The sequence below is a fragment of the Cyrtonyx montezumae genome, unplaced genomic scaffold (assembly GCF_038088225.1).
Source record: "Cyrtonyx montezumae isolate F1298 unplaced genomic scaffold, pur_monq_1.0 scaffold_8, whole genome shotgun sequence".
NCBI lineage: Eukaryota > Metazoa > Chordata > Aves > Galliformes > Odontophoridae > Cyrtonyx > Cyrtonyx montezumae.
This window is the reverse complement of record NW_027072089.1, coordinates 112,412,759-112,519,615: the sequence shown is the minus strand read 5'-3', so window position 1 is coordinate 112,519,615 and position 106,857 is coordinate 112,412,759. Positions and strand designations below refer to the sequence as shown.

The 106,857-nt window shown below is 38.5% G+C and overlaps 1 protein-coding gene across 2 annotated transcripts; it reads right to left on the bottom strand.

Moving 5' to 3' along the window:
• Positions 1 to 11,849: 11,849 nt before the first annotated feature.
• OSBPL3 (oxysterol binding protein like 3) lies at positions 11,850 to 79,973 on the bottom strand. 2 transcript variants are annotated; one of them, XM_065752906.1, is made up of 24 exons: positions 79,857 to 79,973; positions 58,211 to 58,415; positions 56,879 to 57,121; positions 46,928 to 47,047; positions 46,677 to 46,730; positions 46,362 to 46,475; positions 45,632 to 45,802; positions 41,323 to 41,449; positions 40,496 to 40,599; positions 40,282 to 40,374; positions 39,512 to 39,668; positions 37,233 to 37,363; positions 32,226 to 32,333; positions 29,416 to 29,550; positions 28,687 to 28,780; positions 25,989 to 26,239; positions 23,737 to 23,874; positions 21,023 to 21,086; positions 18,609 to 18,687; positions 17,699 to 17,843; positions 16,338 to 16,482; positions 15,625 to 15,751; positions 14,939 to 15,061; positions 11,850 to 13,382 (listed from the first exon to the last, which is right to left on the bottom strand). In XM_065752906.1, exons 3-24 carry the CDS (start codon positions 56,969 to 56,971, stop codon positions 13,286 to 13,288), a joined length of 2,670 nt encoding a protein of 889 aa, XP_065608978.1. In that variant the 5' UTR covers positions 56,972 to 57,121; positions 58,211 to 58,415; positions 79,857 to 79,973; the 3' UTR covers positions 11,850 to 13,285. The 2 variants fall into 2 exon arrangements, with proteins under 2 accessions (XP_065608978.1, XP_065608979.1); XM_065752907.1 differs by lacking the exon at positions 58,211 to 58,415.
• Positions 79,974 to 106,857: the final 26,884 nt, after the last annotated feature.

The window sequence follows — 106,857 nt, the reverse complement described above, 5'->3', positions numbered from 1 at the left end:
AAATGCTCCTTTATTTCCCAGAGAAGGGCAATGAAGCTGTGAAGGGTGTGGAGCACATGTCTTATGATTGAGCAGCTGAGAGAGCTGAGATGGTTGATTGTAGGGATGATGATGCTCAGAGGAGTCCTTATGACTCTCTAAAACTGCCTGCAAGGAGGTTGTAATGAGGTAAGGATCGGCCTCTACTCCCAGGTAACAGTTACAGGACGAGAGGTAATGGTTTAAATTGTGCCAGGGGAGGTTCAGGTTGGATATGAGGAAGAAGAGGTTATCTTTCAAGAAAAGGGTAGGTGTCACACTGAGTGATGTGGCCTGGAGTGGTCACAGGCATAGGTTGATGGCTGGACTAGATGATCTTAGTGGTCTTTCCAGCCTTAACGATTCTACGATTCTGTGATCCTCAGTGAATTGATGATAGATCTCTTACCCTGTACCTGCTTTCAGAACTTCTAACAAATAGCCCAGATGTAACTCAGTATCTGCATATGTGAGTTTCCTTTCTATAAAAAGGAAAGCTCTGCTTCTTGAGCCTCATCCTGAGAAAAAACACCCACAAGTCCTCAGGAGATCTCTTTTTAGGATGAGCACTGAACTGCAGAATTACTAGCTCCAGGCATAATCTGCAGTGGCCAGTAACAGCAGGTTTCATTAGCAGTCATGTGCTTTTCCAAGGAGTGGTAGTGTGTGATTCATTTTCAATGCAAGCGTCTGCTCAAGCAAATTTTGAGAAATCAGGGCAGGAAGTGACACTGAACCACATTACCATGGAAATGTTTGCTAGGGAGGGAGGAGGCAGAAACACTGAAACTCGCCAGTCAGCTTAAGGACTTTAGACAGTCAAAAAATAACCATTGAGAAATTCCCCTCTACAGACAGTTTTGGTCTGTGTGGTTAAGTGTGCACCAAGTAAGGGGCATCTGCACCAAGGATGTTTCCATATTTTCCAGAAAAAACATCAAACAGACATCATTTAACCACTTAACAGACACAAGCCAGCACAAGATAGTTGACATTAGTTAGACAGAAACAGATCTCAACACTAACAGTTTTGGGGCCCTGGGGCAATTAACTTAAAGGCTTCAAACACTGGTGTTGAAAGTGGCTCCAAGTGGGAGACACTGTGGATAGAATACCTACCCACCTTTATCCTTTGGTGTTCATGGAAATGCTCTTCAGATGTGTAGCACAGAGCTCACAACACATAGCTCTGTCCTGGCTGACTGGGGAGCCAGCAGTGAGAATACAGTATGGGAAATGCACGTGGTGAGTGTGTTGTGTGTTCAGATCTGTTGTCATGTGCTGAATCTCGGGAGCAGAAACACGACCTGCATCAGTTACGTGTTGGAAGATTAATCTGCATTGGCACCCACTAGATCAGGCTGGGAAGTTATGAATGGTTTATTTTCTACCAGCCTAGAATAACTGATAACTAATTGGGCCAAGATAAAAGGGGATTCTCTCCCTGAAATGCCATTTAGTCTGTAAGGAAAAAACAAGCAAGCAAACAGCAGTTGTGCGCTCTTAATACTCTTCTGTGAAATTCCTCAGACATTCCATTAAAAATAGAAATCATTGAGCGCCACCAGATGTCAGCATTGGAGAATGGTTATTCCTACCCAGTACAGAAGAGGTCTGCATCCTGTGAATATTATGTATTAATTTTTTTTTCTTTTCTTTTTTTTTCTCTGTGATAGCACAGTCTGTCTTATATTTTTAAGTCATTGACATTAGGGTAGAGTGTAAGACCAAAATTGTCTGCAGAGGGGAATTTCTTAATTTATTTACTTATTTTTTTGTCTTCAGAACTGTCCAAAATGCTTTCATGAGGTCAGCATTGACAGCTGTACTAATGGTATATAGTGCCTCATAGCAGTCATGGTATTGTTTCAGGCTGCAGCCAGCCTGGCTAGAGAGTGCTCACTTAAATCCAGCATCTACACTGGAATGTCAGGGGTTGTTCAGAGCTTTCTTTTGCTGTATGCTAGGCTTTATTTAAACCCTCTTGCTGGCTGCAAAAAGGTCTGCTGGCTTCAGTTCTGTGGAGGAAACACAGAGAAGAAAGCGTGAAACTATTTTGGGCTTCCATTTAGGAAAAAAAGGACAGTTGGTGAAGCAAATCTTTTTAAAGGTGTCCAGCAACACAAGCCAAATCACCACTGAAAGGCTGAAATTCTTCCCACCATTTCCTGTCACAAGAATAAAAGATCTGAACAGATTTTTTGTTTCTTTCAAATCAACCAAGCAGCCTCATTTATATTGTACATTAGGACCCATCTCATGTTTTGTTGGGATGTTACACAGTTTTCACTGGTGCCAGTCAGTCCCGAGAAACGTTTCCTGCTCCAAACAACAGCTGTCTCACTGTCTTGCTGGCACAGCTGTCACCAGCAGCCAGGGACAGGCTTAACAAACCGCAGGTTAGCCTATCCTGCGTAGTGGAGAGCAGTCAGTTCACACAGTCAGCCGGAAGGGGCTGTGTCAATCTGGAGTAGCCACAGAGCCATACTGCTGCGTTTCTCCACCTGTTCCTATCAGCTGCTGCCCATGAAGCTTTTGAAGAAGGCAACGGGAAGACACCAACTTGAAATGATGGAGATTTTGCCTGTGAGATGAGTTTGGCAACTGTTCAGAGGTCAGATTCATCTCTACTGCTTTTATGGACCAGAATGAAGAAAAGAAGTGTTCAGTAGGGGATCTTTCAGTAACTTTCTAAACATCTTCCTATGAAAACTTTGTGATTATTGGATGATTTTCCCATGATTTTAAGAAAAATGGTAGAAGAGGTAGGCTAGGATCTTTGTGGTTACCTGAAGAATCATCTCATAATGTGTCTAACAATAACATGGAAGGCAGTTTGCATGAAGCTGCACAATCGAAGTGCTTCTAACTTTAAAATGTAAATCAGGTGATGGCCACAGATTTTTGCTTCTTTTACAGTAATGGTAAATGAAGACATGGGGATAGATGATGTTTCTTGAGTGCCTCAAAATTCTTTTTCCATTACAGTTTATTATGAACCATCTGGCCTCATTAAGGTTTTATCAAAGACCATCTGGCTGTTGTATTGTTCAAGCTATTCAGCAGCAGAACTTCATCATAAACTACCCAAATGGAATGGCTATCAAATATTGTGCAAGAGCCCCAAATATTTATGCAGATCCTACATATGCACAGTACTTTTAAAAGCATATTATTCTACATTAATCCTAAGGAAGACATGAAAAATTGAATCTGAAATGTTTTTGTTGTTAATTAATTTTATTAATCTTAAAATTATTTTTAAGTTTCTTTTTTTCCCCCATTTTTTTTTAATCTGGTTTTGAGCAGCTGGAACAGGAGCTATGCTGTTAAATGACTGTATTAAAGTAAGAAATACTAGGATTTGTTCTAAAAACGTTGCAAATGAAGGATAGATTTCATTGAGCTTAAAAAAAACCTAAGCTTTTTTTATCTTAGCACGTAGAGTTTTCAGAGTATTAGCACTTTGGCAGGGTCCTTTAAAATATAACTGTGCAGCACGTAGCACTATTTAAAGGACAGTGGTACAGTACCTAGTACTGATGGCAGCGAAGTAGAACTGCTTCTAAATGATTACGTGACATGTATTAATTTAATAAATTATGCTCCTATAGTTATTTCTGTGTTACAATTTCAAATCAATGAAAACATGATCTTAACAGTGTCGTTCATGTTGTTATTTATAGACAGCCATAAGGTTACAGGGGTGGAAGAATCATCAGTCATCACTGAATCATTAAGGCTGGAAAAGACCTGTAAGATCATTAAGACAGTCCATCACCACCATGCCCACTGAGCTGTGTCCCTGAGGGCCACGTACACAGAAAGTGCATGACAGATCTGGGAAACCAAGAGGAGCAAAAGGCTGTCCAGGAAAGAGCCTCTGATGAGGTTGCCTGTAGAGAGCAAAGCTGACTGTAAGGAAGACATTTCTTTATCAACTCCTAATTTTTCTCCTGGCTCACATAATTGACCTTACATCCTCTGAAAGGATGTATGCCCAAGTACTCTCATATCCAATTGTGAGAGCAAATTATTTGGGTGGACTTTTCCAAAGAACCTGCAGAAGCTGGCAGTTCCTGAGGCAGCAGGCCAGGTGGTGTTTGTATTACAGTGCAACACAACCAGAGCACAGCCGTAGTCAAACCCTGCAAAATGTTCAGAAGTAACGTTAATATTTCATTGAGTAACACCAGATGGATGTTTTCATCTATTGCAACATTTGTAGCTATAGCTTTATTATGAATTAAGACAAATTTTGTGTCACTCTTTTGGTTTTTGTGGCTCCTTTGTTGTATTTCCCAATTATTTTGCAAGTCTTGAACCTTCATTCTCATTATGTGCTAACTGTCAGCTCAGTCTCTTTCAGAACTGAATTATGACTAGCATTCCTGTTCCAGGGTGAATTGAAAAGAGTGTCTTCAGAAGAACAAAGCGAATGCATTTTTTAGTACCTACAGAGCTGGAAATGGAGGAATTGGTTTTGGGAGCTTTGAGGCAAACTGTGGCTCATGTAAGAAGTGGATCCACTGAGGAGACGACTGCAAATGGCAAAAAAAACAACAAAGTTGTGAGGAGCTGTGAGTCTGTGATGCTACAGTTGGGTGAGATGGGGCTCCTGGGGCTTCTCAGTCTCTGCAGCAGGAGCTGCTAGGGGCCATCTTCATGGGAACACGACATGTGGTAAGGGGGGATTTGAGGTAAAAACGGACCCCACTTTGCACAGGGCTCCCTCACAAATAAAAACACATTTTTATGTTTTACTCTGTCACAGGAAAAACTGGTGTCCTTGCTCCTTGTACTGCCCTTATTTGTCTGAATGACATGCTGATTTGGGTGAGCAGCTTCTGAGAGGCATGATGCAAGTGACCTTGGGTGGATGACTTTCTTATTCCCAGATCCACCTTCTTGGCAACTGGTAGACAAGGGTGTGCTTCCTTTCTACAGAATTGGTCATAAGCATCTTGAGCTAGGTTTTACTTGGTTTATATGTGGCTGCTGTGCAGCCTCCCCCAGTACAAATATATCACAGTGTGAGCAGTGCAACTTGAAAGAGAGAAGGAAGACCATCTGTGTCCTGAGAGGAAGTGGTAGTGCAAAGGGAAACAATGAGCAACCAGTGCTGTGAACACATGAACTGCAGTCATTCGTCCAGCTAGAACCTCACAGCTGCACACTTCAATACTGAAAATCTTTTTTCATCAATATATACTCTTCCCTCTCATTCCTTCCCCCATTGTTTCAAACAGAGTCATTCCTGTTGGTGTCCATATTGGAGCCAGTGTCAGAGAACAAAGCATTCATTTCACTACCAGTTTTCTGAAGCTTTGTGACTAGATAAAATACAATGGAGCTCCTACCATGGCCTTTCTTACAATGTGGCACATCATTTCCAGTTTCTGATATCCACAGAAGGTAAGAATATAATATCCACAAGTTAAGAATGAGCTAGGCTTACAATCTCTCTGTACCTACAGAACTCAGACAGGAAAAGTCACGTTCTCCCACTTGCAGTGCTCTTTTTCAGGCAAACTTCTCAACAGAAGTTTTTCCCACAGAATTCAAAACTTTTTGAACTTGATAAGAAAACTGATATTTCTCATCCCAAACACCTGTTCAGCTATTATGTAGCTCTAGTCATTTTCACAAGACTGGATTCAGTAACCAAAGTGCAAGTAGCAAACAACTGATACAAGTAGGACGGTCTCTTGACTTCACTCCATCTTAGTTTGACAGTGGCTATGATAAAAAACAGTAAACAAAGCAGTAAATCTTTTTCTCAGCTATTGGGCAGGTTCTTATCCATTGATAAATCTGCATAATCTTCCTTGCCCTAGGCAGCAATCAGTGCATTTCAGACATACCCTCATAAAATCTCAGAAGGAAGAGATTTGTCAAGGCTTGTACTGCAATAATTCAAAGTAGTTTTGCTGCAGCCTTTGTCATGGTGCTTGATTTTTTTTTTTTTTTTTTTTTTTTGCATTGCAAAAAAAGAAGTTTGTAATTTAGGAATTACAGTTTATTGAAGAAATTCTTTATAAAGAAGAGCAATGTTAACTATGCAAAAAAGAAAAAAGAAAAACCACAAAAAAAAGCTCAACCACAAAACCACGTTTTCCAGTTCTGACAGCTGGTCTTTTTAAAACAGAAATAGAGGTATCAGCTCAAACAAAATCCTTAAATCCTTAAAGAGAGTTAGTACCCTAACAGAGAAAGCCAAGTAACCCCCTAAGCCCATGAAATTACAAGCAGGAACTGCAGCTGATACCTTTGTATGCGACATCTTGTCTTCTAAGAATTTATTATTGTTCCAAGAGCCTACAAAACCTTACATCAATGGATCCAACGACTCAAGTTCTCACTTAACTTAAGACTCCACTATACCCCACTCGGTTGAGCAACTTTGATTTACCTCAAATGAAGGTTTACACACAGCAGTTTCAATTATTTCACTTGGTGCAGAGTAAGGAAAGATAGGAATTCCTAACTACACAGCAGAAGTTGGTATCTGGCTAGCTTTTAACATCCTGGACTGACCCTACGAGTATCTATGGGGGGCAAAGGTCTAAGTTAAAAATCAACAAATTGAGCAATGTACACAAGAAATGTAAAGGAGGCATTAAAAAAAAAGAAAGAAAGAAGCAGCCAATATGTGACAGTTACTGTGCAGAGCAAACTTTGCCCAGCTGTCATTGTTTTTCCTCACGTTCTGGTGGTTTGAGTCATTTTGCAGTAAGCACTGACTTTGAAGTACTGTAAATGAACAGACAGCTGTGGTGAAATACCAATTGGATGCAGGGTCTATATAAGCCACATTCACCTTACACTTCTGTGGGGTGGAACAGTGTGCTCTGTGTGGGAAGCACTGACTGCAAAGTGGGAACGTGGCAACCACGAGGAATTCACCTCATATCCATTTCTCTGAGAGAAGTTTCTTATTACCTGAGGTGTTCATGATCAAGAACATTAGTAATAAGGATCCCTTGCCATCTTCCTCTCCCTTTTATAATTATGGGAAAAAAATCACTAATTCTGTAAACTGTTTTTTTTTTCCCATTGACTTGTTCTAAATGTCAGCTGTTTCAGGTACAATTAAAGCAGATTAGATCTCTCTGAAATTTTATCAGTAATGAAGTGATTCTACTGACATCACGAGTAAGTTCTAAATTAAAAACTCAATACACAATCAAAATGGATGGATTTCACAAAACAGGAGGTGATCCTTGCCCTCTATAAAAGCTGTGTTTCCTGTGGCTTCTCTCCTTTTTCTACCTCACAACACAGCTGATGATGTTTTGCGAGGTAACACATTCATTAATCCAATTTTCCCAACTCCTGGAAAATCCATGCTTCCTCCTATAAACCTTTTTTACACGTTGAGTCTGGGAAGCTCAGAACTGCTGTCTGGAATTAGAGGTTTGGTCAGGGACCACACTCACTGTATTTCCACCTTCAAGAGCCTAATCCCTGTATTGTATCTTATACACACATGGTGGGACTGTCAGACATAGCTGACTAACAAGAGTTGTACTAAGCCACCATTCTCCAAGGGACAAAACATCACATTGGTAGTTTCTTTCCAGCTATTTATTTTATCCAGTAAACACTATGTTTCCTTGTTTTAGAAGTTGTTTTCTGGAGAACATGCAGTTTGTGGTCTGTACTTTCATGCTAACACACAACATTTGTGTCACACATCTGTCAACTAAAACCTGCTTACAACTTAACTCTGTAATGCAATTTTTCCTGCTCCACTGTCTGCCATAATAGCAACAGTACTGTGCATGCAGGTAACTGACAAACAACTGGAAAACTGCTGAAGTTAACTACTAGACAGATTGTGAGAGCAGTAAATAAGACTTCCAGCAGACAGAATCTCTTTCCTACTTGCCTTTTTAGAAGGTGTAAAAGCCACAGCTAAAGAACAGTAAAAAACCACAGCAGCTCCCCTGGTTTCAGCTGTCACTAACAACCTTTGATGAAGGATGCTTACAGCTCCTGGGAAGAAGTGAGGGTGCACTGTGGCCTTTTGCAAGTATGATTTATTAACATCCAACTAAATTGGTTACAGAGACAAAAATGTAAATGAAACTGCGCATCAAGGTGCTCCAACGGCATCACAAATTTTTGCATTAAGTGAAGCAGAAATCAGGAACGATGCTGAATACAGAAAATTTTCTCAAAAATCTGAAAGCTGGTGGTCATTCTAACATAGAAGATACCTTTCTTCGTCCCCAAATCACTCACTCCCTATCAAAACATACAACAAAGTCAGTATTTAGCAGCATTGCATATGTAATACCTCATACATGTGGCATGCTTTTCCAGTACTGGAACAAGTAAAACACTCAACTTAAATACAGTTCTTAGGAATACCAAATGTTCTCACCACCACCCCAAAGATGCAGAGGTGAAAGAGCTCAACATTTCTAGTGGATAGAGATCTCCAAAACTTCCCCCTAAGTTTTAATACAGTTTAGTTTTATACAGCAGTAATACCAAATTGACAAGTTGTATATATATATATATCTATATATATAAAATCACTTAAAATATTTTTGAACATACAGCAGCTATTTACGTGAGAAATTTCTCTTATTGCTTTCAGAAACTACAGCAAGGACAGCATCTAAGAACAGAGCAGCACAATACTGTGTTTGGTGATAAGTTACAGCACTTTCTAAGTTTCGATAGATAAGCCAGATAAGATTTGCAAGTCCTTAACAACTCCAGCTGCTGGACTAAGTTGCACTCACCAGTAGCTAGAAAATAGAAAGGATGAGTCTATTTATAGTAAGCAAAATCCATGAATGAAAACATACCTAATCTAAAGAGCCTTCCATTTTAGCATCACTCCTTTGAATAGCACCATCTGGCTCCAGCTCGTGCAAGGTGTACTCAGTTATGTGGAGAAGCTGGATTTCACCCTTCACTGTTTCACAGGCATGGTAGTCCAGGTTTTGTATTCCTCTTCAGCATGTCCTCACTTCCTATGAGTTACGTTCAAAATCTGAACAAAATAAGATATGCTGAAAATTTTCAGCTCTGCAAAGCTGATCATCCAGAGATAATAGAACAATTTACTCAAAAGCAGGTGCAAGAACATTAACTAGGAGTACGCTGAGCAGATGTAGCTGCACCCTTACCAGGCTGCGGTCTGACTCCAGAGTGCCAGCGTGAAGAAAATCCTGTTCACAGTCAAGGAAAAAGTACAGAAATAGGCCACAGCATTTATGGAAAGAAAAAAAAAGTATGTTTTGTCATTTAAAAGCTCATCAGAATGGAACATTCTACTACTTTTCAGGATTTTCTTTTTAATAAAGAGAAAATGGGACACTGAATAAGGACTTTTAGATGTGAGGGGGCCTAAAAGCAGTGTAAACAGCTGAGGGAAATAGAAGGCAGAGAGTTTATTTCTTTTATTGAAGAACAGCACTGAACCTTTCCCCAGCCCCAAAGCTGACCATGGTTGTATGTTCCTTTGTGTTCCTTTCTGTCCAGTGACCTCATCTCAACAGCCTGAAACTCTTGCAGGGACACTTAAAACAGTAAACTGCCAAATAATAAAGTGATCCTGTTTGCAACCACCACCTCCTCCAGGGGCCACGAAACCTGCTTCAGATCTTTCAAAGAAGCAGCAATAAGTTACACATAAATGTTGATTTTCCAAGCTCTGCATGAAGAACTTAAGTGCTTGACTAGATCTGTCTTTCAAAAGCAACCCCAAAATAGATCAGTGTTGGCAAATTAACAGAGATTAAAGATTAGGAAAGGAATGCAGTGATGAATGGCACACTCTACTTCCATTCAGTTTGTGTAGCACTTTGTACTACCATGAGTAATGTGCTAAACAAGGTACACTGTTGTTTTGTAACACCCAACTTTGCACCAAAATCTAAGTGTCAAGCTTGTAAATCTGGAAGTACAGCTGTGGGTTTACGTCTCTGTGAACACTATTTCCCTGGAATCGTTTCTTTCTCTGCTGTGCAATTTGAACCTTGATGTAAATTTGTACTAAGCTTTTTGCTCTGTGAAGGGGTGCACAGAGCTACATGAGGTGTGCTCAAACAGTCCCCCAAAGTTATCTGAAGCAATGCTTACGAAGTCATCAAATAAGAGTGCTAAAAGAGGAGGCAATGGTCATCAGGAAATTTTAAGATTGATGCATTGAGTGAAACAGTTTAGGAATCACTGCTGTGCATGAAAGAAAACAGTCAGTCACTTAATACTTTATTTCTACCACTCAGGGTAGAAATGTGGGGATGAAGTCCCTAAATGTCAGTTACTAAAAACAACAGATCTTCTAGTGCACTGCAGAAAGAGAATGGAAGTAATGCACTCTAAAACATCTGAAGATTTTCTTTTTTGTGAGGATAAAAAAAATAAAATCATATTTCACCAAGAATAACTATGGAGTATATTAAATTTTGTGAATGATTAATATATTTTTATACAGAAATACACAGAAATAACATCAAGACAATTTCTTTCCATTTCTTAATATACAATTGACAGAAGCTTAGCAATTAAACCCAACTCTTTCATACAAACACAGCAGGGACAACTGTACTGCAGTTGAAAACATGGGTCAGAGGATCATTCAACACTGGTTACACCAGATTGCCAGATGTGTACCACAGATTTACAGAAGGAGCTCCTAATGGTGCAAAAATTTTGCATTATAGAGAAAAAAAAAATCCTAACATAAACTTGGGCATTATTTTACTGAAGAAAATAGTGAAATTGTGATGTCTGTCTTCTTTCTATGGGCATTTTGCTAAAGGAAACAATTTTCTGTAAGGCACTTCCCAGCTCACTGCTCCTTGTCTTTAACTAAGTGACTTTTAGACATTTCAGACTGTATGATACAGGAAAACAATGCCACTTGGATTTCTCAAAAATCATGACTCCAACACTCAAAATGAGATTGGTTTGGTTTAACACCCACAGACTTTAATGCATTACAGTTCTTCAAATTTGCCTTTTTGCCCCTAATCCCTTCATTTTGACCACTGTTAACTATGAACTTGTATGACAAAGTATGGGGAAATCCACTCCGTACATAGAAAATGTAAAACCTGCAATCAGATCAGGCTGTAATCACAACAGCTGCCAAATGCAACGAGTGAGTTCAATGCATCTGCCACAAATGTCACTCCTTTCCTTAAAAGCGTTTCTCCCCTCCTTTCTCCTACCCTCCTTTGTTGTTAAATGTGTGTAATTATTAGTTATAGATGGTAATTGCCAACAACAAGGATAATTACAAATATCCACTCATTTCTGCGTCAAGTTTTGATAATACAAGAACAAAACAGGAAGGATTTGAGTCATGAAAAGATCTTCATTTTCCTTGAAAAGCCAAACAGTGCCCAAAGGTTAAGATCTCCTTATGACTGAAAGCCTGGATTTTGTTTTCATGCTGACTTGAACCATGCCTTGTTGCAAACTGCTAGAGTGCTAGCTGAGTCTTTAAAGACACATTAAGAAATTATACTAACACTTTTGGTAATAAATTACAGAAATGACAGTGAGCCCAGAGTTCCTGGGCAAAGTGAGTAATAGTGAAAAAACATTCATCTGCCTGTGACACAGTGACACCTCAAGGTAACAGAAAAGAACATTTAAATATACATCTAAACTGATATCACACATTTGGTTTAAAATGGAAGTTTTCATAGTATTTCATTCATGTGACATGTCTTATATGGATCAATTTTAATGGCTTTTCTTTAGAACAAAGCAGCACGCAGTAAACTGTAAGCTTCTCTAAGCTGCTCGTCCTTCTAACATGCATCATCCAGGTGTTCCAGTCATAAGTCACATAAACAATGTTTATCATAGACAGGGTTTATTTTTTTGAAGTGGTAAGTAGGAAGAGAGAGTGGTGGTGGACATAGATCTAAACCTGAAATCCGTGTTGATGCCAGAGAGTCACAGACACACAGAACAGACGTGACGAATCACGAGTCAGGCTTGAACTGCAGACAGGTAGGAATGCAAATGATTCTGTCAACAAACATAGCATTGTGATTTCATGGAAGAGAAGATACTGCCCATCACTATAATTTTCATTCAGAGAGACTTCTGCTACATTTGTTTCCTGCTATATTTTGATCAACGATTTAGTGCTTTCGCAAACCTATCCAAATGTATAAAATTACAGGAAAGAGATGCAACTCTCTTGATCTCAATGATTTAGTGCAAGACACTTGAATGTTTATCTGAATATAACAAACAAACAGAGGAAGATCAAAGATTCCATACATTTCCCCATAAGGCAGATGGTCATTTTTTAAATATAAGATCTTAAATATGTCGTTTATTTCTTAAGAGGTAGAAAATATCAAAATACTAAGAAAAAATTTCTAGCTTAAAACAATCAGTTTGCTTACTTTGTAAAAAGTCTTACTGTTGCAGTTCTTAGGTTAATAAAAACAAATGAAGCTATGGAAGCACAGGATTTCGTGCTCTGTATACATATTACTTCCTGCAAAAAGAGAGAGCTGCTTCATCTAGACAGTGCTCAATCATTATTTACAAAAGATCTCCTCGTGCCCTGTTGGCAGCTAGAAATCTGAAGATTCTCAGTGGAAGATTTTGGCGATTCCTGAATTTCTAGCACTACTTTTAGCCAGGTACAGCTTACGTTTCTGACTTGATCCACTGATGTAACTGCAGAACTCCCCCTTCCAATACCGCTAGTAAGAAAGCTAATAGAAAGAAAAGCTTATTTAAATCTTTTTCCACAAGCAGCAAAAGATTGCACTCAGATTTCAGCATCGACTGAAAACCTGTTTTAGCAATTTAGACCGGTCCTTAGACAGCTGAATTACTCACTGAACTGTGGAAGCCTACTTACAGTTTGAGTCACTAAGGCTTAACACTCATTGCTCAGCACAGCTAGGAGATGCTGATGCTACTGTCTTCAATGCAACTCAATAAGGCATAAGTTAACTCTTAGCTGATATTATCACACATTGGAAAAGTAGTGTAAAAGCTCCTCTTTTCCCTCTACTTGTTAACATTCAGTGCTATTTATTAAATATTTTATAAAAAGAACTGTGGTATTTGTACATTCAAACAATCATTGAAACAGAGTAGAGAAAACAAATTATCAGATTCTAAATTAAGCACAATTCTGGAAATATGCACACTTGCACACATACACACTCCCCACACATATATTATATGTGTGTATAAATATTTGTATACACTTTTCAGTCAGATCCAGGAATACAGCATGGAATATCTTCACTTGGCTCCTCTTTCACCAGAGGACAGGATTGTCCAGTTTGGAAAAACCTGGTTCTTTTCTAAGGTCCATGTAGGTTCCATTGCTCACCCAGGAGTCATCTTTGGATTTCCTATCAAAGATTAAACAGTTCTTTTTTAAATGTAAAGCTTATCTTTTCTACGTATTTGCTGTGCGATGTAATGTAGCATTCACATTGTACAGATACCTAATCCAGCCCATAAACCAGGTGAAATGAAGCTCAGTACAGCATTCAAACGAGGCAGTACAGCTTGATGAACTAAATTGGTATGTTTTGGTCTTGGGGAAATACAAAACACTCTTGTTTCACTGTCCCATGTCAGTGCTTAGCACTAAAAGTACACTCCAGGTTTACTTCATGGTCTCAAATGCCATCAGGCAGCTTTGCATAAGCTTCTAGAAGAATGTATGTGCCTTTTTAAAACCTGAACAGTCATTGTCTCTGTCCAGACTGAGATGGAATCTGGAAGTTTCCTTTTTCCTCTCCAAAGATGGCTCACCGCAGTTATTGCATAAGGAGAGAGAGACACAGCTCTCAGCCAAGAAGCAAGGCTCACTGTTCTATGTACTGTAACCCTGAAGGTACTTGTCTCTTTAACACAGTGTGCAACATTTTTGACAAAACAACTATCTTTTAATTAAATCTGAATTTGTGATTTACTGAACGGAAAAATCAATACTGAGAAGCAAAATGCATAATTCATATCTACTCTAATATTTGCTCACATTTTTGCTACATAGTAGTAATATATATATATATTATTCTGTTATTTAAACATATAGCACAAATCTCAGCTTTCAGATCCTCATTATAAGGATTCAAATCCTCACCCTCATTTACAATCCTCACTGTGAATATACAATAACATAGTAATAGACCTTACTTCTCTTCTGTCTGTTTAACCTTCTGGAAGGAAAGTGTACTTCCTTTTCATTAGCTCACCAGCTCTTCTGACAGGCAGAGGTCTAAGCCATTTTACTTTTGCATCTATTTTAAATATTTCTGCGTTTCTCCAAGTCTTACTCCTTATAAGTACTGTCTATCTAGAAAAATAATTAGTATCCCAGATCTGTTAATTATGATACATTTGCCCATACAGCATTCACCTTGGGTCTAACTCTTTCTTTGCACCCTGAACAGAGAAGCTGGAGGGCATAAGGTCATGTTGTCACTAGCATTCATTCTAGTCTTTCAACAGCTGAAATCCTGTGTTATTTAATTTACAACAGGAAGAAACAAAATGACTTCTAAGTCACAATTCTCTAGCTCCAAACACTGCTGCACAAAGAATTCAGACCCACTGAATTCAGCAGAAGTTCAGCACAGCTAATTAAGCTATAACCACCTACACTTTGCCTTGCTTGAAAGAATCAAATGTGCTACATTCACTCCTCAGGCAAAGCCAGACTGAGACCAAATACCATTTATCTTTGTGGCAAAAAAATAAAAAATCAGGGATGTGGTAATAAAGAAGTGTATCATGTATTACTTAACTATGTCTGGAGTGCTCTACATTGTTTAAGCATAAAAATCAAGAACAGAGGAGAAACCTGGAAAAAACAGGAGCCTTCCTTATGGTAGATTAGCCCCATATCTATAGTAAACATTTCAGTAAATGACTGTATATACTAATTACTATATAATACCTGAAAAACCTAGGCTGATGCTCTAGGTTGTTTTCTTCCAGCACCTTCCGTCGCTCTCTCTGTAGCTGCTCAATTCTCTGTTTTTGCATTTCAGCTGCTTCAATATTCCCTTCTTCGAGAAACCTGTAGTCCCAGCAGTGTTAAAAGACACAATTGGTGCTTCAGTCCATTATTTTTGCTTGGTCCTCTACAACTCCAGAAAACTGTTTTTCTCTAGAAAACTCTGTCTTTACAGAAGAGTTTGGTGTTTGAAAGATTACAGTCAATAACTGCATTACCAAACAGCACTTACAGAAAGGTAACTCACAACAAGCTCAAAGTAATCTTTGTATTAGATTCTTTTCCCTGAAAATTAGCAATGGTAGAGATTTCACCACAGAAAGAAGTTTCAAGGGTCTCAGTTTTCAACTCTTCAAACACAGTATGCTCAACAAAGAGTCCTGGAAAAGTTTTAACATCTTTGTAAAGACAGTTATCTAGAAACCAGAGCATCCAAAACCAGTTCCAGAAAACAGTGGCCAATAAAGACCATCTCTTGATAGGTGATTCTGTTTCAGATGCAGAATTAATGTAGAAATGGGAACATTTTGCAGGTACCCAAACAAAGTAGCCTGAGCTTAGGGCTAAAGTGAATGAACAAATTAAAAACTATTTGAGGAAGATACTTAAGAAGGAAAACTTCTTACCTCTGGTCTGGTCTAAAGCGTGTGTCAGTGGATGGGAGTAATGACCTAGTCTGCAAGTCCAGTTCATTTAATTCCAATGCAAACTGAGTAAATCCATACCACTGCTCATAATCTTTAGGCATTGGATCTACAGGAGAAAAGAGAACATTAAGAATTCCAATTAAGTGTTACTATCCTTAGAAGGACAGCACCAAACTCCCCTCAGTCTGAATCATGGCCTCAGTTTAGGGGGAATAAGTTGAATCAAGGCCTAACAGTGATGAAACACATTCTACAATCATAGTGGTTTTTCAAACTTCAGTAGACAAAAACATATAAGGTTTGGAAGAACTTCAGATATGGTTCTCATTACAGAACTGAGCTATGTGTTCTATCCTCCAATTTTGACTATACATGAAAACCACCACAGTTCTCATCACACACAGGGATTTTTGTTTGTTGTGTTGTTTCTTTATTTGCTTTTAGAGTCCTCAATACTTTTTTTGTAGGCAAATATGAAAAGGAGGGAGAATGAGGAAAATAGGGGAAGCCATGCAATTAAGTTCCCAATATAATTTTAATGATTTAATTTTTTCTGGTCTAAATTTTAAATGCTTGAAAAAATTCTAGTATTCTTTGCAGGAATAACAAGAAGTTGAGGTAGATTAAAACAGACCAATAGATATTCTCAAGCAGATTCTAAGTTCTGTGCATTAGCCATTCTGGTCACTAACTTGCTCTCCATATGCAATTTGAAGATGAAGTTGTCCCACAGTATAAACTCTCATGCCATTTCCCAAACAGTCGATGCACAACATTGCCAGTTTTATCCATGACACTGCCTTCAATCTCATGTGCATTTGGATTCCAATACTTTGCCTAGAATCAAAAGAGACAGTGGGAAAAAGGTGCATAAGTGATCGAGTAATACTGCCATGCCGTAGGGTATTTTTTCTGAATTGAAAACTGTGCATTTAGGTGTGCATTACATTATCATACAGAAGGAACTGCTGCTGGTACTATTAATCAGCCTACTAAAATGGGCTGCTGAGAATTCTATCTGTTCTGCCTTTGTTGGGGCAGCACTAGGTGAAGCACAGCTGACATAAAACTTATAGTCTCTCCATCTCCAAACATCTACTACAACTCTGCAAGTACATTACAGTACTCTGAATAAAATGCCTAAAAAGATTGCTCTAATGCTTCTTAGAAAGCATAAAGTATTAAAAAAAAAAAGAAAACAACAAGCAAGGAAAGGAAAATGATAACACTCACTTTCCTTCTGCTGTTGAGTGCACCATGGTGCACAAGTATGCAGAAGTACTTACAGGCAGACCATGCAGCCATGCAGATATAACCTATGAAAAGCAGAGCCTTGCTCCAGCAATTGGATACAGAAAACTCAGGTTAAGGTAAGTTTATTACAATGCTGAGTATTTCTCAGGTTAGAAATGTTGGCATTATTTTGGGCTTTCAATTAATTTTTCTTTTCCAGAAGAAGTCATCTACTGCCAAAAGTTTATTTTAATTTCAGTTAGGAGGGCATTTCTTAGGTAGTTATGTATCAATACTAAAGCAAAAGCTTTGAACAGCACAATCCCTCAGGCTCCTCCAAGCACATGCCCAGGGCCAGAAAAGTGCACTGTTTGAAACACCCCATGTAAGCACTGTTTCCACAGCTGCTGGATGAATGCAGCCATAACACATATCAGTGAGTTAGTAGGAGGTGTGGTAAAGCTCTGTCAGTAGACACCTTGTATCTACCTCTCTTGTCAAACACAGACTAGGTTTATGATGATATTTCTTCCTTCTCCTCCCTCTTATTCTTTTATTTATTTATTTTTCTGCATTACAACTAGAATCACCTGAGAAGGCTGCTGCTTTTCTTTCTTGCCTGGCTCTACCTAGTGAGCTGCACTTCATTTATAGTTCACGTTTCTCCAAGAATCACGGGTAATTACAGAACTATATGAAAACACAGCATGTAAACAGTTCTACACAGCTTGTAAACAGTTCTTTCAGCAGACAGCATCCATCCCCTGCTGCATCTGCTGGACAGTACACTGCCAAAACTGCTGCTGTTACTGAAAGTCACCTTTATGAAAGTCAATTTGCAGTAACAAGTGTCGTCATTAAGATTTTTGATGATGATCTCTCCATAGTGTTCAATCCATCTTTGTCCACTTAAGATGTTATGGATGCAAGATGTCACCTTGTTCCATGCGAAATGGTCTCTAAAACTGTAACAAAATACATATAGAAGAAGTTTTTTGCCATATTTAAGCTAGATTATAAACTTGTGGAAAAAATATAAGGAGAACTCAGAAGAAAAAAAAAGATCAAAAAACAACTCTCAATTTTAAAATAAAGCCTTAATACTCTCGAACACCTTCTTATTATTAACAAAGCCTATGACAACAATTCAGATATTTTTTTTCCATAGGGATACCAACAGACACATGGAAACTACACATGAATCAGAAGTTTTTCCAGTTCACCAGCCCACCGTGGGCACTAATCCGTGGGCTACTCTACCTCTGAACTTTCACTCACGTTCTAAAGACCTCAGACTGCACAGCTTAGTCTAATTACTATGAACAAAATAACACAGTATTTTTTCTACACACTGGCTTTTGGATACTTCATTGAGTTGTTTTTTCTTCTGTATTAAATATGGTAGAACAATTAAATTTGTAGACTCTCTTTGGAAAACAAATTTAATTAGAACACTACTTAACTTTTAGATCTGTGTTTCTGTTACCGTGCTGGATATAGGGCAGTTTTGAGGTGATTCTATTTGTTGATCTATAGTGGACTCTTCAACAAGCCAGTGAGGGCAGACTGCAGATTTTTTACTTTTAAAAATCAAACTAAACTGTAGTAGTTGTGAATGTTTACTTCCTTGGATAACAAACACCAGATATGCTACTGGCTCTTTTTGGAGAATATACAGTATTCTCCAAAATGTAAATGGTTGAATAGCAACGTGTGATTGCAGCACTTACGCTGGAAGAGTTACATGTGTTGTACCAACTGGAACTATTTCCATGGACTTTCCCCAGAATTTGTTTTTCCATCTTACATCTGAAAAAGAATGAGGGACAAAAAGTAAAAACTAAAAGGCAGGTTTAGTCATCGGCATGGGTGAATCAGTCTACATCTAGATTCTGCTTTAAGAAACACAAAATAATGAAGTGCAACATAATAAGGAGTGTTCAAAATAATGCTAACCTTCAAACAGTTACGTATTTATTCACAATATCACTGGCTATTTAAATAGAAAAGCACCAGAGTTTAAAGAGTCATCTCTTAAAAACTTTTTCAAAAGAAGGGAATTTAAATAAGCTATAGGCAGTGTACATTTATCTGTAATTCAGTTGCTAGTGAATGAATGCAGACATTTCAAAAACCAGACAGAAAATTCCAAATACAAAAATATAACAACTAACAACATCCACAGGGCAGAAAATCGGGTAGAGATTTAGTCTGACTTCCCTTGGGAGTTTAATTGGCCTTTAAAGATCTGGTCTGAATCAGAAGAACTGTCCAAGTCTCATGTCATTTCCTCCAAAAAAAGAAGATGATGATATATCTCAATGAAAGTTTATAAAAATATCTTGAGGAGGCTGTTAAATTTCAAAGTGAAATAAACATGGACAGAGAAGCATAGTGTAGGGGTATGGAGTTAAAGTAGGCTAGAAAATCAGACTAACTTTCACAGTGACTTCAGAGCTTGGAAGATAGTATCCTTGCAGTAGTAGACATTAGGATCTCCAATTCCATTCACTGATTCATTTTCAAATGAAGGAAATCATCATCTCTACTCTTGAAAAGATGCTAAGATAAAAGGAAAACCAAACTAATACTTCCTATGCAATTCTCCTTTGCAAACAGGTCCTACAAAAGCAGTGTTGGTTTCTGAAGAAATGGAAAACAGTTTCTGAAATAACTGTCCCTCTAAGAATCCAGTCTTCTGGCTTCCTGTAAGTGATCCAGAGATCTCCTGATGCAACTAAGGTCATTCAGTACCTGGTGGGATGACAGCGCTGTTCTAGCAGTGTGGCTGAGAGCTGTCTCCTTTCAGCAGATGAGACAACATGGTAAGTGGACAGATGTTTGCACAGAAGGAACTTACCTTGTTGACAAGCTACCTCTATGATTAACTAAATGTTAATCTTTCAACATAAGCTAATATAGCCCTGTAACAAGAAGCTACAGCATTTACAGACTACATTTACTTTAGAAAAAATCATTGTCTAGATCTCCTACAAGCTCAGCTAGACACATTTAAAAACAAATCAAAAACCAAACCAAAACAAGCACTGCTGCACCCTGAGTGAGTCTTCTGGGATTACATGGACCTGATCTCAGACTCTCCCTGAGATTCTCAGTTGTCTTCACAGAACAACTTCGTTTGCTAAGCTCATGATACAATAGTTAAGTGACATTAACTTCCCAAGATCTGTGAAAGAAATATATCTTCAATTTTTAAGATGGGTTGCTATCTAGTCTTGTATACGAAGTACTCAGCACATGGATACATTTTTGGTCACCTTTTTGGCTAAGAGCAGAAGCATTCTTGCCCTGTATGTGTTTACAAAGCACAGAGTTACATTGAATAATCAGACTTATGACAAAGTTGCAATTTCTGTTCAATACAATTCCACCCGTAATAGCTCTAATCAAGTCAGCAGAGTCGATCATAACAGAATTAAAGGCTATAATATGCTACATAGTGAATTGACAAAAGTCTGGGCAAAGGATTTTAACTGAGTTAAAAAGCACAGTTATGTTCTGTGTCTACTCCAAAAATACTGGATCGTTCAGGTACTGCAACTGGCTGATATCTTCACCAGACTTGTGCAGCAAACAAAGCTCCAACACACCATTTTTTTGAAAGACAACATTAATAGTCAAATAGCATGAAATCTTATGCACTGTAGTAACACTAAAACAGACAGACATTGGTGAATGTGCTGTCCCTGCTGTTATGCATATTTCTGGAAATTATTTTCAGAACAGAACTGCAAGATCTGTCATGGCTCAGGACCCAACACATAGTTTTCAAGTTCTGTTCTAAGTAGTCTTTATTAATATACTGTACAACTCTTCTCTAGTAAACAAACCTCTCACCCAATCAACCAACCAACCCAAGAAAATTATTTAACAGATTTTGAATAAACGCAGATAATTGTACAAGCAAAGAATCATCATCAGTATTATAAAACACTTGTACATTTTTGTAATGGCAGAAGATACAATTAAAAAACGTACCAGTAACCCTAGGATTTGTTAAAGCCATTCTATTATGATTTAAGCAGAGAAATTCACCTTTTCCCTATTTTTGGATATTTCATGTCAAACATACAGTGAATTTATTCCAAAGGCTGTGAAAATAAATGATAGGCGGAATATTTACCTTGCCAGAAAGCAAAATTCACAGATTCAGCATGGCATGCAGAAATAGGTGGATGGTGACTGACCTAAAGCAAGACATGAAAGAAGGGGAAAAAAAAACAAACATAAAAATGATAACACTTGAAGAGTCATTTTGTTTTGTTCTCCCCCTTTTTTCCTCTTTATTTTTCGATCACATATTCGTATATTTCATTCAGTTACAATTTGAACATTTAATTTCCTTTCGCAGTAGTTTCCATAAGGGGGAGCCAGTGAGATTTGTAACGCACTGAGACCTAAGGCTTGAAAGAAAAGGTAAGCACTATTTAAATGCCTGTAAGTTCGTTTGTTGAAAAAAACAAAAAACTAACTATAGATTTTGTACACTGTCTCTAACGTAATAATTACACTTCATCTGAAGGCCTCATTCATATATTAACAGAAGATGCACTTTAAGCAGACAGCAAAAAGGTAAAATTACCAATCAAACAAAAACCAAAAGGCCAAATACTTCTGTACAGTAGATCCTTACTAAACCCTGACTGTGGGGAGGGGCCAACAATCAACATCACAGAAGGGGACCAATAGTGAAGAAATAAAACCATGAAATTCCATCTGGTAACTTCTAAGACTGCACTAGTGACACATCCAATTTTTCTTGTGTGAAGCTCTAACCACACATACTGCATTTTATCAGCTTTGGGTAATAAAAGAACACATGACAAGGCAAGGACTGAAACAACAAAGCAAGCATTTTAAGTAAATAAATAAACATGCTATGCATACTGTTCAAAGAGAATAGTAAATCATAAAGTGACTGCACAAAGCAAAAGCTCTCTACATTCACCCTTCTGGGTGAACAAGATGAAAACCTGACTAGGACCAACACCTTGATGCGTAATGCCTACTGTTCTTTTGACAAAGACACCTTTATTTTCAAGTCAAGTTGCTAATTCCAACTATGAAATTCATTCTTTAATCACCCCCGTGACTCAAATGCAGTTTCACTTTCTTCTTTGTTTCTAATTTTGTGAATTTGTTATTTTGTGCAGTTCTCCCTGAGCAACCTCTACATGGTTAAAAAGAAATTAAGTAGTACTAATTACTCTCAGCTATGTCCTAAGCCACTGAGAGCAACACTCTCTCTCACATACTGTGCCCAGATTATCCCCAGATGTCACTATAATTCCTAGGTTAAACTTGGCTCTCACTTAAACTGTGATAATTCCAGAGTAAGGTCATAGAGCTAAGTAGAGTTATTCTGAACACATCCTAATAATAGAACAGATCTCTATAATTTCACACATTCTGCTTATCTACTCCACAGGTTACATGGTACCTGCATTAACAAGTTACCTAGAGTAAGCATCAAAATGCTTGCACAAACAAACAATATATAAGAGCTCCTGATGCAAAACATTTAATGCTTGCAAGTTGCATGAAATTTCTTGCTTGCTATACCACCCTCCCTTCCTAATATTCCACAACTTCATAGTATAGTAAAACTTTACCACTTATGTCCTTTACTGCACATATTAGAACAATAGTTATTAACAACACTCATTTTTAGAATCTCCTTTACAAAAAGTAGCCTCTGTACTGATTTTTCTAAGATTAAGGAGAAAATCTTCTCTTTTAATTCAAACTTATGTTAAACAAAGTACCAAACTTCATAATCTGCTTTGCTACTGTGATTTTATGTTCACTGCTCTGAAAACTAACTCTTACAAATAAACACAGTAAAGATTCAGACACAGTGCTTGCTTTGACTGTTATGCTTTTTTCTCTTGCTTTTACTAGTGTTCGTGATACTTCCTAAACTAAAGAAAGATCACGTAGCACTACCTTTTGTCCTTTGTAGAACATAACGTACAAAGTGCATCAAAAACACTTTTCATTTACTAATGGAAGTCTCCTACAAGGCTTTTACTGATCGTATTTCTAGGTTGTGCAGCCTTGCCTGCTACACTTCTGTAATTTTTGTTGTTGTAATGTCTAGACAGAATAAGACAGCTTTCAATCCTTCTTACATTCTGATAGGAACCAGATTCCTTAAATTTTACCTCATTTTGACTTTTGTCTCAAGATCAGCAATTTCACTAACTGGACTGGTTCAAATATCATATTTTTTTTACCCACACTTAATAATCATACTACAGGGAGATTATTTTCAGCAACACTCAGACCTTGATGTGTTGTATACGCCCTTCAGCTACTAAGCCGTGGTACCAGATTTGACAGGCTTAGCCCACAAAGTATTTGGACCAGGAGGATACTCATGGTGCCATAGAAAATACTGATGGTCGATCAATTCACGTGAATGAAATCTTTGCTATAAAAAAGATGATTTGTTATGAAAATTTTAAATAATTGCACACAACAGAACATGACAAGTACATAAAGCCTGTTGCAGTAGCGATCAGATTTCAGCATGAGGAAATGTACTCTACTTAAACAAGTTACCTAGTTACTGGAGAAACAGCCTGCCAGCCTTTGTTTCTAACTGTCTGCATTTGGTTGTCGTGCTCCATCCCAGTGTTGGCTGCCTTTCCTCAAAAAACAAAGCAATTTCCTTCATTTATAATTCTGTAAATTATCAAATCCCTTGAGTTTTGCTGGGCTAGGGTTACCCAAAGTAATTTTGTGTTTTGCATTCGCTCCGGGGGGATACCAGCCATGCATTCAGAATTAAGTAGTCTACCAAACAGCAAACATTAGTGTTGCAGCATACAGTACCTGTTCTGCAAAGAACTGGAAACCCTTATCTTCACGAATACATTCATAGGTTTCTCCAAGAACAGGATTAAATGGCTTACTTCCAGCTCGGTAATAACTGGATGCATATGCAGATACTGCAAATGCAGCTATATATACCTGGGAATAACACAGAGAATTCTGATTACCACAATCACGCACAATTTTTTGCTAGAGATTCTGATTTAACAGATGATTAAAAAATAAAATAAAGAAGGCCTCATATGGACATCAGATATTTATTTTTTCCATTATTTGCAGTCCGTCAATGTGTGTGTCTCCTCCTCAGAGTTAAACATTAGCTCGCACGTTATAGAACTTTTCAGTTTTCAATGAATCATCCAAGAGTCCAGTGATGGCATTTATAGGATCAAACATTGCAAATTGATTCAACTGAAAAAAGTGTCTCTGAAAACAGCTTGAAACAACTCAGCATTTTGGAACACACACAGTTGAAAGCAGTGAACTTAAAAAACACTGATAAAGTTTGTATTATAATTGGCTTTTATAATTATGGTTCGTTATTCTATGGATCAACTCCCTGCCCTTTTTTTAAACATGGGACATGAAATACTGTAAGAGCTTTCACAAAACAGTCTATGTTCAACACAATTTGTACCATTTTTCTTTCTTTTCATTTCCTTTTCCCCATCTTGTGACAGAGTAGATGCTTTCCTTTCACAAATTCAGAAACTGAGTTAAAGAACTATTCTGAAGTGAAATGCTACAATTACTATGCAAAAGCTAATGATAATTTCACCTCAAGAGTTTTTCAGAGGCAAAGAATACTTCATTCTGACTCAATTTCCAGATGCTTAGGTGCAGGATGGAGTGAAAAGACTTATTTTCATTCCCATGCAAAAAAACTACTGTTCATTTTCTTTTAACACACATTCTTAACAAAAACAAGAAAGTGTTCTGCACCTAAGAATAAATTAATGACCACACCCTCTGTAGCAGAAATGTTAAGTCAAAGCTCAAACCAGTGACTGAGCACCTGATGGGAAGACAGGGCCAACTGAGGGAAGCTCAGGTGCAAGCAATGCACCTGAGTGACCAGAAGGGCTGGAGCCAGGATCCACCCCTTCCCAGATCTCATTTAAGGGCTGGCAGTGGAAGCAAGTGTATCTTTTTGGAGGTCCCTGTGTACCTGAGGCATTCTGAAGGTAAGCAATTTCTTTCCTTTATTTCTGTGATCATGATTATTGTATGTGAGCAAACCCTCACTGCATCCTAGGACTTTGCTTTTCTACTATTGTTGTTGTGCTTTCTATTGCATTTTATATTCTATCCTGAGAGCAGGTGTTAAATTATGATCCTTGTAGAGTGTGTCAAGAGGGAGCAAGTGTCTTTTCAGGCAGTATTTATAACATAGTTATTTACCTTCATTAATAGCCTCATTTTAAAGTAAGAAATATTGATCAGAAGACTTAACTTAGTGTAAGGTACAATCCATAAATCCTATTTAAGAGAACATCGGGAGCTTTACAATCCTTTATTTATAGGCATATGCATTAAGTAGTTCCAGTGAAACTGGAAGGGAACAACTGAAATACTTTTTTTCTTCTGCTTCTTGTTATTTGTCAAATTTTGAAATCAGGACTCCACGTTAGTGGAAGATGACATCAATACAGTAACCAACATATATTATAAATATTGTTTAGTATTGAGTTCCTGACTATTTTGGAGCATCCTTGAAACTGAAAAAAAAAAATCAGCTGATGAAACAAATGGAGCTGACTTAGTTTTGTGTTAACTATCACAGTGGTGTACAGCTAGAAGACCCACTGTCTTCTATGAAAAACTGTTTCCAGGTTAGGCTACTTTACATTATGAGGACACATTGCACTGTAATTTTCACCTTCATGAGAGAAGCAAAGTAGCTCAATCCTCTTTGCCCCAAGTTTTTAATTAAAAAAAAAAAATAAAGAGTGGAAGGAAGGAGGGGAAAGTGCAAACCAGACTTCAACTAGTTCAGCTAGTACTTGTTCAATCTTGTGTAGGACAAGGTGCTTTAGAAGATACACTTCCTGACAAGGTGAAAGAAATTAGGCAGAGGAATAAAAATTAGTGGGTATAGAAACAAACAGATATGTTAGAAGAGTCTGCCTCTCCTAGCTGGAAAGAAAGAAAAATAAAAGAGAACACCTTCATTTATCTGACAGACTGATCTCACATTGTATACTCTTCTGGTTATACTGAATGTTATTAAGTACTTGAAATAAAGTGTTTACCATCCGTTCAAATGGGTTAGGTGTATGAGCTGCTTTATCTAGTAGTTCACTGTATTCCAGCTCCTCACAGAGACGCTGAAGGGTGTTAAGTGGCTCATTTAATTCCACAGGCATGGCCACTTTAGAGAGATCTTTTCCTATGTTATTTCTCAGGATATTCCATAGGCTGATGTTACTAGTATTAGGACAAGGAGCTGGTAAACAAGTTCTCCGTTTAGATTGGCATCCAATTCTACTTTCAGAAATACAATCTGAAAAGGAATTTGAGAACAAGTTAATACATTGCCTACTTACTGTTGAATACCCTTTACAAATATACACTAAATATAGCCTTTTTTTTCTGTCAAAACTGTCTTTCTCTGTCACATTTCATTCAAATATTTCACTTGTGGCTTGAAGATTACCCCCTACAAAGGGGTGAAGAATAAACATGATTTTAATATCTAAGTTAACTGAAGCAAAATGCAGATCAGAAAGCAGCACGAAAAATTACCTCTTTTCCTTAAAAAGGTTAAAAGAGAGACTCAGGCTTTCCACTGCATTTGAAAGAGTAAATATTATTGCTATCTTATTTGTAGCAGAGATAGATTCCTATCTGTTTAAGTGACATAAAACCTCCCTCCCTGACAGAGCTTCAATTAAGCTGCCACTTCTCAGAAGACAAGGAATAAATTACAGATCCATGCACCAAAAGAGTGCATATCTATCTTTTTCTACTTTTTTTTTGAATACTGCTTCCAAGGATCTTTAGTGTAGCACAGATTTACATGAAGGCTTTTCTACAGTGCTTGTTATAGCACTGAGCATTTAAAAAATTTTAAACCATGTTGGTTTTTAGATGCACCCGTATATTGGTGGAGAAATGAACTGCTTAACAGATAGGAAAAATTGAAGCAATTGTGGAGCTCTGGGTTTGCTAAAGATCCAAAAAACTGATTCAAATAACCAGAAGAACACTGAGGTGATGAGTGTTATGTTGCCAAGGCAATCAGAACAGGATAAATAGTATGAAGTGTGCAATGAAATTATTTGAATCAGAATCAAAATAGAGCTATGAGTTTTTACAACAGGTTTGTTACTTAGTTATACATCCACTCAATTCAGAGAGGAATACAGTTACTGCTATGTGAACATATTCTACATGTCCTTAGCAGCACCTAGGAAGCTCCTGCCCTACAGTCAATTGTAATTCGTAGATCTTTGGGTATACCCCCCAGACCACAAACCCCCGCCCTCATCAGGCTTTTCTCAGGCAGCTTTGTCTTAGAAGGGCAGCATACCTTTCTAGTAGTGTACATACCAAAAGCATTACTGCCCTTACATACATATTTGAAAGTGTCACAGAATTGCTCAGGTTGGAAAAGACCTTCAAGATCATAAAATCCAACCACAACCTAATATACTACCCTAACAACCCACTGCTAAATTGTGTCCCTGTGTGCTGCATCCATCATTTCCTCTCTTGTTCCATTAATATAAACATGAAACCATCAGTGCTTCTAACAGTGATAAAACACAGATGACCACAAAATCAACTTCTCTATAACTGCTGTGTCAGAGGGATTAGATTTCTCTTTACTACACTGTAGTTTGCCCACTTATCATGAGAAGAAAATGTCCCTGGTTTGTAAGAGCTGTGATAAACAGCCACAATACTGAGGGAGACTAAGAAACCTGACCTTCTCCTAGAATCAGTGACTTTTCAAGTCAGAGTGGACTATTGCCATCATCTGATTTTCTACATTCAGAAGACTTCATTAAATTACACAATTTGTATAATTCAGGAGAAGCTCATGTGGAGCATGGTGGACTGACCAAATCACAGAAATAGCAGGTGTCAGCAGCACCTCTGTGTTCTTCTGATACAGCAGTTTCAGTGGTCATCTTAGCTACAAGATGAACACAGCCACATTGATACAGTTTTATAGCCTCCAGATTATGAGGCAAAAACAACAATCACATATTTCAAAAAGATCTTAATTTTTAAACAGTTACAGACTACATCTCCAAATATTTTGAACTACCCAAATTTTAAAGGGATCCATTGGTCCTTGGAGATTATCAGGAAATGCTTGCAAGTAAGAAACCACTGGTCTTCATTACTGAAGGCAAAACAGAGTGAGAAGAACATTGTGATTAGCTGAAGTGCTTGGAAAGCACAAAGCCAATTAGTTTATGACCAATTCTCCTCCCTCACTTTTTATTCTCTCTAATTAGCAAGACTGTTAAATAAGTGTATGCAGTAACAAGCAACATAATTAAAACAGGCAGAGAAGAAATGTGTACGGTCATGCATGAGGTCTGATAGCAAATAATAACTCTCATGTTCTTTTAAACAACAAAATCTGCTAAAAATCACAAAACTTCGGATGTGGTTGTTACATTGAAATTACTTTCTGGAGAAAAACAAAACAAAAAAGCAACCAAAAGCAGCAAGCCTTGTTAGTTTGAAAAATTTCGTGGCTAAGAAAGGATCTGAAAAGGAGCTGAAGTTGAGAGGCCCTGGCCCTTTTAACCAGATTAACTAGAACGTGCTGCTCAAAAGCAATCTAAGGTGATGGGGGGGGGGGGGGGGGTGAACAACAAGCTGTATGCATCAGAAAATCTGTAATATAAAATGTTTTCTATTGAAACAAGAAAGAATACCCTAAACAAGAAACACTTCCCAAAATGTGATACCATAAAACACTGAACTTACCTAAAGTTTGTCTTTCATTCTCTATGTCATTGCTTAGGTTATCTTCTGAGACATTATCACTGATATCACTTACGTAGGAGTCATCATCTGACACCTATGTGCAGTATGGGGAAATAGAACATTTCACTCACTAACACATACATTAAAATAACTTCATGTGCACATAAATTGTTATTTTCTGTTGCAATTAATAGTTTTGTACATCTGAACTTTTAAAGCTGTGTTTCAGTATTGGAGAAAAGTATTAAATGGGCCTAAGAACTAAAAATTACTTTTATCACTGATGGTAATCATTCCCATTCAATTTTTATTTTAGTGAAAATGTGCTTATTATCTTGGCCTCAGAGCTTCACCACATCAAACATCAAGAATTTAATAGCTCACATCTCTGAGAACCCATAAGTTTTGGTAAGCATAGTCTCAGCCCCTAGGTACTGACAGGGCAGATAGACTTTTCTACAATACAATTTCCTTAGCTCCTGTATGATGACCCAAGGCAGATGATATATGCAGTGTCTGCATATTAGCTACCTGTTTGCCATTCTCCTCAATGTTCATGACATCTCCTTAATAGTTTCTACATTCAACTGTGAAGAGATAATACAAGCATAGTATTCATTTGTTTTTTTTTGTCAAATAATCTGATGTGTAATTAGCACACTGAAAGACCGCATATTGACTAGCAGATAATGAACTAGATGAGAATAGAGTCAACCTTAATGTTCAGACCTCATTTTCTGAAGAGCTAGCAGACAGTAGGAATTCCTGTGCATCGAAAAATTCTGTAAGGGAGTCAGCAATAGACAGTCTGCTTTCATTGGAGATCTGGTGAACCAGACCTCTGTTTTCTTCTCTTGAATTTTCCTGTTTAAAAGAAATACAAAATTTTGAGGGGAAAAGTACTACAAATATCTTTAATGCATGCAAATCAAGCCCTATAAGTTAAAGGGTTGTAAAACTTGGGAGAAGATTGCACATGCTTCTTTTCCAGTTCAGTGAAAGGTAGCATGTTCTGGGGAGGGTATTAAAACCAAAGGAAAACAGACTAAAAAGAAAAAATTATGATTCAGTAGATCAGTTTATACTGTTCCATGTAACATTTCGGCCCCCCTCCCACCCCAGGAAAAAAAAGTAAAAATGCATTGATACTTGAGTGGTTCAGCCAGATATATGCAAGCATATTGCTAAAAAAAGCCCTATGAAAATGGAAATTTGAACTTTTCTTTCCTGCTACGTACTGGATCCTTGTTCTTTCCTGATCATAATGAGTGCATCAGTCTTTTCCTTTCCCAGGAAGACCTGGTCAAGCAGTAGCACAGAAAATTCAGAGGGGTGAAGATGTTTGCTACACAATAGCAATGCTCTCCTAGATCTCTGTCCACTAGGCTGTCTTCCATGCTCTGTTCTAGAAGGCTTCATATTCACACCCAAGAACTGTGATAACCAAAATCGGCATGTTATCAAAGCCACATCAGTGACATTGCTTTTGCTGCTGCATTCCTGTTTGAGTGTTGTACACATCTCATTATCCCCACCTGTGGAAACCAAAGGTTTTCTCTATAAGTTGCTGGCATAAGCAGAGTTACCAAATGTAGTCTAGCAAAGGTGAGACTACCAGTGAGTACTGGTAGTTCCCCCGTAACTCCATCACTACTAAGGAATGGGGCTGACTGGTCCAGATTAGCATGTCAGCTGCTCTAAAGCTTCTTTCCACATGTTCTTAACTTGATAATCAGGAATGCCCTTGCTATCATAATTTTGCAGGAATTGCAAAATGAAAAGAATTTTACAAGTTTTACTTTCAGAACTCAGTGAATAATCTGGTAAGTCTGTAATCAAACTGACAAATCTGAGACTTCTCTGCTGGTTGGTACAGCATAGACTTATTCATTGTGTGCTGATAATGGTGACAGTAAAAAACTGAACTGTTGTCATACAAAAGATGTTTTAATTTTTTTAAAATTCTATAATCTAAATGAAGCTGCAAGAAGTAATCTCAAAATTGACTCTTCTGTGGGAAGGCAGCTACATTGGCCTGCAAAAAAAGCTTCCTATGTGCATGAGCAGTGCTACTGGGATTGTTTCCAACTCTATTTTGAATCTCAGAAGCAAAATAAGCAGAAGAGGGATCATAAAAGAACAGTTGGTTTTTTAAATATAATCACATGAGTGATTCACTTTGGAACATGAAGACAATTGCAGCATGATAAACTGCTCCATAAACTGCTCAAAATATAAACTAAACCTTTAGTTTTTCAAGCCTTTGCATAAAATAGTTAATGCTGCTTCAATTTCCAGAGGTCTATCATAGCACCTGGTACATCAGCGAGAGCCAAGCCTTGTGCAGTGACCTCACAGCAATGCTACTGTATTGCAGTCCTCAGACAAATCTAAGATGAAAATTTTCCATTGTAGTATTTGCATCCATAAGTTCCATTCCAAACCATGCCAGAGGGGATTCAACAAAATCCCTAAAGGACGTTTTGAAAGTTAATATTTTCATGTGTACATGCAGTGCATACAGCGTGTTTGAGAAATAACTTAGTGTCTTTATGAAGTCTTCCACTAAACAGGAAAATTACTCTTGAAATTAAAAATGAAATGTACTCATTCATTAATGCCTCTCTATAGCAGTGCTATTCAAAAATCTTATGGGATTAAGAGTGAAAGGCACTGGAATAATTTCCCTTAAAAAAGTTGATTATTACTAAAATCAGTTCTGCTAAAGCAGAACTTAAATAGAAAATGAACAGACTGAATGACTAAACTGCTTTTAAAAATGAAAGGAAATAGTGTTGGGGGTTTTATATAACATACTACATCCATTCAAGTTCTAATGAAGGATTTATTATACAAGCACAGAAGTTTTCAAATCAGTTAGTACTTAGGAAAATCCATCAGAAATAACTTAGTTCTTGCTTCACTTACTAGAGTCTTAAGCATCTAGGTCCTATGATCTATAAATACACCACATTCATGTGCATTTTGAAGTGAGCCAAAAAACTGTCAGTACCTTAGTGGATCTCAAAGTGGCTAACTGGATGTACAGAAAACTCCCTGGCTTCAAACACACAAAACTAAATGGCTGAACATCCCATATCTCATTTCTTTCATTGAGAGTTTAATAATGGCTCTAAACCTTAAATCAGCTACGCTGGTAATCAGTGTTTTGGGCTAACAGTATTTAGACAGGCGTGAAAGTTAACAGGGGAATGCAAGGGGGGAGAAATGTTGGCAGCAAGGTGACAAGACAGCTTTGTTCATGCTGAATGGGAAGGGGGCAGGAGGTGAGGGAGAATACCAGGAGCCAATGGCAAAAGCAATGGTGGTGTGCTCAGGAAAACTGCTCACAAGGAATATCTTTGAAATGAAATATAACACAATGCATCACCAGAAATGATTCATAATCACAAAAGCAGACTCATTTTGCTAACACAATACGCTGTAGGGAAGACATGAAGAACAGGACAAGATGTAACACCATCTAGATGTAGGAGCTGGAGGAAAAGATATTGCTGAAAGAGGAAATCCATACCCACCTTCACCAAATCTGGACTTGATTTTGCATTAGATGCTGAATCAAGGATCATAGATTCGGCATGTATTCTGCGTAACCGGTCTTTTAGATCTGTGTTTTGTGCTATTGCCTGGAATATTTAACAAAAATATTGGGGATATAAAGTTCTCTCAACTAATTTGAACAGTGGTTTCATTGTGTAAAAAGAGAGGGAAGGAATATTTAAAATGCAGTATTAAACACATAATTGGTTACTGGTTCAACAAATTATTTGTGGTTCAAATAATGGTTCAAATCTTGTATCCTGTCTCTAAAGGTAAAATTCTTTTACCTTTTCCCTCACACTAAAAAAAAGTGGACAACAAAAGCTAGGGATGTCAGTTTCAAGTTGCTAGGTTGTGCAAGGTGATACAATATTTTATGCATAAATTTCATTCTTTGTCTTTTTTTTCAGCCCCTTTCTCTCACCTCTACTTCATGTCTCTAAATGTTTTCACTCTTGCCACAGCTGAAAATGACTTTTTTTCATAAAACTGATATACTATTCCCTTAGCCTTCCACTAACAGAAATAAGATTTTATTCCAGACTGATTAGTAAGACAAAGCTATCTTCTGTTTTTGTTGCTGTACCCCAACTGAAGTGGTGCTGCTGAATAAGGCAAGAACAGAAAATACAGTATGAACAAATATGAGACACCCCTTTACATGACATTGTTTTCCCAGAGACAATTCCAGAAATGGCAGAGGGCAAGTTTCACTGGATATAATGAGGCCCTAGGGGAGAAAGACATCTCCAAGCCATACAGAAAAGCTATGAACAAATAACATAATTAAAAACAGAACGAGCAACAACAACAAAAAACCCTTAGCTCTGTTTTTTGCTAGGAAAAAAATGCTATTTGTGTTTCCTACAGTTGTACTATATTTATAATATTGCACTGAAATACTATTTTATATTCTATTGCATATAATCATGCATAGCATAATAAGCATTGTTTTAAATTCTGTTTAAAAAAAAGCCTAAAAATAAGCCTCTACAGATATTGATAGTGATACAGCTATTTCTTTGTTCCACTTCAAATTCCAAATTGGGATGCTCTTGTGAACAAAAAGGAACCCAATTCTCCACAGTGTTACAAGTACACATAGCATTGTAAGACCAACTTCACTTATGGTAAGACACTTTTTTTTTACAACATGCTCTATAAAGACTGCTAGCACGCTTCCAGCCACAGCTGTCAGCTAGTCACACTGCAATACCTCTTCTGAGATGAGGTGGGTTTCCCTTCCAACTCTTGTTGGAACCACTGAAGGTGTAGAAGTTTTAGGAGCAAGTTCATTTCTTGAGGATTAGCCCGAGCCAGGAGTTTGACTAGACTTCAATTTGCTGGTGTGTTTAGATGCCCCTGTATATGAGCTTGCTTATTGCCTGAAACTAGGGATTTTTTTGTTACAGTGTATTTTTTCAGATGTTTCCCTGCTTCTTTGATTGCCTATAATTCCTGGATGTCCACTTAACCTGTGAAAGGCATGCTTGGGGGGACAGCTCCTGTCAACCATGAAATCACAGAATGGTTTGGGTTGGGAGTGATCTTGAAGACTATATGGTTTCAACTGCTTTGTCATGGGAACCTTTCATTAGATCAGGCTGCCCAACCTTCCCACCTCCAGTGATGAGGGCACCCACAGCCTTCCCAGGCAACCTGTTCCAGAGCCACACCATCCTCATAGTAGATTTCTCCTACATATCTGACCTAAAATCTACCTTTTTTTCCTTTTAAAACCATTATTCTTTTTATAGTACCACACACCCTGGTAAAGAGTCTCTCATCCTTCTTGTGGTCCCCTCCTAAGTAGCAGAAAGCTGCAATAAGGTCTCCCCATAGACATAACCCCAGCTCTATCAGCCTCTCTTCATAGTAGAGATGTTCTAGCCCCAGCCCTCTGATCATTGGTAAGGATTTAATATCTGAAGATTGATCTAACCACATGGGTAATCAGATATGGTTTTATGCTTATTTATGGGAGTAATTTTTTTGTCTTGTCTTCTTTGAGAGAACCAAGAAAGCACAGTTAAGTTTCTACTGCACCAATTGGAGCTATGAAGGCTACTCTGTTTATATCAACACCTTCTGCTTTAAAAACTGATAAAGGGGTCTCTTCTACCTAACCATATTTCTCCTTTCAGTACAGAAAGACAGCAGTGTGAAGAAGAATCTTCTTGCAAGATACATCTAAAACATTCCACCACAGAATATGGATGGTTTGATGTAGAGCTGAAGGAAAGAGATAACTTTGGTTAGGAATCTGAGAAATAATTCCAGTGCTTGTTCATCCTGCAAAGTCTCAGAAATCTGTGTGAATCCTTAGGTTGTTAGACATGTTCAGGAACATGAGATGTGTTCTTAACTGTCTGGTCTCAGCTGTCTATTGAGGTAAAAATGGGAATGAGGAAAAGATTTTTCCTGCAATATTCTAGTCACAGGATTTGTTCCACATGTGCCAATATCTTCTATAGTAGGCTGCTTTAAGCTGTATTCTAAATAAAGTATATTTTAGAATATTTCCTCTGGCCAAAGTAGACAAGGGTAATCCACACATTTCAAGTCATTCACTATAGCCTACAGAATTGCACAACTTAAACTCTGAATCAAACAACAGATACAGTGTGTGTCCTGACAGCATTTTAGTGGAAATAAGAAAAAAACCTCTGCAGCAAACTCTGGTGATTACTTATTCATGTTGAATGCATTTGATGGTCACATGTCACTTGGAGTAGGAAGAGAATATAGCCCTGCTGCAATGAAAATAACCTGTGTTACTAACTTTAACCATAAAAGGAGAAAGAAAAAAAGCCTCTGAGTCATAGTTCCTGTACTGCAAGTCTAGCAAAGCTCATAATTTTAAATAATTACAGGACAGAAGTGAGGACAGTCCCACAGCCCTTATGAAACATGCTTTCCTCTTTGTTTGCATCTGGTGGATTGGGTAGAAAATAAAAGAAACAATATATCCTGATGGCTAGAATGAAACTAAAGAGTTACTGCCCACTTCTGCACATCTGAATCAATACTAGACTGAATCAATACTAGAATGTGGAAAATGCTGCAGTTCATGCATTTGCTTTGTCCAGTTCTGATTTTGATGGTATTCTCTTTAGTTGGAAGTGCCTTGGTAGCAGGAAAGATAGTCAAAGATAGACCAAAAGTGATGGTGAATGGGAGAATATTCTCTGGCTTTATGTTTGTGTGGTCTGGATTTGACATACTGGCATTTATTGCACCTGTGCTCAAGTGGACAGTCTTAAGTATTACACAAACATCAAATTAATAAAGAATTCACATAGCTACAACAGAAGGGAGAAAGTAATTCTAGCATGATATGCAGGAAGGCTGTCTTCTATTCTGCCTCCTTCCCCGTATACTTTTTCCATTCACTATGTGTAGGTCAAGGATAGCATGTTAATGAAGGAGAAGCAAAGGCAGAGATGCTTCTCTTGTAAAATGTGTTTTATATTCTTTAAATCTGTTCCCATCTTTTCCCCTGCCAGGCCAAGAAGAGCACAACAGCCTAATAGTTGATAGCTTTCAACGTGTATGATTTTTGCTCCTTGTGAATGGAATATGAATTGAAATAAAAAACATGAAGTTAAAGATGCCAGTACAAGACTCTCTTGGAAGAAACAGACCTATGTCAAGTTTATCATATCTGCACTTCCAGAACTCTTCAAAAGAAGCACAATCTTTTCTTCTACAGGATTCTCTGCAGAGCATGGTGAGAAAATTTCTGTTGGCATCACAGCTTTACAGATCTAAAGACTAAGAATAGCTTTCACACGTTAACTTCTGCTGAAACTACCAGAGTTCAGAAACAACATCTGGATGGGCTAAGCAAGGGTTAGAAAGTAAGAGTAAAGAGCATAATTTCTAGAAGACATCTAGAGGATGAACAGAATTTCATTGCTTGAAAAAAGAATCCAGGTTTAGCTGAGCATTCATTCAGTTTACAAACCTTAACTGATTTTTAAATGTAAAATATTAGGCAAATAGCATTGCAAAACATGGAAATCACCTATTTAGATGTCTCAAGTGAAACATCTGAAAGCTAAAAACAAATAAGTGAATATAGTTTCATGCAACAAGCTTCAGTTTTCTCCACATTCTATGAAGACATCACAGCATTTACAGGACTAGGGAAAGAAACATGTTTCAAACTAAAAAACTACAACCATACACAGCTTTTGTAAAACAAACCAAGTTCTTATACTGAACTAATTCTAAGATGAGCTGTACCACATTTATCTAGAGTCACTCCTGACTCTGATTAGCAATTTGAAATATAGATTGAAATTGAAAAAGCACAGTAATGATGGCACTTATTGTTCTGAAATTGGGTCACTATTTAGTTGACGCATTTCAACATAAGCTGGTCTTAAACAGTTACAGAAAGTATACCAACCAAATTTAACAACTGTTTAAAGAGCAGCATCTTTTATCATTTACAATTTTGTTCTAACTGCTCCACTGCTGCTTTCTGATGACTAACAGATGAAGTTGGAAGGCAGTATAAACAGGCTGTATTTCAGTTTGTTTTTGTGTTCTGGTGCGCAGCAGCAAAACGCTGGTGCAATAGAAAGGACAGCAGAGTGCCTTCAGATGCTCCTTCTTAATTTTGTGCCAAGTTATAGTGAATATTTGGTGTTGTTTAGGAAGAGGAAATCCACAGCCTACCAGAATGAAATGACTGATCCAGACAAAGTAGACTCAGTCACAGAGCAACTCTTATACTTGCATTGAATAATACAGATTTATTTAGGTGCACGGTATATCTATCAAGTCTTCATGTATTTGCAGTATCTTTACCATCTAGGAAAGTCTTTGTAAAGTACCACATATAATCATGACTCATTATGCTTCAATGCTGCAAAGTTTAGCACAGAGTAGACACTAACAAAACAGAAATTAACTACTATAAAATTTAGAAATAACTGATGACAATGAAACTCGCTGAAATTCAGCAAGTCACTTACAGACGTTAAGGCATTCTTCAAGCCAACTATTTGTGCAGATGGAGATGATGATGCCTCATGTTCCAGCATCTGCTTCAGCTTTTCTCTCTCCGTAGATATGCTGCTGAAAGCTGACTTCAAGGTGAAGTAAACTAGAACCATTTTGTAAAAAACAAGGTTAAAAACAGCTACCGGTTGTGCACACACCAGTTATGTTAAACTTGAATAAAATGTCATTTATGGTGATAGAAATAAGAATTTAGCTTGAAAGACCCAGGAAAGTATATTAATCAAGGTTATCAGATATATTTTTTTCAAGAAGGAGAAATGTTTATGGTAAATGCTAACATGATGACTATATTAGCCACAGTCAAAACTGCTTTGATTAATTTGTGACAGATGGCAACAAAGCTAACTAACCACATCTGCTCTTTACTTGCTTTTGTTTCCCAATTAGCTTGAATCTTCAGATGGCCATGATTCTACTCCACATTCCTTTATGAATTCCAGTGGGGGAGGAGAAAGGAGAAGGAAAAAAAAAATCAAGAAGGCAGCTATAACACATACAGTGTCACAGCTATACGTTTAGAAGTTTCACCATGAGTTAGCAGTGGTGATTCATTTTGGGTATAATGACAGTTCAGCTTGCTAGATGATTTACTGACTCAAAGGCTCAGTTCCTGAATGTGATGGTGCTCCCACTTCTTTCTGAGCCCATTTCACTAGCCTAAAACTGTCAAATCACAAAAACATCTTGCATGGATCTATTGTCTGACATTTGATCTTTCATATACCTATGAGGAATAAAAATTTACTCAGGTAACATTTGCTTATGTAGCATTTCAACATTCACCATTCTGCAGAACTAGCAGGTTTCTGAGGGACTACTCAAGTCTTATATAAAAAAAAAGTCATAGGAATAAGCAATGCAAAAATTTATTAGGAAAATTTAGCAGTGAAATGAAGATAAAATCTGAATGTGGATCCACAGGAAGAGTAAAAAACATGACATCTTTTATATCTCTCAGTTTTAGCCTGAATAATTATTACTTAAATGAGTATCTCAGGTAACAATCTTAAGGATTATTTGCTTTTTAAGTGTACTTCATCACCAGAAACCACAGTTTTGCTAATTAAATCTATGTGAAGAAAACATCTGGGGGTAAAAAGAAGATGTGTCCATTACAATCTATTTTATGTTAGTCTTTCACATGTAGGATGCATGACGAGAACCCTCAGTAAACTTCCATTTCATTTAGTGTACCAGCTATTAATTTGAATTTTCAAGATTTTTTTACAGAATAAAGTACTAATTATACATTTCAGCTGTGTCAAATGTTATAGCATAAGTTGTATTTTTTAAGAAGGGTGGTGGTATAAAAGTAGCTTTTGCAAAGAATTAGATCTTTCTATTCTTAGTACAGTATGATTTTACTAAATTTTATGCGGTCCTTTGTCCTCCTTAGTGCATAGTTCAGTCCAATCAAAATTTGTGACAGACATTTTAGTTAATATTATCTTGAGCAGGAGAATTCTAAGGCTCCCACAGATAGCAACTTTTCTAACTCTATAAAGCTTACTGCTAAGAGAGATCTATTCCTTCCGTAATGGAATAAAGATACATCAGCACCAGAGGACAACAAAAAAAATGCATTCTGATAACATCAGCTCATTATCTTGTGCAAAAAGGAGCAACACCTATACTTCTAAAAGTCTTTCAGACATAAAAAGTTCAAGTCCTTCCCTCACTAAGATTACTTAAACCATAAAAATGATTCTGGTGTGAGGGTGACAGGGCAAAGTATTGCTAATGAAGAACGATTTCAAGAGACAAAACATTTACAGTCAAGCTGCCCTTCTGGCTGCTTTACATGACTTTACTCTTATGTATTCACTAAAAATAGGTTACTACCATAGCAACCTTTGCATCACCAGCAAATGGTGAACTCTGAAATACAGTGAACCAACTTTAATATATAATCATATGTGTGTTCACATACATATGTATACAGGCAAACAGAAGAGTATAATCTGCTGTTATATTTACAGCAGTGGAGATTTTCACCCTTTGGCAACAAGCAGAATTTAGGTTTTTAAACACATTAAAAAAAGGAGGTCCTTCATTAAAAATAAAAATAGGATGATTAAGTCTTTTTTTAATTGACTCCAAACATCAACATTTGCAATCCCACAAAGGAATTAAAGGGAGGGTTTTTCATGCTTTTTTTAAGACCTGTTCTCAGAAATCACATTAAATTGTGATGATGTATAATTAAATATGAAAGACAGACTTTATTTACCTTTATGTGCAATATGAAATAAGTCCTCCTGCATTTTAGTAAATTCTGATGATGTTTCAGAGCCATCAGAGTAGTTCTTCTCTTCTACAAAATCTATTGTAGACAAGTTAGGATTGGAAGCATGTAGTCTCATAGGGGCAGAAAACACTGAAGGCACCTGTAAGGATGACAGCAATTTGTGACTGTATCTGTCTTGATATTTAAAAAAAACTGTAAAGAATTTTAATTGTCCCAATCTGCAATATCAAAACCAACAGAACTACTGTCAGTTACCAATAGTCTTGGAATGGATGAAACCACTGATAAAATTTTGCCTAAGATGTTTATAGTTGGAAGATTTGGCAAAACTCCCAAGAAACAAGCCCATTGAGAGCTGTAACATACACAGTAGTATTTTTTCCCCTCTGCTTGTAAGCATCCAACAACAAGCACGCTAGATGCAAATATGAGCAAAACTACCTGGAGAATTTGCAAAAATATCTGCTGCTAAAAAAAGAAAAAAACTACCAGATACCCCCCCCCCCCATGCCCCTCATTGGAGGTGAACTGGAATAACAGGTGAAAGACAAGTTTATCTCCTGAGCAAATTAGTACAGATCCTATTGCAGATTTCAATAAGGGCATTTGTGTGTTTTGCTTATGATATTACTTCTTAAAATGAGTCAGCATAGGACAGTACTTCAAAAGGAAACATTTCCTAAACTGGTTATGCCAAGAAATTATCAGTAAGAACTACAGAAAAGATAGGCTACTGAAAAGACTGAAGGCACCTGTAATGTTCCTTTAGCCTCTTTCCCAACAACTCTAGATCGCCACCTCCTATGTGTTCTCTTTTCCTTCTTTGGGCTTTCGAAAGGTCCAACCTTTTAAGAACAAGCAAGACAAAGAATGGATTGTCATAAAAGTTAAGAACAAAAACCTTGATGTTTTAGAATTTGGGGTTGGTTTTTGGAATAGCAAGGATTTTTTGTTTTTTAAACAAACCTGCATAGCATTTATAGCAGGTGCTGAATAGGTCCTGTGAAGGACATCCATGCTCTGTAACAGCTGGTTCATTTCCAGTAAATACGCATGACAAGCAGAGAGATCTGTTTTGAACAAGAGAATATTTTCAGTTGCTCTGAAGTAACAAATAAAATGAAAGTTTTTTGTTTACAGGCTAGTTTTACTTTGAGTGTAGCTGTCTTCAGTTATTAATTGTCTAATAATCTGTTTTCTGTTGACCAGCTAAAATAGCTTGTATCCTTCTGTCTTCTAAATATTGAAGTGCCTCTATATAGCCTGTTCAGTGATACATGGTGCTTTGTCATAGTCGCTTGCAAAAATACAAGATAACATATAAGTTACTGCAGTTTGGGATTAGTTACCCAAACTACTCATGGAGAGTGCTTTGGGACTGAACAGTTAATGCAGAGCTAGAGATGAGGCACCTCTTGGTAGGTAGAAAACATGTTTAAAACAGACACTTTCACCAACATGAAGAAGATCTTCATTGTTTCAGGAATACCTGAAAGCAGAAGGTGATTTGGAACCCAGCTTAAGACAGTTCAAGTTTTACTAACAAGTGCAATGTTCATAAAAGAAATGATATTGGAATATATAGGATCCTTTAAGAGAGCCTCAAAACTGATACCCTCTTCATTCACTAGCTCTTTTAAAAATGAGTAGGTAAGAAATCAACAACTACCCCTTTCCTCTCTCTTGTTTCAGAAAACAACAAAAAAATATACTGACTACTTATGATTGTAGTGTTGTTATCAAGACAAAGTAGGAGAACTATCAGTTTACTTCCATCTTCCTTCAAATATTACCTCTTGAGCATTTTTCCATGTCTTCAGAAGACTGTAGCCAAGATGGAATCCTGGACTCATTACTCGAAAAGGAAAATGACAAGTTACCACCAGCTGACAGCGAGTTTTGTTTGGTCAAACTTCCTCCCTGTTCCAGAGAAAAACAAGCAAATTTTTAATAAATAATATTATAAAGTTGTAAGGACACATTTTGACAAGCAACAGTTGAGGTCCACAATCAGTGACAAGGACTGAAAGCATTAAGAGCATGGTGGTGAAAATAAATAAATAAAGTGTCTGAACTAAATTAGGCATTATATTCATCAAGCATACTGCTAGGACATATGACATACAAAAGCAGATATTAAAGGAACAATAAAATTTTGTTGAAAAGTGAACTTTGAAAAAAAGACAAAGCTCTGCATCAATTAAATCAATCTAACACATTTAAAGCACCATATGTGGCACAGTACCAAAACAGCATATGCCTCCTGAAGAAGCCCAAAGTTAACTAAAATGTAACATGCATACATTTGTTTAGAGCCATTTTTCAATGAAGAAAGCCTGATCTTAGACGTTTTGTGAAAATTTTACTCTAGGTCATGTGTCTTCAGTGTGGATTTAGCTTGATAGACCTTAATACACGTGTGATATCTTACTTTGGTAAAGACTATCATTTTGCAGTGTCTCAATTATTTTTAACTCTCAGGAGTGCTCACTATCAGATGCTATGACAAACACTGGAAGCTATCAGCAAACTAATTGAGCAGTACAATTAAGTAGTTTCCAATGGAAAGAAATTTCCACCCAATACTATAACCAGTGCACAGCAGCTTAAAAAGCTGTTTTCTTCTCTAACAAAACAAGTAGTAGCCATATAAATGAGTAATTGCTTTTTAAACTTTATTAAACCTTTTGCCTTTTACTAATATATACATCAAAAAGTTGCACAAAGCAATTAAATATTTTATCAACATTTCATTCACTATCAGTTCTTAATATGTTGTTTCACCTTAACTGCCATTACACGGCCACTTCACTGATGATGAAAAGAGCTGACTAAATTGTTTTGCTCCTCTCTAAAACATTTACAAAATGTGCTCACCTTTTACCAAAACTCAGGTAATACTTGTTTTAAAGTTACTCATATGAAACATCATCTCTATCTGTTGCTGTTTTTACAGTTAGTCTTTTAATGTTTATAATTCATGTTTCAATTTGAGTTGCAGAAAACTATCCAGGTGATGTCATTCAGTACCATATCAATTTATATATCACGTAATAGTAGGAAGAATTCATAAGCATACCTGCTTTTAAATTAATCTATGCAGTTCAGCTGTTATATTCCTACATAAAACAGTAGGAGTTGCAGTCATCTATATATGTAAACACAAATGATTCCAGTACATTTAAAAGCTCGAGTACACTGAATTTAAAGATAAGCAATGTACTGACATGTTGGGAGAAAAATACCACATTTATCTCATGCAAAATAACCAGTTATCTTCCAGAATATATATATACAAAGGGCATAATTAAGAGCAGAGAAACAAGAAGACATTGCTAAGAAACAGGCAAGAGGCAGTTTATAAAGATCCAGATAGCATAGCTTCAATTGCAATCGGTATGGTTCAAAGGTTCATAAGGTTGGAAAGGACCTACAAGATCATCTAGTCCAACCATCCTCCTATCACTATCCCTACCCAACTACTAAATCAAATCCCTCAGCACCTCATCTAAACGCTTCTTGAACAGTGCTAGGGATGGTGCCTCAACCACCTCCCTGGGCAGGCCATTCCAGTGCCTGACCACTCTTTCAGAAAAAAAATGTTTCCTCAGGTCTAATCTAAATCTTCCCCGGCGCAACTTGTGGCCATTCCCTCTCGTCCTGTCATTAGTTATCAGGGAGAAGAGGCCCACCCCCTCCTCACCACAACCCCCCTTCAGGAAGTGGTAGAGTGCAATAAGGTCTCCTCTGAGCCTCCTCTTCTCCAGACTAAACAATCCCAGCTCCCTCAGCCGCTCCTCATAAGACTTGTGCTCCAGACCCCTCACCAGTTTTGTTGCCCTTCTCTGAACACGCTCCAGGGCCTCAATGTCCTTCTTGTAGTGAGGGGCCCAAAACTGAACACAGTACTCGAGGTGCGGCCGTACCAGAGCTGAGTACAGGGGGATGATCACCTCCCTGCTCCTGCTGGCTACACCATTTCTAATTAAGCATAAGAATCCAAGAATTCCACATAAATATACACAGATACATACTTTTAACCCCCAACAACTATTAGAATTGTGAGAATTGTCCAGGTGTCTCTAAAAGTAAATAAAATGCAATGCAAAGTCCACTTATGTTTTTCTCAAAATAATTTAACCACTGGATTGATATCAACTAACATTAACCTAGGGCTGATATAAATTGGCAAACCTCCACTTAGCTTCAGCAGAGCTAAGGTGATTAACTGCTGCTTAAGAACTATCCCCTTCTATTTTTCACATGAAAATAAGTAGGGCTTCTTTGCAGTGCAAATCTGGATTAATAAATTAAAAGTGAATTAGAGTCTTTCACACTAAAGAAGAAATGGTTAATTTCCTGACAGTACGCACAGACTTTAGATATGCTGGTCACATAGATCCTTTTTACTTTTGTTATTTATTTTTTGAGAGCAAAGATATGGAGATATGGAGATATAATGGGCATTGCTACGTTCTATTTTTACTCTTGATACTATTCTCCCCCTTCTATCCAAGTTGTCTTGTGAGAGAAAAGAACTAGACTGTCCCAGAAGGTTTTCCATTTCCTTGCAGTCACAGAAGAGACGGCTGTCAGAGCCACAGAGGTGCTGGCTCCACAGAGCCATGCAGACTGCTCTTTGCATAACACTGCTGTTACCACAGGGCAAGTCTGCTCTTTCAGCTGCCAGCTCACACAGACCCCCTCCCTCTCAGCCACCAGCAAAAAGCAATTCAGGCACGTGTTAGTGCTTGGTAAAAAAAAAAAAAAAAATTGCCGTTCACCTACAGCATTGTCCTGCCAAAGCAGCAAACCTCTCATCTCAGGATCTTTTAGACAGACTCAAAGCTCCATGCAGCTGCAGTCAAACTTCAGAATGATGTTGTTCCAAAGAATACTACAGCTATCCAACCACCATTCCAGTGCAGCACAGATTTAGTCTTATGCAGCTATTATACTTTTATCAAGCCAGGGACACACGGTTAGCGAGGGATGCTGACTCATCTGTAATGGTTTTTCAGGCTCAAAAGAGGAAATGTAAACACTCCACATTTCTTCCCCACATTTTGTTTATTCATTGTTGCTTTTTTTCCCTCCCTTTTAGTAGTAGAGATGCACTGCACTTGCTGTCTTTGAAGAAAAAAAAACTGTGAGAAAAAATACTGGGTAAGTTGACAAAGCACTCTTAACATCCTCCTAAAATTTGACAGATGGAGACTTCTCAGTACACAGTGATAAATGTGCTGCTGACTGCTCAGAAGGAGCCCCGTCAAACCAGTCGGAAGAAAATTCCTGAACTATATTCCTGAACTACAGGTAGTGTGAAACAAGCCCACTCAGACTGTACAGCAATACAGCCAGGAAAAGAGTACCTTGGACAGCATGATAACAAAGAAGCGACTGCTGCATAAGAGACATTTGTGGAGTTGACAGAAAGCAGTTACAGTAAGTATTTTTTTTAGCAGTACTGTGCTCTATTTTCTCAAAAGAGGTGTGGTTTTACTCTACAGCAGAAGCGTTTCTTTGGGTGAATGTCAGCCAGTCAATATGCAAACCACTGGAGACAGACTGTGTTCAGGTGCTGAATAAAATCACTGTTTTGTGAGGCTACCTCACAGAATGTAAGAAGTCACAGGTTACAGCTGTTCAATAATCCCTATCTGCTAGTTTAGGGCAGTCAGATGTATTAATGTATAAAGGGAGAGGTTTTATTAGCTTAAGGAAAAATGGAAAACCTGAGAAAAGGGAAAAATATTTATATAGCTGAGAGCTCTTCTGTGACTCGCATTAACATTCACCAGCACATACCAGACAAATAATGGTACATTGTCAAAAATTATGAGGATTCTAACTTGATATCCAGTTTTAAAAGTCATTGTGAGAATATAATTCTTTAAAACAATGGACAATATTAAAAAAATTACCAGCACCACAGAGAAAAATACTTGGGAGCAAATATAATTATTTTGCTCTTCAAAGAGCAAAATATTTTAGACCATAACTTAAACCCGTACAAATTTTCATTGTGCTCTTTACTTCAAAACAAATCAGTCTAATTTAATCACTGATAAAAGCTCACTGTTTATAAATCATCACTGTTACCTTTCTACTTGGAGTCGAATCACACACACCAGGGCCAGAGTCCACAGTAGTAGATACTGGGAAGAAAAGATTATTGACGTCATGAGGAAACATGGAGATTTCATTCTGACGATACATTCTGTGATGACGAAGCTTTGCTACCCATTCATCAAACAGCTCCTGAGACTTCACCTACAGAAAATTTCAGATATTATAACACCCATATTCAAGATTGCTAACAAAGAGACTTAATATCTTTATTCATTAGACAGCTAGCCTGGGTGACATTTATTGGAAAAATACCAGGAAAGCGTTTCTAAATATGCTCTTACTAGAAGATACTACGGCATGAGCTTAAGCATGACAAAGTTAGTCACTAAATAAAGTAAAAAAAAAAAAAAAGAAATTTCAGTTAACAGTGCTATGACTGTAATGCAGAACACACTACTTAGCAATTTCTAGTAAAAAAACCCAACAACAATATAAACAAAAACTCTCACTTCTTAATTGCCAGTTTCAAGGTTTCATCAAGGTTAAACTACCAGCAAGTGTAATGGGGTACCCTAACTCTGGAACAGAACAGTAAAGCTTCTCAAGTTATAAAACTAGTATGTTGAGACTAAAAATTAAGCTATTAGTGAGACTAATAGACCGCCTGCTGCTAAAAATAAACACATTCTCTACTGTATAGACAATGTTGTTATACTCCTTCAGTTTGGGGAGCAAAGCTTAAGCAACTGTAAAGATTTACCTTCAGATGATATATCTGCTCTTCGGTATCCAAATCTATACATTTTGTAGATTTCTTTACAGACATGACAGAAAGTCCAACATCAATACAGCCATGAAGTTTCCCTCTCTCTATCTGCAACAACAACAACAAAAATACAACAGCCCTAGAATAAAGCAATTTGGACATTTCCTGCTCTGACCATCATTCTTCTGCATTCAGTTTACTGTTAAAGAGCTGCTGAAATTCTACTTTACTGTCAATATGGAATGATCGTTATTTCAGATTAAACTGTTGTTACCTTACACTGGCATTAAAGGGTTTTAAATCACTTACATCAGCTTGGCATTTAGAGTACTTCAAAATCCCTCTGTCCAAAAAGAAGTACCTCTGAAATTAGAAACAGAGAGAATTAAAAATCACACAGACAACAGAAATAAACAAAACCAAAAAACACCACTTCAAACACCCACACGTATTTGGAGAACATTTTTCCTGCTCTTAATTTTTTTTTCTTCCAGTAACAACACACTCTGTAAGTCATATTTACACAGTACCAAGCTTTCATACAGACATTCCTTTATTACCTTGTGCCAGCCCTTCAAAGGCCATTTTCTTTTTTTCAGCAAGCAGCCTTCCTGTTTCTGTGGTTCCTGGGTACAATTCATTGCGCCCCGGAGCCCTTCTACAATTTCCCAGCTGTCCTGCTTCAAAGAGAAAAAATAAATCTAGATCCTGTTTCTTCCAACTAACAAAATTGTTAAGATAGATCTGAGATGAGCTAGAAGTCAAACTACAGGGCTTCCATCATTAGTAACAACTTTCTCAGCACTTTTATTACTGTACACATCCAGGTAAGAAATTTTAGCTGATAACAATGCAATAGCAAAATAAACATGGGATGTTAAAATAAAAAAAAAAAAGTATTTTGTAAGTCATCTAATAGAAAAATGTTGATATTGGATAAGAAATTAAAGGCCTGAAAAATCCTGAATAAAACTTACTCTGTGAAGAAGCACAAATACATCTTCATCAGTGACCCAGATGAAGGGATAGAGTACACCCTCAGCAAGTTTGCTGATGATACAGTTAGAAGGAGTGGCTGACACACCAGAAGGTTGTGCTGCAATTCAGTGAGACATGGACAGGTTGGAGAGTTGAATGGAGAGGAAACATTAGGGTCAACAAGTGCAAATGTAGAGCCCTACACTAGGCAGGAATAACCACGTGCATCACTACAGGTTTAGAAGCTGATTTGATGGAAAGGACCTCTGTGGAGAAGGACCTGGGTGTTGTAGTGGAACAGACTGACCATGAGCCAGCAGCATGCCCTTGTGAGCAGTACAGTTGATACAACAGAAGGGATAATCTTCAGAAGGATCTGAACAGGCTTGAGAAGTGGACCCATTATGAACCAAATGTGGTACCCAAGGCCAAGAGAAAGGCACTGCACTTGGGCCAGGGCTATCCCAGATATGTACAGATGGGGGGAAGAACTCATCAATAGGAGTCCTGCAGAGGACTTGGAAGTCCTGGGAACAAAAAGCTGGATATGACCCAGTAGTGTGCTCTTGTAGACAGGAAAGCCAGCTGTATCCTGTGCTGCATCAAGAAAGGGGTAGTGAGTGGGGAGCAGGAGTCGATTCTGCTCTGCCCTTGTAAAACCCCATGTATTACATCCAGACCTGGGGCACCCAGCACAAGAAAGATGCGGAGCTGCTGGAGCAGGTCCAGAGGGAAGGGCCATAAAAATAAAGAGGGCCAGGTTGGGTGGGGCCATGGGCAGCAAGATCTAGTGGGTGGCAACACTGCCTGCAGGCAGGGGGTTGGAGCTAGATGACCTTTAAGTTTCCTCACAACCTAACCCATTCTATCCTTTACCTGTACATATCTTTACAGATAGCCACAGCCTAGTCACAATTTACCATAAAAAATTCCTGCTGTCACGAGCAGAAATAGCCTATGCTAGTAGGATATTTATAAGTGATGAAAAATAATTCTGAAAATTAAGACTGTAGCACTTTATCTATTCTAGATAACTCAAGGTTTTCCATTTTCTTACAAACTGCAGCCTCCCCAGTAAAAAAAAGGAAAAAAAAAGCTAAGAAGCCGTGTGACTATCTGAAGTATAATGAGGAACACAATGTAAATGGAGACTATAAAAAAAATACTTCCCACTTATATCAGATACGCCTCTAGTTTAAAGAATCTCTTGCCATCAGCAAGTCTTGTATGAAATATTCTGCAACAACTTAACAGAAAAGAGAATAATTTTTACAAATCTTTATTGTGGAAAAAAAAAAAAAAGCTAGTGACCGCATAAAACAAGTTTCAAGATCTCTGATCAAAAACCTCATGGATGATTTATCACCAGCTATCACAGAACTTTACAGATCCATACCCATTAAAAACTGTCAGAAAATTTCATGTGCTCGTACCATTGCTATATATGAAAAAGAGAAATGGTGTAACCTGTAGAATTTAACAACATGAAGGACCACTGTGAAACACTTTGGTGAAAACAGAATTAATTACTATACAAGTGAGTATTTGTGGTTCTTTTCATTTAAGTTAAAAAGTGAAGTATTCCCCTTTACCCTTCCCTGGATTTGACTGACTCAAAAAACTTTAAAACAAAAATTAACGAAGGCACTAGATGTACTCATTTAACCATCTCCAGAATCATTCAAGTTCAGCCCCCAAACTCTGCCAACAGACAGTACAGATCACCCAAGGATCACAGAACCATAGAATCACCAAGGCTGGAAAAGACCTCCAAGATCATCCAATCCAGCTGTCCACCTACCACCAATATTTCCCACTAAATGATGCCCCTCAGTACAACATCCAAATGTTTCTTGAACACCTCCAGGGTTGGTGCCTCCATCACCTCGCTGGGCAGCCCATTCCAGCACCTGACCACTCCTGCAGAGAAGGATAACATCCTTCAACATTCAGAGAACGCTAACATCCAACCTAAACCTCCCTTAGCACAACTCAAGGCTGTTTCCTCTAGTCCTACCACTAGTTACACAGGAGAGTTGTACACAGCAGTAAGGTCTCCCTGAGCCTCCTCTTCTCCAGACTACAGTTATGCCACCTGAAGGCAAGTCAAAACTGCAGTCATTCTAAATGAAGTTGTTATCATAACATGCAGTCTACTTCCTCCAATCTCGAATATTTTGACAGCTTCTTAAAAACCATTATTTCTGAAGAGTAGTCATGAAATCATATTTTCCCTAGTGTAACCAAAGGTTATGCTCCATATTCTTTACTCATTTTTCTCAACTTGGGATTCACTTAGGATAAGGAATAACAACACATTTTCTCCTGCTTTGGGGTGAATTACTGTGACATCCAGTCAGGGAAGACAGAAGGTACTCAGACACAAGGAGTTAATGTGCTGAATGGAGGACATAAGGCTCTCTGGGCTGTTGCCAGCATATCAGCCCATCACAAACCACAACAATGCACGCTCTGCTTCAAGACACCAGCAGCATGAGTCTAGCGGGCTGAAACAGTCAGAGAACGAAGCAGAGCCAGCTTGTGCCCATTATATGACAGTTAGCTACAGCTTGACAGCTATGTAAATACAAAGGCAGCTATGAGCCTCTTCAATTAAGGACCTTCTTTTGCTTTCTTCACCGAGCCTTTCAATCTTGAAAGCAAAAAAGAAATGATATTCCATCGGCTCTAACCAAAAACAGAAATACTAGGCCACCAAATGCTTTCTATAGTGAGTTTGGAATTCTTGTTAAAGATTATGTAATTAACCCTTTTTTAGAAGTTATGATGACTAAGTAGCCTCTAAGTATCATCAAGTATAGTGTAATGCTACAATTTATATTAAGTCAGCAACAGCTGAACTTACTGCTACTCACTGTCCACAGGTGGATAAAATTTCCTCTCCTCAGAAAATATGTTCTGCAAATGAGCCAATAAAAAACTAATATTGACATGTTTTCAAACCGGAGACTTGAAAAGAAGTAAACATTAAAAAGTAAAATTAAGAACTAACAGGAACATTTAAAAATGAAGAATAATGGTATGCTTATGGTTTTGTTTCTTCCTTCTTGAAATTATCCAGAAGAGTTTAAAAAACTGTATTACATGATATCTAAGCATGGTATTTCTACTTCCTAATCCAAAATATATTAAACTGCAAAATTTTTCCATTGAAAGCCAACCTGATAGTAGTCAAGACTAGCAAACAGGCATAACATTAAGAATACTGAAAAGGTCCTACTAACAAACAACGTTCCTTGAACCAGTTCTCACAGTCTTTGCTCAAGATTAAATGCAGCATATTGTTAATAGAGCAGACTACTTGCAGAAGACGAGAACTAATTTGAGCACAGCCAAAAAGGCAGGAATCCAGATTCACATTTTTATATGGATAAATTTGGAAAGAAAGTACTGAAATTAGGCAGATCCATGCTACATTGGGCACATGAGGTGAAGACAAAGGAAGCAGCTGAGAAATAGTAGAGCTGTAGTACATCCATCTGGAATACGTTCTGCATCAACAGTTTGGGTGAAAGGTTTAAATATAGAACATATCCTGGCCTGTATTGCAAATAAAGTTTACTTTGGGCTGCTTCTGCAGTCCAGGCATAAGAGGTTTCCCCTGTTCCTGAAGATGATCTGCATTTCTTACTGTTTTAACAAAAAAAAAAAAGCATTAACAATAAAAACAAGTGTGAGAACAGAATGAAAAGAAGTAAGAGCACCATTTCCCTTTGAGTAGGGCCAATGTCTTGCCAAACCTCAGGTGATGGCAAGCTCCCTAGTCATATTCCTGTTAATCTGGGAACATCACATTTCAATTTCAAAATTTACCTAAAAAGGTAGCTTTAGCTGAACTGGAAATAGATCTAGAACTTTCAAAAGTACAAGACTATTTGATCAACTTTATTACCCAAGGAAATGGGGTGAATATTTCAGAGAATTAACAGCTTAGAGAACTGCTGGATAACTACAAGACACAACACTGCAGTAACAGCAAGCATTTGGTTCTGTTCCAACCAGAAGAGGCCAACCTTTCCCACCTCAGCCTCTAAAATCCCACAGTTTATTTCAAACATTGACTGTGACTTTTTTTTAGATCCATTCAGGAACTAAGCCCTACCAGGATTTTGATCAGTGCTCTGTTCTTCAAGATATCTGACACCTCATTTAATGAGTAAAAAGCATCAGTTGGCTATTGCTGGGAACAGCTGCAGAAACTAAAGAAAGTTGGTTACTCTCTAAAATGAAGACAAATTAATCAAACTGGCAGGTTATCTGTTCTTAACTGTCTGAAATAGTTGGAGGAAACTGGAAATACAGGATTTCCTGAAAGGTACTGGAAGCATTCAGATTATGGTCTATTTTGCTGATTCCCATCCTACAGTACGAAACTGGAAAAGATACCCCAGACCATAACGCTCAATTGTTCAGTGAGTTTCATCCTCACTACTGCTCTGCACCCAACCCTCCTCAAATTAAAAACAAAACAAAAAAACAGCTGTCTAACATTGATAATATTCAGTCTGATGCCCAGACTGAATGACTACCACCCTACCAAAGACATTATTATGGACCAATATCTGCAGAAAAAGATCAACACTGCACTTGTTGCCTGAGGCAGAGATTTCACTCAAGGCTGGGGGAGGAAGCACTATTGTTACTTTTCACAGATTCAAAGATGCTCATTTCAGATCAGCATGGGAATTCACACTGTAGTTGAAGGGTTATATACGCTCTATGGCTGAGGAAAAAAAAAGCACACTTCAGTCTCCAGAGATAAGTCTGCCATTAGGTAACTAGAGTAATTTTCTATGTTTAATAAAAACCTTCCCACTTTCTTCAATACTGTGTGCCACACAGCTCCTCAAGGTGAATTATCTCAGGAGAAAGAATGAAGTAATGAGTTTGAACAGCTCTCAGACTGAGGCTTGCACTTGCTGTTTCCCAAATGAAAGAGATGACAGTGCCAGACTTTCTTCCAGTATAAAATGCAGTCAGTTGTACCGAATATTTTAAAGTGCCAAAAATAGAAACTTGCTTTGTGGAGGATAAGGGCTGGCATCAGCTGCAACTAAAGCATTTGTTACGGTTCATAAAATTGGCAGAAATGATTCCATTTTCTTTTTTAGAGCATGCAGTATTTTTAAGCAGCAGTCCTTTCGTAAGGCTTTTCCCTATCGTTCGTACTTAAAAAGTTAGCTTGCATATTAGACTTAGAAATTATCACAATATATCTTTCAATTCAAATTGAATGATCAAAACCAGTTTTCCTTGCTCACAAAACACAATCTGAGTTGCAACTTTGTAGAAAACAACTCTTTCTGTGACTGACAGAGAAGGGCAGAGTTTGGATGCGGCAGTAGCCTCCAACCCTACTATGAGGCTTCAAGGTGAGATGTACACAGTGGAACAGCATTAACTTGGTGTCTTCACACTAGAAATGCATTGCACCTTACAGAAAAAGGCCACCAAGTTTAGAAAGGAAAGCGCAGGCCTCTCAAAGTCCAGCAGTTCCGTTTTAGTCAATTCTGGCACAGCAGCTTATCTTCTGTATCACAGGTCTCCACTTATGCTCCACACTATTGGCATGCATTGCTCTGGGAGGAGTAATAACTACATTTTAGCAGCCACTGCAACTCCAAGGACAGCCTTACGCGTAGGTGGCTTTGCATCCCAATCTCAACTTGTTAATTACTCGCTGACAGCATGTACACACAGTGGGGTCTGTGACTAGGGAAACAGGGAAATTCAGAACTCAGACCCCTCTACTATGGTGAAAAACAAAAACTGTTCAGGTCTCTGCCTCCTCCATTTTTCAGGATTCACTTTTACTTAACTAGATTAAAAGAATTTCCATGTCAAATCAGCAGCACAAGAAGAAAGCACCTAGGCGGATGTGTCCTTAACTTGCAAGTAATGAGTCTAGTTTTGAAGGCTCAAAAGAGGAGTAGGAAGCCTTCCACTGAACTGGAAGATAAAGAATATAAAAACCAACAATTCACTCCACATTCTAAAGAGGCCAGGGCAAAATTACTCAAACTTTCACAATACTGTCAGTACAGTCAATACAGTTAGAGGAGTTAACAGTACTCCACCGCAGTTTTCTAATAGGACTTAGGAAAAATAACGTCTGTATGTTGCATACATGGTACTTTTAGTATTAAGAGACATTTTAGAAGTTTTATAGCACTTTAGATTTCTGCTGTTTGCTTCACAGTACACCTGCTGCTATTTAAACTAACATGTAAATGAAAAGGCCAAACAAGCCTCAGTTGGTGGCCTTACTCATTCCCAGAACATCCACCAGGACGTGGATATTAGGGACAGTTGATGTAGCTCCAGCTTACCAGTGAAAGAGGCTAAGAAGAAAAAGAAGCAATACAACAATAAAAGCAATAATATTCTATGAAATGTGACAGGAACTGTGCAAGAAATAATATAAAAGGCCAGAAACAACACAGAACTCTACATTTTCACTGCACAGACTGACAGTTCAGATTTTACAATATATGTCATTATACTATAATCTACAGTAGTAGAGAGAAAGTCCCTTTAAGAAAGTGCAAGTCTCTATAAATTGAGAGACTAAATCTTTCTGGGAGCAGGATTACATAAAAGAGTCTTACTCCTCTCCCATAGCACTAGTGTACCCAAACTAGTAAGCATTGCAGAAGACTGCCTCTGTCAGATCCAAAGGACCATCATTCTGCATACAGCAGAGATTAACATTCATCAAAACATTCACTGAAGCCTGCCATCAAAACAAATTATACTTAACAACCAAACTTTAAAATCCTAAGGGAAAACTGACCTAAATAAGTTATTTTCAAGTAAATATCTAGAGCACATACTATACAGGTTATTTAAATCTTTGCTTTCCCCAGCAAATCTGTTTGTTCCGTAAGTTGCGAAACAACTTCAATGTAAAATACAAACAAACAAACAAAACAAACATGTGCAGAGATAAAAAAAAGCATCAGGGAATAAAATAAGGAACTACAATACACTGCTATGCACACAAACATTGCATAGGAAAACTCATTTGCAGATAACCTGTTCTAAATTAACCAAAAAAAGATGATAGCCACAAGCCAGTTAAAGAAAAAAAAGGTTTGCTTATCCCTCCCAAAACTCAGGGCTCACCAAACTCTCCAAAAGGAGAGAATAGCAGGTAGAGATCCATCCCTTATATCAGCTAGCCCTTAACTATGGCTTAGGGAGGGGTAGAACCAGGTTCCACCCCTTCTGGTTGCACAGGTGAATTGTTTTCACCTGCACTCCCAGAGCTGGCTGTGTCCCTTTACCAGGTGCTCAGCTATTGGTTCAGGCTGTGACTTAGAAATTCCCAAACAACACTGACAGCCCTGAAAGAAACTGTAATTTAGATCTTTTGTTTTGTTTTAGCATTGTAAACTACTTTTAGGACCTCATGATCACTTCAGCAGATGCAAAGTTATAAGATAAGGTTGGTAGTTATTATATTTGGTAAAGGAGTAGGTAAATATTAAATAATTCCTTACAAACGTTAGAAGTCTCTATTAAAATAGGAGAAATCATAAAGACTCTAAAAAAGGTCATGCTATTTCTGAAAACAAGTATTTCTAAATTTTCAGGGTAAGTGTGAAAAGCAAGTAAGCAAGCAAAAATTTTAGCCTTTCTCAGCAGCTATTTCTCAGCACATAACAAGTCATGTGAACTGCCCCAACTCATGCAGGCTGGCTTATTAGTAATGCTTTCTGAAATCAGGGACAGATTATTTGACTCATTTAGGTTGCCCAGGTGCAAAAGAATCCAGTTACTTACTTGGTACTGCAGTGACCAACCGTGAAAATTTTAATACTGAAACTTAAATCAAAGTGGAGATATTTATCACCATGTCCAGTGTGGAGAAACATGAACTGCGCTGCCTTCAAAACAGATCAGGAAACAACCCACTTTACACCTTCATTCAGCTTGACCTGATTGGTGTATGAGGCAACTTAACCATCTGCCTGAGGAGGAACACAGATGCACCTGAATATGAACAGAACAGCCAAGTTCCATCTCCTACATCTGTCAGGTATACCTTGCTCTTTTGTACGAGTGATCAAAGAATAAAAAACTGGGGACAGACAAGATGATAGTAAACCTTACTGATTTATTCCTTCCCTCCAAAGAGTACAGGTGAAAATAAAATGAGTAAGAAATGGGATCTACCAACAATAGTATCAAAAGCCTCAGCTTTTCTACAGATTCTATCATGTTAAATGGCAGTAAGTTATTTTCTTGCATAAATTGCTCCTGCATAAGTATAGCTGATTTTACCGTCTATGTAATGCACCAAGGGATTTAGACACGCTCATATAAATCTTATTAATGAAATACTATGTGATAACATGCAATTGACTGGAGCTGTTGGAACAGACAATACCAAATGTTTTAAATTATGGTTTTTAAAGGTAATCTCGTACTGAGGATATTAAAAATAACGTTGAAGGAAAACAAAAAGAGTGTCCTGAAAGTGAGGATTCACTTGCTGAATGAACAAGAAATGCAAAGCAATTCTTAGAAGCATAGCACTTTGCAGAAACTGCAGAGATTGGAGGTGTAGGGATAGAAGTCTCAGAAAAGCAGGTGCTCTTTCTACACACAGCTGAGGTCTCCAAAGCTTTTAGGGGATTTGGATGCTCAGTTCCAATTAACATTTCAACCTGAAGCAGCTCCAAGAGCTCCACTAATCTGGCATCTGTACAAATAAAAGTTTATGTATGTTGAGTGCATTGCTTATCATTTTGCAAGCACCGTTTGAGTGTATTTAAGCTTAATTTTCAGCAGTGATACAGGTCAGTGATTCTTGCTCACACACAAAAGCTGTCTTCACCAGTCTCACTCATCAAGTACAAATGTTTACAGTCTGGTTACCACTGTAAGGTTGAAAGAATAGCAAAAATGATCACTTCTGCAGAAGACAAAGTACAGTTTCACATTTCATACAGAACTGGAAATCTAGATGCAGTATGTTATATAAATATGTGTTTTCTTAACTACATTACTACTACAACAACCAGCATACAGGCATTCACTTGAACATTTTCAATGTCAAGGCTGTTTTACATCAAGTCTCAGAAAAATGCATTCCCTTTCATGCAAACCTTTCCCTGGAAACTTGAAATAAGCAGAGCTGTTACCCAGTATTCTGGGACCCACAGGAATGTTATTTTCTAGGGAAGATTTGGGATTTCAGGATCAAGCCTCCACAGCAGAAATATTTCAGAATAAAGATTCAGTGTTAGCATTCCAATTTTACAAGAGCCTGCTATTCAGGCAGGTTATATCAGTATAATATAAATAATATTTGTAAAACAGGTTCAGTGCATTTCACTAAAAACAAGATGCTGCTATGCAAAGAGAAAAAGAAAACAGAGTAAGGAAATCAGATAGGTGGCCAAATAGAACAAGCAATAGTACAACAGAATTTTAGAAATTCACTAATATTCATGAGCAGAAGTAACAACCAGTCCTTGTCACTGTGTTCAGTTTGGTTGCATTACCTGTCGACTTCCCTGCTTAGAGGAGCAGCTGCTAGTACTTCTTGAAGGAGACAACATTTTCTGGGATACGCCAAAGTTTTTTTCTTCACTCATGGCTCCAGATCATTTGTTTCACATCAGCTCACTTAGAATGCCACTAAAAGGTAATTAAGCAGATGTATTGGAAGACTCCTGAGAGAACTGCAGAACTCATCCTTTACCCGAATGCATTCCAGTAGCATGATCTGCATCCCATAGAAATTCCTAGAATGAAAAATAAAAAAAACCAAAATGCCAAATTTATACAATACAATCTCTTTACTGCCATCCCATAGAAAAAAATAATGAAATCATAACATAGCCTTTGGTAATGCAAGCTGACAACATTACTGTACTCTACTAGAAATTAATGCAAAAGTCACTTTATGATATATTTTCTATTATCAAATAGGATTAGCAAGAATTGCATGCTTTTATTGTCATTATTTATGTAGAAGAAAAAGTAAATCATCATTTTTAAGATTTAAATTCGTATTCCAATGACAAAAAGAAGTCTAATAAAGACATACAATACACTAAATATACAAAAAAAGATCAAAGCATTCTCAAAATGAAGAGGAAGCACCTAATCAAATGTGTCACAAAAAAGATGTTGAGTAACTAAAATAAATACATTTTCTTCAAGTTGTTTGATAATTTAAACAAGTGTGGCTTCACATTGTAAGGAAAAAGTAACATGTAATACAAGCTATATTCAGAAGTAAGAGCTATGCAGAGCTGTTCATGACCACTCTCACCTGGAATCAAGAAGTTGCAACCATTGTCACATCAGCCATCTAACTCAGTGACGAGAAGAACAATCATCAGTCTGTTTAATAACAGAGTTGTTTGCAGCATATGCAAATAAAACCCATGCCAGAAACTCCTAATAATGGATTTCCAGTGTGGGAAAGAGTTGTCATAGTAACAGCATTTTTTTTTTTACATGGAACAGAGGACATAACAAAAGGGTAATGCTTTACAAAACTTGGGGTGGTGGAGGAGCTCTGTGAATTGTCTCTCACTTCAGATTTTATTGTCTTGGGCAAGGAATTTGCACAAGAGGAATAGTGCAAAACCATTACCAAGGAAGGTAAGACACTTCCACAGGTGAGAGAAATTTAATTTCCAAAAGAGGGAGGCATTACTTCACATTTTAAGATCTCTAGCAAAATACTTTCTGTTCTAAAAACTCTAGTTTGTCCTAGAAACAAACAAGCAAAAAACAAATGCAATGTCAGTTTTTCATAACATCCAACCTGAACCTCCCCTGGCACAACTTAAGGCCATTACCTCTCATCCTATCACTGTTACCTGGGAGAAGAGGCTGACACCCACTTCGCCACAACCTGCTTTCAGATAGTTGTAAACTGCTATATGCTCTCCCCTGAGTCTCCTCTTCTCCAGATTTGAAATGTGGCCTTGAGTATTGCAGAAATAATCCCGTTTCCAAAAATCAGGTAAGAAAGCACACTTGGCTAAGGCTGTTTCAAAAAGCCAGTGAGCACGATGCAAGAATCTAGGAGAAATGGAACAGCACAGCGATGTGATAACAAGACCTGATTTGAGCCTGGCACACAAGTTTTGCACTGAAATTACTGCTGAGATTAGGAAGAGTATGTTTTTGATATGATACGGACTCTTCCTATCCAAAAGATAAATTTCTGTGCAGCATTTCACCAAGGACTAGCACTTCTAAAATGTTTAAACCATTCAGTAAGCATAAAGCATAACTTATTAATTAGTTTCAAGGTGCATTTTGTAGAACAGTTTAATAGAATATCTCTATTTATGAGCAGAGATCAAACACTCATGATAGGAGTGTAAAAAAGCTTTCTGTAAACTCACAGTTCAAATATTCCCTCAAAATTGCCACACAGCATAAGTTTAACTATTGTACACTGCTCGTTCAGATAGCTACGTGGTCCTCTTCACTGTTCCATGTCTAAAATGACTGAAGTGTTCAACATAGCACTTGGTTTTCACTGTTCACTACCTGGCATTTTGACAGAGATTGGCAGAGTTATAATAGGAAACAGGCCCTAATTTGTGGCAAAATGCACTTATTGTCATCAGTACCTTGTTAGCATATCCCCAAGATATGCCAGGTCACGATGCCCTTTGCCCATCTGAACATAGCACAGTGGTTGTTATACTCTGAAAGCTTCAGATAGTGGAAAAACAAAATGGAGGTCTCACCAACATTAATACAAAAAGGAGCTGTGTAGTCGGAAGATTATTTCTACCATCATTTTTTTCACCCCTGAGGAATCTGAACAAAAAAGTGTGGCTACATTTGCATATGCAGAACATATCAGTAGAACATTTACTCCAAAAACCTCCTCACCACCACCTCTGATCATATATTGGGTTAATCTGCAGGACAGTCTTGGAGCATGTACACCAAATTTCTTTTGGAAAAAGGAAAGCAGAAAGTGTGCTCCAGGAATGCATCCAATGCTCATAGCACTGAGTTCATGGCACCAGGCTCAAGCTCATCCCAACCAGTCCTATCTCAGTGCCAGTGTGGGTTACATGCCATAACTGACTCACTTGAAAAGGCCCGCTTTTACTGCACTGCTCTGCTCACTAACAGTGATATGGTCTAGACATAAACTTTGGGAACCCAGCCAAGCACTTCAGATCTCCTTTGGCTAAGTAATTTGTCTTTTTGTAATCAAAGAGAGATGGGCACTTTTCTAGAATTCAAATGAGTTGAAAGTGACTCAGCCACCTAACCTGAGCTGCTTAAGCAAAGGGTGGCAGGATAAACCTAACAGAGAGCACCTAAAGTAGTTAGAGAGTCTACTTCTAAAATAGGGTTTTCCAATTTTCTTGTATTCTTCAAATTAATTTACTAAATGAACTGAAGAAAAGGGTTGTTGTTGTTTTTTTTTTTTTACCAGCCCCAAAAAAGTCGAGAATGAGATGTGCCATTTGTCCAAAGTCTTATTAATATTTTATTAATGTTTCATACTAATTTAAATGATTACCTAGAGAATTTCAAATTTGAACATGAAACTATACATGAATACTGAATATGACCCCATCCCATCTGTCAAAACTGTTGTGGCCTCCAGCAACTGCTTTGTGTTCCTTTTTCAAAATTCCCTTCCAGCTCAGAAAGAGAAAATGAAGACATAGTTGCCCTTCAACAATAACCAACTCAGTGCTTCCAGAAAGGTGTAAAAACACTGACCCTACATCCCAAACAGTGTCTCATATTCTGGTTGCCAGCAGCTATGACTGTGCCTCTTCAGGGTGACTCTCATTTTACATTACTGGAGGACTGAATGCTACAAAGGTACATGAGCAATTAAGACTTTAAAGCAGGCATAACAATCAGGATTATGCAAACAAAGCTAAAACTGCAGCAGACTCTCATGGTTTGAGGTCATCACGATCTGTTTACTTCAGGTTCAGTGCCTTCTGGAATTCCCCATGCCATGGGATGACTTGAGAATTAATGATGAATATTCCCACCTTTCCTCTGAAGCACACAGTACCAGCTACTTCAGTCTATTCCAAAAAGACAAATCTGAAGTGTGAGGCTGAGGTAAATTCAAATACATTTAGGACAGGAATTTTCACAAGTGCTAAGTATTGGCCTAATTCTTCTCTACTGAGTCAACAGCAGCAAAAGTAGGCCAAGACTATTTCTGCAAATGACCTCAGCAGGAGCACTTTAAAGAAGTAAGAAAACTTGAGTGTCAAATATTATTTATAGTTACTGTATCTTAAACCCATAAACAACACTTACTGTTTCTAGGAGCCTTATCAGTCAATATCAGTTAAGGCAGATGTAGACTTACGACAACATATACAACAGGAAGACTATTAAAAATTATAAGTAGTCCTCATTGTCCTCAAACCTTTAAAACTGCACTGGTTCAAAATGACTTCTCAGTATAACTCATTTCCAGCAATTCTCAAAGCAATAAGCTTACAGCAAAATCCCACGTCTCACAAAAGAAGAAAGGCAGAAATTTAGAAAATTCTGGAAAACTGCAGTACTGAATCGACATTACACCATTGTTTTTGTTATGGCTTTAGAAGAAAAAAGACTTACAGCTGTTTCAGAGCTGAATCAGCATCAAAAGAACACTGTAGAGAGAAACTGAGCAGCAAAATTGGAGTGTACATCTCATCCTATAACTGTAGTCAATAGAGATTTTGTGGATAGAAGAGTAAGAACAACAGAAAGTCTGATGGAAGTCATGTGGACACAGCAAATGCAAGACAGCAATCCAAGTCAGAGTAGCAAGCAACACAGTGACTCCCACTGAACTGAAAAAGAATCCACACTGAAACCTTTGGTCAGTATGAATTATTAAATTATTAGGTTACATTCACTCATGCCCACTTGGATAAAGAAAGCAATAGTCTTTTCCAAGTAATGCTTTCGTGGCTTTCTCTGTCATACTTCAAATTGTCAGCTTTAATCTATCCAACAATCTCATTTGGCTCAAAAATAAAAAGAAAGAATTATATATAGCCTATAGATATGCTGTGTACAGCTACTGGAAATGTCTTTTTCAGGAAGGTATTTGCTATTCCTGAATTACTGTAACATTCATGCTGTTGAAAGACAGGGCATGCAAATATCATATTGTTGCTGGCTATTTCCTTTGGAGAAACTTACAAAGCAGTTAAAAAGAATGAAGTTATTAAAACTATCTTTGAAAGCAACAATTCAAACAACTTAACTAAAGTAGCAGTAACATAGGAAGCTTTTGAGACCTTCCCTCAGTTAGGTGCTGTCCAAGACACTATCCACATCACCACCTCTCCTGAGCAGACACTTTCATTGGCCATAGGCATATACTATCTTCTAAGGTATTCCGTGATGCAAAGAGACAGTTAGCTCCATCTAGCCTACTTCCTTAAGGAGGCTGCCGTAGTAATTAAATCATACTAATTCAATGGCCCCAGAGAGGAAAATTTAGTTCAAACAAAACAGTCCTGTCTGTGTAATCAAAAGAGATACAGGGTGGGAAAAGAAGAAAACCAGACAAACAACAGGCACGTTGTATTTAACACTGCATTACTTTTCACATATAATATTCTTCACTAGTGAAAAAAATATCCTGCATGTTCCAAGCATAAGGAAAACAAATAAAAGCAACAGCAACAAAATCATGCACACAAAAAAAACCACCCCAAACTCAACCACCTGGAAGCAATCCACTACTATGTACCCCAGGTAAGACACCAAAGAAGAACATGCTTTGATGTCAGGTCTAGTCAGGCTTTCCCAAAGCAAAGCAAGTATCTGCAATTTCACCAACCCTGGAGGCAAATAATTCAGTACCTGGTATTAGAAGATCTTGTATAAATTTAGAAGTAGGTCAATATGCATCCTAAAATGTAAGTATGTATAAAAATACCACGTTTTCATCATATCTACTGTTGAAATTGAGTTTAATACCGCTTGTGAACGTGATTAATTTTAAATGCCTAATCTTGACACTGCTGCCCCTCTCCCTCAGGAGATGTGACAGATTGCATTTGGATGAAACTTACCGTGTATGTATTCCAGGCAGATACATTCAAAAGTCTTTGTGATGAGTTACACAAAAAAATTAGCAATGGCAGCATTATTATGTTAATTGGTTAGCTGTCATACCACCTTTTTAACCCAGCTTCTAATCACAGTCAAGAATGCAACTGCATTTGCAAATACAACTGACCTAGCTCACAGGCACGTCCTAAATAATTAATTCCTCATCTCCCCCCCGCCCATTTTGGGGGGAGCCTTGCCTAGGGCCAGGCTGGCAGCTCCGTGCTCCTTAGCACAAGTTGCCAGAAGGAATGGGGACACACATGACTGAGATGCCACAAGCCTGGGGATGGCAGGAACTGCTTTGTGATGCTGGAACAGACGGGTCCACAGTCTCTCTGTCAGGAAAGTAAAAGCTACTGAGCTGTGATCAAACACTATGCTGCAAGCACACACACTGCACAGAGTAGTGCTAATGAGCGCTGGGAGGGCTGTCAACCTCAAGTTATAGAGAAACAGTGAGTCTGTTCACGATGGAAATGCTATTCATCCAGAGAAGTCTTCATGAGCCCAAAGACAAAGGATGATGAGGGAACAGGAGAGAGAAAAAGGCTTTCCATTTTCAGTAAGAAAAGGAGCAGGCACATAGTATCACTTCACAGTCTGTACTAAATCTTCAGAAATGAGCACCTGCTAATGGTAATGTCTCAGGGCTGGTATGAATGGAAACACCTTCAGAGCTTTGGCACAAGCTTTGTTGCCTCTCATTTTACTGTTATCTGTTGCTATTTGAAGCTTTGCTCGCTGAAACAAAGACATTTTACTATGTCCCAAGGCTTTTCTTTCCCTTTCCCTTTCCCTTTCCCTTTCCCTTTCCCTTTCCCTTTCCCTTTCCCTTTCCCTTTCCCTTTCCCTTTCCCTTCCTTTCTTATTAAAAAAAAAAAAAAAAGGACAAACACAAAACTCAACACTTATTATTGATGTTACCGAATACACACAGTTTTCTTAGATTCAATTTTGATAGGTATAGTGTTCTGGAAATCAGAGCCTTCTTGAGGAAATAGCTGTCAGTCTGCCAGCCAGCATGTAGTAACTCAGAATCTTAAGACAATGCTGTCTGTACAACAGGAAAAATACATCACTTTTCTGCAAAATCATTGAAGGCATTCACATAATTCCATACCAGACTGTCTCTTTATGACCTGATAAGCTGCATAATGTTGTCAGGTGCATAAGTCTACCAAGGCTGACATCATGCAATATTCTTTATTAAAACAGCTGACTTAGTTGGTTTAACTACAGAGAAGCAAACTCCAGTCACCCATAGTTTCATGTAGAACAGTGGTTAGGACTTCTGGAAAAAGAGTTTCTGCAGCCCAAGAACTATTCTAACAGAGGCCTGAAGGAAGATGCCACAGAGTACTATGAATAAACAGAACCCAGAGATCCTCTCATCTCATGCAGAAAGTCAGACATTTCCTCAATGAGTAGCACAACCTAACGTGCCTCCTCTGTCGTTTTTGATGCAGTGTTTAAATTTTCACACCTCAGCATCATACACTGTCTAAAATAAACCTTTTAGCACTTCACCCCTTGCAGATACTTGTTTTTTCCCATGACACTGTCACATATGTTCAGTGTATGTCACAATCTCCAAGTGAAAAAAGTTGCAAGGGAAACACCACTTCATTTTGAGAATGTTTACTGTTTCTCCTTTCTAAGTAGGCCTATTACCTTAAAAAATTGATCTCATTAACTTTAACGATTATGGTAACAAGATTCAGTTCTTGCCCAGATAAAGACATTTGTTTGCACACTTTACCAAGTGTAATGACCATGTACTACGGTAATGTCACATTTCTTGATCAATTCATCATAATTTAACTAATTGCTGCAGATTGAGCTACAGCTTTCTTTTAAAGCTTACGTATAGATTAGGTCTTTACAGGTTGTCTTCCATATTAAGACTGCTTGAAACATCAAAGGAGATGTGTAGTATTTTGACAAAAGAACAGCCTTGGTCAGGTAAGCGCATCAGCGTTCACCTCTAACATTTTAGGTTGAGGGCCACGAACTTTTCTACATTATGCTTCTGAACACAGTAATTTGTGAACAAATTTTGACACTTTAGAGAAGCGTTGAAAGAAACAATTAACATTTAGAAGTATACCTGAGGATAATTAGTGCTACAAGTGCAAGGATTGATGCTGTTAATGACAAGAAGGAAGAGCTTGTTAACTCTGACCTTTTGATGAAAACAAAACAAAAACAAAACAAAAAACCACCAACAAAACAGCAAATATAAACACACACAGAAAAGTGTTTTAAATGAAAATTCAGTATATTAAGGCTTGGGATGGAGCTCCTCCAGGACAGATTGAATGATGCCTGCGACTGTCCTTTTGCTTGGAAACACATCATGTACACATATGCAGATACAAGAACAGTGAGAAGCAGCTGCTGACTGAATAATTCTCTTGGCAGACATGTATATCACCATTTGTCTTAATATATGAGTCATTATTATACAGTTGGTCATTCATATATACGACCGTAACAAACACCTTGACAGTGGGAGCCAGGAAAGAGGCTCCACAGATCAGGTTTCCTACAACACTATCCTTGTGGCACAGAATAAAGATGAACTGAAAGAGACCTAGAAGGAGATGTGAGATACACGATTACATGCAGTGTACTGTGCCCAAATGAAGAAAACCAGGGGAAAGAATCAATTGCAACAGTTAGGTCAGCAGGAAATGATGCAGGCAAGAGATGAAGGCCAGCAGCTAGGTTAACAGGTTAAATCCTGCACAAGAAAGGGACCATAAAATGGATCTTTTCCCCAGCTAGAACGATATAAGCCGCTGAAACCACTGCTATCTCTACCTCTAGTTCACAGCCACTGAAGATGGACCTGAATCTTGATAGCTTACACTAAAAGCTTTACTCAGAGCTGGTAAGAGAACTTTTAATCTTGATAAAAAAGAAAATGAACCCAAAGCTTCAGAAGCAGAAGCCATGCTAGGGAGGAACACAAGGCTCATTTCACTAAATGCTTTCAGGTAAGCTACAACAGAACAAAATCTAAGAGCAAGTTAAGAGACTGATTAAAAAGAGGAGCTTCTGTTTAAAAACAAACAAACAAACAAACAAACAACAATTGTGAATAATTTAATGTTATTACAGACAATCCAGAAGGAAGATGTATGGAGTTCTAATGCACTGAGCTTTTTTATACCATTCGACTACAGTATAGCATCTCAATAGAGAAAATAACATCCCTCCAGCAATAATACTAATAGTTAGCATACATCTGCTGAGGATTTTCATAGCTCTCAACAGTAACTCAGTGCTTAAAGCCTTTAAGTTTAAATTTATACACACTATGAAAAAGACCAAATCAGCTTAAGATATTCTTGCTACCAAGCAATTGTCCTTTTACTGGAGATAAATACTCTCCCTCCCCCCCCCCCCAGAAATAAAAGAAATTAGTTAACAAACAAATAAAATCATAGGAGCCTTTCGTATTGAATGTCAGTGTAGAGTCAATTATCACAGCAGGCAGTGCACGTACCTTGCTCAGTTGGCTAAAATGCAGGCATAGTAATCACCAGCCTGTAGGCAGCAATGAGAAACTGGAAGCAGTGTTATTTTCAACTGATTCAGACAGATCTGGAAAAGACACTGTGTGCCCCTAACCTTACATTTAGATTCAGTCTGCTGTAACCTGCTGCCATTCCATTTGAATTTAATTACAAATGAAGGAAATTCCACGCACAAAAAAATTTCAGCTACAATCCCATTCTCAACCATTTTCATGGGTTTATAAGATTGGAGTTTTTAATTAGGATGCCTCAGCAACATGAAAGAATTAGTAACTTACAAGGAATTTGATGTGAGCTTAGTGAAATGGTGCTACAGCTTAACAGTACATATTTATTACTCTAATGAGTATACTCATTTTTTCACTTCAGTTCCAGTCACTAACCAGGATACAGAGACAGCAAACTACAACGTGAAGATTTTTATAATGTAGACTAGTGTCACGGTTGCTTCACAGCATTTTTTGACATTGTTTATACTTGAACTATGTCTGAACAACTAGGATTTTAATTATAGACTATAAAAAAAGCAACAAAAAGAAGCACTTACAAACAAGGCAGACTCCCCTTAAACTCCCTCACTGCAGAAAAGTGCCACTAGCACCATTCTTCACCTTCTATCTCTTTACACTCTCTTCCAAACAATCATCCTTTTCATGTTTGCTTTTAAAATGCTGGCAGTTAATGGCTTTTCTAACCACTATGGTTTACAACAAAAATAAATGAAACTTGTGCTTAAGTATGAGTACTGCAGCACAGAGTGCATCCTGACACTGAAGACTTTCCCACAATTTTTTGTATAATGCATTTAATGAATTTCTGAACATGCAAATAAATTAGTAATTTCCTAAAGGAAGGAGCTAAAAGACTTATGTTTTTTTAAATTGTGTTTCAAGTAGTAAAATATGAAGTATCAGGAAATATAATATTGAAAACAGTTTTCTTGACAGATGGCATCATGCCCACTTTATCCAGGCTGACCTAAATATTTTTTCCTTACTTGTGCTGAATATTCATCTTCCACTGCCCATTCTCTACACTTCTTTTTCAGCAAGCAACCCTTTTAGGATAAAACATCAGAGAAACCTCACCCATGTACATCTTCTTTATATTACAAATTAGAGACTGCATAGAGGTGGAAAACACTTTTACAATTGTGGTTGAAAGTATATACAAGGTTTTCATCAAGTCTTGACAGCAGAGTTTAGAGCACTGCCATAACTCACATTTATTTCTAGAAAAGAGCACCTATGCCATACACACAGTTACAACACAACACTTAAAAATGAATTATTTTGTCCCATATATTTCATTGTGAAAAGGTGAAAAAATTAAATGTGTTTCAGAAGGGAAAAGCTGGAGGAGGAGTGTGTAAAAATTTTCTGTGAATGGTTACCTAAGTCAAGAGAATTTTAACGCTTCTTCCATAGGAAATGCATATGTTCATTTTTGAGACCACATCATAAACTTGCTCCCAAAACCATGCTCACAGTTTTATTTTAAGAACACATCGTAAAGGATGTAAAAAACATTCAAATTCTTTATTTTTGCTACTTCAAAATGATGATAATTTACATGGAACACAGAAATAATTCGTAGAATGACTGATGGCAGTTGAAAGCATTACTTTTGCAGAAATCAGCAGCGACTGCAGTTTTCCATTCTTCTATTCTGTATTCACGAATAATAAAATAAGTCAATTGCTTGTTGCAGCCACAAACAGGGAGGCAGCTGGAGCCCACAGTCTCACAACCCCTGTTCCAGGCTGTCATCCTCAGACACAAGGAGACACCAGCCCACTGATGTCCCTCACTGGAATGATCTTTCAGAATGGAAAACGTGTACCAATCTGGAGAACCATGAGACAGTTGTTGAAATTATTTCTATATAGTTCCCAGTGAGATGACTTAAAGACTGTTCTCTGTTCTCCATCATTTTATAATACCCATTAAGCAGATGAACACTGAAGGTTCAAATTAGCAACCAAACTATATAATAAAACAGGGACAAAGCAAGTAGGATCTCCTGTAACATTACAGTATCATTTGCAGCCCCTGGAGTCAAGACTTTAAGAATAGATTACTTAATAAGCCGAGCAGTTATCATACTTTTAAAAGATGACAAAAGTCAAGACAGAGTACAGCACAACATAACGTTTCTTAAGCACCTGATCTTGTATCCTGTATCTTTGGTTTTGGTAAATTGCACGAATATACTGTCAGAATAGCATGCCAGTTTATTTAGGAAGCCCACAAATCGCATTTCAAGTAGTTTACATTTGCGTAAAGTATCCCAAAAGTGGATTAAAGAGATTCTTATCTCTCTTCTTTGTTTCTCTCCATTCACCACCATTAAGTTTTTGAAGATTTTGAAAGTAGGACAAATGAGAGCCACATGCCAGGCTCTAAATAGCATCCAGAAAAAGCTGACTGCATCTTCATGCTTCCCAAAACATCCACTCTGAAGTACAGTTCATTTAGACTGACTCAAAGCAGCATTAAACTTTCACACTTCACATTTTGCTTTCACCATGAATGATAGCATTCCCAGCCACACAAAGTCCTATCTAGTACCAATCTACTAAAAAAATGTTGCTCTGTTCCTGAAAACTTAATATAAATTTTATTTTCCTGCCTGTGGTGCCCACCAGCTCATTTTGAAAAGCCTGTCATCTTCTCTTGCAGTTTGTTCATACAGTTTTGGTATACAGTGTTTGGAACAGTTAGAGCTTTCCAGTAAAAGCTGTGAAGTATTGGTTTGGCTCCCTTGTGCAGAGAGATCTTCATAATTTTGCCTGGGGACTCAACAGACTGCTTGAACCAGAGCTCACATCTGCTGTGAATTTGTTCATCCAGCTCCATCTCTCCCCACCTTTCTCCTTGCCCCACTTCCTGCACCTGGAATACTTCTCCAGAGCTAGGTCAGGACATGGAAAAAGTGTGAGGTCGTTAGAAGTTAAAACCAGCAGCTTAACCACCTTACACGGCAAATTTAAGAGGCTTAAACTCACCAAGTGCAGGAGTTGTCAAGTTGGATGTTATGCATTAAGCATGGGAAACTAAATACATGCGACAAATGCATTTTTTTCCATGTGAATTTAATGACTCTCAGCTAATGTATCCAAATTGAGTCATGCATCAGTTATGTCTGAACACAGCAAAATGACAATTAACATTATGTACATAATCAACAACATTTTTTTTTGTTGGTTTCAGTTCAGACCCAATTCCAGCGACTCTGCAGACTTGATATTTCTTCAGCTAAGCTAGTAGTGATCTATTACCTGAGCATCACCCACTTAGAATAATCAGTTGGCTCATCTACATGCATGGAAACAAGATATTTTACAGGTAGCAATTATAAACCACTTGAAAATAAACAGTTCAGATTAGGTTGCCAGTTTATCCAGCACCATAAGCAGCCTTCCATTTGACCTTCCTGTAACATACAGGATCAGGACTTGTTCACCACCGTTAACGGGGGGAAAAATAAAGCCAGCAATGCTGTTTTTCACAATAATTTCAGAGTACTCTGAAACACAAGTGCAGAAATGTTTGTGACACAAGTAAAACATGCTTCACAGAAGAAAGTCCATCTTTCCCCCACACTCAGTAATAAGCTGTTCTGTTTCACAGCATCTAAATAAGTAAACAGTTTGTTGAGGACACTTTGTCACCTCAGATGTAGCTACCCCCAAGTAAAAGAATGTTGTTCTCAGACTCCAGCCTACTGACAGAATTTTACTGACTAAAACTCAGTTGTAACAGTTGCAGCCTGCTCCTGCAAGGCTGAAGGGTCTTGAAGAGGTCACTGCCTGTAAGATTACACAGATCACACAGAGCATATCTGGATGTTGAGGCTGAGGACATCCTGCTTTGAGTCACCACAGTCTGAACAGAGCTGGTTCTTCACTGCATGCACTCATCACTTGTGCTTTCACAGTTGGTCACACAATCTTAGGCCTGAGAGAATCAGATGGGCCCCATCCTTCCCTGACCGAATGCACCTCTAACAGCTTTATTCCACTTGTAAGAACATTTCCAGCAGTGGTATGTTCCACAGCAGATCCCACAATTCTTTCTTCAGGCATAAAGCTGCTTCTTTACCAACTATATGCACATTTATATACATGCTTTCTAAACATGCACGTACAGGAATACCATCATCTAGTTACAGTGTCACTGATCTTTTTTTTTTTTTAATTATCTTAGTGAGTAGATTTTTTCCCATGACAATGCCTTTCTTTTGAGCACATATATCATATTGAGCATTTTGAGGCCAGACTTCTGGGCTATAAGTTAAATACAAAGTGATGCATAGTTACACAACTGTAACAACAAAATCAATCCTCTCACAGATGAAGAGTCGAACAGCAGAAATGGAGCAGAAGTTTCATTCCCACTCAGGCTGGCATCCTGCTGAAAAATATTGTTCTGAGGATCCCACTTCAAAACCTTTGGAAGCATTCCTCAGATGGTTTTGTTGCTAGTCATAAGTCTAAGGTACTACGGTAAAGCCAGAGATATTCAAACTTGTCTAAACAGGTGCACACTAAGTAACTTTCACTCGTATTTATATTTGCTATAAATTAGGTGTTTATATGCTCCAGTATCAGGACTTCAGAGAAAAGACTATCAAGACAAACACTATCAGAAGTAATGGATAGTCATCGACACCGACACATTTCAGTCCTAATGGGGAGTTTTAACTTTAAGCTTGTATTTTAAACAAATCCAAGACAAGAACAGCGTGCATGAAATGCTCTTAAAAATAAGATTTTAGTTTAGTTATGCTTTACAAAAGCCTATGATCAGTTCCTAATTTGAATGTCTTTCTATTTCTGCTTTAAAATATACTATACAAAGTGCAATATATGACGTTAAGTGCAAAAATACAAAGTTGTAAGAATTTCTTACCACTCCTGTCTTTACTTCCCTAAAGCCTCCACTCACCATCCTTCACAGTTTTCAGCCAGGATGCCCTCCACATTTACCACCACCATGCAGAGACAACTCCTATCAAAGTGAAGTGCTACTTTTGTTGTGAAGTACCCATTTCTGCTAAAGCACACTTCGTTGCAATGACACTGTTTTGGTGCACTGACAGTCTGAAAGATACTTGGGATTTAGAAATGCTGCTGTTACCTCTTTTGACAAATACTTCTCATACTGTGCAAAAGTCTTCCATCTGACACACATAATTCCAGAAAGAAAGCAAAACTTAACTGAACATAACCAAAAAACAGTGCAAGCATTTCAATGGGCAGGAAAAGAACGGCCCTGAGTAAATAAGTAGTTTCTCATAGCAAAAGCCTTGAACCAGACATCTCATTTTATCAAGTGTGATTTAATGATACAGTGTAAAGCTACCTCATTGTGGGTTTTCTTTGTTCGCATGTGTGTTTGTTTTTCCTTTCATTTCATTGGCAACTTCATTACTGCAGTTGTTACAGTTCATTAATTGCTTTTTCTCCCCGCTCTTGGTGTTCCAGGATTTTTTCCTTATATTTTGATATACACTGGTTTTTTTTTAATTATTATTATTTTTTAACTTAAAACAAATGATCTTAATTTTTCAAGCTGAACTTTTGCCTGTACAAGCAATTACACCACTCTTGAAAAGCAACTTATTTATGCCAAACAAATGCAGCAATATAGTAGAAATATATTTAGCTTCATGTATGCCACCAAGTAAGCAATGTAATTGGAAGAGAAAATGCAGTTTCTACAAACTTGGGAAAAAAAATTAAATGCAGCCTTCTTTCACACCGGATTATAAGTCATTCATTACCAGATGAAGATTACAGAAAGGATCCAAAGCATAGGCAGATGTTTTATAACTCTTCAGGATAAGGACTGACATCCTTTCCTTGATAGCATCTGCTACTAGCCAGTGCCAGAGATCAGTATAGAAAAACCCCAGAGCACATTCACAGTGGCAGTTCCTGCTCTGTTTGCCAGCACTCCCTTCATCAAGGAGTTTACAGGTACAGGGTACACAGAAATCTCATAAGAATACAAGTGTCCGCTCGCTGCATGGGGAGATGCTGAATCACACCCTCAACAGCTGTTACTGAGCTATTACCAGCTATCCTAAGTGTTTGGTTTAAACAAAAAAACACCAAACAACCACAAACCGCAAGCTATATTTTTACAGATGAAGTATAAACTGCACTTTAGCTAAGTAGAACAAATACCCATCTAAGGTAGAGCATGGATCATGCCTTAGGGAAGCACAAGTTCATGTTTGAAGATTTTTCAGAAGATTTGGAATTTCTGGTCTACAAATTCTTGGATGCACCAAGCTTGGGATAAGAAGCCTGCTTCTTTAGAAGAGCTCAAGCAGAAAGCCAAGAAGATAATTCAACTAGAGTAATAAAACCATCAGTTTTATTTAGTCAGATAACCACAGCCCTGATTCATCACTGCTAGCATTCCCTTGCCTTCTCTGCAAGTTATCTGAGTGCAATGGGTGAAATAAAAATAAATATACATTTTGTCAAGGATTTGGTTAAAAGAAAACCAACTGAAAAAAAAAATCATAACCACTTAGAAATGGATGTTCACACTTCAAAGGTTAGACAGCAAAGATGTAACATGAACAAAATTCTTAAGTGGTCTGCTGCAGAAAAATCCCTCACCACTTTCTAACATTTTTATTTATGTTTACATAAACAGAATAAGTGAGTGATTAAACTCATTAATACTGAAACAGAAGGATAATTAAGCAATTGTACTCATTAATACCTTTTCCAAATTAAAACAATAACAGAACATATATCCAGAGTTTCATCAGTGCTGATATAAAAGTCTTCAGTAGTTACTGCTTTTAAAACATATTACTGGAAGTAAATTACTGTCTCACTGTTATTTAGACTGTGGCAGTCAGAGGTTTTGCATATTTTATGACACATTGCCTTTCTCATTAAAATAACAGAAAAGAAGGCAGGTATCCTCTGTTTCTCAGAAGTTGGGTGAAGGCTGTAACACTCAGATGATGAGAAAAATTAGAAATATTGAAATTCTAGTTGCTAAGGACAGCCTGAAAGATTAACAAAAACAATCCTGTCACCATGTTCCTTCACTTTGAAATTTGATTTCTGAAGTTATGATACACTGGTTGACACAGTATACTAAACGCTGCTTAAATTGAAAAGGCAAAATAAAGCAGCATATCCTTAAAAGAGAGGTTTGACAGGGACTCTAACCAAAAGATTAGAAAGAGATGGTAATTGTAGAATCACAGGATAGCCCAAGTTGGAAGGGACTCATAAGGATCATCAAGCCCAACTCATCTACAGCAAGGAGATTTAAGCACAGGCTTAAAGTAACCACATTCTTAAGCGTCTTCCTGAACAGGTCCTCTGTGGGATCTGTTGCTTGCTTCTAAAATGGAAAACTTTCTGGCACTTGTGGATTTTTACCATGACGCATTTTTAATCCACAGAGATCCTCAGAGTTCATGCAGTTGGCATCAAGAGCTCACTGAAAAGTTAAAGAACTTTCATACAACAATATCTTCCTCAGGTAACGTGATCTCTGGTCTCATGAGCTGTATGTTGCTTACTGAAAGGCAGAAAGCTGAACTGGAATGAAAAAAAACCCTCAAAACCTGTTTTTTTTCACCTAAGTTAGCAAAATATCACCAACAAGTTGTACAGGGGGATAAGTTCTACAACTTTTATGCTTCCAAAGCAGAACTAGAAACAAACCCACACAACACCACTGGTTCTGTGAAGCAATTATCTGCATATTGAAACTTTTTAATTTAATTTAATATAAAAATTACCTTCAGGATTTATCCAATTTCCATGTCAATGCAGCTCAATGTAGATAATGCACAGAATACCATCTTCGTCATCTTCTTAAAATTAACATAAGTTAAATTTAAGAATCCAGTTGGACACAGACACACATGTTCTTTTTTAGGAGTAGAGAAGAACAATCCTATCAGTCTGCTCTCTTGCAATTCTGCATCCCCATTTGGTTAGAACATGCTCACCTTAGTCAGAAGTTGACTAGCTATGAAAATAATCTTACAGGGATAAAAAAGTTGTAGATTTGTGCTACTCCTGTGACAGAACAAATCCACCAAACATTGCAGTTCTGAAATTCAGAACTGGTAGTTTCCTTAAGAGACCTACTTTCTGAGACAAAGAGTGGGTTTTTTTTCCCCACTTTTCCTGAATCAAATACTTTCACTCAGAAGTTGTTGACAAAAAACTTAACTGCATTACAGGCAAAGCTATCAATTGCCACCTCTTAGAGTACCTTTTACCTTGCAAAATATATTTGTTATTTGGATAAGCTTTGTCCAATGGTGAAAACAATAAAAGCAAGAAGGAGGGAACTGCATGTCATTCGTTAAACATTAAAAACTGCATTAACAACTTCAGCCTCTGGAGGCAAAGGTAAAACCTGGAGTTAAAACTGCATTCAAAGGAACAGTGCACATTTGAAATCCTCCTTTATCCTTACAAGCAACAATTCAATTTCTATTATGTCTCTCAATTATGTTGGTCTTTTTCCCTCTAAACACAGTTAGCACCGCTGTCTTTTGACTATTACTGTAGCTGACAGCATCACTTTTTAGTTAACATGACATTAAGGCCCATAAGAATTAAAATTATTTCATTTTATGGCACTTGACAGTTTGCTAGCAGTTCAAAACACTTCTAGACTCACTGCACTACAGAAAGTCAATTTTCTAGTATCAACACTTTCATCAATCATTTAGTACAAGACTTTAAAGTATAACTGAAATTTCTTTGATTTTTCTGAAAGCAAGGGACCTGCTATTTAGAATACACCACTACTTGCACAGCACTCAAACACACCTGCAGGCAGTTGACAAATTGTTCAGGTTAGTTTTAATATTGGGAATAAAAACTCCTGGGAATAAATCTACATTTGAACAAAATCCAGGATTAAAAAACAAAAAACTAAAAAACCACCACAACAACATAAAACAGGAGAAGTAAAGGGGCTTGGTACATTATAAAGTAAGGTTCCCTATAAAATCTACTCTTAGATAAGACCTCTTCCTTTCCTTCAATAATTTGCCATCCTCCGAAAACACAGCAGCTTAGCCATGGTAGACTTTGTGGTCTAAGGCCACAGGAAAAACAAGGTTTGCAGGTGAGCTATTACACGTGATACCAGTAATACCTTGGGTGGGGCAGGGGAAGAGAACTTAAAGAAAACTTTCTTTTAAAGTCCTCTTTAGGAGTTGAAACAGAAGACTGATTTCAAAGGGAGGTGCAAAATAATTTTCAAACAAATCCTTGGTATTGCTATATGTATTTTAATACACGCACATGCATATACATATACACACACCTCTGTGTATGTCAGTGCTTACATCTCTTTGTACAGTTGCCAGCCCCAAACGCTTCACATTCAATCTCCAGTCACCTTAGGGATGAGAGAGTGCCCATCACATCAGGACATTCTCCAACAAGAGGGGTTTTCTCTCTCACACTTCTGAGTGGGCTGGCCCTCCGTGTACCCATGGAGGTCTTTGGCCGAGGGGAATTTCCCTAGGCCTATAATACAGGGTCCACTTGGAACCCTCCATGCACCCATTTGCTTGGAAGCCTCAGCAAGTAGCATCACACTGGAATTCCCCTTTACAGAGAAGTAATATTCAGGTCTCTTCTGGGAGATAAGGCAATATAAAAGTTACCTTGACAAAATACAGACAGTGAAAACTAAAATCAGGCAGCTACAATGAAAACTTCCTAAAGCTTGTCAAGGTAATTTTACATTGGATTGCTCTGATGCACACTGTTGTGCCCACAAAGTTACCAGCCAGCCTATTTTACTCCTTACCAGATAAGATTTTGTCTGTTTTTCTGCCAGAATCAGCAATTTTTCAACAGAATTTCAGCTTTTGATAGAATATAGTTCTCTTCTCCAAGTTCTTGCTACAGACTTGTCTCCATAAGAGACATTTGACTTTATAGATGTGTGGCACATGCATAGAGTCCACGTGTTTAATAAAGTGAAACAAATATTGCAAACATTATATTTTCATAAACACACTTATGCTGATTAATCACTACTGATAATTATCACTGGTCAGATTTTGCCCCCCCCCCCTTCATCACTCATACGCTTTGAAAAGATGTATAATTAAAACAACAACAGATTACATGACGATAAATAAGATGAAAGCAAACCACTGCAGGAACACACTGATAGTAAACTTCACACAGATTGTTTATAAGTATTAAAACAAACAAACAAACAAACAAAAAACATAGTTAATGTTTCACTCAGACTTTAAAATAACCTTCTCCTTGGAAAGTACCTACTTGAATAATCATATTTTTTTCTGTTTAGTGTGGGAAACTTCTTCAAATCTAAGGAACAACAAGATTTTAATTTCTTCTTTGAATATCTGCCACAGTAACACTTCTTCTGAATTAAAATGAGGACATGACCTTCTCCAAAAAGCAAATGGGAATATGAGGCATTTCAACTAGAAGTCAGAGAATGAGCAAAGAAGTCAAAGTCAAAGGCCAGAAACATACCTCATCCACAACAATATATGCCAGGATCAAAATTCATTCCCACATCCCATTACCATACTACTGAAGGAATCCACAGAAGACTGCAACTCTCTCTCTCTCCCACACAATCAGTTTGCATGCAAAACCTCTGCCATTGCTCAACTGAAAAGCAAGGGCTCTGGTCATACTTAATGGTTACTTTACATAAATAAATTTCTTCTTCAAGTCCCTTGAAAACCTGACAACTCTTTTGCCTAATGATGTTTCTGATACAGCGCTATTATTTTTTCTTCAACTGGAAAACAAGCAAACATCTCACCACAAATTTACAATAGCAAAACCAGGGAAAAGTTAATCTAGAAAAATGTATGAGGTCTCTAGAAAAACATATAATCCTGATGGAAACACATGTTCAAACTTAAACTGAAAACAGAGATGCTGTGTTAGAACCACTTTTAAATGACAGGCACATTTTATGAGAAATGAGGGTTTCTCCAAGCACAAAGCTGATTTACATCAAAGGTGAACTTCACAGTGAACTCCAGTTAAAAAGGGAACACCTCTGCTCAGGGGTGAGAACATGGACTATCCGTATCACTTTCTGGAAACCAAAACACAGAGCCTCACTTTGTTAAAATCCTCACAGTAACACCAACAAAAAGGTAATTTGCTCCTATTCCTAAAATGCAGGGGAACCAACCCAATTGCTTCTAGAGCAACGAGCAGATGCTAATCTTCTCTGAGTACAAGCATGAGGAATCACAAGTTTGAGTAACAGGAGACAAGACTTGTAATACTCTGACAGTACTTCTGGCAATGCTAATTGCTTATTTCAAGCACTTCAGTTAATGTCTCTAACAATGTAGGAATTAGTAGCTACTAGAAAGATCTGAATTTCATAGCTGAGACATGCTGCAACTCTTTTGCAAGAGGGACCACAGGATCAGAGTTCACGATGCCTCTTCAAGCCCAGCAACAGTCCAACACACAGGTGCTGTTTACAAATTCCCGTAAGAGGTATTTAAGCTATTAAAAAACTGTGACTGAACACTTGATCCATACGTTGTAACTTCACAAACATTTCATTTCTACTGAGGCAAATACTTAAAAATTACATTACTCTGAAATGATACTAAATCAGCAGCCCAGTTATTTCAAAGAGCTCTTCTGACCGATCAGATGTTACCTCTGTTTATAATCTAAGTGTCTATGAACGAAACAAACACTATAAACTACACTCTTAGGAGGTAAATTCATCTTGGTCCTCCACTTTTCCTTGCATAATATGCCATTCATGATGCTTAAATATATAGTTTATTTTAGTCTGCAGCAACAACAAAATTAACTTGTTGCAGTAGCAACTACTGATACAGTAAAGTTACAAATATATTTTTTCTCCCCTCTTCCACTCGTTCCCTTTCTTCTCCTCCAGAAACATCAACCTGTGCTACCATCTATTAAATAAGTCAAGGAAAATAATTCACAAGAAACACTGAGGCATTTATCTGAGACAAGTAATTTGAAGTTACAGGAACTAGCCTGGGCACAGCAAAGAGCTATTTGTGGTCATTGGTTATTTTTGCATTTAGAAGCCCCCACACACTAGGATTTGACCTCTTTTTCTTTCAAAAGAAGCAACAAACAACATACTTTAGCACAGAATCCACACTTCTTTACAAAAGAGTTTCTCATATAAGAGTAAAGAGACAGCAGGCACTGTTGAACTGCTAATGTTCATAAGCTGAATATTGACAGAAATGTTGCAAAATAAATATGAGAATTTTGACTGTGCTAGTGCTTCGAGTGAGATAAGAGAAAAATAAATGTACATTGTACATACAAGAACTGAACTTGGAATTTCAGGTTGGGAAAACTGAGAAAATTAACCAATGAATGCACAGAAAATTAGGATAAGTTACTTCACAATATTTTCCTACGTTCAAGTAAGTAGTAAAGAATCCTTTTGCTCAGTAACATATATAAACTGGTTCTACAATAGCCACAGATTCAGTTTTCAACTTCATAAAATGAACTTCATTCACTTTAAGGTGAATTCACTTTGAGGACCAAGAAGCATTTCCTTCCTTTTTCAAAGACAGCTATTGAGCAAAATAATACCATGCATTACTGTGAGATTTAACATCTCTTAAGAAAAAAGGTCACAAAATATTCAAGGATTCTAGGAACAAGTTATTATTTCAACAGGTTAGTACTATGTCAGTAAGAAATGTGTAACGAACATTTGTTCAGTAATGTTTCTCATAGCAGCCTTCTTCCATAGCTATGACACAAAGAATTTCCTTTCTGTAATTGTTCAAACTGTTAGTTTTCTGTTCCTGTAAATCTACCACCCTTCCTTTTATCTATCAAAATAGTTTTTCAACTATCAAAATAGTTTTTCAACAGAAAATAATCTTGCACCACAAGTTAAAGATTAGCATAAGCAAAAGGAAGAATTCCTGCACTTCTCCATAGGAAGCATGCAAACAGAAGAAAATTAACATATCTTTTTGTCATAAATCCCTTCTGAAAATAGAACAGCCACATGTTGCATGCTGGGCTGGGGCAGGGCTATACTAAATTCTGCCAAGTACGCAAAACTTTCTGTAAGTCTCTGTAGACAAGTACAAAACATTACTTCACTACGTAAATATAAAGTATGCCAACATCATCAGTTAATGGTTTAGTAACTGTGTCTGATAAACTCTGTTATTTGTCTAGGTGGAAAGATCCAACAACTACTGGGCACCTCCCAGAAAGAGATCATTGTAGCACTACAGCTGTACCTACCAAAGCAAATAAACCAAGTTGGAGTATTTTCCACTGGTTGCTCTCCTCTATTTTTCAGCCTCTAGTTTGTAGAAGCAAAAAAATGCACATGGATGTTAATGTGATAAACATCAGCCACATCTTGCAAAGATCCATACCCTGTGCCTGTTGCATACTTCAGTTTTCATGACTCACCTCTGACTTTCCAAAGGAATACAAGTCCTTCCTGAACAATGTGCACCTAACAATACATAGTACATGCTCACAATAGAAATTGTGAGATGTGAAGCGTGGAAGAATTTCCACATCCTTCAATTCTTCTGAACACAGTTGAGCACAGTCATCCCAAAATGAGATGGAAGTGCTGCCTCTATGAAAGTGAAAATGTAGTTCTCTCCCCTTGTGTGAATCCACAGATATAGGATTCAATACAGTGTGATTATTCATAGCAAGAAGCTTCTTATACCACTTCTGTCATCATGTACCCACTAGGCTTGAAGAGGCTCCATGCCAATTTAACTTCTGCTTTCCTATAGAATGGGAACAGTATCCACAACATAAGGAAGGTTGACTTACAGTAAGTGGGCAGTCCCTCAGAGCTGACTGTGTAGAATACAAATCTCTTCTTTTAGGGTGGCAGAAGTCCAAGCAATTCCATTAGGCAAAACCTGGGAAGCTCATGCGAGCCCACTGCTGGATCTGAAAACAAACAAACCAGACTTAAAACTTCCAGCTACTTTGTCCTCCCATACCTGTAAAGTATGAGGAAAATAGGGAGTATGATCTATCAATATCTGGAAAGATTTTTACTCTTTTTTTTTCCTCTTATGTTGTTGTTAACTAAATCCTTGCCCTAAAATACAGCACCTATAACTACATCTTCCTCTCCTGAAGGGTATACGTTAGAAGGTCAAGTTGCAAAACTCTCCTACAACAAAGTTTTAGTCTACTAACACACTACCTGACTAATACATTTTGTAACAGAAATCTTTCTTGCCCAAAGGGTCAAGAATTCTGCACAACAGGTGCAACTCTGCTTAGGGTCTGGGAAACTCACTTTCACCCATCTTGTCAGAACAAAGAAGAAAAAGAGTCTTGCATGGGAGGAGAAGCTGGGGGTTATTACCATCTTTGACAAACTCCTACCATTATTCAGCTGTTGCTTTCTAGCAACCAACACACAGTTTTGTATTTAGTCAGATGCACTTTCTCTGAAGACAATCCAAACCCGTGTCTGGATACCAGATCTCATTCTCTGTTTACAAAAGCTAGCGTATCCTCGAGTTTCCTACAGGGCTTTGATACTTTCCTGATCTTTCTTCAAGATCAACAGGAAAGAACAGAATTCCACAAATTATGCGTACCCTTGATTCAAAAGTGTTAACCACTATGTGAGTTTGAAAAAAAAAAAGAATTATATATAGAGAGTATACAGCTTTAGCAGTTATAATTTAACACTTCTACATGCTGTGAATAGACCATACAGCTTCTTTTCAGAAGTGGAACTGAATTACTTTGAATTTGCTGAGTTAGTGCATTACTGCCCTCGTTTAGTATTATTCTTAAAATGTTGGCACGTTTTCCAGAGAATGAGCAAATGAATCCTTCCTTCTGTTTTCAAGTCACTGAGCTTTGAGTAACACATTTGCCTTCTTTTATCTATTGTCTATATTTAATAACTCCTAATTTCATGTTTACACTTTATTCCTCGCATCTTCTGTTTTTTACACTCCTAGAAATGCCACCACCACCCCCAGCTGGTTTGAAATCACAACATCTGTGATCTAATTTTAGGATTTGATCTTTTCACATATGATCTCGTGTATCAAAATATTAAGGCTGGAAAAACTGAGTTAACCATGATATTTTATATGAATTCAAAGTTCTTTTATTTGTCCTGCCTTTCAAGATTGGTGACTTAAAACAGCTTTTAATGCAATAGCTCACTGACATTTTTTAGCCTGTAGGAGCCTGTAGTGGGCAGAGGCAGCTGAAATAATAACATATTTGAGTGATGAACTGGGTTTATGATTTTATTAGTCAGATTTCCCAAATCTATGGCTGGCGTTTTTCCCAGTACCTCAAAAATTAAGCCGTTTCACATTAAAAACTTCCAGCCAATCACGCATTATAAACTTCCTATGTTCAATAATCCCCTAAAAATAAATGCAAACACCTAGCTTTGCAAAACACGGCCTTTAACTTTTTGTGTTGTTTCTATGAACAAAGTAGGGAAATAGAAGGAATAATCTGATATAGATTACTCTGAGACAATTACATTACTCATCAGGAATATATTACATATCACACTGAAATAGCAGGAACCCTAAAGGGGATTCACAAGGTCAGATCTTATGCAGTAGTACCAACAGGTCACAGGACAAGAAAGCTATGAGTTACACAAAACAGCATCTTACAGCTCTCCACTTTCTTTTGCAGCCCCTTGTGCAAGAGTTTTGGCCTTGCCTTCACAACTGTCGCATTTGTGACCTACATGCCACATAGGACAAGCCCAGTATATAGGTTTCCACCTTGAATGATGTTCCTAAAGGTACTTGAGAAGACTGTCAGGGAACAGAGACATTTCAAACTGTCTATGCAAATAAAATCCTTTTTTTTTTTTTTTCGGGAAGGAGAGGAATATTGCATGGCATAAAACATCTCTTCTGCTCTTTTAAGATAAAGATCAAATTGTAAATATGGAGGTCAAATGCAGGAGTTCCTTGATCATACAAATATCTATATAACTCCAGCCTGTTTCACATCTTATCTAGTAAACATAACAACAGGTAGAAAGTTATTTTTATGATTTTTTTTTCTGTTGTTTCTGAGTATTTTGCAATATAGGTGCACACTTCCTATAACCATCTGGGAAATCCAGACCAAACAAGCTGCAATACTTAACAGTCTGTTGGTCAATCTATGTTTTTTTTGTTGTTGTTGTTGTTTTGTTTTCTTTCTTTTTTTTTTTTTTTTTTTGTACTTCTGAAAGAAAACCAAAATCCCCACTTGTGGAGACCCAACACAAAACTTCTAGCTATCATGTTCACAGACATCAGAAAATTCAGAGTGTGATATACTGGAATAGAATGACAAAAGGAAGTCCACACATAACTCTCAGTGGGGAGCTACAGCTCACGTCCGCATCACAGGAAGATGCTCCTTTAATGCAGAACAAAGGAAATCAATTATCTGGCACCTGAGGAAATTTAAAAAGAAAAAAAAAAAGAATACACAGTAGTTGATTTTTTCACAACTCCACAACAATTTGTTCAGTTGTTTTATGTAGCTTATCTAGAATTGGTACAGTACATTTCTAAGTGTTTCTGGAAAAGCCTGCAACAAATAAATGCCAAATCTGGCAATTAGATGTCATTTGGTACAAACATGCAGCAGGCAGAACTAGGCTCTTCAGGAGTGACTGGCCAATTCTCTTCCTTCTTAATGTTTGCCATTTGTTCCTGCTGCAACTCCTAGTCAAGCCAGTAGCAGCATGTCTGGAATGAGATTGGGAAACTAGTCCAAGTAACTCAAGTCATTGAGCTAATAACTCAGAGAGGAAAAAAGCCAGATTTTTAGTCACACTGTTAGCTGAACCAGCTCACTGCATGGATGCCAATATCCATGCAATAAAAAGAACAAACCAAGCAGCTGCACACAGGAACACAGAGAGCAGCTACCCCATTTTTGGAAGTGGCATGAAATTATGCTGATTGACGCTGAAAATGGAACTGGGAACAAAGTAGCAGTAAGAAAGCAAGCATCTTGCCAGAGTCAGCCTGCAATAAACATGCCTTCTAAATTCAGTTTGCTGCGTGCGAGCAAAAGCTGTCAGTAATGCCAGGTCTGGCTGAAACCACACATTAACATCTTACAGTTTGCACAATGGATAAGTGAGTTACAAATGTCATTATGTACTGGTAGCTGTAATCACTCCAAGCTAAATATAACTTGGAATCTAATAACTCCCCCTCAGCTTTTCTGTCTTTCAAGAAGAGGAAAAATTTCAAGTTAGTGAAAGCAAATAGGTATACCCAATTACACATCATCACAAAGAGAAAAGAAGCAAACCACTGATACAATTAAGTTGGAGTCTCAAATACTCATGGCAACACTCCTGGTTGCAGTAGGCTGCTGTTTGCTCTCTTCTTCCACCACTCTGGTTCCAATTGCAGCCAGCAAGCAAAGCACACATACCTACTCCTTTCCAAGCTCTGCCATCTCTCTGCTCTATTAGCAGTCTGTACTGCACTTGCCTGATCCTTCCAGTCAAGGTAGTGCCCTGGTACCCACGTGCTTTTCTCCATGTACCACCTGGCTCAGCAGCACAAGAAAAGAAGAGGGCAAGTGTTCTCCTGCACGTGTGCAGCTTGATCCTCGCCTGCTGCTGTTATATTGCCATGAGATGCATGAGGGGTCCAGCACCTGCTACAGCACCATATGCTGCACCACCCTGATGAAGGCATGAAACAAGTTATTCTGCCTTCTTACACCGAATCAGGATTTTGAACAACTTAAATACAAAGCTCTGTGTAGCAGGCTTTAATTTCCCTCTCTGAGCTCATAAAGGCAGAAAATTTGGCTGACAACTAGAAGTACGTCCTACAGATTCAGCATTTTTGTTTACCAGCATTGTAAGTCATTATGTAACTGAAGTTCCCCACTTTTTCTACTGTTTGGGGTGGGGGAAAAGGGGGGAGAGAAAACACATAAATCACTGCTGTAATGACAGACGATGAACTTTCTGCTGACTGCAACACCCATCTTCTACAACCCCTCCCCATCCTGCCATCACCTGTCTTTTCCCTCTCCTCTACCTATTTTTCCTCTGGCTTTATCCATCCTCTGCTCACTTTACTGAGTTGAGGAAATTTACTGAATTTAAAACAAACAAACAAATATAACTTATTTTTAAGAATTCTGGTCATCTTCATCCCTTGTCTGTGGTGCATGCAGACAAGAACGTTGCTATTTATGGAAAAAGAAGTATTCATCAGACCATAAGAATTACTGAATGTGGCATTAGAGATGAGAAGAGGGGCCAGCTGACTCCAGCCCTGCTTGTCTTGCAGAGCTGTTCACGCACTGCAGGAGCACAGCTGGAGGTCTGCCAGAAGGAACCTCCTGCACTGAACAAGTCCAAAGCCAGTATCCCACACTTCCTGTCCCCTGGCCTACCAGTCCTCAGGCAAGGAGCAGGCTGGATAGAACAGGTTAAAAGAACTTGGTGTATTTGTTGTTTACTGCAAGAAATGTTAAAGCAAGCCTCCTGACATACGCTGTTCTACATGAGAACGTCCATGCTCTCCTGCCAGCAGTGCTGACACAGAGGAGAAGAAAAGGAAGGCTCCCTGCTGTCAGTGCAGGCAGAGACAGACTTCTCCCATCCACTTCTAGTAAATGCAGTAACAAAGCCATTAAGGCTTTGCTTTCTGAAATAGCAGATCAAGATATGGATAAATAACACCAAGTATTGGGATGAATGTTCTACAGACTTAATACAAAGACCTTCTGCCACTCTCACAGACATGCATTTTTGTTTTAAAACCTACAACACAGCCTATTTAGCAATTTAGTGCAACTGAATATCTAAAAAATACCCACACACTCACCATCGTGTACCTATTGTGGATAAATGCTCTTAGTATTACACGCTAACTGCAGTGACCCAGGACTTAGTGTCCTGCTGTCTGGTGGTGGCAGCCAGGCACAGGCAGTGCAGGGCAGCCTGCCAGGGGCAGCTGCATAAGCCATCTCCCACCCATATTTAAATCCATTGTACAAGGTGCACTGAGAAGAGATGAACCAAATGCTGCCCTTAAAAAAACAAACAAACAAACAAACAAAACAACAAACAAAAAAGATGAAAGAACCATGGATAACTGCCAAAGCAAAAGCAGGATTTGCCCGGGAAAAGAAGCATGCAACTGCAATAACCTGTGACCATCCAGTAAATCTGGATCTGAAGATTAGAGAGAAAAGATACTAGAAAAAGGTGATTTGTTTTCTTGCCCTTGGTAATGCTGGAGAGGTTTTACTTTCCTCTCCAAAATTAGAACACCTCTGTAAGTATAACTGCTTCTTCTGTTCCTTGTAGCCTCACACTTGCACACAGAAACCCAGAGAAGCAGAGCACCTTCAGTTTCAAGTCAGGACAAATGAAACCTCAATATTTACAAAACTTCCATGGAAACAGTAACATAACTGCTTTTCCATTAATTAAAACAACAAAACTCAAGAGAATAAAATTTCTGTCATTGTTCAGAAGCTGCAACCTACTCAAAGTAGGCTTATTCAAGGAATTTTTCCTGCACAATTAAACAGAAATAGAAATGGCCAGTTACGTGTCTACACATTCCAGAGCACATTCATTTACCAGATGTTTTTCTCTGCAAGATTGCTTCATTCAGCTGTAATAACAGCTGAGGAAAAAAATCTTGCAAGAGCTATTGCTATATATGTGACATTATGGGGAAAGAAAAATATACACTTTATATATAGATATTTTCATTTCTATATGACTTGAGATATATGTTTTCTCTCATACAAATATCTGTACATAGATGCACACTTAAGTGTGAATTTAGATAGACATCCCAAGTTATGTTTAGGTGAATGCGTTCACCATCAGATCACATAATTCACATATGAAGGCCTTTTGCCCTCCCCTTTGCACTTTAGGTACTTCCCTGCTGAACCTTTACTTCTGGGTGTTCAAGGTTCCTCAAAATACAGTCAAGAGAATAGATTGGGAGGTAAAGTCCTGAAGGTTATTTATATAGCAAGACTTCAAACAACTGATCCAGCTGTATCTCAGGTGATTTAACAGAAATTAAAATAACAAAGAGAGAAAGGTGGGTGAAACATCTGAGTATTCAGTGTTACTTGTGGTAGTAGGACTTTCCTCATGAATGGACTACATTCATGAGATCAAGAAATTGAACCTGGGGGATAAAGTAACACACCCAAAAAGGGACTGGTAGATGGAAGTGAGAAGTGAAAGTTGTTGGGCACCCACTCAATGTCAAATGCCTCACTGCACTAGCAGGGGAAAATGAGGATGTGGTGGCCAGGAAGGATTCTTATCATTTGGTAAAGACAAATTCCTAACATGGATGACAACAGGGGTCAGGCAGACAAGTGGACTGTCCAATTTGAAGTATCAGTGTACTAGTTTAAAAATAATAATAATAATAAAAGAGGGGAAAAAATAAAACAGGCCTGTACTACAAAATGGGAGAATTTGAATTGGGTATTAAATATAAAGCTAAAAGTAACATTGACAAGAGAGCCTTAGTGGCTAAAACGTATCTTGCTATTCAGAAAAAACAGAAGTGGATGTATGGGTGGTAGGTATCTACACAATTTTAAACTGTGATAGACTAAAATAGATATATTTATATAAAACTAAGACATTGCAAAGTAAGAATACACTCTGTTTTGGTCCAAAAAGGCACTTCAAAGGAAGACTGCCCTGCATGGAGTGCTGCAAGTCTGCAATGGATCCCAAAAATCCAGCTTTGTTACAGATTTCATTATAATCACAGGGAACTGTGCATTACAAGAGATTAACTTCTCTAACAAGTGAATAATAAGCAAAAGAAATTAGCTGAAGAAGTCAGGCAGGCTGAGGAATTCAGAAATCCAAACCACAACTGCTGAGCTGCTGCAGAAACCAGCCTGGAAATCTCTCATGGGATGCAGCATGCAGGAGACAACTTCTAAGATGAAACAGCCTGAATAGACAGGCTTCTCCAAAGCTCCCTAAATGGCAGGGAAGGAACTGATTAAAGAAGTTGCACAGCATATGTTAAAGTGCAGGAATAGAGTTAAAACTTTCCTCCAAAAATTGTAAAAATATATATATTTAAAGTGAAGCTCTTCAACAATACATCAAAATTCCAACTTTACTCTTTTTTTTTTTTTTTGTGAAGGTGTAAGAGGAAGGAAGAGGGGTTAAGGGTGTTTAGAGAATATTAATTTCAAAAAGTTGCAGATCAAAAAAAATAATACTTTTTGGAATCTATGTTTAAGCAACTGAGCATATGCAGCATTTGACATGAGATATGTTGGTATTTTCTTATTGATTTGATGACAGATTTTCAAAGATGACAATACTTTGCATGTTCCCATCCCCTGAATCACAGCAATTCCCACAGTTCTGGAAGGTCGATTCACAGAAATAAGCATTTTTAAATCTTAGTGCAGGGATAAGAACACTTTTCTTCAACTCCCCAGAAGAGAGCAATCAGGATGAAAATTCTAACTTGATTATGAATTATGTGAACCTTTTTTTTTTGTTTGTTTTTAATTTACACTATTAAATGAATATGTAGTATTTTCCTCTTTACTGCATAAGACTCACATTACAGCCACTGACAGACGAAACTATATGTCTGTTTTACTTTTAGAACTTGTCCATATCCTTTCATCTCCTTCTTAACAAGTAGTCCAGCATTCTTCCCTCCACAGACTGTTATTCATCAAATTTCCTTACAATCACGTCATGCTATCAAAAGCATGAGAAGAGAGAATTGTTTTGTTTTTTGAAGAATAACAAGAATATCTGCTGTGCTTCAGCTTGTGAGCCTTCACAATCTAACCTGTAAATCCAATGCAAATCCCTCAATAATTCAAGTTCAGCAAGATGCAAACGCTGGGAACTGGGAGACAAGCCGTTCTGAGAGAGGTGTTATATCTTCCTAACATCCAAGAGACTGTCAATACAAACTGTCATTATGTCTAGATTACCAAGACAGAATTATCCATTATCCAGAATTAGAAAAATGTGTACTTGTTTGAGTACTGAGCTATTCCACAAATGCAAACACTTCCTAGGCCTCTATAGCTCGCAGCAGCCACCATTGCAGAAGCTCCACAAGTATCTCCTGAAGAGAAAGCACCCAGGCATTTGACACCCAGATACAGTCACTATCCTACCACTTAATGGAATTGAGAAAGTCATTTGTTTTAAAGAAGTGGAACGAAGATACAGCCAGGAATAAATGGGAAGGTCTTCCCCATCCAGTTTATCATAATGATCAGCTAGGACTATATGGAGATCTTAGAAGCTTGCCTGATAAAAACAATGACCTCATGTGCATTCAGAAACAATCAATAGTGTCCCATTACTTGAAATTTGATCCTTTGAAATGTGAGATTATCACCAGTAAGGGATCCTTACTACACCAGCAATTCCACATATATAAGGTAGCAGAAGAAAGTGTGTCTTGTATACTTAAGCACCACTGCAATAAAAGAGAAAATATTTTACTAGTCACTCTTATGAAGCATTCCATTTTGAGAAAGTCTACCAATTTTATTTTTTCCCCAAGAAAAAAGTTTCATTTGCCAGAGTAATATCCTGGAAATGGCTTGGCTGTTAATTTACAAGAAGGATAAAATACAATACACTACAGTACATGGGAAGAAAAAAAAAAAAAAGAAGTGTGATGAGAAAAGCCTGTGATTCAGGTATTCTGTGGAAAACTCTAACATCTTACTTTTGAATCTGACATGAATTTCCATATTTATTCAGGAAATCGAATGAAAAAAAAACCACACAAAACCAGCTATGCTTGTTTATTCCTATTGTAAGAAACAGAATAAGAGGGAACTTGTTTCAACTATACAGCTAATAGGCCATATAACTGGATGTCAGCTAGAAGACAAGAACTTTATTTATTCATAACAGCAATTCTCTACCTCATTAAGTTCCCCTTTCTCAGCCATTTGTAACTCTCTAAGCACTGGTAGATATTCAGTAAGTGAGCCTTTATTTTATAAGGTCCATAAGGTTAATGTGATACTGAGTGGTTCTGGTTTTATTGCCTTGCAGACAAGATACGTGGAATGAACTCAGAGATTGTGCCTTTCTTCTTAAAATACAAAACCAACCAAACAAACAATAAAAACTCACATCACAGAAAAGAATGAATGAATGAGTTTTTTACTTCCTGAATTCTGCAGCTGTGGTGGTGCTGTAAGAACACTTATCCAGCTAGCAAGCAATTTGTAATGTACAGGTTTGGGATTCTCTTACCTGTGACATAACTTTCTTTCCTGTATATGACAAAGTACTGTAGACCAGCTCAGAAAGTCCTCCTCCTTCAACTACTGGGGCTTGAAATATCAGCTCTTCCTCCCCAAAACGGTTGTTGCTAGACTCCAGTAACTGAAGTAGATTGAGCCCCTCTTCTATTCTATTTCTTGTTATCTGTTCAGATGGAACCTCCCATGTTTCATTTTGTGCCCATCATCTCTTGTCCTGTCCCACATCTTAAGAAGTGACAAAACCACCATCAGAATGCTATCTTTTAAGGAAACTAAAGATAGCTGTTCTGAGTTATTTCACAAACCCCATTAACCCTGTCTGACAGCAAGCAATATTCATTCCTGAGAAGTTCCCAGGACATCACAACACCAGCACAGACCACAGAGGCTTATTAATCAGTCTCGCTTGTTAGCAAAAACATTAAGGAGAAATTTTTCTGTATAGTGTTGGGGGAAAAAAAAAATAAATGCAAGAGGGCATTCTTTTCGTTCCATTTTCACTTATTTAAAAAGCAAAGACCTGCAACTTGTAATTTGCTGGATCCAAACTGCGTGATACATGCTAGCTTGCTCTTCGAACATGAACATCTGCTGCCCAAATGTTTGCACTGGTCATGTATCACTGAGCAGCAGACATACATCCCATTAGAGGAGGGAAAAAGAAAAAACAAACAAACAAAAAAACCAACGTTTCTAAATTGTAGGAAGGAATCTCACAGCAAGTATCGGCCTGCCTGCCTTTGGCAAGCAGCAAGGTATCAGGGAGGGAACTTGAGAAAGGCACCACAAACTCCTAGCAGAGTCATCTCACCAGACCAGCAAAGGCTCACTGTAGCCCACATCCTTTGAGGTGATCTGCATCAGCTCCTCAATAGGCAGACAATAATGAGGTGCTTGGGAATCCCTGCTGCTACTGTTAATTTACATGAAGTGCACAAGCAGAAACACAGACAATTAACAGACACTTCCTTTTTTATTTATTTTTTTTAATTAAAAGATATGGAAAGGGTAGTGACAGCTTCATAATGAAACTTCCCTCCTACCCTGCCACTACATCATAAGTTGCACTTAAATACACAGTTCATACTGCCAGGGTTGTGTCTGGGGGATCTCAGCACTCCTCTTTGTCACACATGAGGGATACAGAATCTGTTCACTTTGACAGCATACAGTATTTTATAGGATCATTAAACAAGCTTCTTTGGTTGCAGCCAGAGCAGCTCCAGACACCAATATGAGCAAGACGTGTTCTGCATCTTGTTTAGGGGAGACGTTGCTGCTATGCTGTTAGTGGCAGAAGCCTTGTGACAATAATCCTTATTGAGACTGGTTTCAGAGCCATCTCTTGCCACTACACACAAGACAGCAAAAGCTCTCTGAAAAATAAGAACGGCACATTTCACTTAAGGCACTGGGACTATGAAGAAACTCTCCCCATTCCTTCTAAAGACTACAAAATAATTACACTGAAAGAAAGGGAAACAAAGCCTCTGATACTGTCATCCCCAGTATTCTCCTTGAGAAGCTGGCAGCTCATGGCTTGGACAGGTACACTTTTTGCTTGTTAAAGAACTGGCTGGATGGCCAAACCCAGAGAGTGGTGGGGAATGGAGTTAAATCCAGCTGGTGTCTGGTCACGAGTAGTGCTCCCCAGGGGTCAGTACTGGGACCTGTCCTGTTAAATATCTTTATTGATGGCCTGGATGAGGGCATTGAGTACACCCTCAATAAGCTTGCAGATGACATCAAGCTGGGAGGAAGCGTTAATCTGCCAGGGGATAGAAAGGCCTGTCAATGGAACCTGGACAAGCTGGATAGCTGAGCTACGGTCAGTGGCATGAAGTTCAACAAGACCAAGTGCCAGGTCCTGCACTTGTGCCACAACAACCCCAGATATCACTACAGGCTTAGGGCAGAGTGTCTGGAAGACTGTGTAGAGGAAATTGGTCAACACTCAGCCAAACATGAGCCAGCAGGGTGCCCAGGTGGCCAAGTAGGCCAATGGCATCCTGGCTTGTATCTGAAATAGTACTGCCAGCAGAAAAAGGGAAATTATCTTCCCCCTGTACTCAGCCCTGGTGAGGCTGCACCTCAAATACTGTGCTCAGTTCTGGGCCCCTCCCTACAAGAAAGACATCAAGGCCCTGGAGAGTGTCCAGAGAAGGGCAACAAAGCTGTGAAGGGACTGGAGCACATCTTATGAGGAGTGGCTGATGGAGCTAGGATTTAGTCTGGAAGTGGCTCAGGGGAGACCCTACTGCTCTCTACAGCTACCTGAAGGGAAGTTGTGCTGAGCTGGGAGTCAGCCTCTTCTCCAGTGTAACTAGTGATAGGACTAGAAGGATTAGCCTCAGGTTGCGCCAGGGGAGGTTCAGTTTAGACGTTGGGAAAAGCTTCTCTGAAAGAGTGGTCAGGTGCTATAACAGGCTGCCAAGAATGTGGTGAAGTCACTGATCTTGGAGATGATAAGAAACATTTAGATGCTGTACTGAGGAACGTGGCTTAGTGGAAAATATTGGTGATAGTTGGATGGTTGGACTGGATGATCTTGGAGGTCTTTTTCAACCTTGGTGATTCTATGGTTCTATCCTATAGATTCTAGGATCTTAACAGCAGCAACAAAATAAAATAGTAAATGGTTGTTAAGATAGAACAAAAGAGAGATAGCAGTATCCTTCACTGCTCATTTAAAAAATTGAAGGACAAGACAACCTTCTGTAACAAGCACAATTAAGAATGACACAGACAGGCTTGTGCACTGAGAAGGATAAAGTCTCCCACACACATTGCTCTGCTAGGGACTGACAAGCTAGTCTGAATTTATTGCTTCTGTGGTTTCAGCTACTGTCCAGGCAGAGGAAGCAAATGCTTAAGGCAATTGTGTAAACCCATGCAGCTGTTCTTTATTGGAACTGTTAGGACCAGGAGATTCATTTGGTTTCACCAACAATATATGTAAAATAGAACAGACAACAAACAGGAATAATGCATACACATTGCGACTAAGAAAAGCCTCCAGAATGCGGGGAAAAAACATGGCATAAAAACAACAATGTCAAAGAAAGGCAACCTCAAAGTGAATGAGTGATGACCAACACAGATAAGAGATGATGCTTGGTGAAAAGAGTCACAGAGTTGCTACCCTAAACAGTGATAACAGAAATGGCAGAAATTAAGATGAGGAAAGAGTAAGACTGCCTTCAGCCAGGGAAATGTTTCAGACTTTAACTCTGTAAACTATAAAAGCATTAATGAGAGGATACACCACCTGGATAGAAAGCCCAGTGCTTTATGCTCTTCTCCTGGCAGCAAACTCACTAATGAAACCCAGCAATAAAGTGCAACACACGTTACCCTAAACAAAGAATAGATCTAAAATTAATATGGGTGCAAACAAGGATCATTAGTTTCTCAGCTTCATTATTTTGGATTGTTACCATCTTTCTTCTAGGAACCACAGCTAAATATTTGCACTGCTTAATACTTATAGTGCGACGTACTAACATTTTTCCTAAGCCTTTTTTGGGGGGGTAGAGAGATTCAGTTTAACCAACATGCAGGCAGAGTCTGAAGCTATCACTAAGATGCTGGTATTGTGAAGAGATAAATCAAAACAATTCCCAATTCATGCACTGCATTAGAAGAAGAAGAAAGGTAGGTTTGTTCGCACTTGTGTATAAGTGCCAAAGAAAACATTCAGAAGGAAATAAATCATTAAAATGGCAACATTTGTATTACCAACCTAAATATGATTCAAACAAAATCCCCACAGTTGAAAAACCAAACCTTTGAATCTTCAGGTCAGTTACTCATATCTTAGCAACTGGATTTCAAAGGGAGAAATCTGGAACCAAAAGTCCACGTGCACCTCTTGGTCAGACAAGGGAAGCAGAGCTTGGCTAACGTGCTATAGGACTGCAAAGGATGAACTGTTCAAATTCAGTCTAAGCTGTTATAAAACTGAAGAGCAGTGCCAGAGGCATGCAAGGAAGTACATATGCCACCTTCCTTCCGTGACTTACTAGATGATATTTGGCAGCCCTTGTATCAGGCCTTCTTGCAGTCAGACATGCAGTTAGTATGTTCAGAGATCCCTCTGAGCTCCTAGCAGTTTTGAAACACAAGGCCCAGAGGTCAGCAGAAGTCAGTTCTCACTCTTATCCTCTCTTCTGTTGCACATAACAAGGATTCTTATCAAGCCAAATTTATCAGTATTTATCTTCCTCAGAAAAAAGTGCCTCAAGAACCACATGAAGGACAGCCTTCAGCCCAAGACAGAATTCTCAGCACGCATGCACTGCAAAAATCACTCAGTGCCTTCCACGTCAGAAGTCTATTTTTTTTTTTACTTCTGTGGTTAGCACTATGGAACACCCAGACACTGAAATAGGATTAAGCACTGTTGTGCTCACTGCTAGATATTAACACGTGACTTGTACCCTAAGGAGCTTGCATTGAGTCAGCAGAGCTCTGAGCACCGGGCAGGCAGGGCTGTGTGGGCTGAGCTGCAGTGCACCGACCAACCTCAGACAGCTCTGTGCTTGTACTGACAACACGTGTGCCACAATTGCCATTAAATTCATACTAACACAAAGCTATCAGAGTGGTGGGCTGTTTTTTTAGCAGTTATCCCAGTTCAGACACTTAAAGAGAGAAAAGAATTGCATTTTTTATTTTCTTCCTTCACTCTGAGGCTGTCCTCAACTTTTGTTTTGCTTCAGTCTATGTGAAACGATATGCTGTGGGCTTCACACTGACAGAGCTCCAAAACTAGCACTAAAAATACTGCATTAATTCATGCCATAACTTAATCTATAGCAATCTGGCGTTTCTGAACATGATATGCATTACATGAAAGCCACAAGAAGCTGGAAGAGAAAGCTGCAGAAGGAGCAAGCTAAGGCAGACACAGAAGAATGAGTTAAGGACACTGCTTCTGTCAGACCCCAACAGTGCATTTCTTGAGAATTCTGTTTTCTGCCTTACGTAGTCTATTACCATCAGCACCCACATCTCTTAACCCTGATGGCAGGCAGCATAAATTATTCTAAGGCAATAAAAATATATTTGTCAGTGTTAATTTCTATGTCAGCAGAATACAGACAAGTACCCACAACATCACATACACAACACCTCCTCATCCTTCAGACAGACAAGGAACTGGAGCAATAATGCAATAATTCCAGGCACAATATTGGAAGATTCACATACTGGTACCACAAGTGGTAGCCACACACAACTAAAAGCAACGCCTGTACCCCACTCGGTAAATTCAGTGGCAGAGGACAGGCACCAAAACCTCACATCTCAAAGTGCTGAGCAGCAAATCAAAGTTAATCCTAAAGTGAGTCAGCTACAAAATGAAAAAAACTTTCCAGCTGTAGACAAGAGTTCCTATACGAAGTGCTTGAAGTACTGTTTGTAGCAACTGAAAATTTGTTCTTACAAACAGAAACCGTAAGATCCTACACTGCCACAATGTCACATCTCACCCTAGAGAGCATGCAACAAAACTTACAGTGCACAGTAAGCAAAGGAAAGCCTACTAGATACACACTCAGGGGTGTCCTAATTAGACCCAATTCTGTATGCTGACATCTACACTTTCAGAAGTGAGCTGGCCACACACGGACTGTTGCAACAAGCCAACTCCATCAGAGCTCAGCATCACTTCCTGCCCTCAGTGACCATGCAGCAGTGTAAGCCTGACCACAGCTGCTCAGCAGCACCCCAGAGTACAGCGTGTATCCACACCTGCACAGTGAGCATCTGCCAGCCCTCCAGTCCCCCGGCACTCTTTCAGCTTGCGGACCTGGGTCCTGTACAAAGCACATAGGACAGTCACAGCCTAGCGCAGTGTGTTGTTGGACATGAGAGCAAGGAGGAAGGTGATATGGGACTGTGAACTCTGTTGGTTATTCATTGCCAGGAATAAAAATAATGATTATTGTAATAATAAAGCGAAGCTCGTGGAAACTGAAGCTGCAGTTACCTTCATGCAAAATGGTTTAAGTACAGGCCAGACTTAGCAAAGTAGAATGAAACATCTGAAACTCCTTGATTAATCAGTGAGAGCAGAGGGACGAAGTAACAGCAACCTGCATGCCTTCTCAGGTCTGTTATAAGCAGGACAAACACGGGACAGACGAATCACCCCACAAGGAAGGAACGCGCTCGCTGAGTGCCCTTTCTCCAGCCACCCCACAACCCCTAACAAAAATAAACCAGCAAGCGCTGGGGAATCATTCAAGTAATAGAGTATCATGAAGCACGAATTGCTTAATTCGCCCTCAAACGGACATTTCATCAAACTCAGCGCCATCCTGAAGCGCCTGGATTTAATTAACAGGGCAGGAAAGAGAAGGTCAGCGACAGCCCTTCCTCCTCGTGCCGAGGAGCGCGCGCTGAGAGCAGGGACAGAGCTGCCAACGCGGGCGGACCCCACGCGGGATGCGGGGCGACCCACGGTGCGCGGCGTCCGATCTCCAGCCCGCTCCAGCCCCGCAGCAGAGCCCACCTTGAGCCACTCACCTGCCGGCCGCAGGGCGACCGCAAGCCCAGAGCACGACTGAAACTGCGCCGGGGAAGGCAGAAGCACACAGTGCAACGCCGCAGCTCAGCACACCGACCCGGCTCCGGGGTGGGGACGAAGCCGAGCGGGGCAGGGGGCGGGGCCGCCGCTTTGAATTGACAACCGCCCCGACCAATGGGAAGATCGCATTCGCCTCCCGCCTCCCGCCTCCCGCCTCCCGCCTCCCGCCCTCGAGGGGCGTTATTGCCGCCCGGCCGCTGAAGGCGAAGGTGTTTCCATGACGTCGCAGGCGGCGCCGCGCGGCCAGGTGGGATGGGCTGCGCTGCGCTGGGGCGACGTGGGGACGGGATCGCGGTGCTAAGTCGGTGCTGAGCCCCAGCGCCGGGCCAGGCCGGGCAGGGCGCGCTGCGCGCCCCGGAGCTGACGGACGGAGCTAATCCCGCAGCGGCTTTGAGGCGCCGCTAGAAGCGGACACCGCCGTTCCTGCGTTCATCGCTGCAAAAAGCGAAATAAAATAAAAGAGGACTAAACGTAGCTCTGGGGTGTGTTAGCTGCGGTTAATTCATTTCTTTCTGTGGGTTGGCTTCTTGCGCTATTGTTCCGCCCTCCTGCTGAACGGGAGCAGGGAGGCGGTATTGGGGGATAAGGCTATTATTCCTGTCAGAAAGATCAAAGTGCAGGGAAATAGTGTCGGTCTTTTAATATGGCCAAATAGGTGATGGTTGTGTATGTCAGGGTAAATGTATAGGCAGAAAGCTTCTGAGTATGGATTGCTGTTTTGCCTTTCCAATAGACCCATCAACACAAAGCCATCCGGTTTATAATGTATAAAAATATATATGTATATATAAATACATATATTTTTAAAGTCTTTAGGGTGTTCACCAGCCCTGTGCACTTTACCTTCCATTTATCCTAGCTCTTTGTTTTTTTCTGTTCTGATGGATAGAGCCTCAGTCTTTCCAGAGCTTTTAAGAAGAGGAACTCCATTCTCCATAACCCAGCATTTTTGTTTGTTTGTTTTTTAATTCATTTTTCCTTTGATCTAATGTAATGCATAATTAAATTGCGTGGTCTGAATTAAAACTTTGCCATTATGTGTGTTCTTTTAACTTGCTCTTTCCTGTGGTTTTGTAATGTCAATTCACAGTAATGCTTCCAGTGAATACAATGAAAAGAATTCTTTGTTTTCCACTTTTTAATTATTGGGTGAAAATAATTATTATATCTCTATTCAACTCAATGACATGCGATGATTTTCCATGTTCTGGCAATGTTAGGCTCATGTTGGCAAACAAGTTCCTATAATGTGTGTATGGACCAAATAGAGAGGCTTGTTGTAAGAGTCCTGGAATTTGAGCTGAACAACTGAGACAAGCCTTTTGAAGACCTTCTACACTGACAGCAGAGGAATGTGTTTATCATTGTCCTTGTGGCTGAGAAGGTGTGAGCAGCAGTAGAATTGTGTGCAAAGTCATTGGGTCCACCCTTTATCTTCTAATGACTTAGCATGTACATCTTCAGTCCTAGTCAGGAGCTATCTGTCTTGAAATTCAACAATATATTTCCTTGTCTGTCAAAGTAAATCTGACCTTCCATCCTTGGTAGCTTTCCTTTTCCACCAGTCCCTCATCATCATGTCATTTTTGTCCTAAAGCCTGTACTTTTTTTTTTCCTTCCCTCCAAGATCACTCAAGAACCTTCTGTCCCATTGACAAACACCACTGTTGCCCTGTTGCATATCCAGGCTAGTATTATGCAAGCTTCTGGCACTAGCTTTTGTATGTCTTGCTTGAATTTCTAAACACTTATCTATCATCTCCCTAATTGGCTAGCCCTCTTTTAATATGTCTGTGGTCTCTGGGCACTCTTTCCTGGCTCTTGTACTTTCCACCTAGAGTTCCCCTGGTAAAGCTACCTTTGGAGCCCTTTTGAATACCTCTGAGGTGCAAAGTTTTCCTCTCAAGTGCCTGATGCTGCAATGCCTGTGTGAACACCTCTCACCTGTGTTGCACAATTCATGAGTTGTTGCAAATACTTGTAGAGATCTCAGTTCTGCCTTTCATTTGTCTCATAGCAAGAGCTCAGGGAAAACAGACTGCTGCCCTGCCAACTCTTCACAAGAGGCCTAACTGGCTCCAGTTTACTCATCCAGAGCAGGAGGGTTACAGACTTTGTGGGTTGGTAAAGCAGATGTATGGCCAGAAGTTAGTCAAAAAAAAAAAGAGAAAAACTGAAAAGGGATGGGTGTCCACCAGCCTGGCATACAGCAAGGAGTTATCCCGGGAGACTGTACCACGGTGAGGAAAGTAAGCAGCTGTCCTTTTACCATGCCAAAACTGCTCTTCAAGAGAATTCCTGTGCCGGATAGAAGAAATATGCTCTGACCACAAACCTACAAAGCTGGGGTAGGGTAGAACAGGCAACAAACTATAGGATGCACAGATTTGCTCTGGCTGCAGAGACCACACATGGGGTATTCCTGCTGAGTAATGTGACCTGTTGTAGCCATACATCCTTTTTCCACAGCACTGCTAATCCAGCCCTGGAAGGCATCAAAATGCACCAAATAAGTAGAGAAGGCATGCAACTTAAGTCCTTGGGTTGTTTTCGTTTGCTTGTTATCTAATAAAAACAAGTAAAAAATGCAGACTTCAGAGAACCCTGCCTTTGTGTATCTGTGTAGCTGCTGCCCCAATAAGCATCCATGGATTTGGAAACAGTTGAATTCCAGATAGTAACATTCATCTCTAGCAGTAAATGTAAACTTCCTGCTGTTGATTTGTCTGTTCCATCCAGCTTCAGGGAAAATGAGAGGACCCAGCTGTGGGTCTAGCTCTCAGGCTTACTGCAGCTGAGGGCCAGCTTGTGAGTGTCAGCTGGTAACTATGTGATGAATGAGCAAATCTGACCCCCAAACCACTGGAGAAGCAGGGAGTTAAGAAATCACTAAGCTTCCACTTGACACAGACAAGGACATGTAACTCTGAGACTAACTTGGAAATAATCAGAGGGAAGGTTTTCAAGACAAAATTATTCTGATTTTTTTTTAATTGTAGTTTTTTCCTTTAAGAATAGAAACTAAACAAATTTGCAGTTTAAGATTCTGGATTTGTCAGTCCTGTACTGGTTTCATACATGCCAGATGCTGTTTTATAACATTTATCTTCCTCCCCCTGATTGGTGACTATTACTCATTATTTCAAGTATTCTTGGATTTTAGTATTTATCTAAAATGCAATCAGATGGAAAAAATGTCATATTTTTTTCCACATCGTTTAAGGCAGAAAATACCAAAGTATATGAAGGTTTACTATTTTCAGCAAGTTTATTTGCAGAGACATGATACAGATCTCTCCAGAATCCAGCATCCAGATGTCATTCAGATGGAACAGAAGTCCACACAGTATTAAAAAAACAATCTCGGTGCACTCTGAGCTATAGTTTCCTTCCCTAATGATGCCAGCTTCTTTATTCAGGTTGCTAGCAAGTAGGAGAGACAGAAACCTCCTGAGGGGCAGAAGGGATTAGCAGGGATACTCCCAACACTCATTGCCTTTTTCCCTTTATAAGTTTTATGTTGCACTTGGAAGACTTGAGGTATTTGTCCGTTGCAGCCAGAGTTTCTACTTACTTTGCTGGGCTCTGGGTGAGGCCCAGGCACACCTAGTGCTGTTCTTTCTCTTCTATTGCACACAGAATAGAGCACTTCAAGTTAAGAGACTGGAGCCTGCTGTCCTTTTCTCAGAAGAATTATGCACAGGTTCTTTTACAGACTGTCCTCTTCTGTTGAGAATAGGATCCACATTTTCTTACTAACGTGGATCCTTTATCTTTGCTTTTTCATTTTAACACATGTAACAGGAAATTGAAGTCACAACTTTAAGGAACAGAAATTGCTGATACTGTGGAATATCATTCTTTCAGGACCATGAAAGGCTCTGAATATATCTGGAAGGCTGTGGGATAGATGCCTATATATTTCACTCGGAAGGGAAAAGAAATTATATTCTTCAAACCTTGTAAATTGTAGCTGACCAGGTGTGCTTCCTGCCAGCACAGATGTTTTCCATTGTGTAAACTCCTTCAAAATCCTAATGCTTCATTTGAGTGCATGTGATATTTGGAAAGGTTCAATTATGGCAGTAACAAGCACAAGCCTGAAAACAGGTCCAGTTACAGACATTGAGCTTGTTAGCAAACAGTTATTCCTGACAGATGGATTGAAAGAGCAGAGAAGCAAGTCTCCTCATAGATGCTTGAAAGTCAGACTTCTGGCCTTTAGCCAAAGAGCTGCTCCAGAGTCTTCCTGCTCCCATGATCAGACAGTCTCCCAGCTGTCAGAACAGGCATTGGTTCAGCCAGTTTGTGTCTGCTGATACTTTAGGTGCCTCCGCCTCAGTAAATGATTAATGTTCCTGTCTAATGTGCAAGCTCTTAGTTATATAGGTAAGAATTTCACTAGAGGAGAGTAGAAAGCATGCCTGTTGCTGGCGTGTGAATTGACTGCATTTTGCATCAGGTGTTTTCCAAACAGAAAAGCTATTAATTCTAGCTGCTAGGTTTCAGTGGGGAAAAGCTAAACAGGTTCAGTTCTGCTGATGTACACAATAGCAATACCTCCTTTCCCTGTCTCACAGCCATTAGTGTCAGGGTCTGAGTTTTTAAACGATTCAGAAGTGTGCAAGTATGGCTTATTTCCCATTTTCCCTGCTGGCAGCAAACTTTATTTGACAGAAAAATACATCTTCACAGACACTATACAGCAGACTCAACACAGAAGCCAGTAAGTTTACACAGATGTTTTTGTTTTGTTTTATCTTGTTTTGTTTTGTGCCAAAGGCTAGCACAAGTTCCAGGCAGAAGGGTTGTCTGGGAAACAAAATCTTCACCTTTATGTGGAATGGCTTCACAGTTCCAGGCAGTTGCCTCAGACCAGATGCAGAGCTATTGAAATCAATGGAAAAATCATCCTTTGGGTTCAACAGACTGAGTCAGATAACCCACCTAATGGCTCAAAATGTTGAGTAGTGGGAATTTCTGTTGGATCTCAAGGCATTAATGAGAATGCAGACAGCTGCTAGGAGACAACACCTGCCCTACTGTTGCCCCAGTGATAACTGTGGCAAGAGAAGCTACCTAGTCCACTGCTTGATGCTTTTATTTTCTAAGGGTTTGCTGCTAAGGAAGGAGTTTCTGTGAATAAGCAAGTTTAGACACAAATGAAGCAGTGAAAGCTTTCATTTGAACTCAGAGGTGATTACTGCATAGGAGAAGAAAAGTATTTATGGCATTACAGTCAATTTGACACGAATGACCGCAAAGTAAAATAGAGGAAAAACAAACCTTGCACACAGTGTGCCACGGGCAAACACACATACAGAGGTCACTAGGGAAAGGCACGGAGGGAAGTTTACCTTCCAGCAGCCCAGGTGTAGCCAGTTCATCACTATCACTTCAGCCCAGCCAGTTGCTGATCATGCAAGTAGCCACTTTGCACGAATTCAAACAGCATCAGCTATGACAGAGATCTGCAGCTGCCTTCCCACTTTCTTGCCTCCAGAAGAGATCTGGAAAAGGAATGTTGCTACGCTGTTTTAAAGCCATCCACTTTTAATGTCTGCCCTTTGAATATAAATAGACGTGGATTTACCAGCTATTAAAATTTTTATTTTTATATGCTGTTATCTTCCCATGGACTTGAACCCCCTAAAAAAAAACCGTTGAAAAGTTAAACAAATACTATAGCAAACATATTGAGGCCATCATTCTGTACACATTTGTAGGAACCAAGCATGACGAAGTGTATTTTAAAGCCTTTAAAATGGAAAAGGCCCTCGTTCGTAACCAAACAAGAAACATATTTGGTAGAGGTATGGAACTGTTTATGCATGTTCATTCTCACACTAGTTAGAGTAATGGAATGGGAGCTTAGAGTTTTGTCTTGGCTGTTAGAAGTTATACAGGCAGAAGTCTCCTGGAGGCATGTATGAAAAAGATGAAATTAAACCATGTTACCTAATGGAGAATAGGTGATATAAGAATGAAAGAACTAAGATAAGAAGTAGCTGAATTCTAGAAACCCATCCCACAGAATGAAAAGAGCGCAGTGAATTAAACGTGCCAGTTATCTAATCTCAAAGAGCTCAGGTAATGTGTTATGGTAAACATTTACTTTTCAAGGAGAAAATGAAAAGCAAAATATTTACTCTTCAAAGTGGGTCTCATGCAGGTTATGGAGTTATAGTTCAGTGTTGAGGTAAAGCATTAAAGGTGCATTTCTCAGGCAGCTGGGGGACTGCTACAGGCTGGAATCAAACAGTCATAGTGATAGGAGAAGGAAGAGAAGCAAGCATACAGACCTCCCATGCACTGGCTTTGGTAAGCCAAAATAAAGTCACTTGCTAGTGGTAGTGTTTATTTTCTAAGGCATTTATGTACTTACACTGCAGTATTAACATAATGGCTATGGACGGATAAGGGAGTGTAATAAATTCAAAGCCCTAAAACAGTCAGTAAAATCTTTTACAAAGAGGCTGCAAAGGAACTTGAGAATTAGAGGTGAAAGGTAAAGTTCTGTCATGAATTAAAAACTAGGCGAGAGAGCCTACAAAGAGACGGAATAAATTGCTAGTTCTTAAAATGGAAAAAGGTTAATAGCAGGATGCTCCAAGGACCCCAGCTGGAGCCAGCGTTCGGTATATTATTCAGAGTCTGGGAGGATGAATGGTCTGGTAGTAAAATTTGCTTGTGATACACATTGTTTGGGTTTGGAACAGGTTGAGAATTATGACGGATACCAGATGGATCTAATAAAGCTACTGTAAATGTTTGGAAGCAACATAATTGTAAAGGAAATGCCAAAAAAGTTTAAGATACGGCTTGTTGGAAGAAATATAGGCTGCAGCACATGCATGCAGTGGGCTCTGGGTGAATGGTAGCTTCCAAGGAAAGCTGTAAGGAGCAGGCAGCAAGGTTATTCAAAAATCACCTGTAAAATTGCCAGTGTGACTGCTGTCATTTTGAAATGGTCTGCCAGTATTCATTGACTGTGCCAAACTGTTACCTTTGGGAAAAAAAAAAAAAATATATATATATATATATATATATATGAGGGTCGAATTAAAAAAAAAAAAATGAAGCTGTAACTGAAGGTTTTGAGAAGATGCAGATGAACCAGTTCACTTCTGCTCCTGGTGAGGGAGGTGCATATCTCATGAGGCTATCACTGCATAAGCTGTGCCAAGGCCTGGTGGGCTGAGGGGTTTTATTTACTCAAAGCAAAATAAAATGAAACGAAATAAATTAAAACAAAACAAAACAAAACAAAACAAAACAAAACAAAACAAAACAAAACAAAACAAAATAAAATAAAATAAAATAAAATAAAATAAAATAAAATAAAATAAAATAAAATAAAATAAAATAAAATAAAATAAAATAAGGATTATCTGAATATCTGACTCTGGCAGTGAGATTAAAATATTTCTAAGAAGATGACTGTACCTGAACTAGCGTGTTTGTTTAGTTGCATGCCAAGAAAAGTTTGATTCCTTTCAGCTATGCAAGAAAAACATTTCAGATAGGTAGTTAGGGCTCCCACATCACTGAGGATTGTTTTCTCACAGAAGAAACAGGGACAGGAATGCTGGAGAGTTACATCATATTTTCTTCTATCTTCCTTCTAAGCAAAGATTTTCTTTGAGGCTGAATGGAAAATTTGTGTTAAATGAACCTACGTTCTTAGGATTTTAATTTGGTGAGCAGAAGATAGATTTCATTCTTCATTGTAACCTATTTTTATTTAAATTATCTGATTTAGCCGTCAAATCGATTTGTGGTGCCCAAGATGCAAATGCACTTGCTGACAGCTCATCCAAGACGTCTGCCAAGCGCTCAGCAGATATCAAATACTAAGCAAAGCATTAACATTTGTAACAACAGAATGAAAGGTACTGAGGAAAACAATATGCTGCCATGCAGCGTTCCTCTGAGCGTTCCTCAGTCAAGTCACAGAAGGCTGCTACAGAGAAGGTGCTTTGCAAAGACATCTCACATTGCTTTCCTTTGCAGTGTTTTGCACTCCCATTCCCTCATTTCATCAACCCCTTTTCTTCATTCCTTCACCTGACTCATGTATACCACAAGTGCAACCTCGGATATTCCCATTACTATTTTCCCTCTATTTTTCCCTTTCTTTCCCTCTCACCTTCTCAGGTTGCCATCCTGTCGCATGTGGATGTAGTTGTGATAGAGAAGATCTTAAATTTGAAAAGCACATTGTTTAGCAGGTACTTGCTAAAACACGTGCTTGCAATTCTTAATATCTTACAAGAGAAACAAACCAGACATAACCAGCTGGCACTTGCACAAATCATGACTGTCATCATAAAAGTTCCCCTGTTCCAGTGAAAGATGTATATTCAGTAATCATTCTCCCGAAGAAGAAAAGGATGAAAAGTGACACAGTGTGTGAGTGAGGGGGGAGAATGATGTGTGCTTTTGGGATTCTGTGTTCCCGAGCAGTTGAGGGAGGAGATGCCTGGAAAGGTGGCATTTTTATCCAGCAGATGTAGGCTGAATGGCAATGACATCTTCAAAGTGCCAGCTGAAAAGATCTGAGTCATTCAGGTGAGGTTTCTGAATATAGATGGCAAAAAAAGTTCAGAGTGAGATACTCCTGGGGACAACATTTCATGAGTAGCAGAACTACTGAAGCCTAATCTCTTATAGATTTGTTTATCTACCTCAAAGCCCCCAACCAGGGGGGGTTCAAAACTAGGTTCAATAACCCTAGTTTTCCCCTAATCTTTCCATATATCCCTACACTCTCCTGCAGTACTCTCACCTCACTCTGGGTGCTTTAATTAGCAGGCAGGGAAGAGCCAGATGTGCTGTAGCCATATTACACCTCTGCACCCCATCAATTAGTAGCACAGACTAACAGGCCAGCCTGCTCTCACCCAAAAGAGCAAAGAATGGCTGATTTTTTTCTGCACGATGAAGGAAATAATAGGCTCTTTCTGTCTAACCACATGCATCTAGATGACTTGCAGGAACACTGCAAATCTGCCAAATCTGGCTGAGATCAGTGTGCAGGTTCATAGTTATTAGAACCAAATTGATAGATGGGTGAACAAACAGCTTGGCTGAATGGGCACAGCTTCCTTAAGAAAGTGAACTAAAATTAGTCTTCTGTTTTGAATGCCCAAAACTTGGGGCTCTTTTCCCCATGAATAGATGCAAATAATTTTCAACCATTATAAAAGAAATAAAGCTTGGCTATCTGATCCAGATGAAATAACTCTGTAAATGGAAATCAGCTCCTAGAAAAACAAAGGAAGAAAAGAGCAAAAGAGTCTTCATGCTGGGTTGCAGCAATACAAACGCAGAGCAGTACATTTCTGGTAAAACGCTGCCACCCTAGCCACCAGATCAAGTAATTCTCATCTGTTTTATCCTGTGCAAATTACAGGCAAGAGGGTTTTAGTTCCTATTAACCCAGCCAAAACCAAAGCAATGGCAATCTCTTCCTGTTTATCTGGGGCAGAAGTAACTGTGTAGCACCGTAGCTGTGCTCTCTCTATGCAGAAACTGCCATGCAGGCTCCACGTGACCCAGCCTGAATTTGAAAGCAATATGTCTGTGATCTCGTGAGGATGCCTTCTAGGCTTTATTGCATTGAGGTCACACGGGTTTGCAGAGCCTTGTACTGCCGAGTTGTCTGCTATTACATCTGTTTGTGTGAGCTGATGCCCAGTTTTGTAACGTTTCATGGTACTTTACATATAAGTAGCATGGATTCTGAAAGCCTAGGTGTTAATATTTCAAGCCTTTTCACTTTGTAGTAGCCCACCACTTTCCTGGAGGATCACAGAAATGTTATTGTTGCCATTTGCTTTACGACTTCAGTAAATCTGAAGTCTTCTAAAAACTTAACACTGAACTATAAAAGGGTGACACAGTTACCTTGACAATAGAGACAGTATGGTAAATGCTATTCCTGGAAGTAGGTAACTGATCTAGATTTAATCTCTGGTTGATACTAACTCCTAACTAGGCACACTGCCAAGTGGAAAAAAAAACCTCAGTTCACTAAGCAAGTGGCAAAGAACTTCGTGGTGGACTCTGACACAAGTGCTGTACAAGCATAATCTGTTTTCTTTCATGACAGCAGCTCTTTCAAGGCCACAAGCTTGATAAGGACTATTCACATTTGCAGAACACCCACACCAGACAGATCAAAAGCCAAGAACAGGAGAAAGTGTTAAACACCACACTTCTGGTAAGTATTCTGCTAAAATGGGCTGGCTCCTTACTGATTTCTGCCTTTAATTTGCACAGATCACTGAGCAAAGAGATCTGCTACTGAGGTGCATGCATGCACATACATGGATGTGCGCACAAACACACACACACACACACACACATTTTAGAACTGGGACTCCTTAATTTCCTTACTACAGTTGTCAGGGAGCTGTTCCCTTGCTAGGAAATGCTATTTTTTGCCAGCCTAAAACTTCAAGTGGCAGTGGAAGATTGTGTCTGCTTCTCAGGCCATAGCTGATGAGGGAGCCAATACAAAAATAAAGCAATGGTAATTGGGACTAAAGGGAGAAGTAACTTATTCTACAGGCAGTAAAACAAATTCGGCCTGATGCCACACAAACATATTTTTGTTGTAATCCAACTCTCAGCTATGTTTCTTCTGATATTGCCATTATGCTCCCAGTCTTTGCCCTAAATCCTTCTCCCCTCAAACTCTTCTTACAGCCCTTTAATTGTTTGTACAACATCCAAAGCTCTCCTTCTGTTCCCTGCTTACAGCCTGCAGGCTTCTGCTCCCATCCAGTCAGCTGTTTGACCTTAACGCCTCTGAGACCTCTGCCCAACCATCCTTCTTGGCTGAAATTGTCTTAAAGACTTTATTTCCTCGAAGTAAAGCAACCAAAACAAACAATGATCAACACAAAAACAAGCTAAACTACACAA

What these genes read in the sequence shown, in the direction of transcription:
- OSBPL3 (XM_065752906.1), bottom strand. Translation starts at nt 56,971, where the DNA reads ATGAGTGAAGAAAAAAACTTTGGCGTATCCCAGAAAATGTTGTCTCCT. An exon ending in CATGGAAAAATGCTCAAGAG is followed by an intron (nt 40,600 to 41,322) that starts GTAATATTTGAA and finishes TGTTCAAAACAG; the next exon opens with ATCTCTCTGCTTGTCATGCG. An exon ending in GAATGAAAGACAAACTTTAG is followed by an intron (nt 26,240 to 28,686) that starts GTAAGTTCAGTG and finishes ATTCCTTTTCAG; the next exon opens with ATTGTATTTCTGAAAGTAGA.